The sequence below is a fragment of the Coturnix japonica genome, chromosome 11, assembly GCF_054131305.1.
Source record: "Coturnix japonica strain WE chromosome 11, WE-NBRP24, whole genome shotgun sequence".
NCBI classification, from domain to species: Eukaryota; Metazoa; Chordata; class Aves; order Galliformes; family Phasianidae; genus Coturnix; species Coturnix japonica.
Genome location: NC_140673.1, coordinates 5,698,441 through 5,817,994, shown reverse-complemented (window position 1 = coordinate 5,817,994; position 119,554 = coordinate 5,698,441). Strand labels below are relative to the sequence as shown.

Genomic DNA, 119,554 nt, shown 5'->3' with positions numbered 1-119,554 from the left:
ACATGCAGCACACATTTGTTTAAAATGTATTTCAGATTTCACACACGTTTTGAACTATCTAGCTGAAAAAGAAGCACTGTGTCTATTCAGGATCTCAAAACCCATGGACAAATTCTATGCTTTGAAATGTGATTATGACCACTGTAACAATACAGAAATAATAAAGAGGTAAATATGAGACACATCATTCAAAAGGTTAATAGAGAGAGCATGGGGCATGAAGGAAGGGCAAGAGGAGGGATGAGAATAAGAGTTCCTAAAATGTTATGTCAGTGAGTAGTCCTTATAATCCAGAACTTGCTCCCAGGAGTCACAAATTGATGTTTCAGTGCCACTCAAATAGCAAAAGGCATCTGGCTGAAGGTGAGGCTGAGTTTTCTGGGAGGGTATCTGCAAGGCCTTCACCTGTGATAAGTTCATGCTGTGGCACCTGAGAATTGCTGATCTGTCTTTGAATGTTAATTTGGTCAGGTGTTGTGAACTACTTAACTATTGGTCAACTAAAAGAGCAGGAACTGGCTCTAATTTCCCCTGTCATTCAAAGTGTAAGGTTAATTTAGAGAGCCATTCTGTCCTTGAAAATTCACACTTTCCTTAAAGGTATCCCCAGTTCTAAAAGTAGTTCCAAGAGTTATGTCAGAAATTGGTGCTTCATTAGGGAAACAACAACAACAAAACTGGCTAAGACGCAAGTGTGGGAGATAGAAAAGTTTCACACCACCGCCATTCCCCACATCACTGCTGAGATGAGATCCAGATGGGATCATGGAATCATAGACTGGCCTGGGTCGAAAAGGAACACAAAGATCACCCAGTTTCAACCCCCTGTTATGTGCAGGGTTGCCAACCACCAGACCAGGCTGCCCAGAGCCGCATCCAGACCGGCCTTGAATGCCTGCAGGGATGGAGCATCCACAGCTTCTCTGGGTACATTATTTTGAAGGCAGCTAGTGAAATGTTTAGTCTTTGCAAATACTAAAAAGGAATAGTGATGGCTGACGCAGAGTAGCGATTAACCCCCATCTTTTGGAGGCACAGGCTGCTAAGGCAACATCTCTGTTCAGCCCTATAACAGCTCACGCTGTACCAGTGACACACGCTCAAGGGCACCTGCCGGGCTCTGGGTGGAAGGGGGATGGCGTGAAAAGCTTCTTGTTACCACTGGGTGGAGCTGAAGCCCTTTTTGTTCAAGCTGCTCCTTTCATAACTTCCTCCTCTTTCGTAGAGAAAAAAAAAATGTGAATCGGGCTGTTTACAGATCGATGTGGAGAGCTCATTATACCGGTGACCTCATTCTTCTGGAAGGAGAGGTCAGTAAATGAATTTGATGGGAGTTGAGGGGGGGAGGTGGGGGTTCTCCAACACTATGTGGTTGTTTGGACTTAAATGTCAGACACGGACAGGACTTGTGATGAATTTGTAACAGTTAGTCATATAAAATCGTTGTTGTCTTTAAATGTCTGTGATAAACCAGCCAAAAGACTCAGACCTGAACGAGTTAAAGGAAATTCATCAGCGTGTGTTAAATAAGTTTTCTTTGTTTCTCAGTTCAGCATTTCATTTGTTAATGATTTTGAGTGACAGCACCAGACCCACAATATGCGAGTTTAGATCAGGATGGGAATCAGGAAAATAGAGCTTATTTTGAAACCAAATTCCAAGCAGATGGGCAGGGCAGCAGGAGGGCAAAAGCAGTTGTCCAGATTGCTTGGTACTCGTTAGTTGCTCTTTGTCCCATCTCTCTAAGCTGGGCTCCAGTTCCCTGTTTTCCACCTGCAAGCAGACTCCCCATGTTTCATCCTGGTTTATCTTCTTAGTGTTTTGCTAAATACCTGATTTTCCCACAGCTGGCTCAATTTAGAGCCTGGTCTCTTGAAGGTCGGCCACGTGTGTAATGGTAATTTAGGAGGTTTCTGCCCTGACTTGTCTTCATCGTTTCTCTCCCAGAGGGTGGCTGATGCAGAGCAAAGGCAGCAGGTGGGTTGTGTCTTACCCCCTGGATGAGCACCTTATAAAATCAGTGAGCTGAGCTTCATGAGATGTGTATTCTGGTAGTGAGGAGCTCCATTTAACAGTCTGTTGAATTTAGTTACGGTTGCTGAACATTTATTTCTGTACCTCACAGCTCTGGAGCAAAAGCATCTCCAGCAGATAAAGCTAAATCCAGCAGGGGCTATGACCTCAAGCTTTGGTACTACAAAGGTCTGCTGAAAGCTGTGTCAGAAAAAGTTACAAGTGTAGATGAACCACTATTGACCAGCAGATGCTTTTGTTACCTTGAATGATATTGATCAGGCATTCATGTTGCCTGTAGTTGTGACTTTAGTGTTCACTTGTGGCTTATTAAAGCTTTTGTTATGGGTGTGCAGCCCTCTTTATTTGCAAGCAGAAGATCCTGTGCCCTAGCACATTTGAGGTAAGGTCCAGTGGAGTGATATAAAGTGCTGATGAAAGTGGTTAGCAGCTTTGTTCAAAGCAAATGCGAACGCTCACAGGATTTGCTTTGTGTGCCCAGCTGTGTAATTCACAGCTGGCAGATGCTGATGGACAACTGTGAGTCAGAACTTCTTCAGCCCACTCAGCCAGAAGGGCTAGATGAGGATGTCTGGCATTGGACTTGGGAGACAGGACAGTTAAGTTAGCAGAAAAGCTGTTTGTGTTGGTTGTGTTACTAATAGGAAACCCTGCTGACGCAGCTTTGCTGCTACAAGTATAGCTGTGAAGATGCTGTGACATGGAAATATCCCTTGTTTTCACTTAAGAAATAGTTCTGAACATTTAGAAGATGTGTTAAGTTTTTCCATTCCTCAGTAGTTCCCTCACACTCCCCAGAATCAGTCTCACTTCTTCTCTGCACATCTCGTTTCTTCTTTCTAAACCCACATCAGGATCAGTACAGAGTGCACCCTATGCATTAAAGCCTTCTGGCTCCACCTGATGCTGCTCTTGAATGTACTAACCAAATCATACAACCACCTGGGTTGCAAAAGATCTGACAGATCGCTGAGTCTAGCCATCAGTCTAATATACTGTGTCCCACCACTAAGCCATATGCCCTTAGTGTCATATCCATGCATCTCCTGAATGCCTCCAGTGTCTGGGCCTCCCACTGACAGGGCAGCCTGTTCCAATGCTTGGCTTCCCTCTCCATGAAGAAATTCTTCCAGTCTGAACCTCCCCTGGCACAACTTGAGGCCTTTTCCTCATGTTCTATCACGTGTCACTTGAGAAAAGACCTATGGTGGCTACCATGACAGGCATCCAAGATTTTGTCCTATATTTTCCAAATATGTACCAAATTTTGTGCTCTACCCTGGATCTCTGCTGACACAGTTATGTTAGGCCAGTATAATACATCATTAGTTCATGACATAAAATGCACCTTTGTAATACAGCATATTAATTGACAATAGCAGAGTGATCTTCTGATACTGTAAACATGCTCAGATATGAGGATGGTGATGTGATTGCATTCTTTGCATCTATTGGCTGTCCCGTGTAATGATAAAAAGGGATAATTATTACGTTCCTATTAATAATGTAGGAAGCTAAGCAACAGCACCTGGAAATTAGGTGTCAATTTTACAAGATTTCCACAGAATGAATAAGGACAAAAAATAGGTCAGGCTAAGTTATACTTCTGTCATTTTGGAGAAGGGAAGGATGTATTTTTAGCAATAAGAAAATACTGTCTGTGCCTAGATATGTAACACAGGTAGGTACCCGTAACAGATGAGCTTTATTACACATGACTGCTCGAGGCCTGGCAGATCACTGATGCTTTCCACACTCTGCTGAAGTGTCTGTTGCTCTGTGTACCAATGTTGGTAGTCAGCTGCATGAAGGGTTATCTCTCCCCATTTGCCCGAGGGATACTGTAATGCCACAGGGCTGTGGATTTGTTTTGTCTCTGATAGTAATTTTCCAGAGCAAGCATTCTATAGCATTGTTTTTCAGAGTTTATTTTTTCTATGCTTTTGGTACGGAACTATGTGAGACTCTCACATGCACATTCATACTCTGTGACACACAAAGGACATGTTTGTTGTACATAAAGTTTGTGCTGATATACAGCTGAATAGATTGCGACACGATACAGCTTTAAAGGGTTGAAATGCTGCACTCCATTTATTGTCTGCTCTGCTGAAGCTTTTATTACAGAAATATTTCTCCCTTCCAGGTTTTAATTTCCCCATCTTCCTGTAGGCAGACAGTGTGGACCATAGGTCTTTAAAACTGCTTTCAGTGGAGCATTATTGTTGTTCATATTTAAGAATACAGTTTAAAACTGGAGGCCAAGTTGATGAGTTGCAATGTGGGGTGCATACATTTAGCACTTCTCAATGGGAACAACATTAAGAAAAAACAGAAGTTCTATTTATAAAAGTGCCATTATAACTCCAACTGAAGAAAGACTGCTTTTAAAATTGAATACCTATGTTCTTAAGCAGCTCAATTTCTATTTAGCATGTAGCAGTAGAATACATATATAGAAGCAAATTAATTGCCTAATGTGATATTTATTTTCCTGAGTTTTTCTTTCTGAGGACTTGCACTACTGTTTCTTTCAAGCTTTGTTCCCAGCGGGGCTGCTCTGGTGTGAAAAATATGCCATCAAACCTCACATTACCAAACCACTTATTACCAAAATAGAAGTTGCAGAATTTCCTCACTCTGCATTCATCTCTACAAGAGCAGCACGTCTCTCTGCAAAAGCAGTCTGGGAGCTCCCCACAGGACACAGAAGAGTCATGCTCTGATCATCTGGATCAGTTTTATGGAGATGAAGGGTTGACAAGTCACATTTTTCATCCCAAAGCATCCCAGCAACGTGAAGTTTGTATGTACACTGGGTGAATAATTAGCCAAACAATTCTGGTGCTGGGAGTGGTTACTGGTGTAGTAAGATTTCATTCTTTAAATAAAAAGGGAATGGCACAATGGCTGTAACTAGTTAGATCTCAAATGCAAGTGGAGTGTGCAGAACGACCATGTTAAGCAGGTAGGCCAACTCCTATTATTCTGTCTTTCCCTTAGAGTGAAGGAGACACCTTTCTTGGGGTAGAAGGACAATCATGGAAGGTCATTTTGTGTTTGTTTGTTTACCACCACCCTCTTACCTGGAACAATGCAGTCCACAACTTCATCAGGTGTCATTTTCCCATGCTCTGATACGTTTTGGCCATTTTATATTTCATGCTTGAGTTTGTCATATTGCTTCATGTCCTGGAAAGATAGGATAGTACTGAGTCATGTTTCTAAGAACATGTTTTCCTGCAGCTTTTGGATTTTACTATGGGGAAGCATAAGTCATCAGAAGCTCCTTTGCTATACAGCTGATAGATGCATTTGCAGCCTAGTGATGTTTTTACTGGACAGTAGGAAGTGTTCTACATTATAGAAACTTCATTTTAGGTAACTGCTGGGCAGCATGGAATCCTGCAAGATGGTTCCCAACACTTGTGTGTTTGCATTGATGGAGCTCTTTGGGCTTTCTGTTCTAAACCATAACATTTTTTTCAGTTCTACTGTATGTAATTTTGATAGAAGGTGAATTATGGATACAGATTTTATAGGTTTCAGTCAACAAGGGTGTTCCAGAATGACTCTACAACCAATACAAGTCTTCTCAGTTGCCCTCAGAATCAGTCAGAACTGGGTGGCTTCGTTATAGTGGAACTGTGAATGTTTTATTACATAAATCAGACAGTGAATTTATCCAGTGAATATCAAGATCATCTCAATAACATCTCATTTTAGCATTCAATCAACTCGTTTAGGTTAATATTCTGTGCTGACAGTGTTTACATAATACATAAACACTCTGATACCTGTATTAATGTAACGTATTACCTCCTGAACGCACTGTAGGCTCTTAAGCACTTAATCAAATTCCTTGGGATTATCTTCTGCATCCTCTTTTGTAGGCGGGTTTGTAGACCAGTTTGACCATTTCTATCTGGGGAGTGCTGTTTAACCTGAGTACATATGGGACTTTTTTGTTCTGCTATTACAAATCCAGTGAAGGTGCTTCTGCTCTTAGGAGTGTGATTGCTGCACGCTCACACTTGAAAGAGCGTTAGTTGTTCTTCTTAAAGTAGGCATCCCTGTAATATTTGACCCTTTATTTATCTCCTTGATACAATGCTCTGTGTTCTATTTCAGTAGTTACATTTCAGTTCATTCCTGTTCATTTATTTACATGGTTAAAAAGTAATTTTTTTGCTCTTCCACTTGGTAAACATTTTCAAATGCTCGACAAAAATGTTATTTACCAGAAATAGAGCATTTCCCAGCTGTATGTTCATGCATTTATTTTGGTCTTAAATTCCTTTCCAATTTGTAGTGAGTGCAATACATTACTGCAAATTGCTTGTTTTTGGCAGGCGTTACACTGAGCCCCTTGTACTGATCCCTTTCCTTGTGTTAGGATTTTGTTTTTACATCTACAGCAAATAAAACTATTCTCTCTCTTTAGTTATCCTTGCCTTCACGTATATGTTTTTAACTAGAACCACTGTAGTTCTCCTAGTTCTTGTCCATACTTGCTGTCTTTCAGGATATGTGATACTTTAAACATCCCTAGCGACTTGAATTTGTGATAAGAAAGGTGAAAGGGTGAATATGAATAAGATATTAGTGTACAAGGAGCATAAATTATGCTTTTAAAATAGAGATATTAAGAAATGCACAGTAAATAAGAAAATTGTACTGAGGCGTTATCCATCTCAAAGCATCATCTCTTCTAGATAACTCATCTCATCCAATTCCTCTCTCACCTCTCCTGGGCTATTTCTCTGGTTGTCAGGCTCCTGTTTTGCACACAGAGGGCATGCAGCCAGCAGTGAGACCTCTTATATGGGGGAGGTGACTTCTGCCACTGTCACACATTGGATGAACAAGTGCGCCCTGTTCAAGTATTTTAACATGTAAGAAGTCCAGCACGTCTCATTGTTTGAACACATAATTTCTCTGTACAAACACAGATGTATTTTAGGTTATGCAGCTTTTATATGAAATTACATTTACCTCCTGTAAGCAAGGAGTCTGGAATAGAGTGCATAACAAGTACAGAGCTGGCCGAACAAAAATCCCTCTTTACAAATCAAAAATCCAGTTTGTTCCTTGAATCTCTGCACATCTTCTGAGGCTATCTGCAATTGCACTTGCACAGCAGAGTTAAAAAGGGACTAATAGGATACAGTAGGTTAAAACCCTTGTATTACTATACAGCTTTAAGATCATCTGAAGGCCTAATCTTGCTGTGTTATGATTCTGTATTCCCTTCTTCATTGTTTAGTTTATCTAATTTTTGTTTAAAGCACTTATAGTTTATTTTTATGAAAAGGTTTAAAAAAAACCTTGTACTTCTACTAGTTAGAGATTAGCCACTGTTAGAAGCTGTCAGACCCACCACCTGCTGTGGTCTGAGCTCCAGGGAAGACCACTTCAAGATTATTCTCAGGGGTGATTTGGGTTTTTTTTCCATCTTTACAGATCTGAACCTGATTTTTTTTCAAGCTATTATTCAGATTTTAAAATAGAGGGGAAAACAGAGCACCATTTTTGTTACTGTTATCCATAAATTGCACTTACTTTTCTCTGTAATAAGCAAGCAATCATTGAAATCTGGGTTAATCCAAACTGGGAAACTCATGGGAGTGACCCACATAGTGTAAAATCCACTCTGTTCTCTTCTTACTGAGTGAAACACGGTGTAGTCCCAATTGTCTGAATAACAACTGAATGGATCCTGGGAAATCTCTGTAAGTCAGCTATCTCTGAAAGCTGGGCTAGAGGAAGCATGTTAACCAATATAAGGAAGAAAAAGATGTGGGAAATTCCTTCTAAATTTGAGCTATTAGCAATGATAAGAATTGGGGTAGGCAAGGTCACAAAGACTTCAAATGTGATCTTGCTCCGTATAACAGCCAGGAGTACAGGTCTTTTCTGCATACCTTCAGGCTCTTGCATTCCTCTTTCCTGATATTTTAGGGAGTTCTTGGAAAATTTTATAGCTTCACAAAAGAGGGAGTCAAAGACACATTTTGCTCTTTTCTTTTAGGTAACGCTAGAATAAGAAGCCAGCAGTTGTCAGCTGTTTTTACAGGGTTAATATTGTTGCTGTTGTTGTTGGGTTGGGTTTTTTTTTCTTTGTTTTTTGCAGTTTTAATGGCCACGTCCTGATGCTGCTGAAATCATGTAGCTGGGCTTGCACTCTGCTAAGCACAGGTCTGGACATGCATTTAAGCCCAGACTTGCCTCCAAAGCTTGGTGTTTGCACATTAGCCTGTGCTCAGGAATAAAGCTTTGTCTGATCTTACCCATTGGCACACCATTGCATCACAGGCTGGTTCTGTCATTCCTGTGCCGCTTGTAAGTAGTCACATTGCTTTCCAAAGCATAGCAGATATTCCAGCCTTGATTCTTTGTCAACATGCATACACATTTTCCATTTCTAGCCAAGCCACGTGGAAAGGTGTGATGTGGAAACACGAGCTCAGCAGAAAAAGCCCAGCCTAGAGACCTAGTCTTGCAGGACATCACCAAGCAGTGCTAAAGCTGTGTGGGTGTAAAAGGATTTTCCAGGTGTCAAGAGAGCCATGGTTCTTGAACACCTCCAGGGACAGGGACTCCACTGCCTCCCTGGGCAGCTGTGCCAGTGCCTGACCAATGCTGTGCTCTCATCCTGCTTAGCAGCAAGTCGCTGCCATGACCAGGTGCTCCCAGGCAGAAAATCCTCCTCAATGCCCTGCTTGTCTGAGCAAGGAGGAGGGGAGACTGAAGAGATGGCATGATGAGCTACCCGTGAAAATGCTGGGTCAAATCTGAGACACATCAATTTGGATTGGCCGGTTCAACAAACCAGCTCAAAACCAACTAGCTTTTATGGAGCTGGAAAATTAACTGGGTCAGCAAAATGATGATGAATGATTTGTGACATAGTTCTGCTTGAAGTCCAAGTACTCTCTGCATTTACTATCTGGCAAATGATTATATATTTTCCTGCATAATCCTTCAAGAATGTCGACCTCCCTTATTTGTATCACTCCATCCCTACTTGAAAATAATGCTGATAAAAAAATTACATGTTGGTGACAGCCTACAGAGTGTACTGCAAGTGGTGATGTGTGTGTATCTACATGTGTCTGCCAGGAGTGCCACAGCACATACCATGCAAGTGCTATTCGTATGAATGTACATAGAATGTAGTGAAAAATGCAGTGATTAACATTAGACTTTGTCTAGGTGTACTGCATTAAAAAAAGTCAGGTAGTCAGATAATTATATTAAATGGAGCTTATTGAAGAAAAAAAAAGTGTGTACACATACATACATACATACATATATATATATATATATATGCAACTTGTTCTGGAGGGAGGTGTCCCCAATTATAGCAGGTGAGTTGGAATTAGATGATCTGTAAGGTCCCTTCCAACCCAACCCATTCTGTGATTCTATGATTTGGGTAATTCCAAAAGCACTATGATGCATTCCAGTTAGGATTCTGTGGATTTGGGGCTTCTAAAGAATTATCTGGATTTCCATGTCCATTGTAGTATGTTAGGTACAACAGAAACATTTATTTCAGAGAATCTTCTGCCTCTGATGCATGGGATTTGTCACTCGGTCAGGGATACTTGATGCCGTGATGACTAATGACACTGCTCCAGACACACAAAGTAACAGAAGCATAAATGAGACTGGCTGAGAATGCTTTCATGTGCTCTTTGGGAGGAGCTTTAATTTTTTAGCGATGACAAATATTTAGTGAGTACTGCTCACAGCTGAGCAGTTCTGCATGGAGCTTTGTGGGCATTAACTAAACCAGTTTGCCTGCTCTGCTCAGCTGGCCACTGTGTGTGTGGAGCCAGTTGTGCTGTAAACAGCAAAAGGGCTCTATTTGTGACAGAGGTGATCAGCAGGCTGGCTTCAGTGACTGCTAGGCTCTGCTATGAACAGACTCACCTCGTGTGACTGCTTTACCTCTGTAACCATGTATCAGTTTTAATTCTGTTTTGCTTTATTCCGTCAGTCTCATTGAACTGGAGATTCTGTTTTCCATTTTTCAGATGCAGTAATGTCCCTGGCTACACTGACTGCATTAAGATGTGCATTTTTGAAAGGTTCTCTGCATTTGTATGTTAGTGTTCAGGCAATTTCAAAGGTACATGAGCTGAGACAATTCCACAGTGTATATGCACATAAAATCCACAAGCTTGGAGTATATTTCTTAGTTGATCTTACAAAAGCGGCAGTGAGAGAAGACCTCTATTTTACTTGGTGTGCTTTTGTCATGACTTGTGTCATCTCTTCAATATTATATTAAAAACTGTGGTTCAAAACCCTTAACCTACGTAAAAAAAGCATTAGTGGTTTGTGGAGAAAGAAGTTCTCACTGAAATGCTTGTGGGAATCCAAGGCCCTAACACAGCTGTGTTACAAACAGCACGGGGAGTTTTTCAAAGACCTTCACCTGCAAAATCAGCATTCTTGTGACCTCTGAGATCTGGCTGTTTTTTACTGAGTGTAAGTCATAGAATCAAAGTTAAGGGGTTTTTATGCTTTCTAAAAGGTTTTTCAATAATACAGGATTGTGCTCCTCAGTTTTGTCCCTCCTATTCCTCTAAATAACAACAGGAGCTTTGGAGGACAGACTGTCCTGGGAGGGGGAATCCATCACCTACAAGATGACAATCAGTAGCACATGGCAGTCAGCTGAGGGCCCAGATCCCCTGTGTGTCTTGCTGGAGGCTTAAACCTCTGATTTTCTACCTAGGAGTTAAAGTCTAAATGCTATTCACCTCGTTTAATCCCCAAGTCACACATACCAAGCTACTGTTGCATGGGTAAAGCAAAATTCGTATGTTTGGTGGTTGTTGTTGTTTTTCTAGTCGAAAGATTATAGTTTTATTTCACAGAAAATCACCAACTGGTTGTGAGCAATATGTTTTAAGTTGCTTTCTGACATTTCAAGGAGCCTGGTGTTCGTGCTGCACCAATGCTGAGTTTCTGCTTAATGTAAAATCCTGTGTCAATACATTGTGACTTTGGTGGCGTAGTAAATCTGCTGCTTAGACAAGCCATTATATTGCTTTTCCTATTGGTGTCATTAGCTGCACTCACTGGGCCAGCCAACACAGCTCAGTATCTCCCAAGTGAGGAACCTGATGTAACGTGTTGTTAGCAAGTGAGACGGCATCGAGGCGAGCATTAAGCAATGAGACATGACAGTGTATGTAGTGCCAGGATATCCCAATGCAGTGTGAGTTGCTAGGCAGTGAGCTGACAGCCTGTTCCCACAAGCTGCTGACAAATGGCATGTTTCTTGACATGTTTCCTTAGGATGTGAAAATAAGCTTCAGTGTAAATAGACAGGGACAGAAGCTTTTTTTTTCTTTTTTTTTTTTTTCAGAAAGTTGCTGTGTGATTCGATTTTCCACCTCCCTTCACGTTTCAGTAAATTCCAGTTTGACTCTTCTTTTGATCAAACAGAACAGGCAAAGGAGCAAAAGCAATAATTAAAAATACTGTGAAAAAATACCTTAAGATTCTAAGTGGAGAAGAAAGGAGATTATTAACTCTCTCCCAGTATCCTCCAGAAATCTTCCTTTGCAGATTCAGGTACTTGAGAGCACTGCAGATGTTGTGAGGAACAGGGAAGAAAGCAGTAATGCTGCCTAGCATGATACTTTTGCACCTTTTGCTCGCCATATGTAACCTAGATAGCATACGGCTGCTCAGTGAGGCATTTCTTGTACATCTCTAGATTCTCCCCTCTTTGCATGGATGTGTGGGAGGGGGGATTAGTGCATAGCCGTATGGGAGGGAGCTAACAGCAGTGCAGTTTCTAAGTGAGCCATGCTGCAGGAGTGGTAAAGAAAGTGGAGGGAGCAGGAAATGATGGAGGAGGGGAGAGGACTCCAATGACACTTAATGGAAGTGATGCAGAATTCCCCTAGAGAACAGGAGGGCTCTGACCCTTCTACATGCTTTGCAGACCCCAAATGGAGAGGCACTTTTAAGTAATTTATCAATATAAACTCCAGAATGTTTTTTCTGCTTTGTGAGATTTTCCGCTGGTCAAGATGATGTGCATTACTTAAGGGGGATCTGAAAAGAAAATAGTCTGTTATTTCTTCTGTAATTCAGCAGGTTGGATCATAGCTTTCCATTCATAATATATTAAAGTGGGAGATGAGCATCTCCTAAAGACATCCTCCTTCCTTCTTGAGTACCAAGAGCTTGGAAGTTCCTGCACCAAAAGGTAGGAGTGTGTTGTGTGGGAGCAAGCCAGCACTTCACAATGTCCTTGGCTCCCTTTTCCAAGATCAGATCCTCTGCTACAATATTTTTGAGGCAGCTGCAAGCCTAATGACCTAGTATGCAAGCAGTGACCTGTTGTTGCTTCTTAGTTTAAGAAAGCTGTCATTACATCAGCACTCATGCTTCTGCCCAGAACTTACACTGTATGTAAAAACCCTGACACCCACATCAACCCCTGTTTTTCAGCTATAGAAGGAAATCTCAGTGACAGAGTTCTTCAGATCAACTCAGATCAGCAAGAAAGAGAGGTCCCAGTGATATCTGGAATATCCTCTGGGACCCGTGGGAGTCAAGGACAGTTTTCCCCAGCAGGCTGCTTTTCCTGTCAGCTCCCTCGCTGCATGGTCTTTCTCTGAGACACTACATGGGAACTATGCAGAAGAGATAACACAGTCCTCTGCCAATTAATTTTCCTGGCCTGTTTCCATGGGCCTGAAGAGCAGAAAACATGTGCAGATGTAGGAGGCAAGGTCTGGCCCTGTGTGTTTTCCTGAAAAGCTTAACTCTGTATCGCTGTCAGTAGTGCTCTCCCTTTATATTTTACTTAACAAAACAGAAGTGGAGAATTCTATTTTCCTTAGGAATGTTTCGTGAGCTGTTATGCATGCCCTGATGGTGTTTTACAAGTATTGTCTGCTTTATCACACACTGGCATTTTTATTCCCTTTATTCTTACAGGTCAGTAAACCAGCTAGTAAGTCTAATTGCCCTAACTCTGTTCTGCTGCTTTCAACAGATAAGAGCTGCAAACTGGGTAATATCCTTTCAGTCTCCTTTGAACCTCCTGCCTCATAAGCATCCATCTGACTACTGCCTTTTCTCATGGTTCATTGTGCAGCAATTAGTTTAAATACCTGTCTCTAGTTACTTAATAGAATAGAAGGAAACCGTCAGAAGGAATAGATTAAATTGAAACGGAAAGGTCTCGAAAGGTGTTTCCCACCTGTGTGAATCCAAACCAAAAACATTTAACACAAACAGGATTCAGAAATAGAAGAGAGAAACAGAGTAACTGTTTCTTATGGTTCGTTTTCCAAATACACACTGGCATAAATCTCACATATGCACATTTGTTCTCCCTGTCTCAAAACAAAATCAGTACAGTCTGACTTTTTAATAATATGCTATAAATAACTGGTAATAAAAAACAAGGAACAGAACCAAGGGCTGTTATTCTTGAGGATCTTCTCTATCTCCAGCAGAAGCCTATATTTAATGCTACAGCAGAAGGCAGTGTACTGGAACTCTTTGCAAAATATATAAAGGAGAGAAATTTCTCCTGTTAGCAATTAGTTTATGTTGTGAAGCATCACTGACACTAATTCTTGCAGTTGTTATCCTTGTCAGCATGTTGTTACTATCTGTGTACTAATACTATGCTTTATGTGTCTAATCAGTAAAAAAATATGCTAAGCTGTTTGTTTCATTTGCTCTACCATTTGTCCTATAGCACAGAGTTTGCTGAGCCAAAGAAGTGGCACATTGCAGTAACATGGTACATCACTGGATGGTGATAATGCAGATAGGACAGTTGTGTCATTCTCACCTGTAGATCAAAGCACCTTGATATACTAGTTTTAATTTCTCTTGTTTTATAGTTTTTTCTGTGTTGTTCTTGTAGTTCTTTTAGATTCTTCTTTCCAAACCACTTTTATTTTATTATTTTATTAAGCCAAAAACCAAAATTCAAAGTAGTATTTAAGCTAAGAATCTACTACTGAAAATACTCTTGTATTTTCTGTTAGCTTTTTTTCCCCCCTCATATATTTTTTAGTTATATGGTGCTTCTACAGTATTCAGATTTTATTGGACTGTGCCTATAATTGAGATCCACCTCATGCTTGACTTTAAGTCCATCTTCTAAAAGCTCCCTCCTAAAATTCTGCATTGTGTTGTGTTTCTCTTATCTCCAGAGGAGTCATCTGAGATGCTCTTGATTTAGACTTCCCAAATTCATATTGCTTGGACGGCATGTAGAAGTCACTACTGTACAGGTATGAGAAACTGCTGTATTTTCCACCAGGCTGCCCAGAGCCACATCCAGCCTGGCCTTGAATGCCTCCAGGGATGGGGCATCCACAGCCCCCTTGGGCAACCTGTTCCTTCCTCTTCATTCCTCTATCATTATACAAGCGTGTTCACAAATATAGTAAGTGTGTCTTGCCTGTGCTCTGTGACCTCATTTTGCACTCAACACGATGTCTTGACTTGCATGGACAGCCCCAAAGCTCTTCCCTTTGCCCAGCTCATTTTACTGCCATTGGCTAATTGGTTTCCAAAAGCTGTCCAAGGTTCATGAATTATTAATTGTATGCGGATAATAACTATTTGTGAATCCCAAGTACAACTTGCATTCGGTTCTGGCAGCCTTGTCTCTGACAGGGATATTTGGACTGTAGCTTGTAAGTTATCAGGCAGTGAGAATGGGAGCTATTACATACGGCAAGCAACAGTGGAATGAATAGTAGCTCTGAAATGCCAGCTATTAAAAAAAATGGATGCAACATGAACCGAGTGAGTAGGGAGGAGTACATCAAACTTCCTCTGCATTGCCTTACTGCAAAATATTGCATCGTTAAAATATTATGTTATTAAAAGTGTTCGTTCTGAGCTGAAGTTACTCAGTGATCTAAGTTCAGTATTTTTCTGTGGAAACATCAAGTCTGGAAACAAAATTTACCGTGCTCATTAGCCATAAAGGAGCTTTCTGACACAGTTGATACAGGTATGTATTTATATAAATTTAATCTATGCCAGAGAGAGGGAAGGGCAGGGTGAGTCCTTAGAAAGAATTCCTGTGAGAATTAAGGACCATTGTGAAACTTGCTAATTTCTCACTACGCTTTATCTTCACTGGTGAAAACTAAAAGCATCTGTAGCTATATCTAAAAGACAAAGGGTAACAAAACAAGCTGGCTTATTTACAGCTCTCCTCCAGGGAAAGAAGAAGACAATAAATCTGTCAAATGTTAGTTGTTTGTAACATGCTGAGAAGTATGCAGGTCGTGTGTTGGCAAAGGCAATGTGATGAGTTGTAGTACAGAACAAAATACTCAAATTCATCATTGCTTTAGAATGATTGTTGTCAAAGTATTTTCTCATGCAACTCTCAAAGGTTGATTTAAAATGGATGTGCAGTTTTTGTGAGATATAATACTCCTCTCATTCTCGGGCATGTGGGTTTTTTTCCAATATTATGTGGCATAGAGCAGTAGTTGAGGTGAAGACTTGCTAAAAAACACCCATTGTATTTCTTGAATTTGCTTGCTGAGTGTACTTTGAAGCCTTTCCAGAGTATACAGGAAGAATCTCTTCGAAATTTCAAAAGTTCAGCAGCTGTCTCCAGCTGAGACATATTTATAAACATTAGACCTTCCAGTCCAAGTGCTGCATGTCAGATGATTTTTCTCAGGAAACAAGCCTTGCCTCCATAGAGACTGACTTTTTATTTACTTTAGAATATATTTTAAAGTGATTCTCAGCAGTGATGTTGTAGGGCAGTGGCAGCGGCATGATTCTTCTTCTTTTGTTGTTCGTTTAAAGGGAAACTCTGAAATGTCTCTACGTTCCCCATAGTATTTATATTGGTATGGAAATTATTTCATGGCTTGGCTTAAAAGAGAATTTAGACCTAGAATTCAGGTTTCTCAGACAGCTCTGGCAAAGAATATTGAAACTTTTGGGTCTTTTACTAAATGTCATTTCATCTTTTTCTATTAATGCAAGTGATCTTGAATAGTGTTTACTAAGTCCTAACCTTCAGCATTCTCTGGCTGTCCTGCCTCTGTAACTATACTCATTTATATTGATCATGCCTGATGCACAGGAAAAATGGGAGAACCTGGAAAACAAGGGAGTGTCTGAGATGTTCTGTCTACCTCTTTTTGGTTTTTTTCACCTGCAAATGAGAATCTAAAACTGTATTACAACCCAGCTTTCTAATTTTCATATAAGAGCATTCCATCAGTGTCCTTTACAACACCAAGCTTCAGCTCCTTAAAAGCCACTCTACATGCAATAATGTTCTCAAAGAGATATTACAGCATTATCAAATGTTGTTGAGGAGATTACCAGCATATAAGACCTACCAGCACAAGACTACAGAACACGATGTCTTGCCCTTTTGCTCATCCCAAATGCATTCCCTGGAATGTTTATATAAGTAATTCTGAAAATACTGCCTATAAAACAATCTGTCCTATTTGTACAAAGTAACTGAAGCACTGGTACTTATTAAATGTAAAGCTGAACGGGTGAGCCATCCACATCCTTCAATGAGATGTTCTTCACTCATAAATGACAAGGCCTTTAATGGATCTTCAGCTACTTAGGCTACTAGACATAATGCTCTTTTCAGACAAGGATTATTAGTTTTGGATTAAAGAAGGAATATCTTAGATTTTGCTTTTTATTTCTGAAAAGACATTGCACTGCTTCACAGTGCCAAAAAAAAAAACACCAAAAAAACCAACACACCAAACTTATTTATTTTCCCAAGTTTGTAAGCAGTAACAATTATAATGGCAGAAGATATCAGAAGCACAGCAAACCAGCCAAGAGAACAAAGGCTAAGAGACATAAATATGGAGTCAAGTTACCTTTTGTGAAGCTCAAGGGAATGATGAGGTGAAATCCATGATTTCTTGTACACAGGAAAAAGAAGCAATCTAAAAAAAAAAAACCAAAACAAATTTAAATGAGGAACTTAAAGTGAAAGGACAAGTTCAATTTTTTTAGTGTATTTATGGCAGTATTATCATTGCCCTGCACCATTATCTTAACAAGTAACAAAATACTTGACAGATCTCTATTAGCTTACAAAGATTTCATGGCATTTCATGAGCAATAAAAGATAGATCATGACTGATCCTTGTGTGACTGTGGTGAATGATGGATGCAAAATAAAGAGCTTCCTTAATTTACATGACCCACATGAGGACCGGGCAGGCTGTGGTTTTGCTCACAAGACAGGACAGAATCTACCCAATTGCACTTCTTGGTTCCTCTCATGCAGAAAGAGAGAGCTACATCTCTTTCTTCCTCCCTCTACCATCCAGAACATGGAGAGGTAAACATGCAGGAGCATAACTTGCTACTTTCTACTGTAAAAGTAAAGAACTCTAGGAAGTTTCATGCCTTTTAAAGAGGGGCGCTTCTTTATTTGTCCATGTAAAGTTACCTCTTAATCATCTTTTGACTTATTAGCTAAATGGCATTAACTTAATCTGCTTCTGATTTATTACTCTCTATAATGAAACTACAGAGAATCTGTGGGTGTGATGTCTCCTATTGTATGGCCAGAGGTAAACATTACATTAAACTTTAAGTTGAATGTCTGGCTAATAACACTTCATGTAATAGAATCAATGGACATCCAAGAGGGATATGGTTTTATGTTGCGGTTGGTTTTGGTTTTTTAACTTTAATTATTCAACATTTTAGTTTAAAACAAAACAAAACAAAAAACTTATTTCTTCTCGGAATAGCTGTTTAATCACTGCTTGAGGTTGAAAAAAGCATCCTGGAGCAGATGGCAAGAACATAGGATTTAAGAAAGGGACAGATGTATCCATATTAGGGAGCCTGGAAGATAAATCTCTTGAAGGCTTGTGGCAGACGTGATCATTACTTTGTTTACATAGATGGAATATGACTAGTTTCAATTAACAGTTGCTGTTGTCCATATTTGGGATATTTTCCCTTCAGATGGTCTTTGAAACCTGTTGTAAATCATCGTGTTTGTGCTACTTACACTCTGTGTATAAACCACATAGGTGTCCCAGCATCTCCGCACTTTATGGAAAATGTCTGGATAGATATAATACAGTATTAAAAAAGAAAACTGTGGAGGGATGTGCTTTCTATTAAGCAGTTTGCAAGCACTGTCTCTAATGACATACAGTCTCCAGTGATGTGCACGGATGCTAGGGAAGCACAAAAAGAAGGATGTTATTATTCAGCCTCTGTGCTGCCGATGTATTCTTTGCCTCAGCTCCTCCCCTGGTGCTACCAGCATTGTTCCCATCACAAACAGCTCCTCTAAGGACTCTAAGGAACCTGACTTTTGTACATCTGGGGAATAGGAAGGCAACGCAGGAAGAATTGTATTTTCTTCCTGTGGAAACATCTATAAGTTAGATGTTATATATATAACAGCAGTTCTATATAACTGCTGTTAGATACAGCAGTTAGGAAATAACAAGTTATCTGTGTGCAGCCTCCTCACTGCACAGAAGTGGAAGAACTTTTGCTGACCTTGGGAAAACAATGCTTTGCAGACGTGAAGAGGAAGTCCTCTTAAAGCATGTGTATGTGCGTGGATATGTGTGTGTGTGTATATATCTAGAAATACACACGTGTGCTTGGGTGAATTCAGAAGCTGCTGTTTAAAAAGTGGTAATCTTAGAAATGTGAAGAACAACCAGTACAGGATGCTGTGGTTGTGAGTCCAGCTCATCCTTTCATTTCTGCTTGAGCTCAGAAACAAGCAGAGGAGGTGTTTTTCTCATTCTCTCCTCGGTTCCTGAGGAGGTGTTCTAACATTAATCACAGGACTTTTAGGGGCAGATCTCAGTGCATCTAATGAAGGTACTGAAAACTCTAAATGCTGGGTCTCCAGTGTGTATTAGAATCAGATTCCTCTAGGACTGATGTTTTTATCCCTTACTGTACTTCTTATGATTACTTTCATGTTTAACTGAACCAATTGAAACTTGCATTTTCTTGTGATTGAAGCAGGAATGTCATCTACTTATTAAAAGCTAGGAAAAAGGATGAGCATATAACGTTTAAAGGGAATAGGAGAATAGTGATAGTTACAGTGATGTTACATTTATCCAGTTCTGACTCTTAATTTACCTACAACAAAAAGCAAGGACACCAGAAACTGACAGATCAAAAGGGTAGGAATATACATGAGAGGGGTTTGATGACTGTGTGTCTTACTAGAACTCCAACATTAACTCATACAATGTAAAGCACTGCATTTATAAAGCCAGATTTGTATACTTAAGCACTGCCACAACAGGAAGTAACAAAATTAAGGGGGCAGGTAGCACAGCTGTGTTGTGATGCAGTCTTCAGACATGATTGTACACTTCCAAAGGAATACAAAACAAACCAATTTAGTTCTCATAAAACTTAAAGTAAATTTAGCAGTGTTTTCAGTTCTTTTGCATCTCTAACCCTGGAGTAGCGTGAACTAAATGCAAATCAACCCATGGAATGACTTACCCAAAGAATGAGAATAAAAAATAGGAGTTACAAGCCATGTAAATACTGTCTACTACATTGGAATGTTTAGAAATATTAGAATATATCCTACTTTATGATTAATTCCTGAAGGGAACAATATGCTTTAGCAATTATCTTCTGGAACATCTCATATCAAACTATTTTTAACTAGCAACTTTATATGCGAATGTCTGTTTTTAGATTCACAGCTCATTAGAAGAACTTTATCTAGTGCCATGTAATTAGTAATTAATGAAGTGCTAACTAAGCGCCACAATGTAAGATAAGTTCTTTCCAATCCTTAGTTACCAAAACTAAGATTAAGAAGTATCTGTTCTGCAGCACTCAGGAATCTTGTCTTCAAGGTAAGTGAATTCATTTGATTGTCTATTAATGGATAACTATAATCCCAGAGCTTTGTCTGCATCATGAAACGACCAGTTAGAAACAAATGCTATTTCTCTTTTCCTTTATGACCTTTAGAATAGTTTATATTGCAGCCTATACAAGCAAAACTAATTATATTAAAGTTACTGACATGAATTTTTAATATAAGCTGCTTATGCAATTTTCTGTTAATGAACGTATAGTAAGCAGTGCCTTTAATCCACTGACATTTTTATAGACTGAAGTTTTGCTACAGCAGGTGCTTTGGCTTGCAGTCTCAATGCTTTATTACAGCCGTTCCTATAAACATATTAAAGTTTATGTATAGAAGCACAGGACTTTTGTATTGCCTAATGGAAAAATGCTTTTCATCTGAGGAATATACTGATAAATTTCCAACATGTCAGTGCATAGATAATGTTGAAGATGGAAGCTGTTGCTTCAGAAAGGAGACCTTTATACCCTACATAGCTTGAGGGGTTTCTAGTTACACTGAAGTTTGTTACACTCACGCAGAGAAGCGCAGCTCTCTTTTAGGCATTAATCATTGCTAATAAAATTAGGAATAAAAGCATCTTAAAATTAAGATCTATAGTAAATAATGATTCAGGAGAGTACATAAACGCAGGAAGGATGGACAGGCAACCATGGTTTCTAATTTTGTTCTCTCCCATGAAAGCAGAGATGACAAATGTGATGTCCTGCAGGCTGCAAAGTTTTCAGCCCCGTTCATTTGGAATGAAAGAAGCTTGTTCAGGACTGACCATCTGCACACATTCCCCACCAGGCTGCCACTCACAAGTGGCAGTGGTTTCCTTGTACTTCTGACAGCAGCTTTCTTCATTCTAATCAGCTATTTTGCCACACACTTTCATCTAGTCATTTCCTCTTTATGATGCTTCCTGCCATTTGAATGTTGAACAGCACAGCTGCAGTGTTCAACTAGTAACACATTATAAATGCGATACTAAATATAATGTGGAAGGACCATCCCTATAAAATAATAAGGAGCATCAGTTCTGTGTCTAGAATGGGTGATTGGACATTGGAAGATGGTATCTTCTGCCACTTAGGTACCAAGTACTGAGAAGCTTATTCTATCAGACAAGTTAGTCTATCTCCTGCTTTAGAGAAGAATCACTTACTAAAAATTTACCTTTCCTTGCTGTTTCTCAGATGTCTATACTATATACATATATGTATATATACTATATATATACATTATCTTTCTCAAATCTTCCTTTATTTCTGTGTTAAACATTGTTGAGGTTCCAAATCTGGTAGTTCCACAGCTGGGGAAGAATTCTTTCTGTTTCCATTCTTTCCACTCTCCGGTTCACCACACTGTGGAAGGATGGCATTTGGCTCTTTGTTCTCCTTTCCTTTATCCTGGTTCAAGACAAATACAGCAGAGGAGAGAGTTCTCCTTGTAGGCAGAGGATGTAGGTAGTTCATCTGGACTGCTCAGATATGCTTTGGACCCTGGTCTATGCGCTCTCTATCGGGTGCTATCTGGTGGCAGCTTTGCATTGCCTGCTATGCCAGCAGGGATGTGGAAGTAGCACTAATGGTCTTGATTCCACAACAGGATGGCCATTCATGATTTAATGAGGCTAGGTGTTGTTTGTAAAGCATTCTGACTATGTGTAAGTGCTGGCTATACATTACTGCAGGAACTGACTGTGGCTGGAGCCTTGTTGGTGGGGGTGTAAGTGGGAAAGCAGGCGATGCCAGGCCCGCTCTCCCGCTTGCACTTCATGGCAGTTCTTGCAAAACCCGGTGGTTTTCTGAAGGCTTTCACTCCTGAGGTGATGCAAAGGGAGCCAAGGCCCCGTTTTTTCCTCTCAGCGCATTGCTTTGAAGCGCGTTAACTTCTCAGTGCTCTCTAACCGGGAGAGCAGCCCCCCACACGAAGCGCTTCAGCACGTCCAGCTCCCTTCCCTCGCGGGGATCTTCGAGGAGCTCGGCACAGCGGTTAGCACCGGAATGAAAGAACCCTCTGGGGGCTGCAGAGGGGATGAAGCTGGGGGTGGGCGGCGTACACCGACCCGGCTGTGCCCTCACGGGGTGGCTGTGCCCGTGCCTGAGGAGGGGGCGCGCGTCCCGCCGTTGGGCCGGCGCCTGCGCACGGCAGGAGGCGGGCCGGGAGCGCTCACCGCGCATGCGCGGGAGGTGCCGGCGGGGCTCCCCCCGCCCCCGCGCGTGTGTGTGTGTGTGTGTGAGAGACGGAGCGTGGGGGGAGCGTGGCGCGTGGAGGGGCCGCCGGCTGCTGCTCGGGGGTGAGCGGCGCCCAGCACGGCCGAGCGCAGCCCGGCAGCCGGACCGCCTGCCCGCCCGCCCCCGCTCGTCGCCGTGTCGCAGGTGAGGCAGGAGCGGCGCGTTTATTGTCCGGAGGAGGAGGAGAGAAACGAGGCTCCGGCCGGCCGGCACGCCGAGCCCCGCAGTGCTGCCGGCCGGGGATTGGAGCGTGCGGTCCCCTCCCAGATCCGGGGAGGGTCTCGGCCCCGCCGCGGGCCGGCTCCGTGCGGCCGGCACCCACCTGCGGCCAACTCCCCGCAGCGGCAGCGGGCGCCATCCGCGGCGCTGGGCCGGGCCTGGCGGCGCCCCCTCCCCTGTCAACGCGGCCGGGGTGGGTGTGGGAGCGCGAGCGGGGCCGCAAGATGGAGGGATGCGGGGCTGAGCGGCTCCTCTATCGGCTCCTCTATCGTCTCCTCTGTCGTCTCTCTTTTTTTTGTAATCTTATTTTCCTCCATCCAGGGCCCGAGGTCGTGGCCTGCGTCTGTATGGAGCGGGCTGCCGGGGCTTATCGCCGCGAGGCGTGCGGTGGTGTCGGGATGCAGATATCGGGGACGGCCGAGTGACCGTGACATGTGAGGCAGGGCTGGGGCACGGCGTGGGGCTGTGCGGGCTGCCAGGGGACCCGTGCCGTGGTTTAACAGCAGGCAGGGGAAGCTCAGAGCGCAGAGAGCGCCTTGCGGCTGCTTCGGAGTGCAGGCAAATAGGAGATGTTTGTTTGACAGCAGAAGTGTTTGGCGTGTTGCTTTCCTGGCAGCTGGTGCTGGAAAACCAATTACATACGTGTGTTTCAAAGCGAGATGAGTGACGGCAATAGGTAATGGTTTAATTGCTTACCTGTGTGTGTGTAACGGTGGCTCCTGCCTGGCAAAATGGGGTGGATGTATTTATTTCGCAGATCCCTGTGCTGACATAAGGTGCCTTTGCACAGACCTTAGTTTTGTTATATATTGTTTGTTTGTTTTTCCTTATCACCACTCCTATTCCTATGCTAAACTAAGGGGCTACGTGTTTTTCACCCAGAGGGTGGTGACACACTGGAACAGGTCACCCAAGGAGGCTGTGGGTGCCCCATCCCTGCAGGCATTCAAGGCCAGGCTGGATGTGGCTCTGGGCAGCCTGGGCTGCTGGTTGGTGACCCTGCACATTGAAATGGGGTTGAAACTGGATGATCAGCCTGGTCCTTTTCAACTCAGGCCGCTCCATTATTCTATGGTAGAAGAAATGAAGGCTTCTCTAAATGAGATAGGTGCAATAGGTGGTCACTTCTTGTAGGCCTTTGGTCATTTTTCAAGGCTGTCAGTTGCCATGGGTTGCACCACAGTGCTTTTCTTATTGTTGTTTGCCTCTGAATCTGGTTTGATTTTAGTCATGTTGTGGTGTTTTGTTTCTAAACAAAATGGATGCTACTTCTCACATCAGAAGTGATTTGCAACCATTTTTTGTTCATAGACCTGTTGTGTTTTCCTGCAGTTGTGCACATTTCTTAATGAATTGCGACTCAACAGGTTGGTTTCTTAAATCTTCTTTAATCTCAGGAGGCCTTTAGAAATAACACATGGGATCTTAGTACTGACGCTTTTCTGTTGTCTTATTGCAGGCGGTCTAATTCTTGGCACTTAAAGCAGCATCAAATACAGAAGAACAAACAGTAAAGAAATACATTGTTTCCCAAAGCTTTCTCTTGATGATATACATGTTTGTTTTTTTCACGTGTTACTGTAAGGTTCAGAAGCTGTGATAAGATACTCTTAGGACATCCGTAGGCATCTCTGCATAATCTCCTCTGGCTTGGGTCCTGCTTCTGTAAACTGACCCGTTCCACACAGGTGCCAAAGCTGTTTGAATGAATTGATACCAGCTGGTGCTCAGGGCTTGATAATGGCTTGCAGTCCTACCATTCTGGCTTCTCTGAAATACTTTCTTACTGGGATGAATATATATGTTTCGCTTGTAGTTGCTTTTGCAAGAGTTTTGACCCCCCAAAAAAGGATTAATTTCTCTGCACCTCCTTGGATGTGGGTTGTGTGCTCTCAGAAGTTTGCCAAGCCAGGTCACTTGAATTGAAAGAGTGCCCTCTGCTGACATTTGCGTTTAGAGCCTGGCTAAAAAGTGCTCCTGCTGCTCTGAGCTCCAATACTCCTCCCACCGGAGCACCTGAGCGTGTCTGCACACAATAAAGCTCCAGCATGTCTGAGTGAGGGCAAGGGCAGTCGCTTGTAAGTACGTGTGGAAGATAAGATGTACAGCACTCGCTTGGAATCTGTTGCCCATCTTGTGAAATACTCTATCTGGTATTGGGCTGCATTTCCAGGAGCTGTGTTGGATTCCTCAGTTTGTGGGGTGAGGGGGTTGTTTGTGAGCTCGTGTTTTCTGTCAATGTTGTTGTTTTGCTGCAGACAGTTGTGTTTTTGTGCGAGTTTTTGGAGAGATCTCTTGTATTTCTACACTGATCTTGCTGGTGACTGCATAGTTCAGAATCCCTCCGTGTGGGTATGTTACTGATGGTGGTACTGCTCAGCACCAGCAAACAATTGTGAAGATGTACAACTAATTCCCTATAGTTTCACCTGTGTTTATGAACTTAGGTGTTAAATATCTACTAAGGAAAGATAGACAACTCTGAGGCTCCAGGAAGCTTCTGATCTTGTTGTGCTAATGCTCCGGTTCACATAAATTTGAATATTAAAATAATTGATAAGGACACACCTCTGTCTTATTTTCTTCCTTATTTTCTTTCCATTAAAATTGGAGATTTCTTTTCCTTTCTGTTTCCCTGGAGCTGAGTCATTTGGGCTTCTCCTTTCATTCAATAAATAAAGCTGAGTTGAAAACCTGCTTTAAGGGTGGGGAGCACAGTTGTGTTTTGCCTAACTGTAAGACATCAAAGGCATAATATATTCCTGCTTTGGATATTGTTTAACAGCCCTTGGGAGGGGAAATGTTGGGGAAGATACTTACAAATGCATTTTGAAACTAACAAGAAAACACTTGCGTTAATACCTTTACATTTAGATACTTGGAACTGCTGTGGTAGAAATCATCTCTTAATATGCATTCACGGGTAGTATTTATTGCATAAATAGAGCTCTGTGGGATTCACATTTGTTTATGAACTAATCACCTTAGGAGACTGCTGAAGCAAGAGAATCATAGTGTTACAGTTGGGTGTTTTAAATAGATGCTGTGCATGCTTAGATAGCTGGTACATACAGATGTGTGACTGCAGTTTTTTTTTCTCTTGCAGAGATCCTTAAAGGCCGTGTAAGACTCCAAGGGAACTGGCGTTAGAACCGTGCCCGTGGTCAAGCTGGTATCATCCTGTGTTCTGCCAAGCAGAAGGAGGACATCTGCAACCAGAGATGGAGCGAGACATCAGCCAGAGGTACTGCAGCTCTTGCTGCTCCAGTGGCAGCCCAGGCACTGCAAGCTGATGGCAGCAGCTTTGTGGAGCCAGAGAAGCTATGAAAAGCAGATAAGATAAACTGGGAGGGTGGTGGTGGGGAAGTGAAAGTGGCCAGAATTCCAGGAGGGGAGGATGTGTTTGTTAGTGTGATATGTTCAGAACATCAGAGCTTCTTGCTGTGACTTTTTCAAGTTAGTGTAGTCTAAGTGGTAGTCACTGATCATGCTGGCTGAGCAGTGGTGTTTCTGTTTACATGAGAGTTTGATTAGAAAAACCAACCCATGCACTGAACCTTATAGTATAACAAAATGAAATACTGGGAAATCCACTGGGCTGGTGCTAAATGCTTTGAAATTCAATTTTCCTGAAGTACAGTCTTGGGGTTTGTCATGCTCTGATACAGTCATAGCTGGTCTTGTTTAACTTCCTTAAAGGCTTTGATTGTAAGCTGTTCTGTGGCACAGATGGTATCTTCCTTCTACTCGTGGAGATGACTTGAGAATGTTCTCAAAATCTTTGCTGTCCCATATTTATTGTCAGCGTGTCTTTTTCCATAGATGTAACCTCAACACAGAGAGCTGATGGATGCTTACTGTATCCATTTCTCTAAGGACAGGATTCTCCCTTGCTTCCACATCTATGTTGTCTTATGTTCTATCTACAAGAATGGTTGTGTAGATAGAACTTCAGGGCAGTAGTACTGGGAAAAAGAAGCAGTGTATCTTGCAGATCCCAGAAGTTTTGCCCTTAGTTCTGTAGGGCTGCACTTATCAGGCTGTGTTCTGACTTTTTGTGCCTCTATCAGGTGCACCCACAAGTTGAAGTTTCCTGGTACAGAAGATCTCTGGGTGCAGCTTTCCAACACTGAGAAGCTGAAGAGCTTCTTTGTCCAGATGTCAAGAAATGCTCTTGTCAGCTCTATGTGTGACTGATCTTTGTGGTTTAAAAACTTGCTTATTTCTCAGTTGTAAAAACAAATCCTCACTCTTTTGTTATAGTGTGTACCACGGCAGTTGATGTGATGCCAAAACTGAGAGAGCAGTGCATCTGTTGCTGCTCAATGGTTGAATTGAAAGCCCCCTTGTTTCTTTCTTCCGTTGATTGCAGATAGTGCTTGGGGTCCCCTACAGCAGGATTTATCTTGGTACAAACTCCTGAGACTTCTAGTTTATTTTATTTGAGGTGTGGGTCTTTAGGTCTATTCTCCATGCTTATTTCAGGGTTTTTTTTTTAATATGCCTACATGCAAATATGTTTCATAGGCATTGTAAGCTTTAGATTGCAGGTGACCTGGGAGAGGCATGTGCCTTCTCTACTTTCTCTGCTTTATCTGAGGAGTCTCTAAGTCTTCCCCACATATTGCAAGTGTGACCCACAGCAATTAATGTTGCTCAGTGCTTCATCAGCATGTAGTTGAGATTTGAACGTGGATTAAAACAAGCTGGCTGAAACTCAATCCAGATAAAATATACATGATGATGTGGATGTAATTATCAACCTTCCTAATTGAGGAGTGCATTTGCCATTAGATAAGTGTTAGTGCCCTCTGGTGACTTCAGTTGTTGCTAGCACTCATTGAAGCCGTAAAATCAGTTTTTTTAATCTTTGACTAAGAGATTGAGACCTCCTAATTCGGCTAGAAGTTGTCACCCTTGCCACTGCTTTTTTAGATCGTTTTAGCAGTTCTTACAGCAAATAATAAAGTGTAACTTGGGGCAAAGCATGAGTCGATTAGGGAAGAAATAACAACATACCAGGGATACACAGAAATGGCATAGGGAAAGAGTGATGGTTTATCTTGCTGTGGGATTCTGTGCTGAAAGGGGAGAAGCCTGATTATGTTATTTCAGGGAGAGTTTCAGTCTCTTTGCTTATTCTGTCTCATATGTCGGTAGGCTGAGAGTGCTCAGTGAGAGGTGCACAGTGTGCACTGCAGAGTTTGAGATGCTGGCCTTCATGTTGAATTTCTATTTTAAAGCAATTTAGATGTTTGCATCATCTGGTGCAGAACATCTTACTTGGGAGCCATTTCAACAGGAGTCAGGAGCACAACTGCTTTGGGATATATATGTGTTACTTCCTTTTCTCCTAATGGAGCTGTGGGGTTGTCTGCAATCAATTAAGTCTGAAGCGATCTAGGACTGGCTACATAGGAATCAGGACTCTGACCGTAGTATGGCATTAAAAGCTATTTGATTTGAGCCTTCCTCATTGTTCATTAAGGAGCAGCTTTCAGAGCATGGAGTTTGCTGCTCTCATTGAGGCAGACTCGGATTGATCAAGCTGGGGGAAAAAGTGTATCGATCTTGTTTTAAAAGTTGGAGGTGTATTTCTTAGATAATAGTGGCTGGATGAAACTGGCAGAGATCCCGAGAAAGTCTTCTTAGTGCAATTTGTAAATTAGTTTGCTTTTATCACATTATTAAGGTGCCCGGGACTTGGGATAATTGCCTTAACTATAGTATCATATTTTCATTTAGGTTCTGGGTAAGCAGTATAACGTTACAGAATTACTGGAGCTGGACCAAGAAGTGAATAAGCAGGTCTACCGCAAGGCACATTTTCTGCCGCGATATAAACTTTTCATATTAATGTACAGGCAGACTGAAGCCTGCAATGAAAAACTAAGTCAGGATTTTCAGTGCTCTTCTTTCTAAGCCCGATGTCTGAATTTGTTCCAGGTGAAAAGACACATAACCACAGGTGGACTTCTGACTTGTCAGCTGTACATCAATGTGTAAAAGTTCTTAAAAACCTGCGTTTTGAGTTCATTGCATTGATGAGCTGCTTGTTTGATCCTGTAATCTCTGTTGAGCTCTGTCACTTGCTTGGGAAAGTTAGAGTTCTCCACACTTGTAACCAGCTGAGATTGGTTTGTAATTGAAATCAGGTTTTGACCTCATGCATTTTTCAGTGGCAGCTTTTTTCTTGCCACTCACTTACAGCACTGTTTTAACAGAAATGCAGGTATGCTGAACTGCCTCAGAAGGCTCACCCAGCTAAGAAATTCAGCTTTTTTCTTTGTTTTTCTCCCTTGCTTTATTTTTCAGTTTAATAGTTTCCTAAAAGCTGTTTCTTCTACAGCCCTGCAAAGTCTTGTGCTGAAGTCACGGCGGAGAAAGGAATGGAAAACAGTGATCAGCAGCAGAGACAGCTGGCAATGCCAGATCAAAGTTCCCACAAACCAGCTGAAATCAAAGTGGATCATCTATCCCACTGGTTGTAGCTTGTGGAGCGTTCATCTCTGATGTTAGAGCACAAGCTGTGCTCTACCTTGCCAACCCTGCTAGGGATCCAGGTCTGGGAACTTGGGTAAAAACTTATTAGCCCTTATCAGCTTTGTGAGCTTAATGTCTATTGGATTTCATTCAGAAACATTTAAGGCATTGCAGGATCTTTGCATTGCTTTTGAAAATTGCTCCAAATTGAAGCTCAGCTTTGTAATTGTCCCATCGTTTTCAGTAGGCTGGTGGAGTGGAAATAAGGATCTTACTGGAAACTCGGTAATAGAGACATTTATCTGATCATGCAAAACCCAACCCAGAAGGCTTCAAAGTGTTTTTCTGGTTTCCAAAAGCATCTGCAATCAGCTGGTGTGTGTGTGTGTGTGTGTGTTAAGTTTTAGGTGGACACCTTGGATTTCAAAATGCGCATGAATAGTTGGAAGGGCTAAATCAATAAAAGGTAACCAATGGTTGGGACTGTTTTTTTGTTTTTTTCCATTAATATATCACAAATTTGTGCTGTTAGTAATTAATAACTCTAATATAATCAGGTGTACTGATAAAGCACGAAGTTAAGTGGATGACTCAGTTTTTATATTTCCTGTCCTACTCTGTCATGCAATTAGCTTTCTCTGTGTGGTTATTAAAGGGCACCAGAAATGTGCTACTGTTCAAGTCCAGGCCCATCTGTTACCAGCCTTGTCTTTGGTTAGCAGCTGTTTTATTTCCCAGTGCTTTATTGCTAAGCGCACCCAAGTAGTGGAGGCTTCCCCTTGTGTAAGCTGTCTCAGTTATTTTTAGAGTATTTAGAATAATACGTATCTGTACAGTGACATGTTTGTTTTGGCATCTGGTGTCAGGCTTGTCTTACAAGTACCTTTGAGTAATTGCTGTATGCTTACTGATGAAAGTTTTATGGAAATATCTATGATTCTTTCCAAACTGCCTGTTGGTTTAAGAGTAGTAGGGTCTATGGGGTTCAGTCATCCCATATGACCTTCATGTACCTCCTAGAGATCAGAGACCTGAGTTCCTGAAGGTGCAGTAAGATTTCTGCTGAGCTATCCATTCTGATCCTATACTTGAGAACCATTAATGTGGTAAGACAGCGAGCAGCTAAATACTCCAACTGTTTGCTAGGCAGGTCAAAACCCAGGCCTTGCAGGGTCTGCCTGAAGGTAGAAGAAGGATTAAACACAGCCTGGCCATGAAGCTTTATGATTATTAATTTCTAATATGCCATGCATTGCTTGTTTTGGGGGGTGGGGGGTTTAGAATAAAACTGCATTCTGTTTGTACTATACAGTTATAGCCAATGTCGTTGAAAAGTGCTTGGCTAACCACTTCTCTAGTTGTTTACCCTGTTAATGATGCATAATTCCTTCTAATCGAGTAATCACAAACCCCCAAACCTGGGCTTGTTTTGGGTTGATTTTGAGCACATTCTGCCAGATACATTTTGATGATAAATTTTGCTGCTCTTGTGTTGTGCTAAAAGTGCTTTTCTCATTTCTAGAGCACAGTAAATTTAATTCTGAGTCAGTCTAGCATAGGGACTTTTTAGTCATGGTAATAACAGAGTTTCTAAGGCTGCTTCAAACAGCCTTGTATTTTGTTAGGTTAGGCAAGGTCTTCATTACAAAAGTACCAAATTTAATGGCAGTGTGAAGTTGTGATTCCTTAGTTATTTTTTACACTGTGTGATGCCATTGTGGAGATCTTGCTGTGCTGGCTGAGAGTTTATTTGTGGAAGTTGTGTAAATAGAGTGACAATATGCATTAAAGAGCTCAAAGTGTCTACTCAGAATGCATCTAAAGGAATTCGAGGAGGAAAATGATGTTAACCAAACTGCAGTCAGGAGATGAAACAAAAAAAACCAGTCAATACTGTTTTCTCTTGAAGTGGATGCCAGCTCTGTGATGTTTTATGAAGTTGAAGGTATATTAAAGTGATACTAAAGAAGCAGAAAAACTGCTTTTGAGGTACAGCGTATCTTTACCTTTGAAGAATGGTATCTATTCATAAGCAGGTAGTATGCTTTAGGACCTACTTACAGATAGTGTTTCCTCAGTGCCTGCGTGTAATGGCTTGCCCTTGCACTTAATTAGCTGGCTGGCTTAATGCACATAGGGTCTGTGTAATGAGTGAACTCAGACTGCGTTTCATGCTGTGACTTGTGTTTAATGCTTCTGAAAAGTCAGTCTTGACTCTTTTGCTGTCTCAGTGATGGAAGGGTTTCTTCATTAGGACTCAGTTCTTGCTTTAGGGAAAGTAATCTAACTTCTCTTAAAAGAAGTATTCAATTAAATCTGTTCGAGCCAGTGTTCAGGGAATTCACTTGTGCTGGTCCACAGTAATTTTAAAGCATCTTTTTTAACATCTGAACTGCTTTAATTTCTTCTCTTTTTGTGAACAAATGCAGTGCGACTGGAAGAGGGAGAAGGGGAAATGGTGTTCCTTGCTGTGCAGTTTGATTAAGTCATGGGAGAAAAGTGAAATGCCTGTAGGTGTGGAAGCAGAGCTGCGTGCTTATGGCATTTGCTTGTTAAAAGCCCAAAGCCTGGGTGTGTGAACTGGAAATCAAGTTCAGGCTTGCAGTAGCAGAGATGTGTATCTTCATGAGTTGAGGGATGATAGTTTTGATGGGGAGTAATTGTTGATCTCTGTTTTATAGCTTAGTTGTTAGATGATAAGGACGTGGTCTGGACTTGTTGCTGAGGCCAAAAAGCTTGTTTAAAGGGTAACTTAGGAGAATGTGGAATCTGTTACGGTGGAAATGTCATTCAGTACAGATTTTATATAACAGCCGTGTAATAACTCAGATGTAGTTGTGTTAAGAACATAAAATCCACTTTGCCAGTGTTAAGTGATACTGCTAAAAAGGGAAGCGTGTTTGATAAACAGTGCGACCCTATTGCACTCTTATTTAACTTCTTTTAAATCCCTCATTTATAAACAAAAGTATCCTGTGTATTTCAGCTGTACTTCTTTCAGAGTGGGGAAAAAAGTTAGTTATTTTTTCATGACCCAAAAAATATAATCAATGGCTGTACATATTCTTCGTATAAAGTGGAAGTCTGAAGTGCAAACACAGAACCAAGCAGTAGTGGAGGTGGACGACAGAAGTGAGATCTCTCTGGGCAGCAGGACAAAAGCCTTCTCTTGCTGTCTTGGAGTGTCATGGAGTCCGTGTGGCTTCTAGGTGTCAGCTTTCTGTGCTGGCACCGGGTGTCACAGGTGTTGTTCTAATGTTGCTGGTAGGAGTGAGAGGGAAGATGAGCAGAAGCAAAGGTCTTCAGCAAGTGAAGTTTTTGTTGCTGGTTCCACACTTTCTCTGGTGTCTCCTTTCCCTCTTGCGTTCCATGTTGTTAATGGAATTGGATATCTTATTTCCCTGGGGCACTAGGGTGTGTTGCTGTGATCTTATCACAGGAATAGCTTATGAGTATTTGTGGCTTTCTTTGTATTTATGACTCTCCTAATATTGATTGAAGTGCTTAGCCTACCGGAACTAAATGAGGATGTTTGGGAATTCATGGTTGGTATCTTTTCTAATCCATGGGACATCCACACTTTCTAATAAGGATCCCCCAAATTAGTAAATACATGATGGTGAAGGAGTCCTCAGTTGGAGATGCTATTTGCAAATTGTGCTCATTGTTTCAGAATGGGGCTGGGTTCAGCGTGCAGCTGGGACCCAAGAGTGAACAGATGCTGAGTTTGCTTTGTTCCTCATTGATGAGGAAGTGGGCTGATGTACCAGTCTGTGTGGTGAAGCAGCTCTACTGGCTGCTGCCTGCCAGCTTTGTCAGATGTAGTGATTTATTAGCGATGCCATGCACAGCTCTGCTGCAAAACCCTGTTCTGCTGTTGGTGAAAAAAGCTGCCTTGCAAATTACTGTATGAATACTGTGTTTAAGCTGGTGGCTGCATTTGTGCTCTGCGTGCTGAGGTGGTTTTCCCTCCGTGGTCTCTGAGGCGATGGATGATAAGTTGGTATGACTTATTACAATCTCATAGCTTTTAAGTGGTGAAGCTGTGTCCAGAGTGTAGTACCTGCCAAAACCACTCAAACCTTATGTGGCTAGCAGTTTTCTGAGCTGTTGTTCCATGAGATATTAATATTCCCTTTGACGTGATTGACTCTCATTGATGTTTTGATAACATGATGAGAATGAACCTTCTCAGACTGGCAGGCTGAATCTGAAATTCAGGAATGGAGTGTGCAGGCTTGTAGATCCTGGAAAGACAAGCAAAACATTTACTAATTAGCGTGCTAAGATCTTCAGTTTTTAATAGCAGCTGATGTAGTTACTCCTGGTAGGTTCCTTTCTTAGTTGTTCATGGGTTTTTTGTGGTTTTTATTTATTTTGGAGGATATCAGACTGGGCTTTGTGAAGATGCAGTCAACATCACAGAATGCTCATATAAGAATGCTGTTTGTGCTTGTAATTGTCATGCCCTGCCATCTCCTAGGGTGAGCTTCCATGCGTTGTAGCATCCAAGATTTACCATTTATGAGCTAGGAAGTCTAACACAAAGATGAATGTAACCCTGTTTTTTAGTTAAACAGCATGATTTCCTCAAGAGGGAAGTTTTATTTGCTGTGAAACAGCATCTTTTCATTCAAAACACTGTTTTCCTCCAAACTTGTACCAAAATTGTATTGTCCAGTCTGTCTTGTCATTCCTTCTGAATCCAGGTTTCCAGCCTGCACATCTCTGTAACTGAATCAGATCTTTATGCATGCATTAATGTGGCAGAAATGGGCACAGCTGCCTATCTGAAGCTGAAGCGTATGTTTGAGTAGTAATTATCCAATCATCCCCTTGAATATTTCAGACTTCCAAGTAGCATTTGCACAGAATGTCACTTGTGAGCATACTGTACTGAGCTTATGGTGCAGGACTAATCCTAAAATCCTTCATGATACACTGTATGGAAAGCATGCTGGAGCAGGCTTTGTGTGTGGGATAAATTAGCTGGGGTTGACTCCAGTGTGCTGAAGAGACCAGCAAATGCTGTTCTGCTGTCATTGCTTGTGATGTATTTAAACTGTAGGAATTTCCTTGCTTACTTTAGATGCTGACAAACCACACAGGCCAGTCAGCCTTGTATATATGTGTGCATCTTTTGCATTTAGTTCAGTAATGCCAGTAAACTGAGTCCAGACATGTGTTTTTACGTTCTTTTCAAGTATGGCTCATAAAATAACACACTTCTACCTGTGTAGGGAGTACATTAGGAAATTACTTGACTTCCATGCTTCCTACTTAGTTTGAAGTTGTCATATGTGCTGTAAATAACTATTATTTATCTTTCTCCTGCAGTATTTTTCCCTCTGTTTTGCAGCCAGAACTTTGAGGTTTGCCTTTGTTGCTGTTAGAGGTGTACAGATATTTCTGCTTAGTTGGTTCCTGCACTTTGCCAGCTTTACTTTTCAAATTAATGCTTGTTTTATATCTCAGTGCCTTTTTGATGCCTTCTGGGATACACTGCAGTCTACATCAATTATACAAGTTCTACGCTATGTAGATATTTATGATGTCATTCCTTCTTTAGAGCAAACCCTTTCATCAATAATGTAGTTAGATGGCTCAGAAGTTGCTCCAGCAGGGCTCTCATTTGTACTTTCCATATACCTAAAATTGCTTTTAGGCTCTTTTTCTGGTGCTTCAGCTGTGTTAGTGCACAAGAAATGAGGTGGTTATACCAGAACTTCATGTTTCCAAATAAATTCCTATCTGCCTCGAGTCTCTAAAGAGATGAGGTTTTCCTTCAGTCTAGTGTAAATTTGTTTTGATGATGAGATCTGATAACATACAATAATAATACTATACTCCTTCGTGAAAGTGTTTACTCTGAATCACAGCAGTTGAAATGAACACATGCTTGGTTTCCAGTATCAGTCGGCAGCATCTGTTTGCTTCATTGAAGTCCTGCATGTGTGTGTGCATTAACTTGGATTCGCTCAGTTTCTGTATCATGTTTTACTTTTCTCAGGCAGATGCTTTGGTGCTCAGTAGTTACTGGCTGCTCTGAGGTGAAGAAAAGTATTCAGTGTTAATGGTTGATGTTTGAGGCTTTCTATGCTTGCTTATCAGTTGCTTGGTTTAGTGGGTTTCTGCCAATAGTGGTAAGTGCAGAAGAGGTGCCTGCTTGGGTGGGTAAGCAACTATTTATCTGTTGTTTGCTTATAGAAGTTGGAATAAACTGACAAATTTTCATAGACAAATGCAGGGGATACTGACACAGGCAGAAGTTGCTGGTACAGAAGATTCAGCTCCCTTTCCCAAATGTCTGTTGTATTTCCGCATAGTGCTCATCGTGCCAATTGTAGGCAATTGAGAAGCTGTCAGATTATTTCCTGTTAGCACCATTCCTGTAGCAGCTACACAGATTTCCACATAGATGCATGATGTTATAGAGAAAACTGTTAAAATGTCATCTCAAGTGTTACTGGTAAGGACTTTACTCATCTCCCTGGAAGCTGAATTCTAAAGCAGGCTGAGATGTTGGATTTCTTGTCCAAGTATGTTCCTCTTTGTCTATTAACAGCTTGACATAAGATACAGTGTTACATCCCCTCAGTAGTATTTTCATCCTCATCAGTTACAGTGTAAGATATTCAGTGAGAGTACTTCTGTCTCCTTTCCTATAGGCGTGAAGCCTGTCTTTTTGTCCCATCATACAAATAGTGTATACATGAGGCAGATGTATATCCCAGGACTTGAATTTTGTGGGCTTCTAAACTTGTACTCAGCAGCAGTTGAGTGCTTTGTCATCTCTACCTTGCTGAAAGCCTGGCCCTGGAATGGCAACTACTTAAGTTCTTGTACAGTGAACTTGTTTTGCCTTAAAATTCTTCAGCTCTACTGGATAGGCTTTTTTTTGTTGTTGTTGTTGAAAAAGCAGATCTCTTAGAACTTCAGGCTGAGCTTAAATAGCACGTGAAACACGTGTTGAGGATTTCAGCCTACTTGTCACTTGTGTTGATTCTTTCTTTCTGCTCAGTTCACGCCTGCATTGTGGGAGCACCAGGATCTGCTGCTGCTGGCAGCTGTGTACCCGTGCTAGTACAAGAATGTATTGCCTTGTGCTATGGTATCTTCTATGTGCTGGAAGTCATAATCCATGGCTTCATGGTCATCTCTGCTGGGTATGGGCAGCTTTTGAGTGATGGAGATTAGAACATTAAGAATCTGTGTATAAAAGAGCATTGACTGCTAGAGCACTGTGAAGAAGTAATCTTGGTAGTTGTCAACTGAGTTAGACACAGTTGGGTTAGACAGCACCTTAATGTGTATTACCTTCATGTTATTTCTTTTTATCTTTTTTTTCCCCTGGATCTAAGTGATGATTTTGTTGTCCATAATGTGAGTGCATGCATGACAGTAAAACACTCTGTAGACAGTGTTTGTTTAAAAAGGGAGAATTGCACTTGTTTGCTTTTCCAAAGGCTAAAACCCTCCATAGGGAGAGAGGAATCTAAGAACCGTATCTGAATAAAGCATTGTTTTAAAAAACTTAATTGTAAGTGTAAAACCTAATAAAAATATACATTTTTAAAAATTTGTTGCTGTTCTATAGATTTTTATTTCATCTGTGCTGGAGCTTAAACAGCTGATACTACCCTGACTGTTGTGGAGCAGCTGCGTAGGATAAGAGTGCGTGTGTGACATACCGTGGAGCAGCTGAATTATATGAGGAGGGTAAGGGTTGCTTTGAGTTGCTGTGGGCCCAGCTGAAACACTGAAGAAAGGAGTCAGTTACTGGTTTAGCTGTACTGCTCTTGCAGGTGCTGCATTGCATAATTTCTTTCAGGGAGGAGTCTGGTATCAACTGAAACAGCAGTGGGTGTTGATTTTTCTCTTCTAATACTGTTTTCCAGACACGTTTCAAGAACCTGCTTGTTTTATTCTGACTTTAAGCATAAATTTACATTTTTTTTCATGCTCTTCTGCTTTATCCTGCTGTTATATACACATAGTGAGTGTATCCTCTTGCAGGGTTCAGTTTTGTTAGCATAAACAAGCTGAGGCTTCCGTTTCCTCTTCTCTAATGGAATCTTCCATCAGCGTGGAACCCTTTCCCTGCATCACGTATTTGGGTTCAAATCTTTTGGAAGCTGAGTGACCAGAGCTACATGGAATACAGCAGTCAGTCTCATGAAATACACTGGCAGTAGTGTCTGACTAAACTAACGCAAGCATTAATCATTTCCAAGTGATATGCTGAGACTCATAGCAGAAACTTTACAGGGATTATCCTGTAATGATTGAATTTCATTTTCTTGTCCACCAGATGGCTTTATTCCTCCTTATATTATTCTGCTTTCAACTATTTCCCAATGTTAAATCATTCTACTAATACTTTTACTGGTATTGGGTATTAAATAACTGTTAATATCTCTTCCTAGTCTAATATTATCTTCAGAATTATGCTCTGTATCTCAGATTCTGTCATGTTGTTATCCACTTGCCTGTCTTCTACTGGGGTCTCTTATCTCAGTCCTTGCCAGCTGTGTCAGCTTATCAAATGCTTTGCCAAGATTCATGTCTGACTGGAGACTTATTAGTATGTGAAGTTTCAGGTCTGGGATTTGAGCATTTCAGTGAAAGTTTCTTATAAGAGAGTGTGGGGTTATATTAAGTTGCTTGAGCTTTTATTTCACCTCTACTATGAATGTTTCTACTCACCAGCTTTCATGCATTTTACTAACTCTTAATAGTATCGTGCTTGTTGTGAACAGAATTAAAACATGTGTAAAGGACTTCAATCTAAGCCATTCTGTGACTCTCATTATCACAGTGCAGACTTCAGCTGGCTCCAGAATCTTTCCTGTTACAAGGCAGATACATACAGCCCAGTAAATAAGTGATATTTCTTTCCTCTTAGATGAAGTGTTCCTTCACTAACCACAGTCCTTACATACGCAGGTCTTCTAGGTGTGCTGAGGACCGTGTGCACCAAACTGAAAGGAAAAGCAATGTGATCAGCCTTCACCCTGCAGGCAACAGGTGCCAGTTCTGGTATCCTGTGGTGACCTGGCTTGTGTGCCAATGTACTTTGTACTTCCTTGGCTCCTGTGTGCCCCCAGGCTGACTTGAACCACTTGCAGGCAGTTAAGTCAGCTGTGCAGCAGCTTGCAGGCAGCATTGCCATGCAGCAGGATATCCACAACCTCCACCTGGGTATGGAGAGCAGGAGGTGCCTTAGCACGTAAAGCATTTGTACTGAGTTGGGCTGAGTCAGCAGGATTCTTTGTACTGCTTCCTGTTCAAGATGCAGCACGTTACCTGAGTGAGTCACAATGTCTCTATGGTGATCTTATGGGAACTATAATCCACGATTGTCTTAAAAAGACTGAAAGGTATTTCATGTATTTGTGATGTTATACAGATCATGGGAAAAGTATCTGGAGAGTGCATTGAAATAGTATTTTAATTCTTCCGTGTTTTTAGTGTTGTTGGATTTACATAGGTTGTACTGTTTGTGACCTTTTAGCAGAGAGATTTTGTTTTTGAATTGCACATACGAGGTGGGTGTGGAAGAAGAACTTGAGGAACTTGTGTTTATTTCATTGAAGTCTGTCTTGTTTAGTGGTAAAAATGAATGTGACTTTAAGAAGTGCCAAGCAATATTGTAAAAAACACAGTTATAACTAAGAGCTCAGAGCCAGAGTGGCTGCAAGATTTCATCAAAGCATCTTGAGGGTATAGTATGGAGTGGTTAAATCTCACTAGGCTGTGCTGTGCACATAGGAAACTGAAGACATTGAAGCCCACTATTTTTGTGTCCTTGTATAGGAAGAACTAGCCTTGTACTGTACCATATCAAAAATACCATTGAGAGTTTCCATACAATCAACTTAAGCTCCTGATCTCATGTGGAACAGATCTTTGGGTCCTGCTGAGCTTTGGTCCTCAAGTCCTGGGTAGTGGCCCCATATTCGTAGTTGATCATAAGCCATGCACAGGGCATTTCTTTTTTCCTTCATGGGAGTCTGTGAAAAAAACAATGATGTTTCATAGTGCCGTTATGAATAATGCAGTCAAAAATGCTGGTCATCCTGTCTCTTGAGTTATTCATTACACTGCCATGTGGATATGCTTCCTCAAAGCTCTTGTACTGTTCTGGATGCTGACGTTAACAGACAATTCTTTAATGTAATGTTAGATTTTTCTTTTAAAGTGTTGTTTGGACAGTATGTTTTCTAGTTAATATTTTACCAGAGCTTTTACAAGGGGTAGCTCTGGATCCTACACTGGAAGGGACCCGAGGTTGGGCATCTTGTTAGGCACCTTCCTGTAACTGAGTGATCATCAAATGCTGCCCTGGGTGAGTCTACAACTGAGACTGAAGGTAGCAGTGCCTGCTTAGTGTAGACATTTTCCTTCTTTGGATGTGATAAATGTTCAGTATTTTTGGGTTACTTTTTAAAATACGCATGGCATGAATAGGTGGGAAGATTCCTTGCAGGTTATCAAACAGCCCAGGCTTTAGACTAGCTTAAATGCATCTCTGAGTTTCATACTGCATATAAACAACAGTTCCACTCTTCTTAATGTATTTGTGAACACAGGCATTTATTAAGGAGGAGAACAAATACTGGAAGTTCAAATTACTCAATGTAATTCATTTATTTTTTTTGTAATTGGATATACTGAGTACACACTGAAAACTAATGTGTGATTCACTATTGCAGTGTGGTATGTTGTTTCACACTGTGAATCACTTTGTGATATTGCTGTCCACTGCAGCATTAAGCAGAAGGGTAGGATAGCAAGCAAAATAGTTAATTATTTCAAGGTTAGGATTTCTTTTGGTTTGTCTTCAATGAGACACCAGGCAAAATTGTTGCCAGGACCCGTTATTGTTATGGGAGGAGTATGATTTCATATTAAATTCATCCTTTGTAGGCACGGCTTTAATGTTGTGAATTCTGGAACTTTGAAGTCAATAGATGCTAGTTAATAGCAGTTCAGTGCTATTTCTGCCCCTTTGCTATTTATTGATGTCACTTATCATTTTAGCAGCTGATTTCAGTTCAGCCACGCTTGATTAGCAGACACAGTTCCTGCAAGTTCCAACACACTGACTGGTTAGAAAAGAACAACTCAAATCAGTGTGCACCATCTCTATTCTTTAGCTGTACAGTGGAAAGTCTCTCACCTTGTTTCCATGTTTACCTATTCTGTTTATCCTGCTGTTAAGTGAATGAGGTTGTGCTGTGTTCCTTCAGCACAGCTGTGAGTGCTTTTCCATCTGGCTCTTGGAACAGGCAGGTGCAAATAAATCTGGTAGTAACTTAGGATGCAGGTGGAACGCTGGGGGTGTTGTAAGGAAGCAAGGACAAGGCTTGAGATACTGCATTAGGAAATGTGGGGGTGGTGGAGGCAAGGCTGCTAGAACTTATCTTAGTGTGTATGGATTGCGTGGCATTAATCATCAGGAAACTGGGCTTCAGCCTTGTTTCTAATAGTGGGATTAGTTCTCTCATCTGAGACAGCACTGCCAACTCCACGGGCGTGTGATTTCTTTGAAAGTACCAGTTATGCTATGCCATAATGGAAACAAGCAGCACTCTCCAGTTCCCTCCATGGAGCAAATGAACAAAACTTAGTTTTCACTTTTCTTTGGTTACCAGAAACTCTTCTCTTCCCCTCATTCATTTTTCACTCCTTACCCTCAGTGAAGAAAAACAAGTGGAGTATCGATGAGGTAGCAATCAAATGTGTGGTCCTTAGTTTAAAATGGGCTTTATGTGATACATCTGTATGCTCTGTAATACGATGAAATAGTGCAGTTTTAATATTCCTTATAATTAGTCATTATAAATGCATGTTCTTAAGGGTTAGTTTTGAAGCAGAGAATAAGATGCAACAGTATATGAAAGGTATATAGGAAAGAAGCAGCAGGGAGCTGAGTGTTTGGAAATACACCAATGAGGCAACCTGAAAAGTAGTTGGGATGAAGGATGACAGCAACAAAAACAGTTACCAGCCAAACAGGTGATTATTTTATGTGTGGACTGTTAGGATAATGCACATCACTGCACTTTGATTTTAGCTGCTATTTTTAGTGGAGGAAACATAATCTTCAATATAGTCCATGAGCTGGGAATGTACCATTAAAGCAGAGTGCAATGTTTTCTGTGTTGTGAAAGATAATCCCATCAATGTTTCTTAAACAAAACCTCAAAAACCCAGCTTGTGAATGGCTGTTCTGAAGCACAGTACGATGTAGGTCAGCTGAGGGCTGTTACTGCCCAGAAATACCTTGCAGCTGGAGTGTTTGGCTGGAATTCACAGCGTGCTTCTCCGTTTCAGTTGACCTCCTTTGTGTATTGCAGTCTTACAATGACATTTTAAAGTTATTGCTTTTTTTGAGGATATTTTGTTATTTAGATACTGCAGTTTCTTGCCTTCCAGGCTTGTCAGCAAGGCATCCCTGTTTAGCCTGCTTGGAGACAGGGCTTTACAGATTACTTTATTTTCTTTGTTCCATTATTGTAGAAGTCTTAAATATTTGATGCAGTGATTTTGTCATTTGATATTATTCACCTGACTGTCGTTGCCTTTTGTTTGCAACCTGCCTAACAGCTCTGAGTCAAACTACAAACCTCAAGTGGGTTCTATAAATTATACATTCAGGAACAGTCGTGTTCGTTACAAACGGGCTCCTATGAAAGCCCATTTCTAAGTCTCTTTCACACTAGGGGGCACCAGCATCTCATGAAATATTAGCCCAAGCCAATTGTTACTCTTAGACTATTAGATGGTCTAATTCAAGTCATACTCTTTTTGTAACTTCCGTTTCTCTGTAGGAATGAAAGCTAAACACAATTGCATCCTTGCAGGAATGCATCAAAAATCAGTGTGTGGAATTTTCTTTCCTGTCTTTTGGGGTGGATTTTATTTTTTGTGGGGTTTTTTTTCTTCTAAATGATGGTATGAGTCACTTGTGAGATAGGCAAATGCTGCTCATTCTCTGAAATAGCTTCAATGGATTAATCTTCAATTGAAGGCGGTGAATAAGTATATTAGCCAATAATTTCCTACAAAATTGTGTGATAACCATCTTATATAAAAGATATAGTAATTGATATTCAGTATAGTTTAAGTGTACTTTAAGTTGGTAATCAAATGAATAGTACGTGAACTATACTGCAGGCTGAGCTTTGTTAGGTTAAATTTACATATTGATACCTGGTATGCAGAAAAGGGTGTGAAAGTCCACGCTGGCAGTGAGTGACTGATTGCAATGGAACCTTCAGCTGTTTGTCTTAGATATTAAGTGGATCACTTCAGAATATGTGTTTGGACCTCACTGTTTTATAGCCATTTTGGAAGTACTTCTTGTTTTGTGGTATTTTTTTTTTTTTCCAGTGCTGAATCTTGCTTTAAATGCTTGAACAAAATAGTTTCTAATTGACTTTTTGCTCTTTGTAGGAATGATCATTCAGTTGCCTTGGAGATGATCCTTCTGCTGTAAATGTAGGGCTGGAGATTAATGCTGTGGGCAGTATGGACCTAATGAACGGACAGTCAAGCAGTGTTAATATTGCAGCTACTGCTTCAGAGGTAAGGATTATAAAACTCTGTGGATACTTAATTTCATAAATACTAATATTTTTCTATATTTACCAAAAAGTATTTTTTTATTTCAACAGGTCTGGCACGGGAAGTTTTTGATGTGTTGGTTTTATATATCCCAGTTTAAATGTAATTAACTTAAACCTCTGATTTTTGTGTGCCAACAGAAAGCATCAGCTAGCACTGACAGCCTTGCCATAGCCAGTAACTGCCTTTTCTGTGCTCTCTTCCATCACATCTAGACAAGGGAGCTTTTCTTTGAGTATTTTAACAATAAGAGACACTCTTAATGCATGAAGCTAGGCTGGCAAGGCCTGTGGGAAATGTTCTTGCCTTTGATAGGTAGTTGTATGTAGGGGCAGTCTGACATTTATTTCTCCTGCTTTGAAGTGACTGTAGCTTTCCATTTACCATCTACTCATTGAGACTGGAAAATGAAGTCAGTACCAGAACTTGGAGGGTTTTTTTGCCAGAACTGCTGAGAGTTGTGACTGCTTCATAAATTCTTAGTGCTGATGGAGGGCTTGAAAGACATGTTTTCTTGCAGATCACTCCTTCTGTAAGCTCTTTTTTTTCCTTAAGTGCCTTGGGCTGAAAGGATATTAAGATCTGCCCTCAGTCTACTGTGAGTGATCTTTCCAGATGTGTTGTTTCTCTTTCGAGTGACTGAACACATACCTTGGCATGTGCAGATGTACAGTAAGAACCTGAGCTTTCTGCTTAGAGAGGACAGTTGCTTTATTGCCAGTGCATATTTTATTTTATTGTTAGTTCTTCTGTCAAATTAGGAAACCTGTTTTTACAACAGTAGATACCATTTTTTTCACTTTGTTTAGAAGACACAATGCTCAAGAACACTGAGGTCATTAGTGATAAGAGCTACTAAGTCCTGACAACAATTACTTCCTTGAATAAATATCTAAACCTTAAAAAAAGCTTATTTTATACATATAATAATCTATTTTAATAGCAGGGCCATATAGTCCTGCTTTGTTAGGTTCTGAGGAAAAGAGATGAGAGCAGGATAACTGTTTACCTGCATCAGTGATGCTGTGCTGTCTCCCTTCCTGTACTAGCATCAGTGGACATGACACAGAATATTACTGAAAGTCTACTGAAGCTTGGCTTCCACAACAGGCACAAATGCTCATTGATATTTGTTGTGTATATGACTTATATCCATGATCTGAAATGTACATTAGTAAAATTACAAGGTCTGTCAGAAAGTGCCTTCAATATGTGGGTCAGTGTCTTTTCAACCTCCAAGGAGTAGTTAAGAGTGCTCAAGGTCTCCAAGTTAAAACTAGGTAGGTCTTGGTTTGTGTTCAGTGTGCTTTGCCACAACAGAATTGGAAGCTCTGTGAGTGCTCCTTGCATTAGTACAAGGTTTCTCTCTCTCAAAAACCTCCAATGCATAAGCAAAAAGCTTCTGTATCTCTATCTGACATTTTATTTGTTAAAAAAAACATACATGATTGCTTATAATAAGTGCATATATTATAATAAATGCAGAAGTAATGCAGCTCATAGTGCAACTTTTGTAAATTTCAAAGCTTGTAAGAGATTGATGCTGTTCTTTGTTAACTATTCTTTTGGGGCTGTCTTTTTTCTCCTTCAGTGATTTGTTGTTTGTTTGACATTTGGATTTTGATTCTTATTAATTCTTCTCCCAGTGAAGCGCTTCAATTACACCTTGAAATAGAAGGTTTGTGTGTTCAGGACCGCCTTTGATGTCCACAGGAGCCAATTTGAGAGTTTCTCACTGCAGTGATCTTTGTCAGGAGGAAACAAGTTGTATGGCTTTTTTAATTGTTAATTTGCCCAACAGGAAAAAAGTGCAACAGCGCTGCTTACACAGAAATTTTGCTTATGGCAATATAAGAACAGAAAGGACAAGGAAACCAAAATATCATCAGTGTTTTTGTTTGTTCCTGCAGAAGAGCAGCAGTTCTGAATCCCTGAGTGACAAAGGTTCAGCTGAACTGAAGAAGAGCTTTGATGCGGTGGTATTTGATGTTCTGAAGGTTACGCCGGAAGAATATGCAGTAAGCAATTTTAAGTAATATTTGTTTGTTTGTGGGTTGGTGTGTGCGTGTGCATATATATAATTTTTTTTGTAGCTTTCCCTTCCCTATAGGAGTTCCCTGTACGTTTTGTGAGTCATTTCCTTCATTCTTTGCTTTCAGAAGTAGACAACGAAGAGCAGTACAGGATCCAGGTTCTGGTTTGTGTTGTGTAGTCTTTTGGGGCTGTGCTTCCCAGGCATTTTTTCACACTGCTGTACGTGGTGTAGATCAGACTCCTAATTCTGTAGGATGCAGCTTGATTCTGACATGTATTTTAGTTGCTAGATATACTTGACCTGAACTTGTTTTTTTTCTGGAAGTGCTTGCATATGAACTGTCTAGATGGTATTTCAGTTATAGTACAGAAAGCCTGTGTGATGTGCAGACAAGCTTGTTGCATTTCAACTCTTCTTCAACAAGACAGCTTTTGAAGTAGTCCTGTTGGGCACCTGGTGGCTGTGATTCAGGATTATAGGTTCTCTAGATTAAACTCTTCAACAGTATAGAAATTCTTAAGCTCAATAATAAGTGAAGCATGAGACTGTTACTTATACATATCCTTAGTGGGGGTAAACAGAACTATATAGGTTCCACTTAGTGCCTTCTTGTAGCACTTATGTTGCAAGAACTTGTTTTTACAGGTAACACATGAATATCATCTCTCTTCCAGTACTTCTCAGATTTGGGTCTGTAATGCATTTATTATGTAGTCAAAGATGGGTAATTGGGTTTCACCTTCTGAACTATTCCGTATGCCTTGAACTTTGCTAGTTCTTGCATCCATAGTGTGTTCTTCTTTTGAGTGCAGTGGTACAGAAATATCAGTTGGATATCCTGCAGAGCTGGAACCACTGGGTTCTTTAATTCAAGTGCGTGTTGTATGCAGGCCAGAACAGCTACAGGTTCCTTTGAATGGCTCTGGTGTGTAGCCAGTGGTGGGTGCTATTGAGAAGTAGTAACTGACTTGGTCTGTGCAGAATTGCTATCGCTAAATGCAAATATGTTTTGTTCTGCATCTCCTTTCATAACCTTTATTGTCTAGTAAGTTGTTATTTTCTTTACAGAAACAGGTAATTTCATGGGTGTTCTGAGTATTACCTATTTATAAATACTATTTAGGTTAAAACTCTTCATGAAATTCCTTATGGAAATCTGGTGTGTTTACTGTTTTCAGATAGTGCTTCAAACTGGGTAGACTGGACATGGGTATGTTACTAATGGGTTTTGGAAAGTGTGAGCGCACTTGTTGTTGTACCTCTAGTAAAAGAGATGCAGTGCAGACTACTGACATCTGTGATTTAGGGAAGGCTGCATGCAGCAGCAGCTGTAGAATGAATACTGCTTTTAAAGTAATATTTTCTCAAGTGGTGAACTGAGGAAATCATTTGTGAAGTACTTTGTGCACAGAGAAAAGATAATGTGCTAAAAGCAGTAAAACAACAATAAAAGCAGGTTGTTGCAGAAGAGCTAGTTAGGTAGTTAACTATCAGGGAGTCTTGACTCTTAAGGAATAGAATTGCCATAAAGATGAGAGTTAAGTGATATTGTCAGCAGTGGGAAGGCACAAAGATGTCTTCTCAGGTGCTGCTGCTTTAGGGACATCCCTGGTATTTTAAGGCTTAATCTGTTTAGTTAGTGGATGATTAAGAGCCAAAGTGTGTTGATCCTAATCCTGTATTTTCAGAAGGTTCTTCACCAAGGTGAAGATGTTTTTGGTGATTGTATTTTTCACATTCTTCCCTTAGGTAATCACCTAATAGACTTCAATACAGTTGATAGGCCAGTTTGTGTGATGGCCTTGCTTTGGTCCTTAGTAACATTCTAACAAAAGTACCCCATCCCTTCAAGGGTCCTATTTTGAACAGTAGCAGTAATGATTATTGTAACAAAGTTCTATTTTACAGTTACACAGTTGACAACAGTCAGGGGTTCCAGGCTGCCAGTAAAGTTAAAGGCCGTTTTGGAAAGGGCCCCTCTGCAGCTGAAATGGGTGAGATATCAGGACCTGGCTGCTACTGTTGAAAGTGTGGAGTTTGCTTTACATATACCTTAAAAGCAAAGTTTCTGGGCAGATGTAATCAATGTCTGCATGTTTCTTAAATCTAAGAAAAAAGAATGCCATTCATTGGGTATAAAGCAGGACACGTTTGTCTTCTGCTGAAGATCCTACTGGCAGCCTTCTGGCTGTAACTGATGGGAGTCTGTCCCTGTTCAAATACCTACGTTTAGGCTGATCACTGCTCACTTCTTCCTTAAACAGCTGAAAGCCACAAAGCAATTTGGTGCCAGCATTACCCACTGGTGCCTGGCCCTGCAGTTGCAGCCGTTCAGTGTGTTCACAGGATAGACACGGCTACAGTGAATGCTGTCCATTTTGTTGGAAAGGAGAACTGTGGCTTCAAGTGTACAAGCACAATTTGGGGGGAGGGGATGGTGCGACTAAAGGAAAAAAGAAAAATGCTTTGGGAGCTCGAGCTCCAAATTAAGATGCTGGCAAACCTCAGGTTGAAGAAATATTTATTTTTTTTGCTTTCTGGTAAATGTTAATTCCTTAGGCAGCTACTGTTTAATTATTTGACTGTTTTTAACTTTTTGACTTGCTTTTCCATTTTTATTCATCAACTTAGCCACAGTGGTGTAAATATTTGGGGTAGAATTAAGGGAAGCACAGCTATATAAATCCACTGCTTCTTTTCCTTCCCAGTTATCTGAGAAGGATTCTTTATTCCGTGACATAGTCTCTGGAAGTGCTACAAAAGTAGGTTTGGATTAACACATATGTGCATTTCTCATTTTGATTCATGTTGAGCTTTGTCAAATAAATGTTAGAAGCAATACTGCTCTGAAAGTAACTTACAAATAAGTTCATTTTAAACCATGTGGGTTTGTTGAATCCCCACGCTGAGAACAGAACAGAAGTAACTTGGGCTGGCCCTAGGTTCCCAATGGGGCAGCTTTTCTCTTGCTATGCAGGGCTCGACCAAGTTCACCATGTCCTATGCAGGATGTCGGTGCCTTATGGAGCCTGAGGCGGTCTGTATGTCTGCATCTGGGAGCAGGCTGAATAAAGCAAAGTGCCTGGTCCTGGGAGCACTTGATTTCAAAAAAAACTGAACAAAGGCACTTGTGCTTGTATGTGTTTCTGTTAGCTTTACTTTACAGGAGAATACTAAACAAGTACATTCACAATGAGGGCAAGAAGAAGAAATTTTAGCGTGTAGAGGAATTATTACTGGTAAGTTTTGGAGTGCACCTTGTGAGAACACAAGTTTCAACACAGCAACTTGAATTCCCTTGTGTTCGTTTTGGGCAGCAGAATTATTTTACTACCGATGCAGTGTTTAACAGAAGCTTTGCTATTTTTTTCAGAGAGGAAAAGTGTTCTGGCAGCCCATAGAGGCAGTGCTAAGCCAAATTGGAAGGCTTAGGTATATTTCCTTCTAAAAGTTCAGATTAAGAAGCAATTTATGAAGTGCTGCTTGAACCAACATGGCTTCAAGGAAAATCAGATTATCGCAGTGTCCTTCAATAACCAGAATGTAGACTATTTTCTTTTCATTTCAGACAGAAACTTGGTTTTTCTTTTTCACAGTGAGGGTTTCTGTCCAGTAGCTCTGGGATGTGCAGTGTCCTTGTAGAGTAGGTACATGACTAGAGAGCCTGCAGGAAGCAGCCTGGCAGGAGGAGCTGATGCTTGCAAAGGGCTAGAAAAGGAGACATTGTAGTCTGCATCATCAAATGTGAATTGCCATGTAGGGCACAGAGAGGAGATTGATGCAGTGGTGTTAACTACAGCTAGACTTTAAGTTACAGGTGTTCTGGCAGAAGTTGCTGAGGAGTGTCCCCAGACAATATCTTTCCGCTGCATACAAAATCTCTCACAGCTTGTACAGGGGAGGGAGTTTGGACAGGCCTTGTCCAAACTGCAGGGTGACAACTTGCTGTTTTGTAAAGGTGGTTTTCTTTTGTAGGGTTCCTCAAGTGGCTGAGGGTCTGGAAGTATGTTAATTGTATGTTCAAATAATATCTCTTCTAGTAATATTCTAGAGCTGTTGACTAAGGTCTACTGACAGCACTAATGAAGAACTAATTTGTTGACCCAGCTACAGTGTAACGTAACCCTGAATGTGTTCCATAGCATGCTTAGAAGTTTCTGATGCTTTTCTGTGTGTATTGTAAAGCTCCAGCCATACCCTTCGCCTATAGGAGCAAGTCATAAAGTTTGCTGTGGCTTTTAACGTGGTGCTGCTTCAGTCATTATCCAAGGGTTTGCATCCTTCCCCTGCTCAGCTTGAGCTTAATCTGCTCCAGTAAGGAGACAGTGGGAAACGCCATGAAAACTGAACAGTATTTCCTGTGCCTGCATTTTAAATTCTTCGAAAGCAAAGTTTTATTAACCACATTTAGAATAGTTTGCATTGTCTCAGCCTGCTTTCACAGATTTGCCTGCTTACCTTGCCAGAAATGACTTAGGGCTCTCAGTACTTTTTGTTGTAAGCTACAATTATATGTCTGGAAAACAGGCTTCGTGTGGGCATTTCTGCATTTGTAAGCCCGGTGACCTCAAAAACAAAGCAGTGCTGAAACTTAACGCTGAATCAATCTCCAGCTTTAGTGCAGAAAGCCATTGTTTGTTTCCTTCCAGAATAAGTCAGTTTTTCACCTCGCAATAAAAGAACAGCTTGATTTGGATTGCTTCACATTCAAAAAGCTTTCTTTGGTTTTGGCAGAAGTTTGTTTATTTTTACTGTACTTGCTCTGAGTGCAAAGGAATAGAGGGTTAATTTTGAAGGCAAAGAGTAATGTGCACTACTATAGTCCTGAATTTCTGCTTTTACTATCACTGCCACTTAAACTTTGAGGGGGAGGTACTTGTGTCTGATATGCTTAACTTGATTGAAACTTCCAAAGCACGATATAATTGCTGCTGTTGAGACTGGTAGTGCTGCTGAATGTTAAACTATATTTTAAAATGGTAGTTTGGGGACTCATTTTGAAACTGTTCTTTAAAGAGCTGCTGACTATTAATAAATGGGAGATATTTCCAATGCTTCGTACCAGATGTGAGTGTGTTCATGTTACAGGACCAAGAACATCTTAAGTAAAAGTTCGTAGTGTTTACTGTTACAAAGGTGTTCAGACATGTTTAAGAGTGTACCTTGTCCTGTTTATAGTTGGGTGTATGGACTCAATTGATAATTCTGTTTGGTTTTGAGTTTAGATCTAAAAAGTGAAGTAGAGGTCAAGGAGATCTGCTACAAAATGTAAATGTGATTGTTTCAGGAGAAAACATTCTCATTTTGTTAGAGCAGGTGCATCTCTTTACAACTTCTCTCTTTCAGCCAGAGCACGCTGGGTAAGTTTTTCTGCAAGGCCAGCTGAGCGAGCAAAGCCTCTGGACTCATTGTTAAAGAGGGTATTTGCCATTTACTTGGATGGCAGTGGAATTCTTGTGCCCTCTGGACAATGGGGTGATTTCTTCCTTTGGGTTTGAAAGCAGGCAACAGTCCTGAAGTGAAAGCTTTACACAAGGCTCTGAATAGCTTTGAAATAGCCAAATGTGGTCTCTGGCTGTTTTTGCTAGTCCTATTTCTTCCCTCTCAAAGCTAAACAGAAATCTCACAATAAAAACATACTTAGTGATTCTGGCACAGTGAAGGTGAGATAGCTGTATTTAATTTCACCTGTTGCTTTGTAACTGAACAATTACTTAGCTTGATTATTCATACAGTTCAAATATGGTCCAAGCATCAACTGCAGGCTTTACGTGTTTTTTTAATAGAATTGTGTAATTTAGAGTTTGGAGAGAAATTGTGCTTGGGTAACTGGAGTGAGATCCTTGTATTCTTGGAGAGACCCTTATAGAAAACTGTTCAAATTCAAGCTCTGACTTGCATACGTAACTGCAGGATAACGCTTCTGAGAATAATTTGTCATGATTTGTTTATCTTATTAAATATTAAGTTCAGAGTGTTTTAGTTTTACAGGATGGCTGTGTGGTGAGAGCCAGAACCTCTGAGACTTGTTACTAGATGAAAATGTAATCACAAAGGAAAACAGAACAGAAAATTGTACTTGTTTTCACGAAGTGTAGCAATTCAATTAGTTGCTAAGTTAATTTTGGAATTAACTTGTGATTTCTTATTTCAGGGTCAGATAACACTAATGGATGTTCCTGTATTTAAAGCAATTCAGCCAGAGGTGAGTTGTTAGTTGGTTTGCTTTTCAGTTTTAAATGAAAAGGGTTGTTCCAGTGCATACATTTTGGAATTGCAAAGCGTAAGTATGTTCAATAAATCTCATCTTCTTTTACAGTTTGTATAGATCTGAAGCAGATGTTATTTAACACAAGATATCTGGAACTAATTGTTTGAGGAATGGAAATTTAAACGTGTTCAACCAGTGCTGGAAGTGAAGCTGGTTTGCAGTGTCTGTTTGCTAAACATCTTAATTTCTGTTCTGATCAGAACGTTCTAGGTTCCAACTACTAATAGATCCAAATGAAAAGCTAAGTTAATAGGGTGGGTTGCAGATGATATGCTCAAAAACATGGTTTAATAGTCTGAGCTGACATTTTTTTGTGTGTGTGTGTGATTTTTATTTATTTATTTATTTATTGAAGTATTTAATAAGTAACTACAGTTCCCTTAAAATTGGTTGTGTATCCCAGTATATATTAAAGGTATGATAGGAAGAATCATAGAATCACCCAGGTCGGAAAAGACCTCAAAAATCATCCAGTCCAACCCTCTGCCTCTCACCAATATTTACCACTAAAGCATGTCCCTCTGTACATTATCTAAAATGATTCTTAAATACCTGCAGGGGCAGTGACTTCACCACTCCCTTAGGCAGCCTGTTCCAATGCCTGACTGCTCTCTCAGGGACGTATTTCCTAACGCCCAACCTGAATCTCCCCTGGCTCAACTTGAGGCCGTTCGCTCTTGTCCTATCACTAGATACATGGGAGGAGAGGCCAAATCCCACCTCATCAGTACCTCCCTTCAGGCAGTTGTAGAGAGTGATAAGGTCTCCCCCGAGCTCCTTTTCTCCAGACTGAACAATCCCTATTCACTCAGCTAATCCTCATAAGACCTGTGCTCCAGACCCCTCACAGCTCTGTTGCCCTTCTCTGGACACACTCCAGGGGCCTCAGTGTCTATTGAATCAAAGCCAAAACCAAATAGCAACCTCTAAGCTTGAATACCACAGTTTGTCCATCATATCTTAACAAATACGGCAGCTTTTCTGTGCTTTAGCTCTTTGTGCTACCCAGAGCACACATACACACCTGGCCCAGTTACACAGTAACGAGATTCAGGGATGCTGACTCAGCTTTACAGAACAGTGAGTGCATCTGGAATTGATCAGCTTTGTTCAGTGTTTGATGTAACATTTTTACCATCTTTGTATAGTGTGTATCAAGTGTAGGGATGTTTTTACATGTAACATTTACTTCACTTATTCTTTCAGTCCAAACTGTAGTTTAATTTAGCTGGTAATTAGCCATGGTTTTTGGTTTGCATGTCTAAAAAATCATGGGGTTGAAATGAAATGTGCCTTTTTCCTCTGGAAAAGGTCAAACATCAGAGTGGCTGTCAGCAGTTCTCTCAGCCTCTCCAAGTGGCCAGCAATAGAGGCTGAGAGCCAGTGTGAGTAGTGTATTTAAACATGGATAAATACTTCCAGCTTCATAAACTGGAAAGTTGGAGCTGCAGGTTGCACCCATGTAACATGCTTAACAGCCTGCAGTGGGCATTTCTTCCTTGACTTGTGGCTTATCCCCTTTCCTTTTTTAGTACAATTAGCATTTTCCTATGGGAATTGCTTCACACTTTCAAGCTGAATTTTTATTGATCATTTTATTATCCACTTTGTCACTAGTGTGGAAGTCTCTTTCAGCTCATTGGTCACCTTTAGAGTCACAATCTGTTTTACTGGTAGCAAGCTTTTGTCATTTCACTCTGTATGGATCACTGAAGAATGTTTGGCTTCCACTAGATGTGTCAGCTGAAAATATCTTAGCTGTGGTTACTGATTTTGTTATTTATCTACTCAGATGTTTTCAAAGGCTCCTTTTTGATCTGTACTTGAGAATGTTTTAATGATTTAGCTTTCATGATTTCAGCAAGCTGTTCCACTCTTCTTTTTACTTTTTTCCTAAATCCTTCAAAGAGCTTCCCATTTGATCTCTTTTTGGGACATCCTTAGTCTTTTGGATTGATAGAGTGTGTTTATTCTGATTCTTCTAGGAGGATCTTTTTTCTTTTTTAGCTCTTTTTAAAATCTTGAAAGTCTTTTTATCTGATTATTTGAAATACTTCATGTACGCCTGTACTTCTAAAGCTAAACATTACTATTATATAGGTCATATTGTCATCCTGTCCCCCCCACCCTCCCATACATCACTGTTGCAGTTCTGTATGCTTTTACACAATGCTTCTTCTCTAGTCACTGAGCTCAAAAGGACTGGGTATTAAAAAATCAAATCACCAATGTAAATAGTTAGAACTTTTCTTAATGGTCTGCTAATTAATGTAGAAATTCCACTGCTTGAGCTTGATGGTAGTTTGCTCTTCTCAATCTGCTTGCAGCACTGCAGAGAATGAGCAGTCAGCTGCATAACGTGTACAAGGAATCATGTGATTTGGATATAGTGGCACCAAGCCAGTACTCTAGACCTTGTATCTTGCTGCTCTTTTAACATTGCCTATTTAGCATCACAGCTTATGTTGTATAAGCAAACCTACAGAAAAATCCTGGGAGATGAGAAGGAACGTCAAGAAAAGACATCTAATTTTGTTGGCTGTTCTACCTCATTAGTGTACACCTCAAAAGGGAGAGGCATAAGAAAATAAGAAACTGACTTCTTAAAAGACAATGGTGTGAAAGTAGATGAATGTATCTAGAAATAAATTCATTTTAAGAAATCTGTGCTACGTAAGAAAAAGCCACATGATGCCTTCACTGAAAAATATCTGTAGCTAATTTAGTACTTCTCACTTTCTTTTTCTTCTATTAAGGAAGTGTAATCATTAGGTGCCAGTAAGGATGAATCAACCTGTGTTTTCCCCAAGTGCAAAGTTATGATTTTTTGTTCTAATGGAAACTGGGGGTGCAGAGGGGTAGAGAATGCAAATGAAGATCTCTTGGATGGCTTCCTCACCTCTTAGCCTGTAGGAGTAGGAGCAGCTCACAGTTGCATGGTTGTCTTGTGCACAGTCACTGACAGGCTGATGCAGAGAGATGGGCACATGTGTTTCTATGTTGAACAGGATAGTATTTTCTGGGTAGGTGTTGGTAATGGAACCTCATAGTTACATTTGGAGGAATGGACCTAGAGTGCTGAGTTGGAGACTGCATTCTTCCATAAGTGCCCGTGGATAGGAGGGAGCTTCAGCCTTCTCTAGCAAGTACATACCAGCATGCCAGACTTCAGTGAGTGGAAGAACTGAAGTTCTCTCTTAACTGATATGAGACTCTTTAGTAGCTTTGGGATGTTGGTTGAAAAGACATTAAGAAATGTTAATTAAAAACAAAATTCAGAACTCTGTGGGTTAACACGCTGTTCTGAGGTTAGAGCTCAGAATATTCAGATGCTAGATTATTTTAATACACGACTGCATTGAACAGCACAATTATTAATTTTATGTTGATTTCTTTTTTGTAATCTTATATGATATGATAATTGACACGTATGGTGTAATACTGGTTTCAGTAAGTGGTTATCAATACAATAATAAAACTGAGAGAACTTCGGAGTGAAAGATGTGGAGAGAAAGCATAAATAAATGAAAACTAAAGGCTGTGCTTTGCTCTTATGCTCCTTTAATAATTCAGCTGTCTCTGTACTGGATAGTGTTCCTCATGGTTTCAATTGGCGCAGCTGAGTAGGGTGTACGCTGACTGTATTTGGGTCTGTCCTGTGTGCTACTGTGCATGAATAGAAGAGCTCAGTAGTGAATTTCGATTTTTATGGCTCCTAGTTAAAAATGCTTTACTGAAATTAAGAGGTAGCGAATAACAGTGAATATGGTGTTATTGCCCAACTGCTGTGTATGCTGCACAGACAGGAAGCATTACTGTTCAAGTGCAGCAACGAAGTGGCTTTATTTTCTTCTTTTTAAGCAGGCCCTCTTGCACAGTTTTATTCCGCAGATCTGCTTTCTTAAATGCTGACTGTTGTTCAGCTTCACATAAAATTGGCTTGTTTGGAATGGAAAACTGGAAATGGTTCTTCTTTTATTGTTGCTGCAGAAGGTGACCATTTTGGTATTTCTTTAATGCAACATGCCAAGCTAAAGTTGCAGGACGTGTATAGGTAGATGGAACAAGTTTTATAGTCTAAAATTAAATATCTTCAGAAAGCAGTTAAAGTCAAAAGACGTTCCTCTCCCTAGTTCAGATTCATGTTTACAGCAGCATTTTTGTGTGCTGGCTAAATGGATCTTGAATTATTTCACTGGCTTCTAATAATAGCTGAAAAGTCTAATTCAAGTCTAATTCAACAGAAGATGACATTTAAGAATTCAAAACAATTTAGAAATGATACTTACAGAATTTCAGTTTACAGAAGGAAATAAAGTCCCCACTCTTGTATTTATTATGTCAATGTATTATTGCTCTGTTATTCTGAACCTTTTGAGCTGCGTCTCTCTGTGGTTGTGGCTCTGAGCACTCACAAATGCAAGAAGTGAATTCTCATCTTTGTTCTTGCAGGAGCTGGCAAGCTGTGGTTGGAATAAAAAAGAGAAATACAGTTCTGCTCCAAATGCGGTTGCTTTCACCAGAAGATTCAATCACGTGAGTTGCTGTTTTTTGTGTGTTTTTTTTTAAATTCTGCATAATTATGTGTAAATGTTTAAAACATCAGGTGAATTACATGCTGTGGCACATCACTAATTGTTGATCATGGCTGGTTATTTGAAAATTGCAAGTAATTGCTTATGAGAATTCATTATCTTCAACTAGTACAGAAAGACCACTCAAGTGCTGGACTAATTGCTATGTTGGGTGGTTTTGGTGTTTCTAAATAGCAGCTTCTAATGAATAAAATGAGGAAGATATTAAGCATTTTTCCCAGAAATACTGGTTGTCCTTTTCATCAAGATGGGAATCATCATTTCACATCAGAAGCTTACCATGTAGGATTTCTGGAGTAATAATTACATATTTCCTTCTGACACTTAAATTACTTTTGCTTCATTAGATGTTTGTCCCTAGAAATAAGAGCTTTTTGTTAGTATGGTTATCGTCTTTTTAAGGTGATTCTGAGCAAACTTAGACAACAAACACTGATTGACACTTACTTTTTAGTTCTCTGCTTTGCATGATTTTTCAGATATGCATTTGAGACTTCTTACTTTCTTAAACATTTCTTTGTATAAAATAAGATTACAATTTTAGCTTTCTCCTCTGTTAAAGCAGCAGAACTACAATTATGTAGTTAGCCTGCCCCACCTAGAAACTGTAATGCCATTTTATGTAATGCCTTATTTTTGTCTTTTGGATGAAGTAATTCTCTTACCATCTTCTCTCATCTTGTAAATGTTTAATAATGTCTCCAACATAAAAGCTCTTTTCCAGACCTGTTTTCTGCGCCCAGAATCATGGCTTAGACATCTTCGTTAATCATCCATACTCAGGCTGAGCCTCTGACTTTTTCAGGTTTTTTTGTTGTATGCTTTCACACTTTCCATTATTGCTCACATTCAAGGTTTGACCAAGCTTTATCGCATACCTACGCTTAGAATATTACTTAGCTGTCTAACGATTTGGACCAGTTGCCTGATTCACCTCTTCACTGAAGAGATGATGTTATGCCTCAAAATTCTTGTAACTGTGGCATCATCTTCTGAAATCTGTTTCCTTCTCTACCCAGTGCTTGGCTGAAATTTTCCTGGTCTAACTTTAAAAGTTGCTGTATATCCAGCCTGCGACTAGTTCTACACCAATAAACCAGATTCCAATACTTTGCTCTCATTTATTCATATTAGTTGTCTGTACAGTCACATAAGTCAGATGCGAGACTGTCAGGTAAAGATGTCTTCATGCTACAATTTCTTGAGAGCCTTCTTAGTGTTGGTAGGTTTTCTTTTCTGTGGTCCTTTTGCCTCCAGCAGAGTTTATCATCTGAAAGTATTTGTTCCTAACTTTCACTTCCCACCTAGGTTTCAGCTGCATTGACTGCTTCTGAATGTTCCATTAGTCAGATGCCTGTTTTTGGTGTTTTTAACACCTGAAAGAAAGAAATTGTCAGTAATCTGAAATTGCCTTTGGGGAATCCTAAAATAAGAGTGCTGTTGATGTGAACAGCACTTTTGCCATATCTTTGAGTTTCATGGATAATAATAGATTTGGGACGGGCCAGTTTGGGGTTCTGCTGCAGAGCTAGTTTTCCAAGGTCTCTCTTTTACCACCTACCTGTTAAGTACTTGGAGCCCTTGCAGTTCACCGCTAAATCAACTGGAACAAGGAAAGTAGCTTTTCTGTCTGTTTTTCACATTGTCAGCACCATTGTATTCAGTTGTTCCAGCTCTCAGTCTGTCACTTCGACTATATTTCAAGTCAGGAGATTTGGAGACATTTCTAGGCCCTCTTTCTCATTTCTTTTTTTCTCGTTTGCTTCTCTTTAACGTGCCATTTGAAAAACTATTGATAGGTAACTTATCAGCCTGTTGGAGAAGCTACTCTGAGGAGTCAGAGCGCTGATAATAGAAGAAACAAGTCCAAGTACTTAGTGACTGCTCATTAGTTTGGAGCAAGATTTTTTCTTGCCTGGTCTACCTTCTCTGTTATCGTTCAGCTGAAGGCAGTTCCTTTTGGACACCTGTCCTACTTCCTTCTGAGGTACACATGTTTACAGCTAAAATGCATTCAGTAAAATCATTGCCACTCTTGGCTTTATTGGCCACAAATCCATTTCATCAGATTTCTGTTCACCTTTAAATTTCACAGGGCTTTAAATATGCATCGTGCATCTGCCTTTCCTTTTTCCCCTAACTTGCCAAAAGAGAGCCTTGAACAGCTCTCACGTTGTAAGTAAAAAGAACATTAAATCAGTAACAGCTGCTTCACAGCAAATTGATCTGCTGATAGCATTTTGGAAACAGTATGATTATGTGCGGTTGATTGCAGTCTACTGAGAATGAAGTAGTGTATTTCCAGCATTAGTTATGTGATAATTATATGTGGTGCCTGTAAAAACAGTTCAAGTTCAGGGAAGAGAAGTCAGTGAATCATTCCATGCCAGGATTCTTGAAGTATGTGTTGTGATGTAGCACTGCATCGATCTATTAAGTTCCTTTAAAATAATAATAATACAGATTTGCTACATAATTTTTTAAAGCTGTGATCTCTGCCTATTGAAGCTTTCTTTTTGAAAGTTGGTTCTATCAAAATATACAGCTGTTGTAATTGGTAAAAGTGTGTCAGAGTATGAAGTTGTCAAGTTTGCCTGCTTACTGAACCTTTGTTCTCTGTCTTTTGGAAGTAGTTTTTGTAAAAGGTAACTGTCACTTTCCTGATGATATGAATATCTGTATTAAAAGCCATTTTCCTGAGGCTTTCATTTAAATGGGAGCAGACCTATGCTGCCACAGAGCTTAAACTATTACAGAAGCTTGGTCTAGTGGCCTGGTCTCATGGTTGGTGACCCTGAACATAGCAGGGGTGTTGAAATGAGATGATCACTGTGGTCCTTTTCAACCCAGTCCATGCTATGATTTTGTGACTTACCAATTGTGTATGTTTAACTAATGCTTTGACATACTGACTTTTAAAGCAAATACAAAAATTACAGAGCAGGGGGGATATGTGTCTTGTGATGTAGTGCTGCTGAGTCCCATTGACCTGGTAGTGAAATTTTCCTAGTGCCATCAGAATTGAAAATGAACTAACATGCATTGAGGAAATTGAGGAGGGTTGGTGAGCTGGGCTTAGGGAGATGGAGGTTCTTCCTCATCTGTAAGGGCACAAAGACCATACTATGTTCTGTTATGCGTTCTGTGTTTTCAAGTAGCATATCAGAACATTTTAAACATTTGGAAGAATGATTCTTGAACTCTTTACTAAAGAGATTATTAATCATTAGAGAAATTCAAAACAAAGAAAGCAAAAATAGTTTTGGAACCAGTGGCTATGAGCTTAAAAGAGCCAGTATAGGCTGGTATTTTTGCAGTTTGGTTCTTTACAACAAATAACCACAGTACTTATGGAACCATCCATTGCTAATGTGAAGAAAGAACCTGAATAAAATACAAATGTGATTCTGGGTTGGTGATTGAAATAAAAGGTTTTGTTTAAATTGTTTATTGTTCAATATTTGGAAAAACTACATGGTGATTTATAAAGACACTATAGAATAGACCAAACAAAACTAATACAAGTACCAGTGAAAATGCATGAAGGAGAAGAGGAGGTGGCTGGAGTGGAAATGATCAAGAGTTTAGTTCTTCCTGCTGCTTACTCTCACTGAAGGCATTGGACAGCCTGAAACTGAGGAGGAGGTTTGGTGTTGGTTTTGTTTGCTTTCTTTGTAAGTTCTTGGAAGCACTGAGATCCCAGTCTGGCTGGGACTGGGATAGAAACCAGATTGAATTGAGTAAACAGGAGTACTTGTGTGGTACGGTGCCTGTGTCACTGTGAGACTGATGAACTTCCATAGACGTTTAGGCCAACATGCCAAATGATTTGTTTTTTTCCATTCTTATGAACATACTGAAGCATTGTTCCATGCTTTGAGCAAGAGTTTCTCAATCTGGCCTACTGCAAGCGATCTCTTATTTCATCCAAATTCTATTTAACTGACCAAAGGCTTATAAGGTAGGGTGCGTTGTCTCCATGGGATTCTTTGCGATGCAAAAACCAATGTTAAAACTTCAAGTTTCTTTGTTCCTCAAAGGGAAAGCATCTCTGAAGAAACTTCTTGATCATTCAAGGGTATCATTTTTCTCAAGCTGTGTAAGTTTTAAACATTTTTTGACAATACTTTGAAGTACCGTAGAATGCTCCAGTAGAACTTACGTGTTCTGTAGTAACTCTATTCACACAGAACCACTTTTGACTTTTATCAGGATAACAGCCTCTTAGGAGACAATTTGTGGTGTGGGGTTTGAGTGCCTGAAATAAAAGCTGCAGTGTTTACTACCATTTGCTAATCCTTTCCTACTGTTTTACTACATATCTGAAGAAATATTTTCTATCATTCCTCTTTGTGCTGAAGAATAAGAGGGTGGAGACTGTGGGGAGATAATAGGTTGGAAATGTTATCACAGCATTTTCAAAGTATAGCTTTTATGAGGCATTCGTATAATGAATAAAAGCAACAGGCATCCTTTATGCTGTGTTGAACATGATAATTTTTAAGCCAGCACTATAAAACTTAACAAAGGAAACTAATAATATGCTTTGTATTTGCTGGGAATTGACTTAGCCATTATTAGAATATGGAATGTTAGGAATTATACACTCCAGGTTGGAGCATGGGATTCTTCCTGTGAGTTCAAGTGTTTGGGTGACTCCAGTCTGCAAATGTTTCTTCAGTAGTGCTCAGAATTTGCCATTGTCAGTGAACTGTAAGGTATTTGTGAGTTGGGTGGTGCAGCTTTGTAGTTGTGGAACAGCAGAAACAGAGGGTATAATCGCCAAGGTCTGGAATGCACAGCTACCAATTACAGTAGGTGAAGAGAACAGCAAGATAAATGTTCTTCAGATTCAATACTATACCTATACTGGATTTATTAATTTGATTTATAAGCAACTACTTGGCCATATAATGGTAGATGGTATGGTGGGTGCAAATGAGCAGAATAACACAGCAATAGAATAAAATTCAAGCCTTTACATTGAAGTCTGTATTATATTGGCAGGCACTGGATCCTCTAAGTTTGTACATACGTTGTAGAAGGAACTTGAACACTGTGAGACTTGTGATGTATTACTAGTGAAATGACAGAACTAAACACGTAATGTTGATGCTGTATTTCAAAAGGCCTGTTTTCTTTTTCAGGTAAGCTTCTGGGTAGTCAGAGAGATTCTGCATGCACAAACCTTAAAAATAAGAGCTGAGGTTTTGAGCCACTATATAAAAACTGCAAAGGTAAGAAATTAAGGGGTGATGGTGGGGACTGTGGGATTCACCACAGTGAAGGATCTTGTAATTAAGTTGATCAGTTCAGAAATACACATAGGTAAATATTTATCTGCTACCCAGTTTAGCTGTGGTTTTATCTCCTGACACGATTAGATGTTTGGCTTGTGCGTGTAACAAAGTTGTCAGAAATATGACAGACCAAAGTCCTGAAATAGAAGCATTTGTCTGCCAAAAAAAAAGAGGAAAAAAACCTTCAAAAAAGGCTTAATTAAAGAAGTATAATGGTAACTTATTTGAAATATTCTTAATTAGATAATTTACCAAATGTTTTCTAATGTTGAATAAACCCAAACACTGTGTAGAGATGGGAAATTTCCAGCAGTGAACATAGCGTGGAACTGTTCTTGGAGACAAAGTGGGGCCAGGCCTATTGTTAGGCTCTGCTTTGGCCACAGCACACTGAATGTGTCTGATGGGATCTACAGACAGCAATGTTTGCAGGAATCATAGAATTACCCAGGTTGGAAAAGACCTTGAAGATCATCAAGTCCAACTGCAGCCTAACCAGTACCCAACTCTAAAAACCCTCCACTAAATCGTATCCCCGAGCACCACATCCAAACTGAGACACAGTTCTGTGCTTGGTTAACAGAAGTCAACTGAGCATCACTTAGCTATGAGTTGTAAAATTACAATCTAAAAAAAGGCAGAAAAGTACATGGGGGTGATTTTATGTCTGTTAATTTGCTTACTACTTTGTCTTGACTTTGCTTACATATGGCTTCTAACATAAAGTTGCTGCAATTATTGCCATTTTCTGTTTACACCAAGTTATTATCAAAGCAGCATGGTGCCAGAGGTCGCGTTAATTAACTTTTCAGAGACGCTATAAATCCACTAGGCTGAACTTTTTGTGCTGACTACTGCCTGTGTGTTGTATAGCTAGCTGTCCTTTAATGATATCTCATTCTATATATGTGCAAACTAATTGGACTTAATAATTGCATTCCTCTGAAGTTCCCAGACTATCGTGATTGGTTATGACATCTGTTTCAATGCTGACAGCAGCTAGAAGACTATAGTTTCATTTTAATCGGCCATGTTGTTGTTCTGCATCCTCCTTCAGGACAGCAGATTAACTTATTTGGGAGCCAGTGGGGAAAAAAAAGAGCTAAAAAATGAGCAGTTGGACAAATACAAGTAATGCTAGTTAGTAGGAGTTAGGACTGTACTATACAGAGTCATCTGGGTTGGAGGAGAGCTTCAAAATCACTAAGTGCAATCATCTACCTGACCTACTGAGTCCTATTGCTAACCTGTGTCCTTTATTGTCATGTCCACACCTCCTTTTTAGTATCTACTGGTATGGGGTAAATATTCTGCATTGGGCATCCTGTTCAGTTCTTGTCCACCTTCTCCTAATGTCCAGCTAAACCTCCCTGACACAGCATCAGGCCATTTCTTCATCTTCTATTGCTTGCCACCTGAGGAAAGAGACCAATACCTCTTCATTGCAGCATCCTTTCATGTAGTTGTAAAGAACAAGATCTCCTCTTCTCCAGACTAAGTAGCCCCAGTTTCCTGAGCTGCTCCTCATGTGTCATCTCTTCCAGAAAGTAGCCTGCTAGAATTCTGGAGTTCTGGGCACCCAGGCTCAAACTGATCCTTGGGTGAATTGGTAATACACATTAAACATGGGATTCCTTAGAAATGGCTATGAGGACTTGGTTCCTTGAAGCTGTCAGTTCTCTGGCCCAGTGTTAAGCAGAGAGAGAATTGTGCTGAGTTCCAAAGCCACGAACTGAAAAACCATCCCCATAGGATCACTTTCAGTATCCCTAAAAGACGCGGTCTCTCAAACTCAGAGTCTGGTTAAGCCAGTCTTTTCTAATTAAACCTCATCTCGTAAGCAGCCTCTCACTTAAAAAAAAAAAAAAAAATTAGGTAAGCTGAGTTTGAAGGAGAAAAAAGACTTAGTCCACCATATTTATAAAGGTTGCTCATATTCTTGTACTATTAATTGATTTTAGTTTTCATATTCACCAAATTGCCTTTCGGTCAGCAAAGTACTCCAGGTATGTTTACCCTGCTTGACTTCATCCTGTGTCCAGTTCCTTAGTTGTTTTGCTGCAGTCTCAGTAGCTCCATAGGTCTGTGGTGAAAAAGGCACTTACAGTATTGAATGCTGCCATGATTACATCATTCACGTGGGCTATCCTTTTTGGCATCTTAAGTTTGAAAATTTTCCTGAATGCTATGAATAGGAATGTGTTGGGTTTGAAAACTTCTGGCATTTCTGATGTATAATATACGTATTGGAACATATATTTTTGGCAGGGCTATATCTGGACTATGCAGCAGCCAGTGTCTTCTAATCCAAGACTGTATAGAAGCAGTACTGGAAAATTAGAAAGTGCTGTGAGTTATTTGAGTGGTCAGCAATTCACTATAATTAAATGTTCATTTTAGAACACGTGAAGTATCTTTTTAGATTGCAGCCTATTCTGTATTAACTATGGCCAGTAATTGGAATGTTGCTTGTATATTGTATATTTTTGTTCTCAGAAACTGTATGAGCTGAACAATCTGCACGCTCTCATGGCAGTTGTATCAGGCCTACAGAGTGCTCCTATCTTCAGACTGACTAAAACATGGGCGGTAAGTGACATTGGAGGGATTTTAATGCATTCTTAGAAAAGCAGCATTCTCTAGCTTATTTTTAAGCTTGCAATAATTATTACAGATAATTCTTCTTGTACTACGTACGTAATGTTTTTGCTGCATCTGAAGTCTATGGTTTCCTGTTGAATTTTTTTTTTTTCCCATTCTGGCATAGCATTTCCCTTGAAAAATGGTTCCCTGCAGATTCTGCTAAATGCAGGGACTTAATTTGGCCAGAAGCTATTTTGTATTTAGTTACTGGAAAATGAAGAATGCCAAAGTGGGTCATATTTTAATCATTTAGAGGTTTATACTGATGGAATTTTTATTTTTTTTTTGCTATGGAGAACAGATGTCCAGAAATTCATGATTCAGTTTCCATAAAAAGATTTGTAGTTTCTCTTACTGATAACTGGATCTAGCAATCTCCATCAGTTTTCGGGATGGTTTCCATAGTTATTGCAGCTGCTCTAACCATTGTATTTCCTAGGTGGTCTTTTGTACAGTTATGTAAGAGGCATTCTATGGAAAAGTTTTTGATCTCTTTTCTGACTAGAGTTTATAATATTCATGTGGTTGCATCTCATCAGTAGGACATGAGGAGCAGCATATGCTCATTGATACCTCTGAGTTGAGTAAACCTTGTCTGATCCTGCTATACATTGGGTAGTTACCCAGCTGTGCAAATAGATGCATTTTCAAGTGTGTTGAAAGTGATTAGATGGCTGAACAACTCCTCTGCAAAGGATCTGTAGAGACAGACCACTAAAACATAGAAACAAAGCGAACTTTCTCTGCAGACATGCCTTGCATATCGTGTATTACAAAATGTGTTTTTGTCATTCTGCTCCTTCTCCACCCAAGGTAGGAAAATCTCAATGATAGTGTTGCTCAACTGATTACAAAAAAAATTCATCTAACGCACTCCTGCTGAGATACTCATCTAGAATTCTCTGCACATTTTGCAGATGCACAGCTAAGTAAGACATATTGCTTCAAATCTCTCCAAGAAAACCGTAATGAAGTTAGCACTTCAGAATGTCCTTGAGGCTAACTTCTGTTTTTCTGGCTTCGTCATTGCAGTGCCTCAACAGCTTTACTTATCAGTGATGAGAAATGGATTTGTGTGCACGACTCAAATTTAATACCTACTGTATCTGTATTAGTATAAATTTGTTGGCTGCTACCATGATTAAACCATTTAGATTCCTGATTTCTTTCCTGCTTAGTCCTAGGGTTGTTTCAACTCTGTCGTGTCACATGAGTTGATCTTTGTCTGAAAAAGAAAAGGGAATGAAAGAATTAAGTGTTCTGCAGCTTGTACTTTTGTACTATTAAGGATCTTGTGAGGTTGGGGGTAAAGGGTTTGGGAGACTAGGACACCAAGCCTTCTGCCAAAGTGTTCAATGTAAACATCTTACACCTTCCTTCATATTCTGGCTTCAGGCTGAAATGAAGCCTTTAATGTGGCTTTGCAACAGTAGCACAGTTAGGTGTTTCAAAAATACATTATTTAATTTCTCAGAGCTCAGTGTCCTGTTAATACTGTGAAAGGAAGGTGTTGGGATGAGGGAGAATAGACATTGGAGGAGGCTCATGACTTTGTTTTGTATTTTAAGTGGAGCTCACTGTAATGATAAGATCCAGTAAAGTTACAAGCTGGTAGAACAATAAATACGGCTTGTATTCAAGTCTTCTGTATGCTTTCTATAGAGAAAAATGGATCAAATCCTTGCAATCTTCCAGTACATCAATAATGTGGATGTCAATAGCTGCATTCATTTTTACTTGTAGTTTGGTTAAAGGTATTTATTGGGTTTTAATGATATTATTTTCCTGTTTGAAAGACTAATTTGTTAAAACAGTTTTCAATTCAAGAACGAGAATGTATTTTGGAATGTGGCTTTTTGTGAAACTGGATTCATATAAAACTTGGTACTTCTGACAAGCAAACCTGAACTTTAAAGATCAATACAGTGACTAAACTGCTACTTTATGTAGTAAATAAATAGTAAATATAGTAAACAGTAAATATAGTAAACTGCTACTTTATATAGAAATACTGCAAAAGTGGACAAGCATGTGAAATGATGTATTTTAGCTAGATTAGTCATTAGAAAAGTGGTATTATTTCAGAAGGATCTCCAGGGCACCAACATTTATGTTTGACTATTTCTTTAAAAGGCTTATTTAAATTTAACCACTGAAATAGCTACTTTTCTATATTTATCCTTAAGGCATTTATCCATAAAGATTAAATGCTGTAATTTTAAGCAGTCGTGCTTAAAAATAAGTAACCAAAAAGGGGAGGAGGGCAAATGAAAGAATTAAATGCATGCGTTTAACGGTATAACACTGAGCAGTCGTAACAATCAAACTTCATCTCAACTGCTTCTGCCTTTGTTTTGTAGTTACTGAGTCGGAAGGATAAAGCCACTTTTGAGAAGCTGGAGTACGTTATGAGTAAAGAAGATAATTACAAAAGGCTTAGAGATTATATCAGCAGCTTGAAGATGACTCCGTGTATTCCCTATTTAGGTAAGCTGAACTATTTCATGTGGGAAATACTAACGGAAACATTCCTGCAGTTATTACACAAACTGAACAGTGACACTGAAATGTACACAAAACTTTTATACTTCCATAAAGAATATGGAACCACCAGTTGGTTCTGTGTATTCTGTATATGGCAAGAAATAACTTCACCAACTTCAGGAAGAAAGTTGCTATTAAACCTCGCAAACACTTCAGCTTTTACATACAGGATCAGTTTTCTAGTAAATGATTTTCCCATGTGTTGCATAGGTACGCTGACTTCTGGAGAAGTGCTTAAGCTATTACGCTTGCTAGTGTGCTCTTGAAGAGCTAAATATTTGAATGTTACAGTAATGCTGGGCTTTAATTTATGAGAAGCTTTAAATCACCAGCCTCTGATAAATAATGGCAGGTTTTAAGGTTTGGAGGATGCTAAAATCTGCAACTGTTGTTGCATTCAGTTATATTAAGAATGCAAGTGTAACTGGGTATTTACTACTGACTCATGTATGGGATAACTGAGTAAATGATGTTCCTCTGTACCTGTGAAAGCTACATAAATGCTTAGTATGAGTTGTTTTGGTTGCCAGACTGATGTAGTGTCACTCAGTGTCTCAAAGTTTGATTTTGTTCAGGGTGATTGTGTTCTTATAATGTAGCTTTTCTTTGGTACTGTAAGGTGTCAGTGCTTACACAGAATTAAGGAAACGTTTACTCGATTTTTTTCCTTCTCCAGGAAAAGAAAAACTACATCCTTGTTGATTTCAGGTGCTCTTGCACCTAAATTGAAGGTGACCTCCTGTGATCACTGTGGCTCATTAAAATGCAATCTCTTTGTTCCTGATGATTGACAATACTCTTAAATTTCCTTTTTTAAAGATAATATTAGACAGCCTTCTTTATGCTGTGATCAACATATTCATCACGATATTGCATCATCTACTTCATTGCTTGATACAAGCTACGTTGCCATCGTTAGTTGTTTGTATCTTGAATACTTCTAAAGTGCACAATAGTTGCATTAAATTCATGCTTTGGACTGGAATAGGATTAAGTACTTTACTCTGTAGAACTAGTAGTAATTATAAAGAGCAGTCCTATAGAATTTGTCATTCTGTTCTCATTTTTTGTTTCCAATTTACACCCCTCCTAGAATATTGGTAATTGTTCGTGTCTATAATAGAACTGTGAATTACTCAGCATGAGCCTGTTTTGTCTGTAGTGTGTGTGAGAATTGACAGCATGGTGCATATCACACGCTATCCTGTTTGTCAGCGCAGCTATTAAAACTGAGCTTGAATTAAAAGGGGCCAAAAAAGCCAGAGTATAATGTAATTAAAAGTAGCATTTTGTACTTTACCCATTCATGCATATACTTATATATTAGCTGCGTATGGTTCTGAAATGGAATTTCTAGCTTTCTAGAAGCTTTTTACCCCATATGTTATGATTTATTAGACGTGAAGCCAGGCTCAAATTGTTTCCTTGCCAATGACAGAGTCTCAAGCCAACCTGCTTTTAGATTTTTTCCAAATCTCGTGATCCTCTGTCCTGTGCCATTATGGTTTTCTAAAACATACTTCTGTGCAGAGAATTATTTACTCTGCTCTATTTGTCAGGCATTTTTACAATACCATCTTCTTACCTGAAAGTCTGGATTTAGAACATCGTTTTACAGATTTTTAGGGGATTTTGTAGGTTTTCTTCTGTTACAGATGGTTTCCTCCTCATACATGAGAAAGTCCATGTAGCTTTTTGGTTCGCAGTAAGTTTTTGGCTTGACTTAATAGTTTATTGAAGTAAATATATTTTAGGAAGAAGGAGGGTTTAGTGCTTTGCTGTGACCAGTTGTAGTTAGAGTGTTTTGTGACTTGGTTTCCTGTGGTAGGAATTCTCACTACTGGCATAGAGTGCCCTCTGAGCCTGTAACGCTCATAAGAAAAAGCAAATGCCACTGATGTGCTCCTCTAGAATTAATTTTGTAAGGTTTAAATGTGTGGCCAAACAAACAAAAAATTGCCTTGCAACTACGGTTGCGATAAATCTGCATCCGTCTTGGAAGGTTGACTGTGGAGTCCTATTTTTCTCATTTGATCAGAGCTTTTCATCTCCACAAACACTTGAGTAGATTTGCAGTGTCTTTCCCAAGGAATTTATACTGACCTGAGAGTGATTTGGGGCAGAAGAACCAAACTTGCTTGCTTTTTGTTTTGAGCTTCCCAGCTTTAAGTTGCAATTCCTGGAAGGGTGGTTTTCTCTGTTACTTCTGATATCAGAATCAGATGCAGGTGTGTATTGCTGCTCCTTGTTCAAAACATTTGCATACTTAAATCCCACTGTTTGCAGTTCTGATGGTGGTATGTGCTGCAGAGGGTCTGGTCATAAGGTCCCTTCCTTATGTGGAAAAGAAGGGCAGCGGTTCCCTTCAGTGTTCAGGCAGAGGTGCTGAGGTTTCTGTTACCCCCTAAAATGCTCTTCAGAAGAGGTCAGAGAATCAGATCTTCTATCTCAGCTGCAATTTCCAGAACTAATGTTTTACCCTGGAGAGTTCTAGATTTGTCCAGGCAACCAAATGTGGACATGGTTGTTTTGGGTTTGTTTGTTTGGTTTTTTTACTGTCTTAGTATTATGGATTAAAGCTTAACTGCTTTATTGTGTAGCCTTTGCAATGGAGATGGGTTCTGAGCCAGAAGTACAGATTGTTTTCTTACTGCTTACCACAGCTCACTGTGGACAAGACAGAGACATTCTTCCTCACTTACCAAGAAAGCTTTTCAGTTCTTTGCAGCAACAAGAAACATCTTGATTGTGGAATTCAGGAATGGCAAGTAAAAGCAGCACATGGTCTGTGGGCTCCTAAGCTAAATGTGAGAGCTAAAAGCTGTTCAAGGGCAATAAATGGGTGCAGTAGTAAGTCCTCACTGTCTGGCCTTGGATGTGTTATCACTGCTGAATCACCCGATCCACTAAAGTAGTCAAAACAAATAGCAAGTGTGTAGACAGTGTTATGTTTTGCCTTGGAACAAATGCACTTCCTCAGAAGTCTTTTGGAATTCTGACAGATCAAAGGTTGTGCAATGAAACAAGTGAGCCACATCTTGAGAAGGAAGGTTTTTATTTAACTAAGCAGTACTACCTTGTGAAATGCTTCCTTATAGCTGTCTTTCAGGAATTATATCCAGAAATGGGAAAGTGTGTTATTGAAGTGTTCATCTGCTGACCATTCAGCTACTTCAGTGATGTTGCTTGCAAATAAACTTTGGAAATGTTTTTGCAAACTATTTCAGGCTTTAGTACAGCTTAAACATTTTTCGTGTCTGTTTGGTTATATTTGCACAGGAGGCACAGGAATGGTGAAAGCTCTGTCCTGGGACAGTGCTTTTCAATGTCTAGTGCAATAAGCTTGAGGGATGCTGCTACAACCTCTTTGGGAATCTGCTGCAGAAAAGTGGGAGACAAAGCACCAAAATGAAATCATTTAAACTGCTTAGAACATTCAGCCCCAGAATTACTGAGAGTATTGTAAGCATTTAAAGAAGTTTGTTGTGAGATGTAAACCAACTTGATAAAGAGGTGTTACGTTCTCCCTCCTCATGATTGTAAACTGGCAACTTTAGAGTTCTTTCCTCTTGCAGCATTTGTGCAATCAGAAGCTTTGAGGTATATTTGTAGCCATGTTTAGTTGACTTCATTCTGCAGTTTCAAATTAAGGGAGGCTGTTTTAGATGTCTAATAAGATTTAATTTAAAGGCTGACTGCAAACTGATTTCGCCAAGGGATTTCTGCAAAACACACCTTTCACTGACTGTGCTGAATAAACAAATGCTGTTTTTGTAGCGGGCAGTAGATTCTTGTGGTAAAACAAGATCTCTTCCAAGCAGATGAAATTTGTAAGTTGAAGTAACTAAAGCTGACAGAAGTGTTCATTAAAGACCATTTCCCAGGTCATTTTCAGTTTTTAAACTTATCTGAACTGCTTTTCTAACTTAGCTACCACGGGGGGGGGGAAAGAAAAAGAGTAAGCTATAGTTGGCTTGAATTTTAAACAACTGTGATTTAAGAAGCATTTTGTAGAACAGTCGATCAGTGAGGTCTGTAGGATGTCTGTAACAAACAAATACTCCTTACATGATATCCGAGTTCAGAACTGTAATCTCAAATGGATTCTGTTAACGTTCTTGCAATTTAGGAATGAAATATGCTGGAACTTATTCATTTTTTTCTCCTTCTTCCACCCTCAGCTAAATATTGTTGAAACTCACTGGCTTTGATCCCTGACCAAAAAGATGAACTACAACCCTTGAAGCCATATAGGACAGATTAAAATATAGAGAGAATGTGTTTTGAAACCAGAATGCTCTTTCCTCTGAATTACAAATGATGTTTTGTAGAGCTATTGGTGTTGATTAATTTAGGTACAACACTATTATTACATTCTTTTAGCTGTTAGTGTTTCTTAGACTAAATGGGGCGACATTCTTTTAAAATATATGAAGTGACAAAGAAATGTTCTGATTGCATTTCAGACCAGCTTATTTAGCTTTGTGTGATATCAGATTAAATTACAGAAGCTGTATAGCTGGGTACAGCTATTTAATAACTTCCTCCTACTTTTCATCTCAGACTCTGGTAGCTTAAATGAGCATTTTGTTATGTCATGTTTTGGAAGTATGTTGTTTTGGTGCAGTATCTTGTGTGGCATTTGTTAAAGGTTGGAGGTGTATTTTCTAATCCACTTCTTAAATTGCATATTAATCCCCATGGAAGTCAGATATCCAGAAGATAAAAAAAAATTTAATATAGATAAGATTAGAGTACACATAGGGGAAAGGAAGTATTTATATCATAAGAGCAATCCACAAGTTTTTGGTGGCACGGAAAATACTCTCGGAACTGATTCCTGATCCATGTCAGCAGGAAGCTGTGTTGGTATGATAGGGGCTGACAGGTAGGAGACTTCTGTTACTATTGTGAGATTTGATTCTTCTCTAAACTAACGCCTGTGAGTGTCTGTTGAGATCTCATTGATCCTAGAGGAAGCAGGGGAGAATCTCCACGTGTAAAGTACAGACTTTATTATTGGGACTTTTCCATTTTGCCATCTAAGTTCAAAGTATCAAAAGATGGTTTTAAGTAGGGTGAGTGATTGGATTGTCTTTTTATCATCCACTTCATAGAACTGATCTTTTTCTCTCTGTGTAAGTGTTGTACAGAAAGTATGACATGCAGATCTTAGGGAATTCCTCCTACACCACTTTGTTTTGAAATAATTATCTGCAGCAGAGTCTCCTTCTGTTAGAAAGCTGGGACGTCTTCAGTTTTTTAGGTAGCTCCTGGCAGTAAGTCTTAAACAGAAATGTGAAGTTGAATTTTCATTGCAAGCAGTACCAATGTTTTTAAATAAATTGTTAAATAACTGGTTAATTTTCACATTAAAGTGAGATGATTTCCCGTATTTACATTTAAGGGTCGAGCTGGTCTGAAGAAGCATAAGCTTTTTAAGGGATGGGCTTGTATCTTGTCATTTATCTGGACATCCTTTTACCAGCCTTAAAGATTGTTTGCATGAAGTATGTTGGGCTTGAGCACAGATAAATATGCATCACAAATGTGAACATCTGCTTGTGTTGAATATAGGCTGAAAAAAAACTATTACAGTAGAAAAGGTTTCTTTAATTAAAAAAAAAAAAAAAAAAAAAAGGCCAGGGGCAACTGGGGAGAAAGGAAAATAGTAGACCTGCATTTTGCAGGGACAGATTGTGCAAAATAATGATTTGAAAGTATTATTTTATTTTCCTGTAGCTCAAGCACAGATAAGTTTATACTTGATGGCTTGAGCGCTGTGGAATTTTCCTCCTCAGTCTATAGGTCTGATCATCATTTGAACTGCTTTCAAGGAGTAGGAACCTCCCCGGTACTCAGCCCAAAATATTCCATCCTGGTACTTGCTCCTGTAGTGGCCTCCTCTGTACCACACTCCGTTCAGATTGGAGTGTGCACACGCGTTGTACCACCAGCCGCCTTTGTGGAAGTGAGCACAGTTTCCTGTGGAGCAGAAAGGAGTAGTCAAAGTCAGCGTTAACAGAGGAGAAATGCGATAGATCTGTAAACATTTTCACGTTCTACCTTATTCTTAGTTGTTGTTTTTTTTCTTTAAGGATGGTATCACTGCTGGTATCTACTGTGTTTGCTTTTTCAAGTACATGTTAGTTGCCTTACCTGAATACATATCTCTGTCTCTGTCCAGTGTTGTAAATTGCTTTCCGTTGTGCCATATCATGGAATCGCCTGCGTTTCCTTGGTATGTTCCCAAGCGTAGCCTGTAGAATTCATTTTCGGGCTCCAGACGGAAACTGCTGTACTCTGCATAGACTTTCTTGTTGCTCCAGTCCTCTAATTCAATCAGTAGTCTGTAGTTATCCTGATTGGTAAGCATGTAAATATTTTCTAGTCCCAGCCAATACTCTCCATCAATGTTTCCAAATCCTTTCTGTACAAAAGATAAGAAGATGTTCGCTTCAGTTTTTCTTGTTTGTCAGGCTTTTATCAGCAGGAGTTCTATAAACCAATGGAGCTGGGGTACTGAACACCTTTTAAGCTTCAGGTTGACTACTCAACACATGCATTTAAATGCTTTATTTGCTGCCTTTGGCCATTTATTCACTGCCATTTATGTACTGCTAGCGGGATGACAAGTACCAGAGTCATTAAAGGTGATAGTGTTGTCAGCTGCGTTAATGTAGCTGTGCAGGCATACAAAAATAGAATGGGGGACATCCGTGCTGTCAGCAGTGCAGCCTGCAGCTTGCTTAAGTTAGCTTAAAAAATCAAATTTTCACATTTTCTGCTGAGGGTGTAATTATTCTGCAGCTGTATGGTTTTTTTTAGCCCAAGTGTATTGCCTGATATAATATGTATAATATCACAGTAATAGTATCACATAAGAACATGCTTCTCTTCACAAGCCCTGTATCTTGCAGAGATCTCTAATGCAATTCTAGATATATAAGAATGGTTTCTTTTAATTATCACTAAGAACATTTTAAATTGAGGCCCTGATTCTACAAATCTATTGGTATGCTTAAGTAAATAATCTCACTGGCTGAAATTGTATATTCATAGAGGAGACAATTAAGCTTTTTGAGTACTTACTGTAGTTTGTGTGTTAATGGAAGGCATGTGTTCATTAGGTCCTTGTAATTAATGATTAATCTTGAGTAACATCTCTTCACAAATGTTTTGTTGTGCATTACAAGCATGGACTGTTTCAAACAGTGAGTCAATACAAAGTTAAGTAATGCATTCAATGAAATAGGGTGTTCCTACTGAAATATATCCATCTCTGAGGAGAGCTCCTCCTGTGCAATTAATTTCCTTTCTAGCTTAAGTGACTGCCTATTTTCATCTCTTCAGTATTTACCATTCAGTGTAAACATTTGGGATGAAGAACTGCACTGGGAATGTTAACACCTTCTTGACTGCAGTAGATAATGTAGTCAGTGTCACACCAGAATGAATGTGCTGATTTTTAGCATTGCAGAAGTTACCTTGTAACTGTCCCAGTTCCTGAAAAAGTTGACAGATCCATCTGTTCTCTTCTGAATAACTGCCCATCCTCCGGGGTCTAAGCTGTTCTCACACCATAGCTGCATTGGTTCATTGCTGTTTTCAGGTTTGATCATATAAATCCCACTGTTGGAATACCCAGCGTCTTTGGCATGTTGGCAGTCTTTGAATGGACCTTTTTGGAGAGAAATTCTGTAAGCGTTCAAGGTTGGCTGTGTAGTGCACATGGTTCGAAACAGTTTGGTTTTGCAGTGGAAGACTTGGAAAGTCAGTAATTAAGGTAAAATTACCATGGAAAACAGCATTAAAAGTTGGTTTGTATGTGTACATATAAAATAGAAGAACAAATATATTGCATTCTATTTTGGATAAAATAATCACTTTGCTAAACAGGTAACACACTTCAGTTATCAGCATGTGATTTCTAACTGCCTCTGGCAAGGATTTATTCTCTGTCTCACTGCTGAAGAAGTACATTATGATTTGCGTCAACTCCTTTTTTTCTCCTTTTCCACTTATACCAAAGTTAAATGGCAACGTTGTTGGCATAGCGTACTCAATTGAAACTGGTGAGTTGAAAAAAAACCCGAAGAAAACCAGACACAAATGACTCAAAGCAAAACAAAGCCTCCCACACTCAAACACAGTCTCAGACAGCTGCTTAGTGCCAGAATGTACAGATGTGGAACTCAGGGAAATGGAGTATTCGTACGCTGCATCACTTTTGCTTTTATGTGCTTAGCCCTCCCAAGGGACAGCCTGCTAAACAAGTTGACTTGATTAGAGACCAGCTATTTAGTAATGCAAAGCAGGTTATGCTGTGATGGCTAGTAAGTAGAGGATGCCTTAAAGTTATTTGAAAGCTCAAACTCATTAAATCTGGAAATAAATGACCTACTGCTTTCCTTTTTTTTATTTTCTTTTTTTTTTTTAAGGTTCATTTTCTTAAATCTGCTTGGAAGTTCAGAGCAAATTCTCATCAGCCACAGGAGAGGCTGATGAGCAAAGAAGCATAAAAGATGGCTGTTGAGGTTCTTTAATTAAAAGCAGAGATTGAGTGAAAGTGACCTTCATTGCAGACGAAGTTTCCAAGACAAAAGCAAATTGAAAAGCTTTTTTTTTTTCCCCAATATACTTTTAAGGTATTAGTTGCCTGTTACCTAAGTCTACAAATAGCAGGGAATCTGTAGAACATTTTGTATTCCATATACACTGAGCTGTAGTGCTGTGCATACTGTGTGGTCAGTATCTGATGTTTTGGCATTCTTTTAGTGCTTGAGTAATAGTTTAGGAAAGAAATACAGTAGCTTTGCTATGTGAGTGCTTTTCCCTGTGTTCACAATCAAAATTTCTGTGTAGATAGTGTGCATTGCAACTTCTTTATGCATCTCCTGGGCTGTGTCATTTCCTTTCCGAGTAAAACTGGGCTCTGTATAACTGAACACAGAGTCACTCTACAAGTGTTCTTGTGAAGCAATTATTGCATTAGAAGAAGTGTAAACAGAAGTAGGTTTTTAATAATATTAAACATAGAAAATAGCTCAATTAGACCTGCCATGTATTATTTCCCATAATTTCCTCTTGAGGAGGAATGGAGGGTACATTTTCTATATGTGTGAACTGCGCAGATGTTTGGAGTGATTTTAAGTGGTTCAGCTTCCACAGCAGACAAATTATGCTAGCCAAAGCCATTGAAGTTCAACTGGCATTAGGATCATGGGATGTAGTTTATCTGCATTTTGATGCTTGGATTTGTCTGCGTCCTTGCTATTAATTTTTTTGTAGTAGAGTTGACAAACTTCTGCTTTTAGCATGAGGAAATGTATCGAATCCCGTGACTTATGGCACAGTCTCCATTTTTTTCTGTTGTTTTGAGGAGTAAATTTTGCTACATCCAATTATTTTAAATTCCTGGTCTTAAGAATTCTGAGATCTGTTCCTTGTTCAGTGCAAATATTGAGATTGTGAGTTATTACCTATGTAAGGAATAGAAATCTCCTATGATTATGTGATATGTATGGATAGGAAAGGAGCTCTGGAGATCACCTAATCCAGCTCCCATGTGCGTTCTATAACAGTCTGTGTATACTGAGCTGTAGGGGCAAACTGGACTTCTTAGATACAGCTTTTAACTTGTTTTAAGTTAGAAGTAACTTGATGGGTCTGTTAGTATTTTACTTCTGAAATGCTGTAGACGTGTGTAGTACGTTCCATATTCTGTTGTCTTATCTTTAACAGATGAGATAGAAATGATGCTTATTTAAGCTTCACACAGTGGATTATGATCAGTAGTAAAGCAAACTCCCAAAATAAAACAAGGTATATTTAAAGTTACATTATTAGCTGGGATGCATTAGCAGTAGAGTGGGTTGTGCACATGGAATTTTCAAGTACCTGTTCAGTTTCTTGCTTTAACACAAACGCAGGACAACATGGGGATGTTGGCTGTTACCACAAGCATTTAGATAACTGCAACAACTGTAATTCATGGAAAATTCTTCCTTAATTTCTAGAGCAGTGTTAATTGCAAAATAAGGAACTGTTCTGAAAATAAGGCTGGCCTGCTGTTCCCCCAGAGTTTGAAATTTTGCTCCCCACTAACAATTGAAAACACACATTGCCTTTTCCATAAACTTGCTGCTTGCAGGTATTTCATTGAACAGTTCAATCTTCCTAAGTGTACTTTGTGCTCCTTTGCAAAAATGGATTTGAATTCTCATCTTCTAGGAATGAATGGGTCAATGAAAACTAGTAGGTAATTTAATCTGCCTTATTTCACATGTACAGCAGGCATGTAACAAGAGAAATACATCTAAAAAAACATGCAGCCTTGAAGAATGGGTTTTCTGGGTAACAGGAAATTGCTATTTTTTAGAATTATACTTTTGCTGTGTGACCAGACGTTAATGCTTTTATATTAGCTGTTCCCTTTGTGTCATGATGTGTGACTTAAATTCTTGTGACATCTGGCATTTGAGTTGGGCTTGTGCCTGAACGTTTTACAGATCTGAATAGAAGTAGTTATTCTTTACAACAGCAGCTAGTTGTTTGTGTTGTTGTGAGGTAGTCGCAAATAAATGCATGTCTTCAACTTAAGTACCAAGCTGAATTCCCAGCTGTGACTAAAGGCAATTTAGGGGTAAGCAGAAGGAGCAACTATTCTTGCTGTGCAACCTAACAGAAGCCAAGTGTAAGAGTTAGTATGGATGTCTATGAAAAACATGACTTGTGTTTTCCAAATCCTTAATATTTTTTTACTGTAACTCTTACAAAGGTCTTATAGAGTTTTGATTGAATTCAGGGTGTATCAGTAGTAGTTAATTTTCTTGTCAGTAGTTCTGTTTGTAGTGGAAAATGAATTTATGTAATGGTCTAAGGAATGTAAAATGAAGATGTGATAAAGTCCCCTGGATGTATTTTCATAATATGTGTGATATTAACTTGACATCCTACTAACACCAGATTGTTGTGAACCTAGCTAATCATTTTAGATTTTCCATGTTGAGTGCATCTGGTTAGACCCAACCTTCATTCTTTTGCCCTCTGAAACTTGTTTCACTCTCAAGTATTTCATCCAAACACTTAAGTGTTGCACCGTTGTGCAGTGCTCATCTTAAAGCAGACCAGAACTTAAGAAATAAAATACTTCCAACAGGAGTTAATTCTATCAAGTATGTACAGGTAGCTCTGAAGGATATCTACTTAAAATTATTTTTTAATGGTGAATTAGCTTCTTTTGTGTCCACTGTTGTTAGTTACTGTAACGTGTAGACATTAAGCATCATCAGAGAAAGAGCAATAGATACTACAAAGCATATGCTGAACATGAATTTTCATTCCTGTAAGGAAAACCCAGCTGGAGCTTTGTGCAGCACTTTGACTCTGGGGTCTTATTTCACAGACTGTAATTTTAAGCTATAGTTGCAGAAGATGCATTTTTTGAAATAACCAATATTTGAAAATTCAATCTGGAAGAAGCGTTTGTATAGAAGGTACCTCTCATTCTTTGTTTTAGTCTTGTAATCCGGACAGTTTCCTTCTGAAATGGAGGGGTGCCATATTAGACAAATACTGATAGGTTACTTACCTTCGTTAATTAATGCTGGTGGTGGAACTCTGAAAGGACTCTTTGTTGGAGAAGTAGCTGGGTCAGGTGGTGGCCTTACATCCCTGTCTCTGGGGTACCCTGGGTCTCTCTGTATCTCATTGCCTCCCAGGAGAACGGGAGTATATGGCTGACTGTTGGGAATGTGCTGCGGCACTACTTGGACAAGCGGTGGGGACCCATGGGTGTCCTGCCGTGAGAAGATTCTCAAGCACTGTTCTTCCAGCAGGGAGATGATCACAGACTGGTTATTTACAAGGTCAGTCAGTGCTGCGTATTTTACTTCAAGCTCCTTGTATTTTGTTGCCATCTTCAACATTTCTGTTGTTACGTTGAGGACTTTATTTTCCAGTTGGGAAAGTTCAAGTGAGTTATCACGCTTTCGGATTATCTCATGCAAGAGCTGCATATAGAGCTGAGTCACCCGAGAGTTCATGTTACGGCTTTCTTTCCTCAGCAGCTTTACTTCATTCACAATGTTTCCATCCACATCTACCACCAACTGCAAGATGTCAATCTCACGTTTTTGCTTGGACAGCACATCCTTCAAGTTCTCTATGTCCATTCTTGTGACTTCATCTTTTTTGTTACCAGTACCTGGTTCATTATTCACACAGATTGGCCCTGTGATTTTTTGTTCTGGGACCAAGAAGGTGTAACCACATTTCTTCCCTTCCTCTCCGCCATCTGTGGAACGAGGATGCCTCCGTTGGGATGTTTTATTGAGGGTCGATGGGTCTGTACAGCGCCCGATAGACAACAGTAGGAACAGCAGCATACCCAAAGTCCATTTCAGTATCTTCATTTTGAAGGAAGTATGATGACTTAGAAGAGACTGTTGAACAGATAGAACATTAATTAATTAGAGCCATAACTAAGGCTCCTGTACTGCTTAAACTACCTAAACTGATAGGTTTCATCACGCCTGTGTGCCTGTAGACAATGTTTGGAATCTTTTTGTTGCAGCTAGGTTCTGTTGGGTTAGTTTCAAAGTATATAGCTGCCTACTCCCTGTAAGTAAAGCACAAACTTATTGATCATACCAAATTGCCTGCAGAATATTTTTGTGGAAGGGAAGTTGGGGGGTGGTGGTTTCAAGTTTTCCAAACCAAATCCAAATTAGGATCTATAGATACCTTCTGTTAAAAAGTACATGCTCACATATCCATTCATATGCCCACATATATGCCCATTTTTCAGGTTTGTATGCAGATAGATATGTCAGACTTGAAAAATACATCTGTGCATCCACTTTGGGCAATGGTGTTAGGTAGGATCTGAGTCAAACAGCTGTCTGAATGTTGAGGAGAATTACATATTTAGTTAACTTCAAATTTGCAAAGAAAGCCTATGGTGTGATGTGATCTGTAGTTGTATATCCCTGCTTTACTGACTTTCCTCTCGACTCAGTAGTGTCATATATATCTTTGAGGATGCATTTATCCCAGTAACGTTAAAGTGTCAGATATTTTGTCAATTTGAATACTGTACGGAAGTGTGTCATTCACATTATTAGGAAAGCAATCTGTTCCTGCAGTGCTGTGAAGAATACTTGTGGAAGTATGTTTTGTTTACTTTGTTTTTAAATATTTGAGGTAACAAAGATAGCACAAAAGTCAGGAGAAAGCCTTGTTTCTCATGTTTAATTTGTCTTGTGAAGCAGATTGTTGCCCTTCTCTCTCATCTCAGCTGCTGACCTGGCTTTCGTTTGCAGTCTACTGTGAGCAGCTGTATGAGGCCCTGTGCAGTGGCCTTTGCGTGGTTACAGACAGGAGTCGAGTAAACCCAGAGCAAGTTAGTAATTTGCATGTGGTTCCTGCCAGACTTAAATGTAAGTGCGTTTGGCAATCCTGCAGCAGTTACCTTGAAGGAAAAGCAGGCTAATACTGCTTCCTTTACCATCAGCTTTACAGGTGATGACTTTTATACCATGTCACCTCTCCCTGTTCTCTTACTGACTTTAATATTATTGCTGCACGCTACATCTTTTCAACTTCAGAATAGGAGTAAGAAATGAGAGAATACTTACAATCTTGAGAATGTTTATAGTTTAATGTTTTGTTAGTGTGTCTGTGCTGAAGGAATGTGTTCTATTAAAAAAACAGAGGGGAAAGTATAGTTTTTCTCTGGGACTAATTGTGTATTTTCCTTAGTCAAATTCAGGCTTCAGTAATCACTCAAGCAGTGCTCAGAGTTGGAAGTTCATTCGTTTAAATTTTCACATTGTGGTAATGACGTGGGAAACAAAGCTGTGCATGGTGTTGATCTTGAGAAGGATGAGCTAAACCTGTAGTCTGAAGTTGGAAGCCTCTGTTAGCGTCCCTTAAATTATTTTTCAGTTTTTTCAGTTGAAATGAAGGAAAGGTGACTTCATGGCACACTAAGAAGGAAACTGTAATAAAATTTCAGTATTTTACTGTTTTGGAGTGTTTTTTTTTCACAGCATACAGCAGCTACTTCAGAGCCCAACAAGATGAAGAACATCTTAGTCCCTGGCAGTCGTTTTAAGATGCTGTACTGTTACTTAAATAACCAGTGGCTGGGGGAGGAAAAGCAATCGGTTTTTCCCCTGAAGCACATTAAGACAAAAATGAATATTAGAAAAAATGAACCATTTTGCAGTGCAGACCCCTATTTAACCAGGTAGTCCATAGCAGCTTGCTTTCCATATAGCTTTTAATCATTATGTTCATTTTCAACTTTTATGCTTGTGTATTCAATAAAGTTTGAAATTCTTTGTCAACATACATGCTGTCAGACCATAAAATGAATGAAATGGTCTGTGTAGCATAACCAAATGAAACAGCTGCACAAGATTATGCCCTAGAACTTTTAAATAATTGAAATGTCTTGTATTAAACTCACTCATTCTCATGTGCAGAGATGAGTTTCTTTTGAGAATCGACCTGGTAGGTGGAGTGTACTGCCACAGGAAGCTTGATGGTGGAGAAAATTAAACAATTTTAAGAAGCTGTTTGGGGTGATGGAACAACTTAGTGCTGAACTTGTCGTACAAGAGCTGGTTCTGTGTAACATATTTACCTGGAGCTTTAATCGTCTTAGAAGGAAATGAAAGCACTGTTTCAGAAATTTCCTGATGTTCTGGGCAAGGAGCTTTAAAAAAATAAAAAATACAAATACAAACTGCTTGTCCAGAATATCCCAGATAGTCTGAGATGTCAGACGTTAAAATGACAAACGTTAGAGATGGGAAATGGTCTGAGAGTGCTTTGTTTTAAATATCTGTACTACAAGCCTTGTCCTTTATTGAGCTGCTACGAGTGCCATGTTCAGCAGGATGTAGAATGTAGAGACCCACAGCAGAAATTAGGAGATCTGTTCTTTCAGAGCTGATGAAAACCACCTCTCCTTGGGCAGCGTAGGTTGTGATGACTGACTGTGGAAATGTTGCAGGTAAATGTGAATATAGGCTTCTCTTTGTGTGGAAAGCATGGTGTCAGTGTCCATCTTTGCTCAGAATATTTATCAAAAGGATTTGGTTGGGTGATAAATACTAACCAGGGCCTTTATATAAGCCTCTGTTTATAAACACGTACAACAGGAAGAGAAACAGCCAGCTGAGTTTTTTGTTTGTTTTTGAGCAAGTAAATGATGTGGTGAGAGCAGTGTTCCTATGAGAATGATTAATGTGCATCTGAAAGCTTTATTGTTGATGTTTCTCATACACATGTATTTTTTCTTAAGCATCCTCTAAGCAGTTAAAATTATTAGAGCCATCTGTATTCTTCTACCCCCACACCAATAAGCACAATGTTTTTGAGCTCAAATCTGGGTCCATAGCATTAGAAGTTACACTGCTGTGGGGAAAGCACTGTGAGGAAAAAAAGTTCACATGGATTCCTGATGCATCTGTGTACATCTGTAAATTACTTTCCCCTGTATAAACAAGTGCTTTTCCAGTAAGTCTTTGGAATAACAGGATTGCTTTCAATTGTATTGACTGGAGTCCAGAAATAATAAGTTCTTGGGTTTTGTTTGTCAGATAGACGATGGACTGAGTGGCGGAATTCTGCTTCTGAGATTAACAGCAGTCTGATTCCTTTTAGGAAAGGCTATAAAAGTACTCAGGTGTTTTTTTGTAAGTACTCGCTGTAAATCCATCACTTGAAGAAATATGTTCCTAGAAATTCTCTGCAGGAGAGGTTTGTAGACAGTGTCATACTGGATATTCTGAAAACCAACTACAGATGTGTGTTTTCCTGCAACTTAATGGGGCTTCATTTACATTTGTTTGCACCCATTGTGTTTTGATGGAGAATCTTAACGAGCACCCCCAAGTAGACTGGTGTGCATTTGGTTGTGTTACTTGGGGGCCTCTAGAAGTCTGAAGCTGTCAAGCAGTGTTTGCTCTGGGAAGTTCTGCTTCATTCATCGCTGTGTAAATTTCAAGGACCAAACTAATAGGCCATGTTATGAACAGCCAATTAAGCTCAGTAAAGCAATAATTAAAACCTGATAATAGCCTGTAGTTGTTGGCAGAAGTTTACATGGCATATTTTTCCATCGCATTTCAAATCATTCTTGTGCCAACCCCGTAATATTAATAACCCATTATTTGCTTAAAATAAGCTTTTCAAAACTTGAACTCCGAAGCTGGAAGACAGCAAAGGATCAGGAGTTAATATCTCACATGTAACCATTTCACTGCTGTAAAATTGACTCAGCTGTTTTCATTTGGGAGAGATTTAGGAATTGTTCTAAGCAGTGGAAATCAAAAGCTCAGGGTGTAATGAATGGACGTCCAAAGCATGTAACGTAGGCTTCAGTTGGGTTTTTCTTGTTGCTGTCGTGACTTGAGTTGGCATGTAGGAAGCACAAAAGGATAGTTTAAAAAAAAGAAAAAGGGTTGAAGAAGTTGGAAAGGCTCCATCTTTCTGTTTGTCAGGGCTGCCTTGGACTTCTTCATTCCATAGCTCCTAAGTTTTAATTAAGTTTGCTGCTGTAACGCTCAGAGTTCCCCCCTTCACCCTCTTGCCATGCCAGACCTTTCTGAGGGTTTGTTAATGCAAATGCCTAACTTAAATTCTTTTCCATTGTTCTGGATTATTTGCCATATTCTCATTTCAAAGTCAGCATAAAGGAAGGCAAAAATACCAACTTGTTTTAACAACTTCTTTGTTTATTTCTCGCTGTGCTTTTGTTTTCTGTTGGTAAATCAGCGTTCTTGTTTTAATCGCTGCTTTGTAACTTCATCTTTCCCCCCTTCCCACCCCCTCAAGAACTGTAACAAACCCCTCTGTTTCCCAAGGCAAACTGTTGCCTTGTCAGTTACATTTCATTTTTATGAAGCTGTTTGGAAACAAACTGTTGCTACATTACAGATACAGTTAACTTTGTTTTCCCTCCATACACAAACTGTAGAAGGAAGAGGCTGGTGCCCATTACAGTGATTTCTTTGGCTTTTCAGCTTCACGACTGCAGTGCTGCAAACTTAATTTTGTTCAGACCCAGTGAATGATTCCAGTTTCTTGACTGGTCGAACAAATCATGCTGCTCCCACTGCTCAGAAGCAGCATAAATAAAGCTGTAGTTGGAAAGGCACACAACGATTGTACTTAGAGATGTGCACTGGTTTACTTGGGATTTCTTACAGTAGTTTTATTGAGGTATCCATTTTCTAGTAATGCGAGGTCTGTGCTGTAACACTGGGCGAAATCCAGCTCCCTGAGGTCGATAGCAATTTTGGTTTTTGCTTTCTGGTGGGATCTGAATTTCACATGAATATGTTCACAATATCCAATTGTATGCGTAACAAAGAATCTGGTGGTAAGCATTTCTCAGTAATTTCAATAGCAAAACTTAGAGAAGATTTACAGCAGAGCAACTGAAGCTTGTTCATCCTTGCAACTGGAACCAGTTAGTCCCTGCTCTTAGAGTGTTTTTTAATCCCTTCCAAGTTTCTACCAAATGCCACGAGAGCAAGGTCTATATTTTACTTGTCAAACGGCTCTCAGGCCGAGAGAGATTCATTTGTTCTTAATTGCATGTGGATGATAGGCACATGCGGGATTTGCATATAGCTCAAAATTAGACTTGCAAGAAATAATAAAGTGCAAACTTACCAAGAAGAAAGAATGCTGCAGCTGGTTTGCTTCTGTCGTAGCTGGTGGATCCGGAGGCCAAGCTGCCTTTTCTCTCTGTGTGTTCTGATGCTGCGGGTTGTTAAGCTGTAGTTGGAGTCGAAAACTGCTTTTGTCTTTTTGTGTTAGATCCAGGCTGCACTGGGGAGTTGGGTTTCTCCATGCGATAACCAAACGATTTAAATCATCTAAATATCATTGAAGAAAAAGTCGCGGTATGTTTTACTCCAGAAAGGAGGGGGGGGAAAACAATGTTGTTTTGTTTTGTTGCAACTTCGGTGTTGTACGCTCCCATGCAGAAGTGCACTAAGCAGCTCCAGCTGACCCAGATTCCACATACATCACGTTTGGACAGTTTTTTTTAAACAAACGCACCAGCCTCGGCCGTTCAGCCCACCTATGATGTCACCGCCAACACTGAGAGCAGCAGAAACTCCTCCTTCGGATTTCCTATCCATACCCTCCAGAAAAGCGGGGGCAGGGAGGCCGAGGAGTCAGGAACAAGGAAAGATTGTTTGCCAGCTGAGGGGAGGGTACCATATGGCAACAGACTGTGCAAGAGTTCAACAGGCAATTACAAATCAAACATTTTTACTACGCTGCCTAAAGATGCCTTTCAAGTTGTTACAGTGCTGGGCTTCATTTAGAAGAAAGATTCTTTCAGGCTGATAAAACTCCATTTGTGTTGCTGGGAATAAAAGGGGCAGCCTGGCTGGATACAACAGGGAAAAAGGAAGCATTTATAGTCGAGAAGAATGTTAATAGGATGTCACGTTCAATTCTTGATGTTCCCTTAATAAGAAACAGCTCTCGTTGGTAAACGCAGGGAGGTTCTGATGCATGTGGGAGATGGTAGAGCTGGCTGTGGTGGTTTGGGGTGGATGTCAGAGTGTTTGATAACATCTGATTAGGGTTAGAAGTAGATAAAGTAGAAGAGAACACAGTCGGTGAGGAATGCAGCTCTGTTGAGTCAGGCAGCAGTTCAGTGCATTTGTTTTACTGTCGTCCATTTCTTCACAGAAGACAAACCAGCTACACTGGAAAGAATGGCCTTCATACCATTTCAGGACTGTTTTGGACTTTGTAAACATGCACCAAATGATTTTAGAGAGCAGCTCTCTACAGGAAAGCTCTTGATGGAGCTAAAAGAAAGATCCATGCTGAATTGTTGAAGTCATTCAGAAAGAAAATTGTACAACTGGCTTCTGAACTCATGTGTGATGCTGCAGGTGCTTGTTCAAGGGGAATTTCTTTAATTATGATTAGTAGGCATGATTGATCTTTCTATTCTTACTACTAAAGATTGAGTAGGTTCGGGCTTTTTAAGGCCTGCTTGGACATTGCTTATCAAGGCTGAGCTCAGGGTAGTTCATGCAGTCAGGATAACATTGCAGTGTAAATGTGAATATCTGATCTGTCAGATTATTCTTTTTCTTTTTAATAAGCTGATTTTAGCAGAATGGAAAACAGAGAATTTTAGTATTAGATCGGGTCATGTGTAATACCTTTTAATTCACTTTTTTATATGTCACCTTTCAACCACAGGTATTTTAATTTGTTTCTGTGTGTGTGCGCACACGCGCATGTATGTGTTGATTTTGGAGCGATGCCCAGAGTTTCCCAGCTCACATTTGAGGGCTGTACTGGTTAGGTGCTATACAAACACAACTGCTGTTCTAGTGAGATTGTATTAACAGCCTTCCACCTGTAAAGCCATGCTTTTTGTTATGATTCTGCTTATACAGGTCTGAGCATGGAGCAAAATAGACTTCTAAAAATGCCCTGTGACTGAAACAAGCTTCTCCAATAATGTTTGAATCCAAAGTTTAGATGTTTTAGCAGTCTTGCAGGATTTCTGTACTGTGAAAGATATAGAAGCGCAGTTGCTTTTTAGTGGCAGGATTAGTTGGTCAGGGTGTTTCATTTAATTGGGCTGAGAAAGGTTAGGCTTTAGGTGAAATTCTAGAGATGGAGAATTAAAGTAAGCAAGGTAAGCTGCATATCAGTAACATGAACTTATAAGGAGGAGGACTCATGCGTCTTATAAGGAGGAGGACCTTATGCGTAATCAGGGGATGAAAGTACGGCGAGATTACTGTGTTAGTGTGGAGGAAAAAAGACATAAGACTTGGAGACCTAAAACTAAGGTTGGATCTCAGCAGTTACGGTGAATATAAACTGCACAATTCATACTGTGTTGCGATGCATGCAGTTATTGCCTAGTTAACTTTTCCCACGTTGCAAGCGGAGCGTGAGTTTTCATTCCAGTTGAGGAGCTGTAGATGAGATGTGTTTTCCTTCTGTTGCTTTTTTATTTTTGCTGAGTTGGAGGAATTGAGTAGTAGACTTCCTAAAAACCACAGCAAACTTTATCGGGTATTTTAGCATTATGTGATTACTTCATATTTCTCAAGGGGGGTTCCTTGCTGGTAGTGTGGCAGAATAGGTTCGTGAGTAGCTGTGCGTGCTCTTGTAATTAACTCTATATTTAGTAAGATGCTGTCAGCGTTCATAGCAGTCAGCTAGTACAGGCCTGGTGCAGTGCAGGAGAAAAAGGATCCTTTCTGTCCCACTGAGACTTGTCATCCAGACTGTGCCAGAAAACCATGTGCCTGTACCCTAAGCAAATACAAATACAGCTGAGATAGTGGTACCAAAACTAAGGATTAGGTTGTGGAGTGGAGCATAGATTCAATCCCAGACAGAGGAGGTATGGTGATTTCTTGGAAATCCAGGCATTCTTACTGCTTTACTTTCAGGTCTGAAGGTTTTCATAGATCTTGCCAAAGATCATAGGAGGATCCAAAATAACCTACTGAGATCATTTGTCAATGAAAGCAAGACATTCTTTAAAATACTCTTTGCGGCTTTTTCTGGTAAACGTGAGACACTAAAGAAATCTTTCATTCTAATCTTGCTCAGGTATTTATCTGTCAGACTTGACATACATTGATTCTGCGTACCCATCGACGGGGAGCATTCTGGAAAGTGAGCAGAGAACAAACTTAATGAACAACATCCTACGAATTATCTCAGATTTACAGCAGTCCTGTGAATACGGTAAGCTGGCATGTGAATATTGTGGTGCTGAAGAGCAACCTCAAAAGCTTTGAGATTTATCTTCTGTAATACTATGCAAGCAAGGTGTAACCCTTTTGTACACCATCATCGCTCTCCCTTCTCCTCCCAGTGTAAAAGTTTATTTTGATATTGTTAGTTATAAAAGAGCATCAGTGTGAGAAGAAAGATTAAATTCCCTTTTTCTTGAATCACACACATGTTTGCAGTATGTACTTTCTGGAGAAAAATGTGGAATACGTTGCATTTCATAGTAGTTTTGCTGTTATGTATGCTATAACTTACATTGCTGTGTTCTGTAACTTTATGATGACTTCTAAAAATAGTAAGATTGCTTTTGGAGCATTTCTTGCACTGAAGATAATAATGTATATAGCTTGGCTTTTGGACATTTACAATGCTATTCGTACATCAGATAAAGTATTGTTTCGTCAAAGGTGGTCCACCTCACGCTCCCTCTCTTCAATTTCTAGCAAAGTTGTAAAGCTGCATTTGTGATGGTGGAATGTGATATTAGCACAGGATTGTGGCTCCACTGAAAGCTCAATATAGTGAGAATGTGGTCTGTGAAGGAGCCCTCAGACAGAGTTCTACAGGTTTGAGACTTCGTTTTGGCCAGGGGTTCTCTCCCACATCTCCCTTCTACATAATCTGATAAGCAGAGCAGCTCAAAGTGCTCTATGGGGAAACATACTTGGTTTATGAAAGTGGGGAATGTAAACTCGATGCGTGAGAATTTGAAGGACTACAATATTCAGCAGCAATAGGGACTGTAGTTTGTACCTCTGTCTCACATTAAAAGGTAAATGATCTGATTCTGTTGAAATACTTTCTGGAAAATAACTTTGCTTATTGGATGGTACAGTGATAATGAATGTCATCTGTTCTTCAGATATTCCTCTGTTGCCTCACGTCCAGAAATATCTAAACTCGGTTCAGTACATAGAAGAACTACAAAAGTTTGTAGAAGATGACAACTACAAGTAAGTATGAAATGCTGTAACTGACAGTAATTCGTGGCAAAAGAACTTCAGAACATAAAGCCTGTCGCTTCTAAAATTCTGCTTAGAGCAGGCAATTGCTTCCAGAGCATCTCTTGCAAGATGTGAGGTTACAGCAGGGTCCTCTGGTAAGATAGGATCACTCTCAGAGTGCTGGATGGCATGGTTTCTTCCTTTTCTATGCCTGACTGTAATTAATCTACGGTCCTCTGAGTGTTCATTAATGAAGAGCCCACACTGGTGGCTCACACCTACCACTCTTTCATGGGATTTATTTCACTGACTGAGCAGAATGGAGATACTTTGTTCTGATGAAAAAATGTCACACTAACCTATGCATCCCGGTCCCAAGTTCTTACTAAAGGCTTTCACTTTAATAAATTCCCATTTTGTTATTTTACTCCTTGGATTAGGTTACACAGTGCGAAATGTAAACACTTGATTTTTGAGAATCGAGACATTGTGCATCTGGTTGCCCCTCCCACAAAGTGTACCACCTTAGACAGAGGCGTCCCATTTCTTAATGAAAAGGTTATTACTATATTAAGTGATTTGGCACCCAGCAAAACTAGGGGTTGGAAATCTCTGGCAAGGAACAGGAACAAGCCCCGAGGATAGGAAGCAACCCACAGCAGATCTGTTACATATGAAGAAGGTTTCTGTTTGCTACTGGCTGATCTGCTTGACGAGGTTCCCCACCCATTCCCATCCTGCCTGCCCAGGAAGTTTGTCACCTTAGTTGTGCTGAATCAGTTGCTTGTGTAGCTGCGTTCTAATGGTGGGAGGGGGCATGCTTGCTAAAGGGACAGATTATCTTTTCTCAAATAACAATTTATTAAATGGTAAGATGTTTATAGATGGGAGATGGATGTACTGAAAGGCAGTAAATAGGGACCCTGAAGTTTATGTCAGAGGATGGTTGGCAGGAGTTTATTCACCTAACTTCATGCATTTAATCCTTCAAGATTTGCGAGTTGTTCTCTGGAGCACGCTATGTGCATTTTTGTGCAAGTATCCAGCCTTATTTTTTCCACTGAAATATTCTATAGCCTGATTTAGTAAGTGTTTCTTACTTATCACTGAGTAAAGCTTTGTGGTCAGGCATTGCAATTAGAAATAAACCCTCAAGTTGAACTGCAGCATCTGATTCCTATTGGCAGATTCTTTTCATGAATTCAGATTCCACCTTCCTTCTTCCATAGGCAGGAATAAGTACTGACGGGAATGTTATTGCTGAAGGAGCTACAGCCTCTTCACCCTGTACAACCCAAATCTGAAACTAAAGGACAGTCATTGTGACTTGTGTCCACGTTTTTTCTTACTGAAGGATTTTATTTAAGAAAATTGAACCTCAGAATTGTGATCAATCATTGCTAAGCAGTTTGATGATGGGAGGGAGAAGAAATGTGAAACTTCAAACGTAACTCTCCCTAAAAATAAATAGATGCTTTTTCGTGCTTACTAATTTCAAAGATTATAGTTCTGCAAATTGTGCAGGCGAGATGTTAGGTATTTATAGAGTCTGCCTCCTTTACAGTGCTATTGAAAAGAGCATGTAAAAGTGCATGCTGTAGAAAAAGCTTGAATTATCGATGCAAGCAAGTTGATAATGTATTTTGTGAAATGCCAAAGAGGGATTTTGGCTTTCATAACAGTAAAGACAAGTGACTTGGCCCACTTCATTGCAAGAACAAAATCTGAGATATTGTGAATATAAATGTTTGTTCCCAGGCAGGGAGCAGTTGCACAGTAAGGATCATAGAATTGCTCAGGTTGGAAAAGACCTTAAAGATCATCAAGTCCAAAGTTGCAGCGCTTTGTTGTAATGTAAGTTTTGCTGTTGGCTTTAGACCTACTTCAACATGGTATTGCTTGTTCTGGTCTATATGAGTCAAAGTGATAGGTTCATGTACTACATTGTGCCTTTGCATGTTGTCTTCTAAGCCCGGAGCTCTGCTGCAGTCATTTTTCCACATGAAACAAAAAAGGTGTTTGGAAATATCATATGCTAAACATTACTGCAAGATGTATGTCAACATTGTATTGTTTCTTGCAATGATAAAACCAAGAAACTTTAAATTGTAAACTTATATATCAAAACTCTTCCTTTTGCACACCTGCTAACTTTTAGTTCTTCTTTGATGCAGACTTTCGTTAAAGATAGAACCAGGTACCAGCACCCCCCACTCTGCTGCTTCCAGAGAAGATTTAGTAGGTAAGTGCTCAGTACCTGTGAGGGAGACTTCATGCTGCCAGGTTATTTTTGAGTTGTGATTGTGTAGCAAATTGACTTGAGGCTAATAAAGAAGCATGAAGTATAAACACTGTATATTGGTAGTGAAAATTCTAAATTGTTCTGTGTAGAGAGAGGTTTTTTAAGAAGCTGGGTCAGTTTTATAGGTTCTTGTATGTATTTTAGCAGTAGCTTGTTGGTGTCATTTGGGGTCTAGACAGAAAAGCCTTCATCTGGACGTCATGAAAGGCTGTTCTTCCTAACACATACGTTACTTTTTTATTCTGAGAAATCAGTCGAAGGCAGAAGTTTGTGAAGATCAGCGGCACCTGTGTAATGTCAGTGTGGATAATGGAGGTGCCTTTTAGGCCTGGAGAAATACTTGTAACTAGGTGATCTACTTGAAATTTTTAATCCTGTGCAAACAATAAAGCCTAAATTATTCTCAAATATCAGCAGTAGTACATCAGTAAGTTTTGTTATGGGGCGTCTCTTACTAGTTGAGTTTAGAAGGTTTTTGCAGCTTGTCCACAGTTTCCTTAGAAGTATCCCTGATAATAACTCTAAGATTACTCTGAAGTAATGTTGCCTTTGTTCCCAGGTTCTGAAGTTGGAGCATCGCCACAAAGTGGACGGAAAAATGTTGCAGCTGAAGGAGCCTTGCTGCCACCAACACCCCCCTCACCTCGAAACTTGATTCCACATGGGCATAGGAAGTGTCACAGCCTGGGATACAAGTCAGCATTTTATTTAACCCGAAAATCCTGAGCTTGGTTGTGTATTATCTTTCAATATAAAGGCTTTGTTTTAAAATGGTGTGGTTTGTACGCTAGGAGACCAGTCTGTTGTAAGCTCAAATTTGAAGCGGTACTGCTAGAGTCACAGCTGATAATTAGTTAAATGAGGAAGCCTATGTGTCTGCCAGAATAACATCTAGTAAATTAGTCAAAAGTTTTTTCTAACTGACGGAACTATCATTTAATGAAACGCAACTGAGTTGATTTAACTCTTTAAAATTAAAACTGAAATAATTCTCATTTCTTATAGCAAGTAGAGCTCCTTTGTAGGTTTTTATGACTTCACATATTGGTGGTATGAGTCTGTTGTGTCTATCCAGTTGTACATCGCATATTTTGATAACTGCCTCATTGCTTCCTTTCCCCTTTTTTCAAAATGCAAGACGGTAACTTTTCTGTAATTCATCTTTAAGCTTCTTATTCTGCACATTTAGTTGCTAGGTGCTCATATGAGGTTAGAATGAAATTCTGAAGTTTAATCATATGAGTGTTAAGACAACGAGACCTTATGATATTAAAATTAATTCAAGGCCTTCTAATTTTCTCTTTGCTCGAAGAGTGCTGTGTAGTTGTGATGGTAGCAGTTCCTTCAGGTAATGATGTTTGTGCCCTGTCACTTAGGTGCTGGTGCAGCCCCCTGTGCCACTCATCTGAAAGTCTGTTTGCAATAATTTCTGACACGACCCATGATTCTTTTGTTAGGAATTTGGAGCATTCTGCATGTTATCCTTCAGGATGTTAAAGTGGCATCTTTTGAAACGTATCAGAGATGATGTAAGTTTTCTTTGTATGTTTTCCTAGTTTCATACACAAGATGAATACAGCTGAATTTAAAAGCGCAACATTCCCTAACGCAGGACCAAGGCACCTACTGGACGACAGCGTCATGGAGCCTCACGTCCCATCAAGAGGGCAGGCAGAAAGCTCCACCCTTTCTAGTGGAATTTCAATAGGTGAGAACTACAAGCATACTTGTGCAGTAAATGACCTTCCAATAAGGGTTTTAACATGTTTAGTTGGACATTATGTAGAGGTTCTATTCTAAAATACCAATTCTGCTTTAGTGCAGACTTGAGAAATGCAGCTGTGGAAAGGTATTATAAATTGCACAGAGTAAACCTCAAGGTAACAAGTTATTTAAAAGTGGATTGTTATTTTTACAGCCTCTCAAATGATGCTCTCCTCATTACCTCCCTCCTACCTCATGGAGTGGAGGGAAGTACAGAACACCATTTCATAGTTTTTTCTCTCTTCCAGCCCCCCCCACCTAAGCTCTAAACTAAAATGGTCTCAAGATATGTATTTAAAATGCCTTGGAAAATTGACAGTGCGAACTTAAAGTTGCTAACAGTCTTTAGAAGCATAATTGATAAGCAGCTTTAGATTTTCTTGGCAGGAGCAGACAGCAATTTAACCTTCAGGTACTTTAAAATCACAGAATCACAGAATTGTAGGGGTTGGAAGGGACCTCTAGAGATCGAGTCCAACCTCCCTGCCAAAGCAGGCTCCCTACACCATGTCACACAGGTAGGCATCCAGGCGGGTCTTAAATATCTCCAGAGAAGGAGACTCTACCACCTCCCTGGGCAGCCTGTTCATTATGATAAATTATTTATCTTCAGATATTTAAGGTATCATGGAATTACTCAGGTTCGAAAAGACCTCAAAGATCATCAAGTCCAACCTCAGCCTAACCATAGTACCCTAAATCTAACAACCCTCTGCTAAATCGTATCTCTGACCACCTCCCTGGGGACCCTATTCCAGTGTTTAACTACCCTTTGTGTAAAGAAGTGTTTCCTAACATCCAGCCTAAACTTACCTTGGTGCAACCTGAGGTATCCTTTTTGCTTGCTGAGTTTCTGATGGGCCATAAGTTGCTCTATTTTCCTGTTGCCCTCAGGAACTTAAGGGGTGGGGAGGAGAAGGCAAGTTCTTCTCAAATCTACTTAACTGCAGCCAGAGCTGAGAAATTAAATTTCTGCCCCAGTACCTTTATTGAAATAATTGGTTTGGTAGGGTGTGACTGACTTCGAGTTTGTAGCATTGTCCTTTCCCTGGTGCTGTTGATTTGGATCCTTCACGTGGTGCTTTAGATGTTTACTTTTGATATTTTCAGCCTAAATAATGCAAGAAACTTCTCCAGCTGACGCTTTTGTCAGGCTGGATTATTCTTTCACTTCCATTAGAGTTCAGCTGGAAAGGTTTGCCATAGTTGACAGGCAGTTTTTCGCATGGTACAGTTTGGAACCTGTCACCATCTATGTGTTCTGGGGAATACAGGGATTTCCTATTTGGTCCAATCTCTGAAACTTTTTGTACTGCTTAGATCAACCATGGTCCCTGTCTACTTGATAAGTCACCCTTACAAGCTGGAATAAACTGCCCCTTTAGAAGACATTTTTTCTTACGTCATTTGTAAAACATCAGCCTTAAGTGTTCTGTGGTAGATCACCATTTGTGGTTAGAGCTTCACCTCTTCCATTCTCTTCCACCTCCAGTGCCCCTGTGTTCAGATACTTCAGTTTTTTATCAGTCTTTGACAGAGTTCAACATCAGTGCTTTTGCTACCTCTTGATTGTAGAAACTTCTGTGATGCAAAAGACAGGTAAATACATAAAGGAAAATAGAAAGGCAAATATAGAGTGAGTTCTAGAGGCTCTCAGTATTTATTAGTGGAGAATTCTTGGAACTCTTAGTTGTCTGGCATTCTGAACTGCTGCCTCAGCAGTACTTAAAGAAGTCAATTGAAGCTTCTTAAGTTCCTCCATCAGGTTTGAAGTAGTCTGTTTACTCAGTACTTGGAAGTTGTACAGTCGCTGCAGCAGAGGTGGTTTACCAGGTTCCACACAACTTCAAAAGATGGACAAGAAAACTTCTGAATGTATGCACTGAAAAGAGTGTTATTCCTCTCTCTGCTCATAAATGTGGATTTAAACCTGTTGCTCTGGAAACAGGACTGCCTTTTCTTAGATAAAAGCCTATACAGGACTTAAGTTTTTAGATAAACGATTCCTCTTCAAAATGCGGCTATTGTTTCTGTTACGCCAGCAACTTGAATGTGGCCTTAATGATGACTTTGCCATTTCACTACTGCTTTAAATCACTCTTTTGTTTTGAGGCTCACAGCAGTTTGAACTTTTCATTTTGCAAATCATAGAATCTTTAGCATTTTGTCCTGATAATTTAAATCATACATGTCTGCTTAATAGCAAAACACACACCTTCACAGGTAAGCACGCTTGTATGTGGGTTGAAATATTACCAGCAGTCACTCCATTTTACTTGCCAAGTGGCACAGGCAACGTAGTACCTGTAGGTTTTGTTTTGACTGAGTGTATGTGGTAGACACGAGGAAGAACTGACATTACCCTGTGTCCTCCCTTGCACAGTGGAATTGCACAGAATTACGCAGATTGTGTGTAGCATTTGAGCTGCTCTCCTGGAGCTTTTTATAATCACGTGGAGATGATATCTTCAAGGCTGTGATTCATCTCATTCTCTAGAGGGAGGTGACTAAAAAGAGCTTATATGATTGCAGAGATAATTTGATGGTTAACACAAATGAAAATATGGACAAATACCACTGAACAAGACTTCCATTTTTTCCTTTCAGTGAAATGGGATAGATGCATTTACTTTTAAGTGGAAGCTTATTGAGAACTCTGCACAACCTGCTATCAGTTGATATTAAAGCTACTAAAGCCACAAGATCATTCAGGCTGTGATCCCTCTGTTTTGATGTGGTCTCTCCATTCATTCTCTCAAAAGAGACATTAAGCATCACCCCAGGCTGGGCTGAAGGAACTACCTGTGAACTTTTACCAGCTGTCTACCTGAATTTGCCCACCATTTCCATCTCATCTCAAAGTAGGGTATAAATTAAGGTGCTGTTCTGCGTCAGTTTAATTGTTCAAATAATTCTGCAGATGCAAAGGGAGCGTGTAAAATTACCTCTCTGTACATTGCTTCTGTGTGTTTTTTCTCCTCTTACACCAGCCAGTGTACCAGATGCAGGATAAATTTGCCCAGCAGGCTTTTAACCATGCATTCTCAGGGATCCACCAGTTGAGTGTTATAGAAGTAAGACCACAGAAAGAAACAGTTGAGATTGAGAATTAAATGTTAGGTGCATAAAAACTCAAAGAAAACATATTTCTAGATTATATTTGTAAGAGTTTTGAATGCAAATGAAGTTTTAACTTCAGTCTTTTCTTTCTTAGACCTTTTTTTTCCTTACTTTTCCTTGTCTGCAGTGCTATGGGTGAAAAGTCTGAAAAACTAAAGCTTTAAGGTATTTGTATTTAGTTGTGTGTTCCAGTTGGTCAAGAATAATTTGAGCCTTTATGTTAATGCAATCAGAGAAATTAATACCATAGTCTAAGAAAGGTGTTCTTTATCAATGCAAAATTATGTAAGAAAACAGCTGTGTGGGAACAGTACATTTGGCAAATCTAAACTAGCATAAAATGCTTACAAGACTATCAATGTTTTAATGAATTCCTCTATTAATTCTCCATCTTGAAGTACTTTAATTCTACAAGGGATTACATTTCTCTTTAAATAAATGAAGTATAGGTGTAGATACACAGCACACACGTTTTCAGGTTTTTGGCAGCCTTTACAGTAGGGAAGAACTCTACACAGCCCATGTGTGTTTGAATTTTATCCCATCATGTACTGTTCAGGTGTTTAGGACTCCCGAGACATCAGTAGTCAGGTGGAGATTGAAATTGGGTCGGATTTTAGGCAGAAGTAGTATTTTCTTTCTTTTATCCTGTTCTTTTTACACAAGAATGTAGGAGCCAATCTCTTGCTCTAATTCTGGCTACCCCTTTTCTGCTGTTGTGAACTGTTACTTTCTTAGAGATATGGTTTAGAAAAAAAAAAAAAAAAGCAGAGCTGTGAAATACTTTAAACTAAAAATGTGCATCTGGGTACATGGATTTGGGTGGAGAAAAGGGACATTCAGCACCCCTGGCCTTCCGCAGTCTGTAATATTGTTTGGTAGGGGGTGTTCACTGTGTATGTTTTGTGATCAGTGCAGCTGTGCACAACCTCTGTTTTTGCCACATCTGTATCCTTTAACTTCTTTCTGTTGGCTGGATGGAAGTACTTATTAGTTACATTATATGTTTGTGTGTTGATTTTCTGGCAGCATAATGAGTTATCAATCAGTCTTAGCACCATTATTGTTCATTAGAAAGCCATGTTGAGCTCCTTAATCTTTATCATACAGTATATGATACCGAACAAGTTAAAATGCTTGAGAAATTTTGTTATAGTAATAGACTTAACAAGGCAGAACATAGTTATTTAGGACACAAAGTCCATCTCCGTGGTGTTTGCTAGACTGTGCTATGCTGCAGTAATTGTGGATCAGGCCTGTTGATCGGTATTGTATGTGTTTGAATTAGAATTTCAAGCTCTGTCAGGTCAGCCAGTGGCTATGGTGACTAGAGCTCTGGTAACACTGTGTGACTGGAGCCAAAAGAGTGTCAGCTGCAGATTTGAGAAGGGGAAAGAATTTTTAGTCTGAATACTTTTTAAGCTCTTTGGGGTTGGTTTGTTTATATTAACACCTGTTTAACTTTGGGGACTAACTTATGGATAAAGGAAGCCTGTGTTAAATGTTCCATATCCTCAGACTTTCAGCAACGAATGGATGCTGTAAGGGAATGGGTATGCCATGGTGTAGGCATTCCCTATCAGGGAAGTGGAAGCCTAGCCTCACTCTCTGGGTGGCTGTAGCAGAGGCGTGTGTATGTGTATCTAGAATTGCAAACAGCAAATTCACTTCTGTATTCCCAGCTGCAGTTCTGGAGCTCTGGTAAGCAATCCTGGAAGTTCTCTGATGATTGTCAGCGCAGTTAGTGAAAACCCATTTTAGCAATTGCTGCAGTCCCTAGGGAAGGAAAAGGCCTTCCTGCTCTGTAGCAATGGTGTTATTAGCAATAAAGAAAACTAGGAAGATAACAGCGTGCGTCAGGTGGTTTCTTAAATCAAACCAGAACTCGCGCAGAAGATTACTTAATAGAAATGATTTGAACTGCCTAGAATTTCTTGTTAAGTTTAACCTGAAGACCTGCTTGAGGTTGTTGGAAAAAAAAACAAATATTGAGTACATACTTGAGAAGAATTTAAGAAGGTGATATATTTTTAAAGTACTGAATGAATGAAATATTTCCAGTTGAGGTGGTAGTTAAATAGTGCACTTTAATGTTTAAACAGAATTTGGCAAGGCATCTAATTTTTAGTATGTTAAACAGTTCCTTTCACCTCTGTTTTATTTTGAATGGAGGGATATAATGCATCTTTTTCTTTTGAGGGAAGTTTTCTTTTTAACGTATTTTATTATGCAGAAAATCTTGTTTCTTAGAATCTAAAAGGAGTCCCATTAGATCTGTTCTGTGTAAGTGTTAAAGAGAGTTGAGAGCTAAAATTCAGCTGTTCCCAGGTTTCTGTTACAGCTCCTTTGAGAACTACACAGGCATCCACATAGCTCGGATGGTTACTCTGCTTTCTTCTAAATTAACATTGCTTTAAAAAAGTGTCGTTGCTTTATCAATGAAACTTTTTGAGCCCCCAGAATACATGTAAGCTTTCTCACTGTTCTGAATGTGTCACAAGGATTTTCGCTTTCTGGAAGGTGACGTTCCAGCTCTTCAGCAGGAGTTTGTTTTGCGTTTCTAAAAGCGGCGCTTGCTTTTAAATGTTTTTGTTAGAATACTTTGCACAGTGTTTGATACATAACTCTCTTAGCAGAGCCAATGTAGTTAGCATCAAAACGTCATTTTGGATCAAGTTTTAACGTATCATCCTGTTTAAATATTTATTAAAAACCCAAACCTTCGTAATACAGCATTTGTTGTGTGCAGTTACTTGGAGTAAGAACTCCTACTCTACTATAGTAACAGTGGCTCTTAGATGTGCAGTCCTCACAGCTGCTGGATAACGCCATCTACAACGACTTTTTTTCCTGCATCTTAAGATGCTTCTGTGCCACCAGTCCCTTTACAACCCAGCTACTGTAAAACAAGAGACATTGCAGAGTACAGGTGCTATCTGCTATTCCACATAGAGGGTAAACAATCGAGAAGTATGAAATCTGCACAAACATGGCAAAGAAACAGTGATGGAAATCAACTGTACAGCAGCTCCCTGCTGCTGTGACTTCTAAGTAGTTAAATGCTGAAGCATGCAAGTACTGAAATATTAAAGACAAGTCTAGAAAATGTTTAGTCACCTCTTGAGTCTTATACTCCTTTTTCTTGCAGTTTGTGCCTGGCTTAGGAGCCAGTATTTCCACCAGAACCTCACTCTGTCTCTTAGCTTCTTCCACTGTATAAGTTACCTTTAATGTTAGTCCGAAGCAGGTTTGGATTTTCCTTTCAGGGCAAAATCAAGAGACAAATAATCTAGTATCCCATGGAGAGCTATACTAGATCATGTTAGTAAGATGTTGAGCTAATGTTTGGCAAGCAGGCAAGTTGGTTGGCAGGTAAAGGCATGTACTTTCTCTTAACTTTTGCGTGGAGAGAGGTACAGCCAGTGCTGAGATTTTCATCACTCTTGCCTGCATTGCTCCTGCTGTGTGAGAACTGCTTCCATCTTTATTCTGCGTTTACTCAAGAAATATCCAGACTTCTTTATACTGCTTAACTTTACAGGGCACAACTGCCCTCCTGACTTTTCTTCATGAATTCATAGGGAACTTGTTATTTTCAGCCTGTTACGCTATGGTAACCCTTAAGTAAAGTGTGTTGATTCAATTGTTTTGTGTTGGGGGTTTTTTTGGTTGTTTGTTTTTAAGTTTGTTTGAAAGTAATTCTAAATAACTGATTTAATACATTCAGGTGGGATAGCAAGCAAATTTTCAAGTTAGAGTGCCAAAACAAGAGATCCTTCAGCAATAAGTCCTCAAAAATAACTGAAAGAGTGCAGAAATTACTTGAGCAGCATAGGTAGAAGTGGTTATAATTGTTTTAACAGCTTAAATTGTACCTGTTAAAGCCATGAAAGAAAGCAAAGCAGTTATTTGTCATATAGTTAATCAGGTTGCTGGAAAGCTAATCACAGATTTGTATACGTATTGGTTAACTTATTTGTTTTCATTTTGGCGTACACTAGACATGGCACTACCTTGTTGTCAGTATTTAAATACTTTTTAAAGTGCATATTCTGTTAATGAGGCAAATTAGCATTTATGATCATCATTACATTTTCAGAATGTCCTTGTTAGGATTCCTTATTTAACTTCTTTGCTTGCACCTAAATGCAGTCTATTTTAATCTCTGCTGCAATTTAATATGAGGTTTCTGAAGCATTAAGCATTTTCACTGTAGTGCTTTGGTGAGGTACGTTACGTATTTAATCTTAAGTAGTTAAGCTGTAGAAGATGAAATGAAGTTATCTTTCATTCTTATCTTTTTCAAGGTAGCAGTGATGGTTCTGAACTCAGTGAAGAGACTTCTTGGCCAGCATTTGAAAGGTAAGAAAAACTGCCTCAAACTGCATTTCATTATTGAAATATATATTTCATTAAATTTGCATATCTTGTGTATGGTATTCATGTAACCTGTTGATTTTTCACTTTCTCTGAGATACTTCATCCAGTTTTTGTTCCATTTTTTTTCCTTGTCATTGACATCTTCACTAGTTTTTTCTCCCATGTCCTCTGGAGTTCATTGTTACTTGCCTCTCCGTTACATAGGAAAGCACGGTAACAAACCTTACATCTTCTTTTGTGGTTCAGAATTAGTATCTTGCCCCAAATACCTGCAAATACTCAGGCTATATTGCCCAATTTAGTCCTTTCTCATAGCTTTTGAGAATGTGAGAGAAGAATAACAGCTGCACATTATAAGAAAAGGTAGAAGTTTCATCTTCCTGCAGCTTGATAAGATGTGCCAAGAAGTGCTTAGTTTGCTTCAGTAACTTGATTTCAGGTTATCCATCAGCTTCAGAACTGCCTTGGATGATTTCTGCTGTGCTGCAGCACATACTTGTTACAAGTTTTTTTGTTGAAGAGACTTGTAGTCAGGAACTGCAGCACAAACTTTGTTCTATTTGAGTTTATTTAAGTAATTCAAGTTTGTGTTACTTTTTTGGCTGAAATTTTTGAAGATATCTTAGTGCCAAAGGTGAACACTTTAATAGCTCATGCTATAAATATGATTATATGTGTGAGGAAACACCCTTAAGGTTTCATTAGGTAAGAAATAAGAACATTCCAGGTTGGGTCAGAAAAGAGATGTGTAACTCTTATGTGCTCTCTGATACAGTGAGTGATTCAGTGAGTCTCAGTGTGTATCTCGTGATTCTAGAGAACAGCAGCACTGTCCAGAATTGTTTGCGTGAGGTAAAGCAAGGTTTTCTTTATCCATGTTGTGAGGACAAACTGACTGGCCGTGACTTTTAACTTGAAGTTTTGCTTCATGTCTAACATGAGTATGCCAGATTTTTTTCCTCTAAATTCCCAATTCCTTCAGTATTTTCCTTCCTCCTGAGTAGGGCACTTTAGTAACTCCACTGGAAGTTCCGTGTTTTTGATGACAAGTTCTCTCATTTGCTTCGAGCAAGGATTGATTTCTTCACAGACAGTCAGAAAATGTGGAATTCCTGGATATGCAACAGCCTTGCGTCTGTGCTTTGGTTTATAAGATGCTGAAGCATGTTGTGAATTCAAGTAATAAGCTGAAATGCAATTGTTAAGGTGGTATGATCACTAGAAAGAACATCCTTGCAATCTTTATCAGCCTGGCTACCACTCTTAAAAGACTTATTAATCAAAGCATAAACATTAGTTGTCTGGAATTTATTGGTACTGGCAAATTGGGATGTAGTCAATGTACCTAATGACTGTGCTATGCCCCAGTTAGAGACAGGATCTTTGGATAGGAGGGCTCAAATCAGCATAATAATAGAAATAAGGTAGAAATAGTGTGCCTAAAGGGAAGCAATGAGGTGCATATTTCCCAGGTGACAGAAGGAAGCGTATGGAATATCAAATATCTTTGTCTTTTTTTTCCTGGCCCTTCAGATATTTTTAACTGGAAAATGCAGAAGGGAGGAGAATTGGAGTCTCTGTGGTGACTTTTTGTTCTTCTAAGAGTAAACTTATTCTGAAACTTGAGAGCTTTCAGCATTGGATCGTCCCTTTAAGTTAATCAAAATTCCTCTAAAGAACTTAATTCCCAGTTACAGCAGTGTATCATTTTAAGGGTAGTATATGAAATGTCACTTCATTCTCATTAGTTGTCAGCCAGAGTGTTTCTGAGTAGATTTACCTTATGTAGCTTAAATCCAAGAGTGATGCTCTCCTTGTTATGCAAAAAGGAAATGTAAAGTTAAGCGGAAAACTGGCTTTATTTGCATGTGAAATAACTGTATGCACATATATACAGCTCAATTACAAGTTTTCTTTCATCTTAATTACTCTCTAATTTGTCCAAATCTTGAATGTACTTTAAAAACAAGGAATGTTTCATACATTCTAAAGTATCTTTTATCTGTAGGTGGTAATTTATTTGTAGCTTGTTTGTGATTCCTCTTGCAACAGAAGAAATGTTTCATCTGGTTTCAAAAGGAAGCCACAGCAACAATGAACTCATTATTTTTCTCATGTGATACTGTAGACCTTTACTACATCTCTTCTGTAAGACTTCTGAGGGCTTTTTTGCCTGCTGTTCTGAATCTGGATTGGAACACAACAGTGTTAATTTTTTAGGCTGCCCATTCAAAGAAATACTTCCCTGCCCCTGTAAATGCACCTTTGCAGCTACTGCAAAGCATATCTGACAAGTGGTAGGTTATTTGTTAGGTTTGTGTTATGTAAGAGGTATTGCTTGTAAGCTTCTTAGTTGTGTTCTTAACCACCTGCTTTCTGCAGAATGGGATTTCAGCATAGTATGTTCATTTAGTTAGGGAAAAAAGTGGATGAAAATAGAATGTTGGAACAAAGAGAACAATGCAATTCTGTATGTTTTTGGTTCAGAAAATCAACTTTCAGTAAAACAAAGCAGTGTTTGAAATGGAGGTCTAGAACACAGATCCTGGATAGCAGTGCAGATCAGGTTACGGGTTCTGAAATGTGAAGCTTCTGTGTAAAGTTGAACGTTGATGTGAACTGGAGAATTGAGATGAAGTTTGGTTCCCTTCATGGTATCTTAATAACAAGTAAGATGGTGCTTGTCAGTCAGTCCCAACACATTTTGGTAGGGCTTTTGATTCCCTTCAACCCAACAGCTTGTGTGTGTGTCTACTCATAGAATTAGAAATGTTCTTTTTTGTTGTAACATCTTAGTCAAAATTCTAAGACATCAACATTTTATTAATATGCCTTCTTTATAGAGATGCAGTTTCTAAGCAGTAAACACAGGCTTTTCTCTCAGCAGTCACCTTCAGTGCTTATAAAACACTTCAGTATTATGAGTGTTGACAAAGTGAACACCTATATAAGGCATGGTATCTACCCCTGCATGTGTTTTGTAAATAAAATTGTCCTGTTTTTTATGTGGAAGAATTGGCTTTGTGATACAGATGCAAAAGAAAATGACTAAGCTGTTTTAGCAGTCGTGCTGTTTGTGTGAATAAAAGTATATGTAATACATACAATTTATAATGGAATCCAACAGGAACAGGTTGTACCATTCTCTCGGTCCGGGGACAAGAGTGTCACGAAATGGCTATCGAGGCCACATGAAGGCCAGCAGGTACAATCCCCACTGCACACAGAGGTGTCAAACTTTCCCTCTGGTGTTGGTGATTTGGTTTGGTTTAATAATTAAGTGGTGTTTTCTGATGTTCTCTTTTTAACTCACGTGTCCAAATAAATAAAGGTAAAGACCTTTTTTCTTCAGACTTAAAACTTTCTCCTTCTGTGACTTGATCTGTATCATCACAAGGGCTTTTGTTCATTCTGGTCTGCAAATCCCAATTCTGAACCACTGGGTCTCTGTATCCATGCTTAAAGGTATTTTACCATTGGTAGCTTTTTAACTGCGTGCCACTGTGTAGTACTGTTGGTAGTTCTGCAGACACCAAAGTTCCTTCTTGTGCTAATTGCCATGGCACTGAAAATGTTTTCTTTGTTAGAGATTATTTATTGAATTCCTTTTCCCCAAAACAAGTGAGATGGTTAAACTGAGCGATGCCTGAAAAATTGTCCCCAATTTTGTATAATGTATAGTGTTCTTTGAAAGCTGATATAGTAATATGGCTGATTCTTCTCAGTAATCAAGCATTGTCTGCAGCTGTGTGGCACTGTAATTGGGAAAGAAATGACAGATAGCTGTGCGTTTTTTCATGTTAAGAAGCAAGCATTGTCTCACTGAGTTAAACTCATGTTCCCATTGATGTCCAAAATTGTCTCCACATCCTCATCCTCAGTAGGTGCTGCAATGAAAAGACTTCCTGGATTTCCAGTTCACTTTGAATAGGTACAAGTATAGGATGGATAAAGCAGCAAATGCTGGCTTACTTCAAAACGAGTTTCAGACACTGCGTAACTTCTTGGCTTTTCGAGAAAGCTGCTGGGTTCAGCATTGAGTTGTATGCTCTGATTGACATCTACTGAAATGATTCCTGTTGTGAATTTTTCTGATAGAAAATATTTTATGCTCCAGTCAGCTTCATGACTGTAATAAAGCTAAGTTTCATTTTTGTGTGCTGTAGCTGGCTTTTGATTTTGCCCTTTGCTCCTATATCCGGTGCGTGTTAGATCAGGAGCACACCATGGGCATTAAAACACCTTAAAGCTGTGGTTTGGGTTTCTGCTCTTTATCACTGCTCCTGCTCACTGTTCTTGCTCTCAGATATTTATAAGATTGTGCATGTTTGAGCTTTTGCTTTGTTTTCTGATGTGCTAATGATTCCAGTGTTTCTAACAAAAACAGCAGAAAATTCACAATCTTTCTTGCAAGAACTGAAGGAGATGTTTTAACACAGAGAACAACAGTACTCCAAATGTTTGCCAGTTAAAATCAATTGCTCTTGAATTTGAGTTGTTCAAGGCTTTAATTCATTTTTTTTTAATTAAAGATGACCTGCTTGGCTAATTTTTCAGATCACTTTTGCTTGTGACTGTAAATTCCACTGCAGTAATTCCTCGTAACAGCCAAAGTCTTTTTCCACAATGAAGCCTAATAAATAAGAAGCTGGCAATTATAAATTAAAATACAGATGTTTGCAGTAGCTTGAGGTAATGATTGGAGAACTTTGCTAGGAAAAATACATTCTTTTCACACACCTTTTCACATGCTCCTTTCAGCTCTCTAGAATCTGAAGATTTGGCCGTTCATTTGTATCCAGGAGCAGTTACTATTCAAGGCGTTCTCAGGAGGAAGACTTTGTTGAAAGAAGGCAAAAAACCCACAGTAAGATTTATTTATGTACTTATTTAAAGAAAAAGAAAACTCTCCTTTTGCACAATTATAAATACAATAAATGGCAAACATGCAGTTTGAGTGTCTGAGTTCTCCTTTGCCTTGATGGTAAAGGTTAGGGTCACTGCTAGATTTTGCATTCTTCTGTTTGGGGGTCTTACTTGGTTTATAAGGATATGCCCATGATGTAGGAAGTGGAAGAGAAGTATAATGCAGTTTAAAATGTGCAAATGCTGATAACTTTAAAGGTGATGAACATGTTTCATCTTCCTGAACAATAGATGGATTCTTATAGTTTATTGGTAGGTAAAAACTCTTAGTGATTGCACTGCAAATGTCTGATTAATTACAAACCAAAACAGGTATTCTTATCAAAGGAGTATGCTTTATGGCTGTGCATAAAATGAAAAGGAGAATGGCCCAGCATGGCCCAGCATACTTTAACATTTCTTTTATATGTTATACTCATTTTTTCCCCTTTCTCCCTAGGTAGCATCTTGGACTAAATACTGGGTAGCGTTGTGTGGAACCCAACTCTTTTACTATGCTGCAAAATCTCTGAAGGCCACAGAGAGAAAACATGTACGTAAAACAGTCACATTTCAGTATCATTTAACAAAATTAGACTGTGACTTCCTGATGTAAACCCTGAGATAAGTGTTTAGTGTGATTTCTAGTGTGTACTATCCTGTCTTACAGTCACTTGGTCCACCTTGTACATATATGCCCTAGTGAAAATACCATGGGTGCTTACGTGCTACCACAGGCACATCTGCTTTGCATGTGCCATGAATTTGTACATCTATGGATGGAAAGTATGTCATGGGGTCTGCCTGCTTTTTTAAGGTAGAAGACATATCTTCTGATGATTTCTGGATCTTGCAAGAGTTTGCTACTTGAAAGCCAAAAAGTCACTGAGAAATCACTAGATATGGCATTAAACATGCATTGATTTCATACATTTTTGAATTTCATACATGTGGTAAAATGAGACTACCCTCTTTTTCCATCTCATCTCATGAACTACAAGTGACTACAAAACACTTCATACGTTACACAGAGAGCTGGCATATCACATGATGCTGGCTTTCCTTTCGTCTGCTGCAGCTTCATTTGAAAGAATCTAGAAATACTTTGCTTATATGGGAAAGTAATAAAATGAATTTTCTGTTGCCGTTCCAGGATGTCATGATGTGCACAGTGCGCTTCTGTTTTCATTGGTTAATTATAATGGAAGAGGATGTGCCAGAGATTCTGCTAGGAAACTGGATAAAATTTGAGATACTTGAGTCTTTTTCCAAGTCCACTCGCTACTTGGAACCATTACTTACAGTTGCCTTGGCCAGTGTTTCAGTTTAATTTATGACAACTGTCACTGAAGAACATTTGCTTTGCATAAAGTTTATGTAATTTTAGAAGCCGAGATGTGCTGTAGGATCCTAGAAGGGGGAACTGTCTTTTTTCTTTTTGGTGCAAAATACGGGGATTTAATCCTAACGTGTTTCTCTTCAGAGGGCAAAGATTTGAAGCTTAACGTTTCTGACTTGTAGGGTCCTGAATATTTGAGTTTTCTGTTCCATTTGGAAAGCTTGTATCATGTATTGTCTTAATCTACAAAGCAGTTGAGTGTTTTCCACTTCTACTGAAAGCAAATAATTAGGAAGCAGTCTTCTAGTATTCAAAGTAATTTAATATTGGCTAATTATTGGTAGAAAGGTTTGTCATATCAATCTGCGTTAACCTCTGCTATCAGTGAAAAGCATAACGACAGACTGCCTCATTCAAAGTAAAGGTATTTGGAAAGTGCAGACTTGTAAACTGTTATGAGCAGAAATGTGAATTACTAAAGCAAATGCAAAAGGGCCAAGAGAAAACTTACGCTGGCATGATATCACTAACAATTAGTTGCTGGTCTTCTTGGAAACACAAAGGAATGGAAAAGAAACTTTTGTAATGTCAGACTTTGCGCTCTGTGAGCACTGAGCTGAGTTTGAGCAATATAGAGTCCCTAGGAAAGGGAGATGGAGCATAGTGGTAGCAAAGAGAAATGGCTGCTGGAGCATGTTGGCTTAGTCTTAATTATATGTTTAATTATGTATTTATTTCACTGGTTGTTTCTGTGTAATTGGACTGAATTGTCCAATACTGCCTTGAGTTTGTCTGTGCACAACTGATGTCTGGCTTTTAGCTGTTGAGGGCAGTGAACACAGCTTGTTCTGTTCACAGATGCAAAGCACGTTAGGAAGCCCGGGTCTCTGATTTGCTTGGTCAGGTGCAGGGATGATTAAAATAATATAATACCTTTCAGCTGCAGTTTGGGCTGTCATTTATTTTAAACAAATCATTCACGGTGGATACACGTGTACTACTGCTCCCAGGAGCTTGTTATAGCTCTGAGTACAATCTTTATGAGGAAACAAAGGTGAAAGCTTACCTAATAACTGCTGTAGGAGGTTGGCAAAGGAGGTGGAAGGGCTCCACTTTATTAAACGTTCTAATCATAGATGGTCAGGAGCTTTGTTCAGCTAATTTACTTGTGTTGCACTACTAGTACAGCTTTTGGTGGCTGGGATATCAGTTTCACTCGAGGGTTACTGTTCAGAGGCTCAGCTTTTGTTCTGGAGTCTATGAAGAGGATTTCTCAAGTGTCATGCCCCTGTTCACGTTTGTCTATGATTTCAGAAAGCAGGTTTAATTGAAGTAGAATAAATCGTGGATGTTCTGCCAGCTGTAGGTAGTGAGCACATAATGATACATCAACTATGCAAATACTGTCCACTTATGTTCCCCAGAGATCCATTCTGCAAAATAGAGTTTGGAGGCTGGATCTGAGTAGAGTTTTGTAACTGTCCATATTAAATGGATTAAAGGACTGATGCTGTCTACTAGGAAGCAGGTTTCTTTTTCTAAGATCGATACATTGAGATTTACTTAGCTAAAAGATTCTAGACGTTCACCACTGTCATGTAAACATCTGTCCTTGCAACTTCCTTGCCCAAGGTTTGGTGATGTGGAAGGGAATGCTGGAAACAAACAATAGTTAATCTGCTGTATAAAAGTTCCTGGCTAGAGCTCATGTGGCACATATGTCTTGATTATAGGCATGCTTTTGACTATGCTGCTGCTATTGCTTCAGGCAACTGAGACACAGGACTTGGAATACACTGACAATGAAAGCAGTTCCAAGCTTTAAGTAGCCAACCTCTTTGGAAAATTACCTCATAAAAATGGCATGTAATCTTGCAAAATGGCCAAGAAATCATCCTCTTTTAAACACAGGCAAGCCTGTTGTTCTCACTGCTGTGGTCAAAGGCAAAAGAGTATTCCAGTGTAGGATGTGCTGTAAATATGCGTTTACTCTCAAGGATACTGTAGATATCTGGATGAGACAAATTTTCTTGTGTTGCATCTACAGACTAATAGATATAATGACCTTTGTATTTTAAATAAGGAACAGGTTTCACTTGTTACTACAGTAGTGGAAAACTGTCCACATCAAACACATGGACTTCAGAGCTCAGAGGAATGTTTGTAAGAAGCTGGAAGTTTAAATGGTAGCAACAAAGACACAGAATCACAGAATGACAGAATCACAGAATTACCCGAGTTGGAAGGGACCTCAAGGATCATGTAGTTCCAACCCCCCTGCCTGGCAGGGCCACCAAACATACACCTTTACTAGATCAGGTTGCCCAGGGCCCCGTCCAACCTGGCCTTGAACACCTCCAAGGACGGGGCATCCACAACCTCCCTGGGCAGCCTGTTCCAGGACCTAACCACCCTTCTAGTAAAGAACTTTCCCCTTTACTAGAAGGGTGGTTACACACATCCGTTATCAAACCAGTAGTTGCACAGCTTTAGAAAAGGACAATAGTAAAAATAGACAACTTAAAATTAGTATTAAAGAAGAAAGTATTCTCCTGGAGAAGTGTGAGTAAATCCATCAAAAGCTGTTCACAATGATTGAGATGGAAAAATCTTGCCAGTTTCTGTGACAACATAACATGCATGAGAGGTTTTCTGTGTTTGTAGGTATTTGGAAAAGCAACAGTGACTTTCTGAGCCTTCACTCAAGAATGAACTGTTATTCATTCCAAGCCTTCCCTTGCATTTTGTATTCAGGATTATGCCCATTTATTGGCACCTAGAAAACTTGTTATTCCCTGCTCGGAGGCTGAGAGTGTGATCTGAATATTAGCTCAACAGGAGGCTGAATTTTTGATTTGAAGATTTAAGTAAAAATAATTCTGAGCTCAGAACAGCAAGTCTAGTTTTGTGAAGCCTTACACTAGAGCTATGGTTTTCTATGCATATCATAAGAGTTTCATTCCAGTGGTGTGTATAAAAAAAGCTGAGGAACCAGGAACATTAAATCACAATGAAGCTTTCATTCCCTTCACATTTACAAAGCAAACTTGCTTTTAGCGTGGCTCCATGCATCACTGGAGAATGAACTGCCTTGGGGGAACTATGTAAACATGCAATACAAAGCCAGCAGTGCAAAGGAATGGAAAACTGACGTGTGCTTCACGTGATGATGGATTGATGCTAGCAGGAAATGCTTTCCTTGTGTGGAGCTTTTTAATTCCCAGAGAGGCATTGTGATTAACTTACTGTTCTGAAAGTGCTGAGCATTCGTGAGATGGCAGTGAAAATGAAACAAGCAAGCCCTGACAGTTTCAGGCGTGTGATCTTTTTGCATATTGCAGACCTATTATTGAAACATATGACTGAGGTAGGAAAGAGCAAATGTGTCATTTAAAATGACACTCTAGAAATGGGAATAGTTCTTAGTGGAACAGATTTCCACTTTGGTAAAACTAATCTGTTAATGCTTTGTAGGACTACTTGAAGTTTGCTTTGCAAATCCCTTTATAGTGTAAATTGTCATCTCGTTATTTTTCAGGGCAGTGTCTCGAGTCCATAAGTCCTGAATGTATATGGAAATAAATTGTTATCCAGCCATAAATGTAATGATACAGTTATGTAATTTACTTCTTAACCTCATGAGCTGTTACCAAAGATGTCTACCTCCCAGAAGCAGAAGAATGACTTGAAACTTCAGTAAATGTGGATCTGTGGTTTTTCTTAGGAATGGTCATTTCCCACAGTTTTATCCATAGTGGAATCAAAAGAAACCATCCGTGTGAAGTTTAACAGGCAACTCTTTTGGAAGAACAGTCTTTATCCTTTTTACAGTTATCTGTTCAAGCATCTGTTCAAAGTTTCCAGTGCTATTTCCACTGATGGTTAAATAGTGGAGCTGAACTTGACTGGTAGGAATGTTTGTGGAATGGTTCCTGCAAGTGTCACTATGGCAACATAATGATGACGGGACATAAATGCTGTGTTTAGAAGATGGTGGACGCTTGAATTATTTGGTACTTGGTTGAAATACTTGTCATGTTTCAAGCATTGACCAAACATTTGTTCATTTTAAGTTCTAATGTATTTTAAACTGTTTATTAAATTGTGGTTTAAAATGTTGGGTGTTGGACAAGTCCCAGGTGGGTGAGCTTATATAGACATTATAGTGAGTGTGATACTCTCAAACTAATTAACCTAAGGAATCATTCCTGCTAATGTTTTACTGGATTTGCAATGGTTAAACAGTATTATTTCTAAAATGATACAGAAGAGAATTGATGCTTAATGCTATGCGTCTGCTATGAGACATTAATACGAAAAGTATTCCAGAGTTATAAATTCATTTTAATAACTGAGAATGTCCATGAAATTGTTTTAAGCTGTATGGCTTCTGGAAATACCCATAATTAAATAGAGGACAAAATTACTGTGCTAATGAATAGATCAGAACAGGGATTTCACAAGGCTGGGATTAGGATGCATCTGATAACAAACAACATAGGATGGAGTTGGACCTTGTGGGCACAGTGGAGAGGTGAAGTATTGCAGAGGGGAGAAATGCAAGGACTTATTACAAAGCCTGTGGTGGGCACGTGAACGTGGGAAGAGGAGATCTGTCAACTGAAGACTTGAGGGAAACTGAATGAATTATAGATACTGAACAGAGAAGAGTGTCTGAGCAAGCCATGGGAGGTGAGTTGTGAAGGCCTACTAATAAAAGGACGACCAGAGAGAAGGAAGCTGAAAATGGCCAAATTGGGACTGAATGGGCAAGTTGCCTGGAGCTGAAAGAAAAGTACTGAGAAGTAGAAAATAATATTGCCCAGCTGGATGAAAAGGAGAGCAGAATAAAGAAGCTGTAAAGAGAGGGAGAAGCATAGGAGAGACATTTGTCATGTTTAAACATGGAGGTACAAGTTATGTCATTGTATGAGTGATAACTGAGACAGGAAAACCCCATTGTTCTGGATATCTTGTCAGTTAGTAATTACTGGAATATACATGCTCACTTAGAATAGCTGTGGCACAGATTAGTCAGATTTTTCTTTGTTGAAATTGGAGGGGATTAACCTTGCATTTTTTAGTGCATTTCTTAATGATGTGTATTCACACACAAGCAGAAACATGGTGAGGAATGCTGTGGTGTTCATGTGGGTTAGATGTTGGGTGCTTGGTTTCATGGATTGTGATATTCCTTTAACTTTTTTTCCATATTAATTCTCTGTGGTAAATTCTGTTTTAATGAATTCCACGTGGAATTAAATTCATTTAAAATTAAGTTCTACGCTCCCTCTGATGATAGTCTTTTGTCTTTAACAGTGACACTGAGAGGAAATTGCTCTTTTGAATACTTGTACTGTGATGTTGGTCAGTCTGTCTAAGGCTTTATGCTGGTTTACATCTCTGCTTGTTTTTTCAGTTCAAATCCACCCCGAGCAAGAATGTGTCAGTCGTGGGCTGGATGGTGATGATGGCAGACGACCCTGAACATCCAGATCTCTTCTTATTGACAGATTCTGAGAAAGGTAGGCAGCACTCACACCAAGGGCACAGTGGTTCCCAACACTGATTTTGTTGAGGTTAATGTGTGTACCTTAGTCTTCATTATGTTCTAAGTGCTGTCCAAACAACTTGAACTTTTAAGTGTTCGTCTTCATTCTTGCAAACTATATTTAGTTTGGTCTTTTAGGGGCATTTTCACATACATGAAAATGTAAGTAGCTATGAAAAGCGTTTGCTATTCCACTAACACCAGATGCTTGACCAGGCCCCTCTCCCCTCCAAATGAAAAACAAACCACAAAACAAAACAGCTATTCAAATGCAGTGCCATTGCCAGGAAAAACAGTAAAATTCACTATTTTGCACTGGGAAGCCAGAGGAAGGGGGAGGGAATAAAAAAAATTCCTTTATTCCATCCTAGTGAGTGCCCTGGATTCAGATTAAACTGAAGAAATGGTTATTTTTTCTATAACTGTGCTCAAAGAGCATTACAAGCGGTCATGATAAAGAAGTTTGACATTCCTCATTTTATTTACCTTCAGTCTGAGTGCTTTTTATTTCTGAGTGTCTGTTCTAGTTTAAGGTTATCAGCTTAAACTCAGCAACAGCAACGCAAAACACTTGTAATATTTGGCCTTTCTGAATCCAGGTAAGCACTGTCTGACATAAAGGTGCTGAAAATAACAGTCTGTCATGTCAGCGTATTTGGGAATAATTTTCAAAGATTTTCTCATGAAGCTTTCTAGAGTGCATTTCTGTGCTGTCCTGCACTTAATAAAAATAACATGATGATAAACCAAGATGAAATAATGGCACTGAATAAAAACGTGGTTTTATTATCTAATTCTGATAATTGTTTTGTTGTTTTTCCAGCTGACATTGGTGTTAGTTGAAATCTAAAATGCCCAAAAGGAAGGCATATAAGCTATGACTTCTTGCACTATGTCAGACAATTGCTTGAGCTTCTCCGCGTGTGGCAGTCAAGGTGTAAAGCTGCAAGAACCTTTTGCTATTACATGCTTTTGTAGTGTTCAAATTTAGTTCTGTGACTGTAGATGAGATTTAAATGTAGTATTTGTTATGATTCCTAAAGTTTTTTTTTCCTCCCTACTTTTCTCACTTAGGAAATTCATACAAATTTCAAGCTGGAAATAGAATGAATGCGATGCTCTGGTTTAAACACCTGAGTGCTGCCTGCCAAAGCAACAGACAACAGGTGAGAACAAGGCATTGAGAAAGAAGTAGCAGCTGTTAAAAGCTCAGATCTGACTGAGCTTCCAGAGGACCAGGCTGTAACTGATGGCTTCACATGAACAGCAATCTTCTCTGACCAGCCTGGACATTGATTTCACCTGCTTATTGACTTGGCTTAGCTTTCCTGTTTGTCTCCTTGAAAATGAATCCTCGAAGCTTCTGTGGTAATGAAGAAAAATCTTGAGCAATTAGGAAAGCTGGGAAATGGAAGAAATACTGACCAACCTCAGTGTCAGACACAGTATTTTTGCCACTGCCCATTTAAAAATGGCAATTCTATAGTTATGGAGATGAGTCATGAAGAAAACTACTTCTAAAAGGCCAACAGAATCAGTTCCTGTTGTATGTTGCATACTATTTTAATGTAGATAATTTTTAATTGTATATAATAATTTTTAACAGTGTAATTTTAACCCAGTTACCATTTCTGCTTCTGCAGTGCAAGGTGAAAAATGATCTGCTTCAAACCTGACCAGACTGTGCATTTATTGACAGCCATTGGGAATGCAGTGGCTTTTTAGCACCCTGAGTAAACAGAATTTGTTGCTGTCAGGCAAATTCCCGATAAGGAGAAAATGGGGATGTATGCTATGTAATGCAGGCTACCTTTAATATTCATGAAAGGGAATGATGTCTGCATTGCACATTCAAGCTTCCTGTGGGAAAAGCCCAGCCAAGTGTTTATGCCTTGTTTTTGTAAATTAGCCCTAGAAATGCTGGAGGGCCTACATCAGTCACTGACCTGTGCCAAATATTTCCTAGCTCGTGGGACTCAAGTGAGAAGGTTCTGCTTGTGAAGTTCAGTCTTGAGATTCATCATGTTAAAGTTGTTTTGTCAACAACTCAAAATCTTAATTTTCCTCAGAGCTGATAAGATCTGAGGCCATGTGATAAAATGATAAAAATGTAATGGTTTAGCATTTTGCTGATTCCTGCATTCTGTACAACTGTAAGTATGCTTGTACTGATTTGTACTGACTGTATTAATGATGGTTGCATTCCCAGCTTTCTCTCTCTTCCCCCCCACTCCCTATTTTGTTGTTTATTTTTGACAGGATGAGCATTACCAGGTAGGTTCGAACAGGTTGAATGGTCTGTGAGATGCCAGGGTGTAAGTAGCTACTACCTAAGTAATATCAGCTATTTGTATTCTTGTTTTCAGGTTCCTGCCAACTTGATGACCTTTGAATAGCAGGCTTAATTCAAAACAAAACACAACAAAAGAACAATTTGAACCATCTCATAAATGAGAACGAGGTCCTGATGGAAAATGTGCCAGCTGCATTCTGTGCCAGAAGGGAGCCTGTCAAGCCGATCTCCTGAACTCTGGAGCCCTGAACAAAACAAGTAATGGCTGGGGATTAGAGTCCCCGGAATGAAAAACAGAGTCGCAACATGAATTGCCATGGACCATGCTTTATATCTTCTGAACTGACCTGTGGAAACCACTGCCTTAAAGAGTGAAAGGAAAAACAACAATGAAACACCAAATAGTGTGTGTGAAACTACTGGCGGTGCTGTGCTTGAGTTAAATAGATTGTAGCTTGTTTGAGTTTCTTTTAACTTTGTACTAATTTTGAAAATAACTCACCTTTTTAGGTATTCCTAAGAAAGCAAGTAAACTGATATTTAAGAGTTGTATCAAAAGCTGTGTATGAACTGGGTAAAAGAGGTGCTGCACAATCTAGAGATGTCGTTTGGACTATACCAGGAGTTCTCAATAGAAGCTTGTCCCAGGCACACTGCGCCTGCAGCGATGTTAATTCTCTCAGTCCTATGAGTACATGAAACGCAACAAATGCAAGTTCAAAGTAGCAGTAAGTTTGCAAACTGTAGTACTGTATGGGAGCCACATTCCCTGTGAGCGGGCACTTACACACTAAGAATGCTTTTGGTGCGTTGTTACCTAATTCCTGGTTAGAGCATAGCTCACGTGTTCTGGGTGCTTGGGGCGTGTGTGAAAGACTAAACTGAAAGCACTGTTGGCTCAGAAATGAGTGTTTTCTTCCCATTTGTTCCTACACCTCTGTCTCCTATGGATGAAGGTCGAATGACAAAAAAACAAGCAAACAAAACAACCCAACATCTTGGTATAGTTCTTGGAGACGTTTTACTTCTCTGGGTATCTGTTAATCAGCTAGGGACCACTGTCAGTGTATGGTGTTTCATAATGTCACTTACAGTCTATATTTTAAAATGATAGAGGCACAATTTCAAGCTTTCATTTTCTTGTTTGGCAATAATTGATTCTACTATCTGTCTCGGTCAAAATATGACATCGTGTGGTATTGACAATGTACCCTAAAGTAGACCTTACATCGGAAGCTCTTTTGGTCTTCGGGCAAATAATTTATTAGGTGGGTTAATACAAAGAGATAAAAGGAATGGGACTGTCAAAGCTGCATCCTTGACAGGAATAATTCTTGGTCACTGAAATTACTCAGAAAAATAATATGATTGTAAAAAGGGAAACGTGCTTTATACATGTGTTTTATGCATAAAAACTTTGATTCTTGCTTTGTTTTGGTTTCCTTGACATCACCTAGAAAGCATTTCCTGAATGAATAGCCTTCATTTAATCTTCCAAAACGCGGTCTTTGTAAAGCAAGTAAACGTTATCCAAAATATGACTCGGAGATATCAGAACTTTGAAGTCTGTGGAAAAATAGTACATGTTTCATTGACGTTGTGGTTTAGTGGCCATAAATGAGCTTGCAGATTCCACCGTGAATACTCCTTTTTAAACAGAAACAAACTTCCCACCAGTTTGTGGCAGAGTTCTCTGACTGTGTAATAAAGTTTTCTACTAGTAGTGATTATTTTGAAAATGTACACTTTGTCTCTTGCATCAGAGTAGAAGCCAATTAAGTCACATTTTGTTCTCCCCAGAGTTAAATTCATCTCTTAATGGAAATGATTAATTTCTGATTTTTAGGGGGTGGGTGGGGGGGGAACAATGGAGAAGGAGAATCCAGTCTGGCAGCTAAAGCAAAAACCCACACGCTTGGTAATGTGGAGTTAAATGGCAATAGGCTGGATTGTGTTTCCAAAAATTGTTTTTGTGAGTTGGCTCTTGGTAGAAGGAAAACAGTAGAGGGTATTTCTGTCAGTTGCACCGCAGGCAGTGTGGGAATTTGTGTCCCTCTGCACTTCTTTTTTGTCCTGCTTTGGGCAATGAACAGTCTGTTCTGATCCTGAAGTCATGTATTTTGAGAAGGGGTTGCTTGTGCTGGATCCCTCTTCAATTCACACATCACCCAAGCTAACCCATGTTGGGTGTATAGTGAAGACAACATCTTCGTAGCCGGCAGTGTTACTGTAGTAGACTTTGCACAGCATCAGTTTTGGTTTTTCATGTTAAAAATTATTTAATGTGTGTTTTCTTCTCTACAGCTAGATGGCTTTTTTAGCACCGTGTGTCCTTTTTTAAACACTGTGGATAACAGCCCGTGGATTTTGAATTTTTTAAATAAGCTCTTATAGAGTCATTGCAGCGTAACTGTGTCTGCTCTTCTGTCAGTGAAAGGAAGCTGCATCTGGGAGCCACAGCCTGACATCACACAGCTTTACTGAAGACAGAGCCAGGTCTGAAGGTGTCATTTATTACTGGGTTTGTTTGTTTGTTTATTCCAGCTGTTTTGAATTAGGGATTTCTGGTAGGAGGATAGTGGGGAAAACAGTTCACAAATCATCCTTTAATGAGTTGTTGTTACCAGTCGTAATTGTCCTTACGCCTCCTGCTGTCTTTGGGTTTTTTTCCCTCAGATAATGCTGTTTTCTGTGGGAAAGAGGGAATATTGTGGGAGTAGTTTCTTAAAATGTGTAGCCGGGATAATTGGAGTGATTAATGACAACGCAGAAAGCATTATTGGCACTTGTTGCAGTGAGTAGTTCAGTACTTTCCTATGGTTGATCTCATATTTGTTCAAGTAGTCTTACAGGGCAGCACAGCTACTGAAATGTTATAGACTTTGACATACGTGGTGCTCAGGAGGAGGTGGTGGTTTGGTTCCCTGAGGGAAAACTGCCTCAGCTAAGCATTGGAAAGACTTGGACGAGTCAAATACACTGTAAAGAACACAGCAATGTTTTTTGGTTTTGCTTTTTTTTTTTTTCCCCTTCTTGCTTTTAAAAATAAGGTTAAAAATATGAGTTTAAATCAGTGCTTAGAAGGAAGGGGCAGCAGCAAGGTCCTGTTATGCAGGTAAGACTGTTATCAGGCTATTTCAGTTAGGCGGCAGTTTTTGTGTTTTGCAATGCTGTTTCCTTATTTTGTTAATGACCAGTGAAGCTCTTCAGCTATTATTTGTCACTTTAATTTCACAATATTTTGGTCTGGAAATTAAAGGCGTCCCTTACAGTTCCTTGATTGCAAGCATATGAGTGAAAAGTACTCAGCGTAGATCCTTGTGGCCAGGATTCCCATGTACCTGTGAGTCACCTGCTGAGCTCTCGCTGCTTTGTGAGCTACACTAATAGTCTTGGGGGACACTGAACAACAGGGAACGCATAAAAGAACGCAGCAGGATTTTATTAGCCAGCTTTTCCTCACTAGAATTCAGTGTCTCATCTGGTTTTTTTCGTGCAGCATCAGCCTCTTCTAGTTGCATTTCTATCTTTGCAACAGTACAGTCCTCTTCTGTGAGATGTAACAAAAGTTAAGAGGAAATGCTTATAAGTGATTGCAGCTTTTTTGTGCTGCTGAGGCACTCTAGGAGGTTAGGTGCCTTTGGGTAGACAGCAAATCCATCTTGTGGTTTTGGATTAACTTTAGCAGATCTTACCCAAATGAAGGTAAATTGTGGGATGTCATTTCTTAGGGCTCTGTTAGTGGCATTTTTCTTTGCTTTCCACCTTTGATTTTTTCATTATGCTAAGTCACTAGACTTTTCCATGGCCGGCTGTCGTGTGCTGCCTGTTCAAACATGAAGACACCAGTGCTGGTACGGAATCACATCAGCTAACTGCCTGTTCTGCCTACAGCATCATGTTCTAAAAGTGTTATTATGTACATATTGCACTTTTTCTTTCGTTTTTTTCCTCTAAAAATGGCTCATGGTTAAGCTGATGGGGTTGGGGAAGTTGTAATTGAAGAAGCTGTGTGAATGGATGTAAAATGTGTCGGTAGGGATCATTCTCTTTTTAAAATGCTCATTCTAATTTGTTATGTATCAAAAGGACGGTGAGCGTTTGGGGTAAAGGAGGACATTTGTCAGTGCCTTCTTATTGACTTGAATACTGATCTCGTTCCTTCAGTGCTGAGAGTACCACACACTTGTGAGCTGTGCCCTTGGTGTTACAGGGGGTAACGTTCCCTACAGTCCTTGTTTCTGCAGAAGAGTTCAGCTGCTTTGGTCAGTGCAAAATAGCTGTGGCTTGAGTTGCTGTAGCATTTCTTCTGTCATTGAATGGTCACTCTATTTAAGTGCAGCAGTATTTGGTGGCTTGGGCACATGCAGCTTTTATCAGATATAGCTCAGACTCCCTTAAAATGTGTTTATTTTTATTTGCTATGTGTCTGAATGTAGGTAGTAGTGGGGAAAGAAACCTGAAAAGGATTGTCTGAGTCATGGCCTGAAACGTACGAGCTTAAGAGCTCGAGTGTTTAGAAATGAGCATGTTTCTCTGTCCCATTTCTTTTGATTTAAACACTGAAGAATGTAAGTATGAGAGGATTTGTTTCTTAACAAGCTTTTCGTCAACATAAAAGCTACAGGAAAAAGATGTTTGGGGGCAGAGAAGGCTGAACAAATCCATCTGATTCTTTCATAATAGCCCATCAGCTCAGTTATGCGTATTATGCTTCTAGTGCCAACACAAGGTAGAGAGAGCTACCGTTTACTAAGCCAACTGCTGCAGATTGCTTTAGTATCAAGGCTTTATAGGCACTGGAAGGGGAAATGAAAGAATGTGTTGTTCATAGGGAACTTAATGTTATTTTTCTGTTTTCCTGCATCCTTGATAAAAAGCAGTGGCAGTTTTACTGTGATGTAAATGGATGTTGGAAAGGGAAGGATAGTATGAAGCTTTATCTTATGCTTTTTAAACATCTTTGGAGATGGCAGAATGGTTCGGTGAAGGGAGAAAAGCCAAATCATTTGGGCTAGATACACATATTGAAGGAGAGAGCTGACAGGTTTTCTTGAAGTTAGGTTATTAAGAAAAAAGGCTGTAATTAACTGAAATTCCTGATGATGCTGGCGATGCTGTGCTTGTGGCTGTTAGCCTGATCATCATCTTGAACTGCTTAAAGCATCGTGAATGTTCATTTTCCTTTTGTGTTTGCTTAGCATATTATTTTTCTTTCTTTGGGTAAGTTCTGACCTTGAAATGTGTTTCTTGAACCTGTCTCTTATCATTCCAAAGCCGTTGGCAGGTAAAACAGAAAAGCATTATAAATGGATGAAATAAACGTTGAAAGAAAGAGTTCTAGGTTGCCTTGATTACAGGCACCTCTAGCTCTGTGAGTACAGGGACATGTGCATTTAAGCACTGCTGTACTCAAGTGTGAGCAGCACCATATCGATGTCTTATAACGAACCTTTAAGGACCAACCATCCCTGGAAGGGGGATCAAGATTGTCATGCAGTAAATACAGCCATCTGTAATATTCCCTGCTGGCGTGAGGTGTTGCAATGGTAGTTGATTGCACTATGATCTCATGGAGTGATGTGCAGTTTGGCTGCCCTCAAGCCTATTTTTCTTCAACACTTTTAATACTTTGTGTGTGTGCGTGTGTGTGTGTGCAAACTGTGTGTTTGCATATGCTAGTTTAAATGAATTGAAGTACAGGTTTCAAAAAGCTTTTCCTACTGAAATAAATGATTTAAAAGACGGCCTGTGTCTGAAGTTTTGATTTCTCTTGCCAAAAACTGCATGGATGCGACCGCCGTTTTTTGCTGTGGTGTGGAATTTGGCTGTCCTTTGGAATGGCGCTGAGATAAGCTGGAGTTTGTGGAGCTCTTCTTGGTGAACCTCTGGAGTACAGCAAGTAGACGTTCCACTGTCAGCTGGTATAAAAGCAGCCCATAAGCTAGCAGGAAAATGAAGCACATTGAAGAGATCTGTGTTGCTTTTGTTTGGGGGATTATTCAGTTAAATTGTGTTGTTTTTTCTTTCCATTAGAGTTTATCAGATTTTTTCCCCTTTATAGATATGATAAATTAAGCTCGCTGAACACTGATCTCAGGCAGATTGGTTTTGACTTGAGGACATGGAAGATGAATTAAAATGAGGAGCAAATGAACAGCAGGAAAGGGATTGTACTTCATTAGCTTTTTGGTTGGTGTTTTCCCCACTTTCTCTGCCTTTTTATTCCCCCTAAGCCTTACTAAGG

General features: G+C 39.6%; 2 protein-coding genes across 18 annotated transcripts; one reads left to right on the top strand and one right to left on the bottom strand.

The window, feature by feature from the left end:
* The first annotated feature begins 1,215 nt into the window (after positions 1-1,215).
* On the top strand, positions 1,216-119,053 carry RALGPS2 (Ral GEF with PH domain and SH3 binding motif 2). 17 transcript variants are annotated; one of them, XM_085512108.1, is made up of 23 exons: positions 1,246-1,310; positions 14,244-14,324; positions 19,869-19,928; positions 25,493-25,630; positions 42,331-42,462; positions 44,412-44,519; positions 50,691-50,741; positions 55,260-55,343; positions 60,550-60,639; positions 63,199-63,291; positions 65,706-65,832; positions 86,524-86,661; positions 87,572-87,662; positions 89,828-89,895; positions 90,515-90,650; positions 91,512-91,663; positions 99,147-99,201; positions 102,347-102,424; positions 103,981-104,086; positions 104,585-104,677; positions 110,883-110,988; positions 112,089-112,180; positions 113,381-119,053. In XM_085512108.1, exons 5-23 carry the CDS (start codon positions 42,406-42,408, stop codon positions 113,408-113,410), a joined length of 1,755 nt encoding a protein of 584 aa, XP_085368234.1. In that variant the 5' UTR covers positions 1,246-1,310; positions 14,244-14,324; positions 19,869-19,928; positions 25,493-25,630; positions 42,331-42,405; the 3' UTR covers positions 113,411-119,053. The 17 variants fall into 17 exon arrangements, with proteins under 17 accessions (XP_085368235.1, XP_032302158.2, XP_085368241.1 ...); XM_085512107.1 differs by lacking the exon at positions 19,869-19,928; XM_085512110.1 differs by lacking the exons at positions 1,246-1,310; positions 14,244-14,324; positions 19,869-19,928 and adding exons at positions 22,433-22,579; positions 22,708-22,820.
* On the bottom strand, positions 68,928-83,950 carry ANGPTL1 (angiopoietin like 1). The gene is made up of 5 exons (XM_015869615.3): positions 83,584-83,950; positions 77,483-78,335; positions 73,377-73,570; positions 72,049-72,319; positions 68,928-71,874 (listed from the first exon to the last, which is right to left on the bottom strand). The coding sequence occupies exons 2-5, from the start codon at positions 78,303-78,305 to the stop codon at positions 71,687-71,689; spliced, it is 1,476 nt and encodes a 491-aa protein (XP_015725101.2). The 5' UTR covers positions 78,306-78,335; positions 83,584-83,950; the 3' UTR covers positions 68,928-71,686.
* Positions 119,054-119,554: the final 501 nt, after the last annotated feature.

Excerpts from the sequence above, each read along its gene's own strand:
- RALGPS2 (XM_032446267.2), top strand. The coding sequence starts at position 42,406 with ATGGACCTAATGAACGGACAGTCAAGCAGTGTTAATATTGCAGCTACT. Across the intron at positions 42,463-44,390 it reads TTGCAGCTACTGCTTCAGAG|TGTTTTTGTTTGTTCCTGCA; the intron begins GTAAGGATTATA and ends AAATATCATCAG. Across the intron at positions 86,662-87,571 it reads ACAGCAGTCCTGTGAATACG|ATATTCCTCTGTTGCCTCAC; the intron begins GTAAGCTGGCAT and ends TCTGTTCTTCAG.
- ANGPTL1 (XM_015869615.3), bottom strand. The coding sequence starts at position 78,305 with ATGAAGATACTGAAATGGACTTTGGGTATGCTGCTGTTCCTACTGTTG. Across the intron at positions 72,320-73,376 it reads GGAACTGGGACAGTTACAAG|AAAGGATTTGGAAACATTGA; the intron begins GTAACTTCTGCA and ends TCTTTTGTACAG. Across the intron at positions 71,875-72,048 it reads AGACAGAGATATGTATTCAG|GAAACTGTGCTCACTTCCAC; the intron begins GTAAGGCAACTA and ends TCTGCTCCACAG.